At 41.9% G+C, this 144179-nt stretch overlaps 12 protein-coding genes across 20 annotated transcripts; 5 read left to right on the forward strand and 7 right to left on the reverse strand.

The window, feature by feature from the left end:
- Nucleotides 1–662: 662 nt before the first annotated feature.
- On the forward strand, nt 663–1689 carry LOC308082166 (putative cytosolic iron-sulfur protein assembly protein ciao1-A; the record flags this gene model as incomplete). Its single annotated transcript, XM_080423830.1, has 1 exon — nt 663–1689. The coding sequence occupies one exon, from the start codon at nt 663–665 to the stop codon at nt 1656–1658; it is 996 nt and encodes a 331-aa protein (XP_080279956.1). The 3' UTR covers nt 1659–1689.
- A 938-nt stretch (nt 1690–2627) lies between these two features.
- LOC308081904 (protein NDRG3-like) lies at nt 2628–3698 on the forward strand (the record flags this gene model as incomplete). Its single annotated transcript, XM_080423520.1, has 1 exon — nt 2628–3698. The coding sequence occupies one exon, from the start codon at nt 2628–2630 to the stop codon at nt 3696–3698; it is 1071 nt and encodes a 356-aa protein (XP_080279646.1).
- Nucleotides 3699–22975: 19277 nt separating this feature from the next.
- On the forward strand, nt 22976–42951 carry LOC308082190 (mitogen-activated protein kinase kinase kinase 12-like; the record flags this gene model as incomplete). Its single annotated transcript, XM_080423861.1, has 13 exons — nt 22976–23486; nt 28023–28206; nt 29328–29519; nt 30024–30182; nt 33641–33799; nt 34169–34277; nt 36005–36114; nt 36689–36805; nt 38831–38971; nt 40061–40778; nt 41409–41476; nt 42247–42550; nt 42816–42951. The coding sequence occupies 13 exons, from the start codon at nt 22976–22978 to the stop codon at nt 42900–42902; spliced, it is 2859 nt and encodes a 952-aa protein (XP_080279987.1). The 3' UTR covers nt 42903–42951.
- A 2694-nt stretch (nt 42952–45645) lies between these two features.
- Nucleotides 45646–60636, reverse strand: LOC308081673 (poly(rC)-binding protein 2-like). 2 transcript variants are annotated; one of them, XM_080423262.1, is made up of 12 exons: nt 60504–60636; nt 59252–59275; nt 59117–59149; nt 58793–58909; nt 56186–56317; nt 55707–55835; nt 54942–55016; nt 54150–54191; nt 52364–52436; nt 51926–51978; nt 51377–51546; nt 45646–47305 (listed from the first exon to the last, which is right to left on the reverse strand). In XM_080423262.1, exons 1-12 carry the CDS (start codon nt 60579–60581, stop codon nt 47269–47271), a joined length of 963 nt encoding a protein of 320 aa, XP_080279388.1. In that variant the 5' UTR covers nt 60582–60636; the 3' UTR covers nt 45646–47268. The 2 variants fall into 2 exon arrangements, with proteins under 2 accessions (XP_080279388.1, XP_080279387.1); XM_080423261.1 differs by having other exon boundaries at nt 52364–52463.
- On the reverse strand, nt 47312–48924 carry LOC308082916 (uncharacterized protein; the record flags this gene model as incomplete). The annotated part of the gene is made up of 1 exon (XM_080424998.1): nt 47312–48924. A coding segment is annotated over one exon (483 nt), but the record flags the coding sequence as incomplete, so codon positions are not given.
- A 2663-nt stretch (nt 60637–63299) lies between the features above and the next one.
- prr13 (proline rich 13) lies at nt 63300–66089 on the reverse strand. The gene is made up of 4 exons (XM_080424250.1): nt 65993–66089; nt 65456–65511; nt 64456–64997; nt 63300–63767 (listed from the first exon to the last, which is right to left on the reverse strand). The coding sequence occupies exons 2-4, from the start codon at nt 65469–65471 to the stop codon at nt 63726–63728; spliced, it is 600 nt and encodes a 199-aa protein (XP_080280376.1). The 5' UTR covers nt 65472–65511; nt 65993–66089; the 3' UTR covers nt 63300–63725.
- A 1835-nt stretch (nt 66090–67924) lies between these two features.
- Nucleotides 67925–75170, reverse strand: LOC308081905 (bone morphogenetic protein receptor type-2-like; the record flags this gene model as incomplete). The annotated part of the gene is made up of 10 exons (XM_080423521.1): nt 67925–68026; nt 68217–68353; nt 68819–68984; nt 69376–69533; nt 70297–70411; nt 71006–71233; nt 71417–71487; nt 73894–73986; nt 74435–74599; nt 75050–75170. 10 exons carry the CDS (start codon nt 75168–75170, stop codon nt 67925–67927), a joined length of 1356 nt encoding a protein of 451 aa, XP_080279647.1.
- A 5270-nt stretch (nt 75171–80440) lies between these two features.
- Nucleotides 80441–87949, forward strand: LOC308081906 (cell division cycle-associated protein 7-like; the record flags this gene model as incomplete). Its single annotated transcript, XM_080423522.1, has 9 exons — nt 80441–80566; nt 81760–81893; nt 82655–83063; nt 83681–83773; nt 84294–84434; nt 85058–85201; nt 85840–85989; nt 87122–87258; nt 87904–87949. The coding sequence occupies 9 exons, from the start codon at nt 80441–80443 to the stop codon at nt 87947–87949; spliced, it is 1380 nt and encodes a 459-aa protein (XP_080279648.1).
- Nucleotides 87950–88099: 150 nt separating this feature from the next.
- Nucleotides 88100–99025, reverse strand: sp1 (sp1 transcription factor). 4 transcript variants are annotated; one of them, XM_080424122.1, is made up of 6 exons: nt 98920–99025; nt 98202–98287; nt 95537–96866; nt 93794–93935; nt 91705–91898; nt 88100–90264 (listed from the first exon to the last, which is right to left on the reverse strand). In XM_080424122.1, the coding sequence occupies exons 1-6, from the start codon at nt 98927–98929 to the stop codon at nt 89972–89974; spliced, it is 2055 nt and encodes a 684-aa protein (XP_080280248.1). In that variant the 5' UTR covers nt 98930–99025; the 3' UTR covers nt 88100–89971. The 4 variants fall into 4 exon arrangements, with proteins under 4 accessions (XP_080280248.1, XP_080280249.1, XP_080280250.1 ...); XM_080424123.1 differs by having other exon boundaries at nt 91705–91895; nt 98920–99024; XM_080424124.1 differs by having other exon boundaries at nt 98784–98921.
- A 4871-nt stretch (nt 99026–103896) lies between these two features.
- tespa1 (thymocyte expressed, positive selection associated 1) lies at nt 103897–119095 on the forward strand. 2 transcript variants are annotated; one of them, XM_080423765.1, is made up of 12 exons: nt 103897–104145; nt 106252–106414; nt 107398–107440; nt 108887–108927; nt 109757–109798; nt 111253–111292; nt 112498–112557; nt 113012–113107; nt 116140–116348; nt 116744–118008; nt 118392–118479; nt 118779–119095. In XM_080423765.1, the coding sequence occupies exons 2-12, from the start codon at nt 106279–106281 to the stop codon at nt 118868–118870; spliced, it is 2112 nt and encodes a 703-aa protein (XP_080279891.1). In that variant the 5' UTR covers nt 103897–104145; nt 106252–106278; the 3' UTR covers nt 118871–119095. The 2 variants fall into 2 exon arrangements, with proteins under 2 accessions (XP_080279891.1, XP_080279892.1); XM_080423766.1 differs by having other exon boundaries at nt 106255–106414.
- Nucleotides 119096–119143: 48 nt separating this feature from the next.
- On the reverse strand, nt 119144–127919 carry tarbp2 (TAR (HIV) RNA binding protein 2). Of its 3 annotated transcripts, none has more exons than XM_080423769.1 (7): nt 127824–127919; nt 125318–125632; nt 123906–123972; nt 123591–123708; nt 123307–123455; nt 121978–122152; nt 119144–121358 (listed from the first exon to the last, which is right to left on the reverse strand). In XM_080423769.1, exons 2-7 carry the CDS (start codon nt 125620–125622, stop codon nt 121201–121203), a joined length of 972 nt encoding a protein of 323 aa, XP_080279895.1. In that variant the 5' UTR covers nt 125623–125632; nt 127824–127919; the 3' UTR covers nt 119144–121200. The 3 variants fall into 3 exon arrangements, with proteins under 3 accessions (XP_080279895.1, XP_080279894.1, XP_080279893.1); XM_080423768.1 differs by lacking the exon at nt 127824–127919 and adding an exon at nt 127258–127417 and having other exon boundaries at nt 121978–122170; nt 123328–123455; XM_080423767.1 differs by lacking the exon at nt 127824–127919 and adding an exon at nt 127258–127417.
- A 1388-nt stretch (nt 127920–129307) lies between these two features.
- LOC308082369 (E3 ubiquitin-protein ligase TRIM7-like) lies at nt 129308–142448 on the reverse strand. 2 transcript variants are annotated; one of them, XM_080424096.1, is made up of 7 exons: nt 142150–142448; nt 141428–141610; nt 141187–141282; nt 140358–140591; nt 132832–132976; nt 130653–130730; nt 129308–130567 (listed from the first exon to the last, which is right to left on the reverse strand). In XM_080424096.1, the coding sequence occupies exons 1-7, from the start codon at nt 142444–142446 to the stop codon at nt 130059–130061; spliced, it is 1542 nt and encodes a 513-aa protein (XP_080280222.1). In that variant the 5' UTR covers nt 142447–142448; the 3' UTR covers nt 129308–130058. The 2 variants fall into 2 exon arrangements, with proteins under 2 accessions (XP_080280222.1, XP_080280223.1); XM_080424097.1 differs by having other exon boundaries at nt 130517–130567; nt 130653–130741.
- Nucleotides 142449–144179: the final 1731 nt, after the last annotated feature.

Genomic DNA, 144179 nt, shown 5'->3' on the forward strand with positions numbered 1-144179 from the left:
AGCATGAAGAGACGCATATGTGTATCCAAGTTTCATGGCTGTAGGTCAAACAGGGCATGAGTTGTACCTGTTCAAAGTTGGCATTTTGCTATAGCGCCACCCTTTTGACGAAAGATTGTGAGAATTATTTCTTGATAGTTTTTCATGACCATCTACCATATGGCCAAGTTTCGTAAAAAGCGACAGCACGGTTCAGCCAGAACTGCGAAAAGTGGCAGAAACAGAATACTGCCAATCTTAAAACAGGTCCAGAGCTGAGCTCTGGCCCCGTAATAATAATAATACATTTTATTTATAATGCACTTTACATTTTTGGAAATCACAAAGTGCTACAGGGTTAAATCAAAAGGCATAAAAATAACAAAATCAGGGCAAAAACAACAAGACCCTTTCTTGGGGGGAAACATCAATTAAAAACGAATTAAAAGATATACACTATATGCCCGTATATTATGGGCATTCCCCTTTTTGTGCCCATATATGGAGCTGACTGATTTGTTTGTGCCTGATGCCATGACGACACCTCAAGGTTAGACAACACGATTATTAGGCATTTCATAATTCCCCCCCGGAATTTTTGAAGATTAGTACCTTTACAAACAGACGTTTGTAAGGTTTTTGCAGGGCTAACTTGGTATCTACTGTAGCTGTCAGTGGTAGATATGAAGGACGCATTGGTGCTCGTTCAGAGGTTCACTGCACATCCAGACTATCGCTGCTGGTTCGTGGCGTGGAACCCCAGCGGGACACTGCTGGCTTCATGTGGAGGCGACAAGGCCGTCCGGATCTGGGGAAGAGAAGGTGATTCATGGGAATGCAAGACGGTCCTTCAGGATGGACACCAGCGCACTGTGAGGAAAGTGGCATGGTCCCCCTGTGGGACCTATCTAGCCTCTGCCAGCTTCGATGCAACTACGTGTATCTGGAAAAAGAAACATAACGAGTTTGAGTGTTTGACTGTGCTGGAAGGACATGAAAACGAGGTCAAATGTGTGGCTTGGGCACCTTCAGGGAATCTGCTGGCCACATGTAGCCGAGACAAGAGCGTCTGGGTTTGGGAAGTGGATGAGGAGGATGAGTACGAGTGTGTTACTGTTGTGAACTCCCACACACAGGATGTCAAGCATGTTGAATGGCACCCTACTCAGGAGCTCCTGGCTTCAGCCAGCTACGACAACAACATTTGCATTTATAAGGAAGAGGATGATGACTGGGAGTGCAGAGCCACCTTGGAAGGACACACATCCACTGTATGGAGTTTGTCCTTTGAGCAAGGTGGAAAGAGATTGGCCTCCTGTAGTGATGACCGCACGGTGAAGATCTGGAAGGAGTGTCAGTCGGAGGATGGCAACACAGACAAGCCTTGGAAGTGTGTTTGTACTCTGTCTGGGTTCCATGCACGGGCAGTGTATGACATCTCTTGGTGTCAGCTGACTGGTGCCTTGGCAACTGCCTGTGGAGATGATGCAGTGCGTGTGTTTCAGGAAGACGAGCCTACTGATCCAGACCGGCCAGTGTTTTCCCTGGCTGCCTGTGCAGCCAAGGCCCATAACCAAGATGTCAACTGTGTTAACTGGCACCCAAAGGAGGCAGGGATCCTGGCCTCCTGCAGTGACTATGGAGATATCGCAATCTGGAGATACCAAACTGAGGGCTAAACACTGAATCTGGTCTCTCATGACAAACTATTCGTCATGCTGGTGAGTAAGGCTGCACAAGCTTGTTTTTAGTCCTGTAAAACCTGCCAACCAAACTTTTGCCTCAACCTCAGTTTTAAGACTTTTAGTTTACGTAATCTTCCGGTGATGTGGATATTCTGTGATTCCATGCTGTAGTTCATAGTTTCGGATGGGGTCTCGGTGGAGACATTAGGAGGGAAGGTGTCTCAGTGGAGACACTAGGAGAGAGGGTTTAGTGGGGACATACAGTAGGAGGAAAGAGTTGGAATTCAGCATGTTTTGGTTTTCTTTGGGTTCTGTGATATGTGAAATAAAAAATTCTTAAAAGAGAAATGTTTGATCTTAGGGGGGAGGTGTTATGACCCTAGATTTTCCTGTGTGTTGCCCTGTGTATGTCTTTTCCCCTCATTGAGTATGGGTGATTGAGTGGTGCTGATAAGTGATTGGCGACAAGTGAGCATCCAGTTTTGTTGATATCAAGTGTCTATGGTTGCAAAACAGAGTACATAGAGACCGGTCTGACATCATGGACCTCCATAATTGGACAAGACTGACCTGTAACTCAACAAGACCAGGAGACCTGGTTCTGCCAGACCCAGAATAAATTCCTAGTACTTTATAAGATCAGAGCACTACCGTCACGCCGGACTTCGCATGACGTGTCAGCCTGACACGTCATGCGAACCCTAACCCTCTTTTTTGCCCATGTATGGACAAAGCCTCATGTAGGCACGTCATGCGAACCCTAACCCTCTTTTTTGCCCATGTATGGACGAAAAGGGACAAAGCCTCATGTAGGCCGACCCCTTGGGTCTGGCAATAATTGGGCATGGCTGACATCATAGTGATATCATTGTAATGACATGAGTGCATTATATAAATGTCATCAATTTCAATTCATTTAATTTGAGGTTACATGTTCAAGGAAGTCTTAAGTCAACAGACAGGATGATGGAAGAGATGCAGGATATACAGCTAACTGAGATCAAGCCCCTGCTGAAAAGCAAGAATTCACTCAACTTCCAGGACGATGATCGCCAGCATGACATTGAGACGCCCCATGGGGTCCTGCATGTGACCATGAGGGGCGTGCCCAAGGGCAACCGACCTGTCATCCTCACATACCATGACATCGGCCTCAACCACAATTCGTGCTTCAGCACCTTGTTCAACTACAAGGACATGCAGGAGATCGCGCAGCACTTTGCTGTGGTCCATGTCGACGCACCTGGACAGCAGGAGGGCGCTCCACCCCTCGCCACTGGCTACCGTTATCCTACTATGGATGAGCTGGCAGAGACGCTGCCCTCCGTGTTGACTAAGCTCAAGGTGAAGAGTGTGATTGGCATCGGTGTCGGAGCAGGAGCTTATATCCTCACCCGGTTGGCGCTAAACCACCCCACCCTGGTGGAAGGCCTTGTCCTGATCAATGTTGACCCCTGTGCCGAGAGCTGGGTTAACTGGGCCGCTTCTAAGCTGTCAGCATGGACCAGTAGCCTGGTGGACATAGTGATGGCTCACCACTTCAGCACCGATGAGCTGACAGAAAACCGGGACCTCGCTCAGACCTACCGCCTGCACATTGCCCAGGACATCAATCAGGACAATCTGGCACTATTCTGCGTCTCCTACCAACACCGTCGGGATCTGGAGATCGAGCGTCCAACTGCAGGTCTGAATGCAGATAAAGTGAACACACTAACCTGCCCTACTCTGTTGGTGGTTGGAGACACATCACCTGCTGTGGAGGCTGTGGTGGAGTGCAATTCCAGGTTAGATCTGACCAAAACCAATTTGCTAAAGATGAGTGATTGTGGAGGCCTCCCGCAGGTTGTGCAGCCTGGCAAACTGACTGAGGCCTTCAAGTACTTTGTTCAGGGCATGGGATACATTCCGTCAGCAGGAATGACTCGTCTGGCTCGCCCATGTACCACTTCGTCCTACAGCACCACTTCCATGGACGTTGAGAAGCCCCATGGTGTCCGCCACTCACTATTTTCTTCCGTTGTTATTCGTTAATTCCTTTTACGGCATTGGCTCTGACAGAGGCTAGCCGTCTATGAGAGGGTCTGTGTGTGTGTCCGGAGTTAATCTCGCAAACTGCTACTGCAATGATCGGCGCCAAACTTTGTATGCCACACTGCCAGAAGACCATCAGGGTTAGTATAAAAAAATTGGAAAAAATACATTTTAGTTAAAGGACCACTTCACCCATTTTCAACCCATGCACCTTGATATAAAAATAAAAATGAGGCTTTACAAGAAAATATTTATAATAATAATAAAACATATTCATAATATTATTAACTAACTGAAACTAACTAAAATAACTAGTTAAAAAAAGAAAATGTCTTTTAGTCTTTGTCAATATTTCATACATAAGCCTAATATTTTGTCCGGTTTTGTACCAGTTTTAGTAAGCTCTGTCTTTTAAGAAATCTTCAAAAATAGTACAAAATACCATATTTAATAGAAAGGAAATCTCTGCTTGTTGAATACTTGACTTCTCTGTGACTTGGAATATGAAGTCTTTTTTTATTTCACTTTCACATCTCTGGGGTGGGGTGCCAATAGTTGAGTGGTTAGGGCATGTACCAGACCTTTGCTGCATGTCAAGTTGTATTTGGTTCAAATTGAACGTACAAATTTACTAAGATCCCCAGACCTCTCTCCCATTCTTGTGGTGTACTGTTGACCTGCTTTACTGTTTAATAGGCTATTTAATTAATTAATGCTTCTAAAAATATATATGTTGTGAATTTTTGTAATATAATTTGAAAAGTGAAATTTTTACATTGCGCATAAAGTGAAGTATTTCAAACCTTTTGTTTTAATCTTGATGATTATGGCGTAAGCCGATTATAGCTCATGGAAATAAAAAATCCATATCTCTAAATATTAGAATATTACACAAGACCACTCAAAACACATATTTATTTATAATACAGAAATGTCAACCATCTGAAAAGCATATTAATTTAAGCACTCAATACTTGGTATGGGCTACTTTTGAACAAATTGCTTCATCAATGGCAACCCTATCGCCAGAGGAAACGTCATTGAACGTTGAGGTGATCAGCCTGTGGCACTGTTGAGGTGTTATGGAAGCCCAGGTTTGCTTTGATAGCCTTAAGCTCATCTGTATAATTGAGTCTAGTGTCTCACATCTTCCTCTTGACAATCACAAAATAGATTCTCTATGGAGTTCAGGTCAGGCCAGTTAGCTGGTTAGTCAAGCACAGTAATACCATGGTCTACTACAGTGGTTCTCAACCTTTTCAGGCCGTGACCTAGGGGCTTTACCAGGCTAGCCGTGACCCCCCAACATTATCATATTTGAACTGGGGACCCCCCACCCTGATAAGCATTTGGAATGTAAGAGTTGAGTTATTCAATTTAGTTTGACTCGGTTCCACAGATACATATTGCTGAAATAGCAGAGCGTTGCAAGGCGCTGTGAGCTTGTAGATCGGCTATCTTATATTATTTAACAATTTGGCCAATGTTTTTACCAGGTTGCTTGCAGCCTGGTCTAGGAAGAGACTGATCAACTAGTAAACACGTTCTCAACACTTTTAGGCGACCTTTTCATATGGGATCATAGCCCAGAACAAAAAAAAGTGTGGTCGTCGCCACCAAACAAACTATAAAAAAAAAAAAGTGTGGTCGTCGCCACCAAACAAACTATTAAAAAACAAGGGAACCAGGAGACCTGGTACTGCCAGACCCCTAGTGGTTGAAAGATCAGAGCACTACGTCACGCTAAGCTTGGCCAATCAAAAAGAGGACAGAAGACAGACCTCTTTTATGCCCATGTATGGACGAAAACGTTTGGAGAGGGGGACCGACAAAGCCTCATGTAGGCCCGACCCCCTGGGTCTAGCAACAAAAACTGTGTGGTCGTCGTCGCCACCAAACAAACTATTGACTTGACTCCTCATACACACACACACACGCACACAGCGCCGCCTCCAACAGCGATTTGTTACTCCGCGAGCGAAAGGGTACAGGACTACGGGTCCATTTGGTTCCGTGCGGGGACGCTGGAGAGAGCAACCTGGTATTAATATGACTGCGTCATCATTTATTGTTATAGTATAGTTTGTTGATAACTTTTGATGCAGTAATGGTCTTTTTCTTTTCCTTTTTTTTTAGGTATTAAAATGTCTTAAAAGTGGGGACCCCCCAAAAATCATGTGGGGACCCTGGGGTCCCGACCCACAGGTTGAGAACCACTGGTCTACTATACTTTGGTGTTGCTGGCCGATAAGAACAGATCCAAAAACTAACTACAGCTTGTAGATCTGTTATTTTGGGCAAACAACACCTTCGTAGGCTACTACAGAGTATTTAAGCTTGAGTCAAGTAGCGGTTGCCTGGCAACTATGGAGGAGAGCTGCTATGGGATCGTCCCTTCCTGCTATGGGATCTAGACTCTATTCACTCTTTCAGCACCAGGAAAGAGGACAGCTCCCAACCAGTGTTGCCAGGTTTTGAGTGAGAAATAAGCAATCGGGTCAATGACAACAAGCCCAAAAGAAGCGACTACAGGCCACATGAGCACTTTAAACCCAGGTGCATTGGCCATACAAGCTCACAACGTTGTGAGCTTGAAGATCTGCTATTTTCTAAAGAATCTTGAAAAAAACATTTTAACAACAGGGGCAGGGGCCAGGGCACAACATATTTATAGATGGGGGGGGGGGGGGTCCGTGGACAAATACATATTAATTTGGAAGGACCTTCACATGAAAATATTTGAGAACCACTGGTTTAAACAACATTTAGAAAACAAGACCAAAAAAACGCAACAGATACCAATAATTTACGAGCAACATTACAGACAAACAAGCCCAACGTCACTTATAATAAGCAGACATGGCAACACTGTTCCCACCCCCTCCCGTACGACACGAGCTCTGGGGGTTGTTGATAAGAAGCTATAATAAGCCAGATGGGACCCATCATCACGCAAACAGGGTGAACCTTACAGAACTGCACCGAGTTGAAGAAAAGGTCTAATTCGTTATTTTTCACGAACCAAGACACCAGTGGAAATCCAGACATCCAACATTGAGCCTGCTGCAGACGGTAGGTTTTCACTCTGAAAGAGGACATCTGCAGATCCGGTGTCTATTCCGGATTTGATTAACGTGATATACAGCTAGATTAATTTCGGGTCGCTGTGTGATGTCCATAATAGTTCGAAACCCCTTTGAATTTAAGCTGGGAACTGCATGTCTCCTTCATACAACATTCATTGTGTGTAGCTTATTTAATAAGCCTTATTATACCCCTTCGTGTGTCGACCAGTCAATGTATGCAGTAATTCTTAAAATATGATTTATTGAATTATAGCCTAGGCTACTATATAGCTCTGCCATAGCGTTGGAAGGAGTTCTCCTTAACGCTATGTTACTTTCGATCCGTTAACCGCACAGGCTACGCAGCCTCTCGTCTGTAGTAAAAAATAAAAATACACTTTTTCTACTCACCAAAACAAAGACTGTTTTAAGAGGTTGAAAGTCTACTTACCTTAGTGGGAACACTTGGAGCCCCCCACCTCACGTCTAAAATACACTTTTTGACCAAAATGTAAAATAATCCACCGGATGGGGAAAATAAATTAGTTACTTCCCTGCGCCCTCTACAGATCTTGTTAATTAAAAAAATCCATTGATTGGATCTGTAGATGGCGCAGTGGAGTAACTAAAACATTTTTCCATCCAGTGGATTATTTTACATTTTGGTCAAAAAGTGTATTTTAGACATGAGGTGGGGGTCTCCGAGTGTTCCCACTGAGGAAAGTAGGCTTTCAACATTTTAAAACCGTCTTTGTTTTTGTGAGTAGCGAAAGTGTATTTTAAATTTTTACTAAAGACGAGAGGCTTTAGTAAAAGGCTGCGGCCCTGCGCTACCGGGGGTGTGCGGGCAACGGATCGAAAGTAACATAGCGTTAGGAGAACTCCTTCTAACGCTACTATGGACCAGAGCTAGCCTACACAGGGACATAGATGAAGGCTGTTCGTGTTTGTTGACCTTGTGCGGACTTAAATGTTGGCTGGATGTGATGGCATCAGAGGCCTCAGATTCATAATGTGTGCGTGCTTGTGGGATGCTAGAACAAAATTACATTTGCCTTAGTGTTATTAGATATGACCGTTAGTAAACGCTAATTATTTTTTCCTGCACAGCGGGTTTTCCACAGCCAGGTGGCGCTGTAGTATATATTTTTTCAGGTGCTTCGTGCTTGTCTGCTTGATATCGATTGCATCACCGCGTGTGCTGACAGGACCCTCTTTTAGTGTAATGAAATCGATAATTATTGATTGAGGGCTTCCATTTTCTTGAGTAGGCTAGATAGGCATAGGGTTGCTCTTGTCTTGAAAATCCTTAAGCTTCTTAAAAGGCACCGCTTACGGCCATTGCTGTTGTCCATAAGTCATTTGACACCTATAGCCTACACTTTCATCAACTTAGACTTTACATTAGGTTTGTTTTTTAAGTGAAGTTGGCGCAAAACGGTTATTGGTAATCATAACAGTGGCATTTTTAACTGGAAAATGTCCTTATTGGTATTGCTTGGGAAACCTGGCCAGTGACCACAATGTAAAGTCGGCCTAGAACAGTGGTTCTCAACCTTTAAGGCTGTGACCCACAAAAATAATCATATATGACCTGGGGACCCCCCACCCTGACAAGCACTTGGAATTGTAGGAGTTGAGGCATTTTGACTCATTCCACAGATATATATTGCGAAAATAGCAGATCTACAAACTCACAATGCCTCGCAACACGAGGCGTTGTGAGCTTGCAGATCGGCTAGTTTCACAATGTTTGCCTCTTTCTTATATTATTTGACAATTTTGCCAATGTTTGACCAGTTTTTATAGTAGGCTATAGTTTGTTGATTACTTTTGATGCAGTAATGGTCTTTTTCTTTTCTTTTTCTTTTTTTGAGGTATTAAAAAGGTCTTAAAAGTCCTTAAAGTGTCACTTCACTGTCATCTGGGGACCCCCCAAAATCCACCCACAGGTTGAGAACCACTGGCCTAGAAGTAACAACACCATTGTGTTCAGCACCATGGACAGCGAATACATTTTGCACAACAGAAACTGAAACTGTCTTGGTTCCATTTGTACACTTTCACAGTTACAAACCTGTAAGGGTCCATTTGGAACCCCCTCAACGAACCCTGAGGGTCCCTGGACCCCACTTTGAGAACCACTGTGCTAGCTAGATCATAGTGGTGTCCAGTGGACATTGTACAGTTTGGCGATTGGAATTGTTATTATCTACTTTATTTTCTAAAATCCTTTCCATATTTTGTTACCTCCTACCCTCACCGAAAACAGTTTTGTCACAAATAATAATTAGCCTCTTCAGCTGAATTAATGGCTCTTGACATCCTTAATATGTGAACCAATCAAGTAGGTAATTAGCATAACTGTATAATTGGTTGCTAACCTTCCAGAATTCGTGTGATGATCATGTCACCATCTGCCATGATGCTGAATATATTAGGAACATTAATGTTCATCACACCTCCGCATTAAGTTATCTATTGGAATAGGACAATCTGGACACAAATATAGACAGCAAAATCCTGTGTGTTTATGTAACTTTGAGAGTCAAATTACCTCTGGACTTTTATTGTGTGTAATGATAGACACAAAACGGATAGAGGTAAACAGAAGAACTACCGAGCAGGTCTTAAGGGAGGGTAGAGGGACAGATGGAGACAGAGAAAGAAACAGAGCTGAAAAAGAAAAATACTTAAACCCTAAATACTTCCTTGAACTGTGTCCCCAGGTGTCTATACTATACCTTTTTCCCTGTACACCAATCTCTTCGCCAATCTCAGATAGCAGATCTACAAGCTCACAACTCACCGCATTGCAGGATGATTTAAGCTTGTAGATCTGTTATTTTCAGCAAACGTTCACCTAGTTTTGCAGAATATTCACCTATTTAAGACATGCCGTTGGCCCGGAAAGGTTCATGTGGTTAAAAGTGCTGCCCGCATCTCTTGTACGTCATCTCTCAGTCAAGATTTTGACCTTTGATCTTTTTGGGGCTGCCAACTGATCCTTCCCACCAAGTGTCATGGAAATCCGTCCATCCATCCTTGACATTGTGACCTTGACCATTGACATGGTTGAGACAAAAGTTCTCTGTATGGGAGCCTACTGATCATACCCTCCAAGTTTCATGAAAATCTGCCCATCCGTTCTCAAGTTATCTTGCTAAACACACACACACACACACACACACACACACACACACACACACACACACACACACACACACACACACACACACACACACACACACACACACACACACACACACACACACACACACACACACACACAAACATGCAGGACCGATGACGATATCCTGTCACGCATTGCAGCGGGCAGTATTGCAAACAGTCAGGACTCCCAGGAGACACGCAGTAAAGGATTTGACTTTGGGGTGCCACAGGCTGCTTTTCCCCCAAAACGGAATGAGTCATAGTCACAACCAAGCTGGGGGAAAAAAATGAAAACAATTACAAAAACACCAAGGTTTAACCCCTTAAGTACTATTTTATAAACTATTTTTCACCTAACATGAATGTCCAAAATAGGGACACCAGGTTGAAAGTGGTTAAAAATCTGAAAACCTCATACCTCACTACAGTAGGGGGAGGAGACTGTAGAATTTGACAGTGCCTGTGCTGCTTCCAGCTTTACACACAGCAGTGATGGGAAGTCACCTGGCCTAGCTTGCCTTAAAAGGAAGAGGGGAGAAGCTTTCGATCACGAAGTCATTATTTGCTGTGGGGCAAGTGTACGTCACATGCTCTGGTGGTGTAATACTGCAGTGGCTACACTGATCAATAAGGAGAGTTTTTGTCATTGGATTTGATTTTCTAATAACTCACAACAGTAATTGCTAATCAAAACAACAAACGTATGCTCTTAAAGTATATGTTTAATTACAGAACACAAGGCACCAAGCACATCTTTATGAAAGCATGTGATTAAGATTTCTTGAGGAGTACATTAATTTCTCATTACCAGATGAAACTGATGATGATGTTGACGAACTGTCTTAATTACGGCGTGGCTCGGCAAGAGGCTATAGCCGTCTATGACAGGGTCTGTTTGTGTGTGTCTCTGTCTGTCCGGAGCTGACAACTTGCCCAGATTTCGAGTCATACGTCACAGATATGTCATAGACGATTGACGCACAGATCAGTGGCACTCAAAGTGGAGTCCGGGGAACCCCAGAGGTCCTTGAAGGGGTTCAAGGGCGTCACCAGCTAAATTTGTTAATATCGCATCAAAATCGCATCAAATCATTTGAAAATAGCCAATCTATAAGCTCACAGCACACAGTGATGCAACGCGTTGCGAGCTTGTAGATCTACAAACAAATCTTGGAATATTTTGAATATTGTTTTTAGATTTATTTATTGACAATGCACAATGTACATCATTATCACATCTCTCTCTTTTTTCTTTATTTTGTTAAACAAGACAAAGGAAAAAGACAAGATACACAGAAAACACCATAAAAAGAGAACAAAAAACCCAGAACAAATACAGTCCTCCCAAACCCGCCCCCCACCCCTTTCCCAGAATGGTACACTACTCAACTTTCAATACTCAATATCAGCACCTTTTGACAATATCAGATAAAACAGATGGTTTGAGAAGTTTGAGAAACACTGTCATGCATGAATGATTATCACAGACTGGCCACATGAAGTTCTAAGATCCACATTGGAGCCATGCCGTGTCTATGTGGGTCCCGATAATGTCCTAGTTTTCTAGGGCCTATATTATTACCTTGGAAAGTTACAGACAAGCCTCGCCCATAGTTAGAGAGGCAAGAAACATCTATGATGTCATACCAGTGTTTATAACTGGATGGCAAATGACTAAGTGGAACAAATGTTCCCTCTGAGTCTGAAATGTTACTTTTAAATTACATTACATTAAGATGAGCTCTCTAAATCACAAAGTATATATCTTTATTATGATAAAGTCGTGCTGGGCTTTGTCACAGTCCCATTTATTTTACAGTTGAACTAGATATAGTGATTGCAGTCCCACAGACTACAGTCCCAAGTAAAGTCTCCTCTTTTGTTTGAAGCTATTTCTATTACAACCTGGAATAGGACACAAAGTAACACTTGTCCACCCAAAATAACTGTAATAATGAAGAATAAAGTTGTATCCTCTCCTATATTAAAATTGCCATCTTCGACGTTAGGGTGACGGTGGACAGTGGACGTCACAAACGTAACATGCGCTGATGTAAGATAAAACAGACACTGTGTCCCTTTAATGCCCATATATGGAGTCCCGTGTTGACGCCATATTGATGACTTGGGACATCCATCTATGGGGATTTGCAGATCCATCGATATTTTGCCAATCCGACTGACTTCCCACCCTGCACATCACTCCGTTGGGTCCTCCGCAATACGCACGCCGTGTTTGAAGTCGATCGGTCTGATGGTCTCCTACGGTCGGATCAGCGGTTCTGGACGCGAACGGGTGCTTCCTCCCCGATCTCAGTAGTTCTTTCGCCTTACATTAGAAGAGTTGGGAACGGTGGGAGTTGTCAGATTCTAATACAGCCCGAATACCTAATTTCTACACACAGCTTCAGTGGCTTGCCTCGTTAAATACTAGACTTCCAATCCACCCCTCCGGGGTTTGACTCTCGCCTGAGACATCAACCACCGACTACTTCCTTTCGCCGATAAAGTATCGCTTTGGACCGCGACAGAGGGGCGCAGTCTCAAGCGAACTTGAGCCACGAGAGGCACCACCGAGCGCGCTAAAGCGCGTTGCCGTGCCGAATGTTGTGAAGTTCGCTTGAGCCTACTCAGCCCCGACCGAGTTATGTACCGATAGGCACAGAATCGTAAATTATCGCCCCCCCCCACCCCCAGGCAATGCCAGCGCCGAATATTATTTTCCACCACGGACTGCACGGAGTACTGCATGACTAGGGGCGAAGCAGGGGGCGTGTCTACTGAGATCGGGAAGGAAACACACGTTCGCGTTCTGGACCACCGGATCTCCATAAATGCCCATCTGTATATGCTTATATATGGGGATATGGGTCGGATCGGCAGTGTGAACTAGATGTGAGGACCGCGGTGCAGCCCGAACCTCTAGTACTTTACAATTATAACAAATTGCTTTTAACAAAAGCATTGTTTTATTCTATCACCTCTACATTAATTGTACTAGTTACTCCCCATGTTGTTCATTAAAAAAAGTTCAGTAGCCTATTTATTACATTTGTGGATGCTACAGTTTTGAGATTTGAGACAGTACAGTAACAGAGAATTTGCACTGTATACGTAGATTAAGGAGGCCTGAATTGTATTTCCTACTGACAAAACAGGGACCCCCAAAACAATAGCACTGAAGTCATTATCATAATCATTCACACTTACAGCCTAACAGCTGGTAGGCGGGTAAACTCAAGGGCATTTGGGAAGTGTACTTAATCCAATCATGATCTGGAGCACAGTTTACACATCTTATCTCTTTAATTGCGGTGCACTGTGTAGTTGTAATGTCGCCAATTACATGGCAATGGTTTACCAGTCTGTTTCAGCATTTTGTTTCCCCTCTAATGGATGCCCCCCTATCAATGTGTGCAAGTAAATCAGACATTGTATTTGATAATGGAGTCTCCTTTGACATAAGGAATTGATTATGTATTGTAGCAACATACAAGTGAACTACCAGAGCCAAAGTAGACTGATGGAATAGTGAAACAGCCAAGATATTGTGTGTGTGTGTGTGTGTGTGTGTGTGTGTGTGTGTGTGTGCGTGTGTGCGTGTGTGCGTGTGTGCGTGCGTGCGTGCGTGCGCGTTCATGTGAAGTCTGTCCTTCACTACTGTATTTCTCAAACATTTTTATGTCAAGTGCCAGGGACACCCATAAGAGATGATTTGTCAATATTTGTAGAAAATAGCTTAAAACTAAAATAGGACTTAGGTGTTTAAAATGTTCCTCATTTTGCTGGGGACCCCCTGGAGCCCCCTCAAAGGCCCCTGGGGGTCCCCGTACCCCTCTTTGAGAACCAGTGCCTTATTAGAATGCAGAGTATGTGCTCCGGTGTGACTCACATACCCCCCCACACAGCAGTAGCAGCATCTAGCTGCAGTCAGTGCCTAATATTGCGCCTCTGACTTCACACTGGCCAACTGAGGATTCTGTTTCTACGGCAACGTGCTTCAGGACCCACCCCCTCTCATTCCCCTCCATCCATCTCCCTCCTCCTTTCCCTCGCTCCCTCCCTCCATTCCTTCTCCCTCTTCCCGGCATGGACCACGTGACTTTCAGGAAGGCTTCTCCAACCTCCCTTTATTGTTGTTAACCCTTTATCTGCCAGGCTTTGTGCCAGAGGCTTCCTATAGGCTGCCAGGCTGTGTCTCCCACGGTTTCAAAGGGAACTCAGAGGCATCTAGCATTACTGAGTCTGTGAAACATCAAAGCATCGCTCCATCTAAATGATGGATTAGCATATTTTAAAAGATTCAGCAATGACTCACTCCAGTTCTCTAGTCGACAGATAGGGTACTTCTTGTTCTCAACAACAGACAATTATGTGTTACTAAATGACAAAATACTAGTTACTAGCTACTTTACAGCAAGATTTGGGCATTGAAAATATACACACACAAGTCAATAGAGTCCAACAATTTGCCATGCCATAATTTTTTAGGGTTAATGATCATTTCTCTACTCACCACTTGAACTAATGTTGTGGAGAACAGTGAATTGATGAGAGGATCCAAGCACTCAGTCTTATGGTTATGGGATGGAAGATGAACCTTCAGCCCAGTAGTGATGTCACCTGGACATTGCCTCATACACTAAACTGGTCTCTTCCTCCTCCCATGGGGAAACATTTTGGTAGTGTATGTACGTGTGTGTGTGTGTGTGTGTGTGTGTGTGTGTGTGTGTGTGTGTGTGTGTGTGTGTGTGTGTGTGTGTGTGTGTGTGTGTGTGTGTGTGTGTGTGTGTGCACGTGCGTGCGTGGCATGTGTGGCATGCGTGCGTGTGACACAGTCTGTTTAACTCTTCTCAATGCATGGGTCTATGCCTGTGTGTGAGATGTGTGCACGCTTATACTGTATGTACCATACGTGTGTTTGCACGCACACGGAATGCACGCGTGCTCGTTTGTGAATGAATGAACTTTGTGAATGGAGGCGGAGCCCCTCCTTACCTAGTAGTTGTAGACACGAGATGAGGTCATCCCCGTTGAAATGGAGAATCCCCCCTTCCTGGATGGCGCCATTCTTAATGACCTCCAAGGAGAGACAATATAGACACGATGAGGCGTAGTAGCAGGCTGATTGATGACGTTATATGCCATGTCAACTTCCTCTGGAAGCCAGAAAGAGATCACATCACACACACGCGCGCGCGCACCAACACACACAAACATGAGCGTACCCAACAACATACACAGTAAAGTATTTATGTGCGCATGGACACGTTGAACTGTTCCCTTTCAACCGCAAATAGCAAGGAATGCATTTGCTATTCCTCAGTTTAATTTACAGTATGATGTTGAATCTGAGTGCCACTTTGCGTCCATTGTTCTGTGTTCCATTTCCAAACACCGTTGAGTGGGCTTGTTAATTGCGTCCCATTACGTGGCACGTGAGTGGAAGTGAGAATGGGTGACATGAGGGGCTCTTGACAAGGGCCCATACTGTAAATAGGCTCTCTAGGGAGGCAGCTGGCTAGTGGAGGTGGGGGCTGGCCTGTCCGGACCCTTCACAGCATCCCCCACCCAGAGCTACCTCCACCCCACCCCTCCTTAACTGGAATGAGATGGACAATCTGTGACCGCTTGGCATGGGGCCTTACGCTATGCTATTATACATACGTCCAAACATGCATAAACATGCACACATGGCTCTCCTTTGGATGCCTCTGCCACTAACACTGGATTTACAATACAATCAAAAACACTTAAACAAATTCCCTCCAACAGATTATAAGGCATGTTGCCAAACAATGCAGCATTTTACAGCAGCCATTTGGATGGATATCCTGTGGTGTTGACTGTACAGTCATGCCTTTAGAAGCAGGCAGCTTCCCCATAGCTCCACTGGGTGCGATGGACGCCTGGTTGTAACTCTAATTTTAGTTTAATTTGTGTTATAAAATTGAAAACTGGAATGGTCCTTTGTGTTCCAACTTATGTCACCATGGGGTCTGAAAAGCCGATACAGAATCCACTATGCAGTAATCCTGAAAATAAGGCTTTGATTCAGAAAAGGCTGATACTTTGAAGATACCAGGCTTTTTATCTGAACACATGGATATCCTGCAGTGTTCATCTTATAAGCATCTTAACCCTAATTTATTCTCAATGTGCGCGTATAACTTATAACCTTAAGTGGTTATAAAGTAACAACTTAAGCCCTACATATATTTCGTCCCAACATGTCCCACTGTGACACGTTGGGAGCTTTTAGATCAGCTATTTTCGAAAAAGTTCTACACATTTACTTTTAAACTTTGGTACTACTTGATGTCAATGCTTTTGTAGTGTTTGAATGAATACAGGACTTTTACTTGTAACAGAGTATATTTGTATTGTGGTATCTACTTTTACTTAAGTAAAAAATATGAGTATACTTCTTCCACCACTGGTTTACACACACATTTGTACTCAAAGGACCACAATGGAAATAAGCTATCAAGCTTGGTTGTTTTTTATACTTTTGACAGATAGGTACAATATCATCATGCATTTTTGTCGATAAAAGTGTCCCCAATTCCCCATTAGGAGTGTCCACATTGATGGGCACCAGAGGCACTTCTGATGTGTGGATTCCACGTCCCTGGCGAGGAACTACCCTGTAACGAAGCAGCAATGAATAAGTAATAGAGAAAGTGCCCAGAGAAAGATGAAAATAGAACAAACAGTATAATGTACTGTGCTGTTCTATTCAGTCTGTACTACAGAGTAAGGAGCTCGGTTTCAGAGGTGAAAAGAAAATGGCCAAAATGGATAAAAACGTTCATTTTGGAACTGCTGCAGCCATTGCATTACAAGCTATGCACATAAACAATGTATTTCTTCATTTAGTTGAATATCTCTGTTTAAAAAATTATATATATATATGTTCCCTAGTATAGAGGGACAATGTTTTAAATTACTTTTTGGACGTAGGTCAAAAGATGCTAATGGGCATTTGATATTTAGAAATTCAACAACTATATTTTTGATCAAATCCTGTATTTCCCATACTCACGTAGTTTGTGCGTGTGTGATGGCCATGGAGGGAGGTTGCGCATTATACTGGGGGTTTCCCCTACTTGCCTGCGAGGATGATGTCATTGTCATGGTTTAAGCCCAACGTGGGTTTAATCTGGCAGATAAGGGCTGGATTTGGATTTACCACTAAATAAAGGTCACACACATACAGACAAGTACTAGAAAGCTCAGATGTGGGATCACCAAATGTTACATACTTGCATCTTATTCTTTCGTTCTACGTCAGCCACATAGTTCGACTGTTGGAACTTGGCAGATGCTGAACTGTTTACAGGGATTCCATGAATAGGGCTGTCACGAACATTACGATACATATTTATACAAATAATTGCGATTAACAGTTGAATTGTGTTTGTGGCACTGAACATTGGAACATATGAATACAAAAATAATTTCTGTTTGCACAGGGCATATAATGATATAGCAGAAATAGCCGATCTACAAGCTCACATCTTGTAGATCTGCAATTTCCGCTATTTGGGGAAAATGGAAAAGTGCATGACAACTTCTCAACATGGAAACGATTATGACAATTATGACGATTATGCAAAAGAATTGTGACTATCTGAAATAATTGCGATTATGTCATAATTGTGACAAACATATCCATGATGTTTGGTTATGCTAAACTTGACTTTAGCAATGGCAATGACATTATACTTACAGCTTACATTGTCTAATTAGTTTTGGAGTGGCAGACATACATGGCAAAATACATCTCCATACAATAGAAGTTTGCTTAAATTTACACTGGAATCTTCTTTTTCTCCTCCTTTTTTCCTCTCCATTTAATTGACAGGTTTATAATGAATCTCTCCAAGGGACACAACTATGCCGGAGGCGGGAAAAATAATATTTGGAATTAGGTCCTGTCCCCACTCTCCCTATCAGAGTGAAATGGGTCAGTTGAGATCTGAGTGAGGATGATAATAAACTAACTGCTGTTCTTTCTTCGTGTCCTGTGTGTGGCAGACGGGGCATCTCAGATTATGCACCAATTACAATCGCCCCAGAGTGTGTTAATAGGGTTTTGAAGGGATTTACTTCACTGTGTCCAGTCAAATGCCGCGTGCTTTGGAGATGACATCATGTTCAAAACAACACACACACACACACACACACACACACACACACACACACACACACACACACACACACACACACACACACACACACACACACACACACACACACACACACACACACACACACACACACTCACATGCGCAAACACACACACCACCTGATCCCTGCATACACCCATTACCTGCTGATAGTGGCGGTAAGTTACTCCTTTCTGATAGGCAGACATCACGAACACGCTCCCCCCATCTTCTAGGACAGAGTCCCATAGCCCAGGAGAGACTGTCGATGCTGTAATTCGCTGTGGTGGACAAGGTTAATACACAAAAGTACAAATTAAGTACACTTTCTTGTTAATATCAATGCATTGCTGTATTGAAATGTAGAACATTTCCTATTTTCATAGTGAAAATAGCAGACCTACAAGCCCACAACGCCTCACACTTCGATGCATTGTGAGATTGTAGATCTACAATTTTCACAATATTTGAAGCAGAGTTTAAGTGGTAAATATATTTTATATTGTTGTAAGTTTGGGTCCCAAGAGTCCCTTCCTAGAAATGTAGTGGAGCCAAAATGACAACATTTCTACTTGAAAAGTAGCACAATGAAGGTCATGATTTTGCAAAGAGAAAAAAAAGAAAGAAATAAGAAAAGAAAATAATATTAGAGCACTCAAGTAATAGGTTATACTGTCCACCACTGGTGATTAGCATTCATCAATTATTATAGGTTATATGTGTAAAAGTAGGCTAAATAATGTTTTGTTTTGTTTTATTTTATGTAATGCTGGGATATGAGCGGAGATAGTGGGGTTAATGGCTGCATTTTCATTGATCTCACAAAGGAAAGACCAATCTTGTCAACAAAACAGGCCCATTGAAATAAAGATGTTACCTGTCTGTGTCTCTGTCCACAACAACTTGGACAGCATCATCTCCGGTTGCTTGACAACCAACTAGCCAATCGCAGCGTGAAAGTCCCTTCAAGCTATGGGAAGTAGACTCTGCATCAGTGTTGCCAGGTTTTGTGAGAGAAATAAGCAACGAGGTCTAGGTAAACAAGCCCAAAAGAAGCAACTTAGGCCACATGAGCACTTTTAACCTATATGCATTTTCAAAAACTCTTGCTATAAAATGTGGAATATTAGAAATGTTTGAATCATTATAACAACACAAATGCTCCCCTGGGTGCCCAGGGGAGCATTTGTGTTGTTATAATGATTCAAAAATTTCTAATATCTCAAATATTTGAGAACCATTGGATTAAATAATACTTAGAAATGTTGGAAGTAAGCCTAAATAAGCAAATACACTTTAGAAACAAGCCCAACAAACCGCAACCCGCAACTACCAATTTTTACAAGCAACTTTACAGAAAAAGGAGCACAACGTCGCTTATAATAAGCACACATGGCAACGCTGCTCTGCATGATCGCTCCGTATCGCAGTAGATCTCCGTCACAGACAGCACCTCCTCCTCCTCCTCCTCCTCCTCCTCCTCCTCCTCTCCTCCTCATCAGCATAGGTGAGGTAGCCTCCTGCAGAGTATAAAACCAACAGACTGGAGAGATGGTTACTTTCACAGTAGAATGAGAAACCAAGTACCAACCGTAGCAGCAAGAAGACAGCAGAGCAGCATCATCACCGAATGAGAGGATGTCATTTTAAAACCCATCACTGGATGTGTTGCTGAACCAAGAAAAGCAGAATAATTACATTGCCGTATATCTGTTTGTACATTTTTAGAATAGATCTATAATTATAGATTACGTGCGTGGGAACTGTTGTGGAGTAAAGAATTAATACACGATCAGCACCAACGATGGATGTCAGCTTTCGTCGCTGTTAAAAAAAGGTAGGCAGGTTTTACATCGTTTCACTGACAAGCAGGTTGTTATGCTGCTGTCACAGCGAACAGAGGCGAACGACGATCAGTCGATCTGAGACCGATCTGATCATAACCTGATCATAACATGTTTCGCGTCTTATCCTAGAATATAACGTAACGAAACATTTGCGGTTGTACAAACTAATGTTGACGGCGAATAATGCACGCCATGGAGGTTCGATGAGAGGCAGCGTTAACGCACGATAAAGCCCCCCATCGGTAACAGGATAGGTGGGCACTACTAGGGACATCTGGGCACCTCGATGTAAAATTGGCTATTTTGTCCAAAATGTAAAAATATAGAATATTTGTAAAAATGGTCTTAAGTAAAGTTAAGTATACATGAGTAGAACATGCTTAAACATTCGACAATTAAGGTCTAATATTTCTACAGTTGCTACAAATTGCTACAAAACCTGTGTATCCAGTCATTTTGGGGCATAAACAAGACGTTGAACGATAAATTAAGTCTGGTAAGGATGTATCGTGCATGTTCACATCATGTATACTTTACATAACTTAGACCATGTTTAAAATATTTTATTTGTTTTACATTTTGGACAAAATAGCCAATTTTACATCGAGGTGCCCAGATGCCCCTATCCTGTATCCCCCCCCAGCCCCATCCATCCATCCATCCATCCACCCATCCGTCCATCCATCCGTCCATGGTACATTCACAATGCACTGGCCTGTGACGGACCACCGCAGCCTCCCTGCATCTCTGCAGCTGATGCCCCTTTTACTAAAGTGAGGGCTTGACAAGATTATTTAGGAGACAAAATCAGTCGCATGTGGATGATATATGCTTATTTATTCCTGGCTTCAGACAAACAGATGTGTCTCTCAGCTCAGCTGTGAAGATGTTTTTTTTTAATAATTAGGATCGTTCTTTCTTCCAGACATTAAGCTTCATGGATGTTTGTGAATGACCACAACATCCTTTGAAATTATGGCTATACAGGACAGGTATAGCCTACTGTAGCCTACATTGTATTTCTGCTTAGTCTGTAAAATGTCCACAATGGAGGCTATGCACTTTGCTATATACTAATAGTAGGTGGCTAAATAAATAAAAAGCTAAGTTAAATTAATACAGACTATTTTGCAGTGTAGCAGAAACAGGTACAGGTAGGTAGGTACAGAAAAACCTGACTTGTGACCGAGGCTACACTGTAGCCTCGGTCACAAGTCAGGTTTTTCTGTTGTTGTATATCCAGCACTATCTATATTGTAATACGTAGTGGATGCAATATACAGTGCTCAGGACCTATTCGTCTAAGTTGACATTCAGTACCGGATGATAAAATAAGATACAGTATAGTGTGTGTGTGTGTGTGTGTGTGTGTGTGTGTGTGTGTGTGTGTGTGTGTGTGTGTGTGTGTGTGTGTGTGTGTGTGTGTGTGTGTGTGTGTGTGTGTGTGTGTGTGTGTGTGTGAGATAACTGTGATTGGATATATGGATCAGTTTGAATCTACTTTGGAATTGTATACCATGATACTTTGAATGACATTCTACATATTAAGACAATACATTTGTTTTATTTTCATTCAAACCATACTGCTACTGGGATGGACTACGATGATGTTGTTTAAGCAGGTAAACACCTCACCCTGCCTTGTAGGTTGTCAGTATCATAGTGGGGGTGGAACATATCACATGGCGTCTACCAGGAGAGATACATGAATATTATTTTTCTGCTGAATGGGAGGAGGATACTGCTGCCATCCTTGGAGAAATGTCAAGCTTTGAAGAGGCTTTGCAGCACTCCCTCATTATTTTAACACCAAGTCTTGATCTCATCCCCATTAACATAGCAGCGGTCTCTCATAGATGTTGGATAAAAGATAAAGGAATGTGACATCATTTGTGCCAAGTGAATGTCCTACTGGTTTTGTGATGTTCTACAGTATGTCTGGAATGTTCTGCAAAGCAGAATATTTTGAAGGATAATTTGATTCATTCACTGTGATTTTGTGCTGCCCAATGCCCATGGAGACAGTTGAGTTGATTTGATGGAATGAATATGTAAACTGAGGTCTTCTCATATTTGTAATCACAAGGCAGTTTGTGCAAATCATTCTATACACTCTGGGCAGTAGTTTTGGTTTGATATCTCTAGCCCCACATAAAGATGTATTACCTTATCTCCAAAACCCAGTTGCAGAGTAGAGACAGTACATACAGTATGTAGAATGCCATCTACTCTTATTATCACTTCAGAATTCTGTAAACATGGCTTAATTTGTGAACTGACCACACAGAGATAACATTAATAAACACTTATGCTCATACATGATGATGCCAAATAAGAATTACCTACCTTTTATTAAACTATATGACATGTGTCTTAAAAAATGGAACACTGCTTTGCCTTGACAGAATTTTCAAAATATATAGCTGGGTGAGACACAAAATCTAATTATAAATGTCTCTTAGGAGTGTAAAAAACAGACTGAATGTGCAACTTGTAATGAACTAGGTTTTGTTTTGATACTTCTATTAAATCCATAGGTGTAAATCAGTGCCCCTCTCCACAAAGGCCAGAAGATAAAACCTTGGACACTTAAGTTTACTGTTTATTGTTTAGTACGGATCCCCATTAGTCCTCACCACAGTGAAGACTACTCTTCCTGGGTTACCAGCCACCTAATCTCTCAAGACAGATTCAAAGCTCCGCAAATTCAAAGGGGGAAAAAAAAAACCTTTTTTGCCGATCGGTTCCCAGATTGCCAACCACCAAACCACCCTGACAGCTGATTAGCAGGAAAATAATATGTAGCTGACAACATTTCCAGATGCATGTCCAGAAAATGTATGGCGGCGCACTCCTGTCAAGTGTATCAACTGTATACTTACCATGTAAAAGCTCACTAAGATTGTCGTTTTTTATGTGGCTCTCATAACAATATCCATTCTCCCTCTCTCTCTCTCTCTCTCTCTCTCTTGTCAAGGCTCTTAGTTTCTGGCTTGTTCCAATGACTGCAGACCCCCATCATGGCACTGATCCTCCACGAAAGCCGTGCCCCCTCTCCCTCCCTCTCCGGCTTCAACTCGCCAATGTCCGAGCCGCCCGCCTTTAGACGGGCCGAAACGCCCTGCACCCCGGAAATGGACCTGACCCCCACCCAGTGTGTCATACGCAATGTCCTCTCTATAGTGGGTGGTGCGGTGGAACCGGAGGGTGGAGGTGGTGGCGGAGGAGGAGGTGGAGGAGGAGGAGGGCACACCTGTGGACACAGCCCCACGCCAAGCGAGGAGCAGCAAGAGCAGTTTAACAACACCGTGCTGAAGCTCCACGAGAACGACGGCAGCTCAGGGAGGACGGAGGGCGAGGGGAACGGCGGGGAGTGCAGCGCGGTCAGGAGCCAGGCGGGCGATGCCCGGTTACAGTGCCAGTCCAGCGGAGGGGGAGGAGGCTTCCTGGAGGGACTGTTTGGGTGTCTGAGGCCTGTCTGGACAATGATTGGCAAAGCCTACTCCACAGAGCACAAACACAACCTGGAGGGTAAGACCCACCGCCGAACCCCCACAGACAGGCACAGCTTCCACCATTAAATGCACACAAACACACGCACATGCACATGCACACGCACACGCACACGCACAATCACACACACAGTGGAACTAATGATTGCTTTTACTTTATATTAGCACCCCAAGAAAAGCAACCACTAGCTTGCCTTTAATTCCAGGCTGAAGCTTTGATATGGTAATTATGTGATTCTATCCTCCAATTTAATTACATTAACCAGTCGGTAGTGAAATGACTCCCACAAAAGCCATGTTGTAAACAAGCACTCTCTCTGACAGGAGAGAGACACGCACACGCACACGCACACGCACACACACGCACGCACACACACACACACACACACACACACACACACACACACACACACACAGAGAGAGAACACCTACTATTATTTTGCTCCCATCCTCTTCCCTGCCCCCACACTCTCCCTAGTGAAACCAGCTTGCCCGTGACGCTGTGTTGTTTATGTCTGCAGTCACTACAATGGCGCAGAGCTCCCCTGGGACCCCTCTGCCAAATCTGCTTCATGCATAATGTATGGCCACGCGCTGACCTGCGCACCTCTCATCTCTATTAACACAAACCTGGCACATGCGTGCGTGTGCGCGCACGCACGCGCACACACACACACACACACACACACACACACACACACACGCACACACACACACAGAGCACTGAGGGTTTCAGTACTGGTAGGTAGGCACGCACACATGCGACCGTGGCGCTAACGAGTATTGTACGCAATCACATAGATGTGCACTATCACTCGCAGGCCATGCATACACTTTGGAGTGTGTGCACACACACACACGCGCACACACACACACGCGCACACACACACACACACACACACACACACACACACACACACACACACACACACACACACATGTCGAGGATGGGGGTGGCTGTTTCATACCTCTCTCTCTCTCTCTCTCGGCTGCTATTCCTCTGACGTTTTATCACCCAATTGACTCCAGCAACCCCCCCCCTCCTCCCCTCCCCTCCCCCGCTCCATCTATATCTCCTTGTCGCCTTTCCCCTGCCTTTCATCCCTTCCTATTATCGCTCCAAGCCCATCTGCACCCGTGCTGTCTCTCAGACAGTCCGACTATTAGCTGGCATGGCATTATAGAAGGAGAGTAAATAAATAAGGGGCTTTAATGGAACACTGTCACAGTATACACAGTAAAAATCCTCCTCCCATGTTACAGTCATTTATCCATTTGTAACTCAGAGACGGTAACCTAATCCATTTGGTTACAGTAGTACAGTTTCTGAGTTAAGGTAACACTGAGGAGAGGTTTTTTTTTTGTCACACGGGAGAAATTCAGCTGTCATCATGACAGGGTCACAGTTGAAATACAGGACAGATACAAAATAATAATAATGATAATAGTAAGAGTAAACAGGTAGTAACGCACAGGGGTTAGGAATAAACAAAACAAAAGGAGATTTAGGGTCTTGCTTGGCCCTCTGCACTTGGACTGCCTGGGATTTGACATGTTCATGCTGTATGCGGTAAAACAGTCAAGAGTAGTTAAACAGTATATCAACAGTATTAACAGTAGCATTCAGAGGTGTAAATACTGTAAATACAGTCATAGTGTACATAAACAATCTATCTCCAGTGTGGGTAAATATGAACAGTCATTCCACAGTGGATAATGAAATATACAACAGGATTTTACTTTGTTTTGAGCAGGATTCAGCTGTTCTAAAAAAAGAAAATGCAGGGGCTCTGTTAAATGTCTTAAAATGATTCCCGTTTATCGGATCAAAGGAGACAGACGTGGGGAGGATGCTAGGGGTTTACATATCTGATGTATCTGATATAGCTTGATAGAACGTTTTATGGGCTCATTAGAGGCAGAAAACCCAATCAATCGCCCAGAGATCATTAATCATTCATATCGCCCTGATTAATATGATGGATGCATTTCTATCTCCTCTCCCGCGGTGCAGAACAGCAGTGGTGCGTCTGCCCTGGACTGTGCATCCTCTCTATTAAGCTGTCTGTCTGTCTGTCTGTCTGTCTGTCTGTCTGTCTGTCTGTCTGTCTGTCTGTCTGTCTGTCTGTCTGCCCCCCAGCCTCACAGACCCCTGGTTGATCTGTGGGGAATCTCCCTCTTGCCCCCTTCCCTTAACCTCTTTAACCCTGGCGTCATTATTGTGTTTTTCTTCTCCAAACATATCAAATATTGCAGATTTACAGTACAAGCTCACAACGCATGGCAGAGCATATTTATTTGAATGATCGATCAAATCGATTGTGCTCCACCTTGGATCAATGGAACTAGCGTAGTATACTTTTAAGTTCTTATTTATTGGTGTCACTTTTTTAATATTCTAATGTTATATCATAATTAAAATCCTAGTGTTTTGCCAAATATTTGGGGGCCCACGTGCAATACCCTCACGGCCCACCAGTGGGCCCCGGGCCACAGGTTGAGAACCACTGCTCTACACAGTACCATTACTTCCTCCACCATACACCATAACGTTGGGCTCTCAAATCCCTTCTCCCCCCTCCGCCCCCCTGCTGAGTGTTGGAATCATGTTTTGTGGCAGCCCCACAATGGTGCTAAGCAGGATTTAGGGGACTGAGCGAGTATTATCCACTGCAGATTAGAGCTCCCTGTCTGTCTGCACGCACGCATACCCCAACGTCTCAGGTTGAGGTACAGCGAGGGTTCAAGTACAGAACAGGGGGTCACACATGCGGTGTGTGTGTGTGTGTGTGTGTGTGTGTGTGTGTGTGTGTGTGTGTGTGTGTGTGTGTGTGTGTGTGTGTGTGTGTGTGTGTGTGTGTGTGTGTGTGTGTGTGTGTGTGTGTGTGTGTGTGTGTGTGTGTGTGCGTGCGTGCGTGCGTGCGTGCGTGCGTGTGTGTGTGACTCTTAGTTCATCCCGTAATTGCTTTACTGTACCTCACTGTTTTTAGCTGTGACCACACACACAACTAAGCTAAACTAAATCCTATATTCTTCGGTGACCGGGGCGCCTCAGGGGTGTGTACTTGGTTGGCCCCATCCTTTTTTCCATCTCCACCAAATCTCTAAAAGTCTATAAGCTAAGGTTCGTGTGTTAACCAATGGTAGAGTAATGTACTGTATGTTAATACAGTATAACTACTGCATCTTCAGTGGTTGGAGGTGGTCTCCCTATACTCTTCCATTGAGAAATGTGACAATTTAATGACTTTTAAGACCTTTTTAATACCTAAATAAAAAAAAATGAAAAAAGAACGTTACTGCACCAAAAGTAATTAACAAACTAAAATTGTAAAATTATAAAAATTGGTCAAACATTGGCCAAATTGTCAAATAAGAAAGAAAGAGGCATTGTGAGCTTGTAGATCTGCTATGTATCTGTGGGAAGTCAAACTAAATGTAATGCCTCAACTCCTACAATTACAGGGTGGGGAGTTCACATATGATTATTTTGGGGGTCCCCAGTTCAAATATGATTATTTTGGGGGGTCCCCAGTTCAAATATGATTATTTTGGGGGGTCCCCAGTTCAAATATGATTATTTTGGGCGATCCCCAGTTCACATATGATTATTTTGGGGGTACCCAGTTCAAATATGATTATTTTGGGCGGTCCCCAGTTCAAATATGATTATTTTGGGGGGTACCCAGTTCAAATATGATTATCTTGGGGGGTCACGGCCTGAAAAGGTTGAGAACCACTGGGCTAGGACACCGGCTACTTGGCAGTGATAATAAAGTTATTTTAAGCAGACAGCATGGATTGGACACTAGATGCGCCGCCATCTTTATTGTAGGTCTGACATCGTTGCAATTAGCTCTCTCCGTCGGGAGAGACATAAAACCTACGGATTGTAACTCTAATGTATTTTTACAGCATCGTGCCGAAGGGACCTAGCTGTCGAGAACAGGCTTTGTCTCTATGCTTACCGGTATGTCCACTGTTGCCAGATTATGTGAGAGAAACAAGCGGACAGGTCTACGAAAACAAGCCCAGACTGCTTGGTCACACACACAGGGGGTCCCCTGCAAAATGACTTAATATAGCATCAAAATCAGCCACTCTAACCCTATATACATCGGCTATTTGAAAATAGACGATCTACAAGCTCAATGCGACTGCTATTTTCAAAAGAAATGTGGAATATTTTTTTTACATTTCAACAACACAAATCATATATAGGATTTATATATGATTACGAATGTTAGCTTATTATGACATGCGCAGAATAGGGATGCTATAGGGTTCAAGTGGTTAAGATGTAGGCTAATATATGTAAAGGGATTCAAGTCAGTAAGCCAGATAACTGCTAATTAATTTAGCTACAGTAACTGTCTGAAAGCCTTATCAGTTGTACAGGGAATCCACACCATTTTAGGATGATTCATTCAGATCCTCAAAAATCTGTCTTTGCCAGCTGTTTATCCATATCTCTATTGTAGCTCTCTCTCCTCTCTATATGCTGTACACACACACACACTAACCTCTCCACCCCTGTCTTCTCTCCGTGTCTCAGAGCTGTGGGAGGTTCCGTTTGAGGAGATCTCAGACCTGCAGTGGGTCGGCAGCGGGGCCCAGGGGGCCGTCTTCCTGGGTAAACTGCACGGCAAGGAGGTGGCTGTGAAGAAAGTCAGAGACGTCAAAGAGACAGACATCAAGCACTTACGCAAGCTCAAACACCCCAACATCATCACGTTCAAGTGAGTGCAGGATAGTCAGAGATCGATGCTAACGTTTTTTCATATGTCCCCCGTCCGCCTATAGGTTGTTACAGTATGTCACATGAGTGCTACAGTGGGGTCTTGCCGACACAATTGATGAAACCATTTTGTAATTAAAGCTTCTGCACTTTATTGACTAGACATGTACGTGAACAACTCAGGATTATTGGTGTGCCAAGTCTATATAGCCCTGCGTTGCTAGGTCTGCTGCTTGCTATGCATTTAAATCAAAGTAATGTATAACTTTGTACCATTGAGCCAGCTCTCTCTCTCTCTGCTGGCGTTCTTTCAGGTGTTGTGTGTGTGTGTGTAGCCCTGAGGACAGGGTCCAACTATGCTACCATAAAGAGGAGCGCACAATTACAAAATTGGAATCACTTGCCAATCAATTAACTCTGGCACTGCTCCCGTGAATCACTCCCCCCCATCTCCACTCACAGCAGAGGCCAATTTCACAAACCCCTACCACAGTCACCCTGACAACCAACCAACAACCAATAAAACCACAACGTGGCCATCCGTCTGGGTTATGGGACCACGACTACGGATCCCATAGCCTGGGGCAAAATGCTAATAAACCTCCTTTAATTTGTGAAGTTAAAAAATCAGCTTCGTCATTCAATGCCTGTGTGCAATTTCACACACTGTTTATTATTTGTTCATTTTGCACATATCTATTTTTAGGTGCAAAAGCAAGTGAAATATTCCCACTGTAGAGCCCTGACGGTATTTACTGAAGCGTAAGAGTCTACCAATGAAACTGTATATCTCTGTATGCACTAGTGATTGAATGATTGAATTATTTCTTCGAGAGAAAATAGAAAACATTTGGCATGATCATTGTACAATTTTATTATGATATCAGTGTAACTTGGTTTTTGGTATGTTTTGGCTGTGTTTTCACGGACCATGAAAAATACAGATACTTATTTTATATCTATCCTACTACACAGAAAAACATCCAACGTGTTTAATTAACACTGTTGGCTGTATTCTGTAGCTCTGTTGTACTTTATTCCGTTCCACTCTTATCCCTGTACTAAGCATTGTAGCATGCCAACTTCTGTACTAACATCCACTGTAATTCTCTGCTGTTTCAGGGGTATCTGTACCCTGCCTCCTTGTTACTGCATCATCATGGAATACTGTGCCCAGGGCCAACTGTACGAGGTGCTGAGGGCAGGCAGAAAGATCACCCCTTCCCTCTTGATGGAGTGGGCCATGGGTATCGCAGGAGGAATGAACTACCTGCATCTTCACAAGATTATCCACCGAGACCTCAAGTCACCCAAGTGAGTCACTCAGTGGACCTGCATTGATTGAACCTGATGTAACTCCCACTGATACAACAAACAGCAAATGTTACATGAGTGGTAGCTAGACGATAAGCCTTATCTATCAACCCAATCGCCAGAGAAGAAACGTTGCATTATCACAACGAGTTGCAACTGCTCATTTCTGCAAAATATTGCCTATTTTCATTTAATGTTCACCTATAATGACATGCCCAGAATAGGGACACGAGGGTCAATCCCACTACTGCAGAGCGTGGTTTGCGTTGCAGACTGACTCATTTTCTTGGTTAATTTCTGAAGAGCTGTCTTCTTCTGTGTGTAAGAATTGTATCAAGTAGCAGCATTATTGTATATTGTAAAGATAAGTCAAAATGTATACATTCAACAATTCGATGTTTTAATATAGCCGTCCTTTACATTTGTCCATAGGTTGTTCTTTTGATCATACATGAGACATAAACTTCAGGCATGTTTCTTTTTCTTCGGATTCTTTGTTTACAGCATGCTGATCACCTACGATGACGCAGTGAAGATCTCTGATTTCGGTACATCCAAGGAGCTAAGTGACAAGAGCACCAAGATGTCCTTTGCTGGTACGGTGGCTTGGATGGCTCCTGAAGTCATTCGCAATGAGCCTGTCTCAGAGAAGGTTGATATTTGGTAAGTGTCAGCCCCCCCTCTTTAATTACTTTCAACCTGCTGTCCCTATTTTGGGCACATCATAATAGGTGAAACATGTATGATGTGACACGTTGTGAGCTTGTAGATCTGCTATTTTTGCTGTTGTCGCTATTTTCGCAAACTATTCATTTGCTATTTTATATCACAAAGTATAAATGTCGAAGTATAAATGGCGGTTTACGTGGTAAAACTGCTTTTTTCCCCCCCAAATTTTCTCCTCACGATTAGTGTAATCTCTCGTTAAATCAACATAGGATCCCATTAGTTATACTTTACTATACAGTTTGCTATCCTATTACCAGAAAAATCTATGTGGTATTATGTACAATATCTCATTACATGAAATCGTATAGGCCCACTACCATATCAGATGGGTTGCCCTGAGTTTAGCACTAATCTCCACTCCTACATTCTCTCTCTCTCTCTCTCTCTCTCTCTCTCTCTCTCTCTCTCTCTCTCTCTCTCTCTCTCTCTCTCTCTCTCTCTCTCCCCCTCTCCGTCCTGAAAGGAACGCTGGCTAATTTAATAATTGATTCACCAGATGCTGCAGTGCTCAGGAGAGGCTGGAGTAACCTTCCAAGCCTGCAGTGGGTTTGGCCACGGGCCAGCAGTGCATTAGCAGAGATGTGAAAATAGGATTAAAAAGCTTTTGATGTAGGAAAAGAAAATAAGAGGGCATGGGTGTATAGAATTTAGTTTAAATGTATGTAAATGACTGTACACACACGGAGTGTCAGAGAGAGGGAGAAAGGTTGTGGTTGGGTCTTTTGTTGTACTGTATGTTGTTCATTTTATTTTGTACTAACATTCTGTGACAGCTCTACCAGGGTTCTGGATAATCCTGGAAAATGATTTATATAAATACACAATAAAGAATTTTAGGAAATCATTGTAACTGCATACAATGTAACTTATCATTCAATATGACATAACATAATGATTTAAATGCAGTACAACATCCTGTAAGTTGACTTAGCTCAGTCGCACCCTCGTAAACTGAAACCTACTTCCTTCTAATCTGTTTTCTGTTCTGGTGGCAGAATTGGCGAACTGGAAGTTATCATTCGTTCTTAAATCAATTCAATGTTACGTTTCAATATGAACGCGTTTATCTTCCCAAATAAGAACTAACAAATAACTATTTTCGGCGACACAATCATATGACACATTAGTCAGTCTGTCAATCAGTCAGTACATCAGTTAGGACATTGACTATTCTAGTTGACCCCAGGGTCTGGAAACAAGAACTGTTTCTAAAGCCCTTACACCAGTGGTTCTCAAAGTGGGGTCTGGGGACCCCCAGGGGGCCTTGTGGGGTTCCAGGAGGTAACCAGCAAAATATGTTAATATAGCATCACAAAAAAGAAAAGACAATTGTGGAATTGGGAAAAACACAAATTTTCTCTTCTGTGCGTCCCTGGCACAAAATCCTTTCAAATGGGTGTCAGCGGCCTAATACATAATCAGTTTGGGGGTCCTTGACATGAAAACGTTTGAGAACCATTGCAATACACAACAGTAAGATATACAACTAGCTAGTAGTGCCCACTTTATAGTATTTCCCAGCTCAGCACCAATAACTCAACTCTCCTGATTAAAAATTGAAGGACAAAATGAGCTGAGCCAGCAGAATGAGATCAGTGCACCAATGAACATTCTCTCACTCAATCTGTAAGCCACATCCACTCTATTTCTCTCACATTATACCAGTGGTTCTCAAAGTGTGGTCTGGGGACCCCCAGGGGTCCTTGAAGGGGTTCCAGGGGGTCCCCAGCAAAACTGTGTTAATATAGCTTCACAATCAGTTTAACCACTTTAAACCTATTTTATACTGCAGTTCAAAAATTGCCGATCTACAAGCTCTATCTCAGGCTATTTTTGAGTATTATTTTTTTATGTGAAACATTTGGAATAACGTAGACATTTATAACACAAATGTTCTCTTCCGGGGTTCCCTTGCACAAAATCCTTTCAGATGGGGGTCCGTGGCCAAATACATATCAATTTGGGGGTCCTTGACATGAAAATGTTTGAGAACCACTGCATTATGCATTTGAAATCGTATATATTTCATATGCAACCAACATCAAGCCGATGCGAAATTAAATTACATGTATCGCTCTCTATGCTGTTATAAAAGACCAAATCAATCGGAATGAGTCACCAGTTAAATTATTGATGGATGCTTTACTGTACGGTGGTGCTACATAATACCCATTAACAACCATCCATCATCTTTCTGACATCCATTAGGTAGTCTGCATACAGTAATAGATGTGGTACTGTACCACATAACCCCATGAAAACACAGGTGAAAGTTATGCTCCTCTATGAATGCTAAGCAAGGAGATGAAGAAACTCTAAACATACATGCTAACACACACACACACACACACACACACACACACGCACACGCACACGCACACGCACACGCACACGCACACACACACATCCTCAATGCCGTGCAATGCTGTTGGCACCTACGTGGGTGGGTCACCATGGCGATTCAAGGCTCCATCATCAACAAACCTTCCATAGTTACCGTCCCATGGGCCTGCATCACAGGTCCCCATGCAGACCAACAGTGGTAGAGCTGTGGAACAGTGGCCATTTCAGGACATCTTCAGCCACCTTTGTCAGACCTACTGATGGAGTTGTGTTAGAATTACTGCCCGTTTAGTGTAAGACGTGGAAGGGGGAATCACCTTTGAGTGAACGTTTTAGATAGATACTATCTATTCTATCGGGTAGATAGTTCAGGTGACTATGAATTATGCATTATATCACGCTTGTTATCGCAATACCTGCCTATATCCTTGGCACCAATCAGATCAAGAATGGATCCACCAGGGAAAGATAAAGAAAACCACTACATGGCCTTTTTACAGCTCACACGCGCTCGCACGCACGCACACACGCACGCACGCACGCACGCACTCACACACACACACACACACACACACACACACACACACACACACACACACACACACACACACACACACACACACACACACACACACACACACACACACACACACACACACACACACACACACACACACACACACACACACAAAATCAAGTACCAGATATACACTCCGTAGTATGATGGTGTCGCACTCACTTGCCGACAATGCGTTGCATCACGATAGAATACCCGCTCCCCAAAAATGAGTTTTATATGGAAAATAGATAAGAAGTCATTATGTTAGCTTAACACGGTATGCATATGTTTGAAAAACAGCAACTGTCACGTGAACGATTCCTCCTATGTCCAGGCCGAAACTCTCCGCATTAAAAACAGGATATTCTTTTTTTTTTATAGTAAAGTTGAAAGGCTGCGTTCCAGTTCCAGTCTAGACCTTCATCAGGTCATTTCACGTCTGGCCGATTTGTTGTAAACGGCTAACGGTCCCTGGAACATCTCTGTGCAGGTCATTTGGGGTGGTGCTGTGGGAGATGTTGACAGGAGAGGTGCCCTACAAAGACGTGGACTCATCGGCCATCATCTGGGGAGTGGGCAACAACAGCCTGTCCCTGCCTATCCCCGATAGCTGTCCAGATGGCTTCAAGATCCTGCTACGACAATGCTGGTGAGTGGGAGGAGACAGAAGAAGAGTGACTTAGAGGGAGAAAATGGAAGGGAGTGAAATTGTCAGATCGGTGGCATAAAATAACAGGATCAATACAGAGAGACGAGAATGTCTTATACAGTATACGGTACATATTGTTTTGTGTATTACATACAGTTTTGAACAGTTTTTTGGTATATTACGTTTTGTATTAATTATTTGTCTTTGGTTAGTATTTTTTTTTCTTCTTGTTATGTGAATTATAAACAGAGTTTGACTTGACTTGATTTGGAGAGAAAAAAAGGTTTTACTTTGGAGTTTGGGGTAGAGAGCAGTGAAATACAAACATCTTTTACTGACAAAGAAAACACTGAATTTTTCTGCCGACAGGAGCAGCAAACCCAGAAACAGACCCTCATTCCGACAGATTCTCTTACATTTGGACATTGCTGCTGCAGACATTCTGTCCACGCCGCAAGAGACTTACTTCCATGCCCAGGTTGGTGACTCTCTTTTCTGTCCCTGATGCCACACATCATAATATGCCCATATTATGATATGGGCATATCATAATAGAAAATAGGTGAACATTCCCAAAAATAACCACGGTCAACAAAGTATGTAGGGTTTAAGGGGGTTAAGCAACATCTCTCGACAGGGAGTGCTGTTACGGGTACATTTGGTTCCATTTGCACACTCTCAGAGTTAAATGAAGACTGAGGACTTTACAGTGTAGGTTGAGATTTAAGAAATCCTATCAAATGGGGGTCCGTGGCCTAATGCATATCAAACTGGGGGTCCTTCAAATGAAAGAGAATCACTACTCTAACACACCCGTTGTGGCGTATATATCCTCCCCTCTCCTCCAATCAGCCTGCTGTCTGCTGCTGCAAGATTTATCAGGCTAATAAAAGACACGCCGCTGAAGGACGAGGCCCTTGGAAATGTACATGTACATGTGGAGGACACGCATGTCATTACTCAGGCATCCATGTAGAACCACACACCCCTTTTACGACGCAGGGGCGACACATGCGCATGCTCACGCGTACACATAATCAAGCTTGCAGACAGACCATGCGCAAACATGAGCACGCGCTCACAATGTACTGTAGACACCCGTGTGTACTGTACTGTATACGCATGTACTACAAACTATCAGTGCGTCGTGCATTTCCTCTGCTTGCAGCAAAACCACTGCCCCTTCACTTGATTATAGCTAATGACGCAAAACACAAATCATCCCTCGTCCCTCCCCTGTCTGCCGCTCGATCCTTCTACCCCATCCAATCCCCGTTGTCCTTGTGTAACCGACCCCCCCCCCCCCCCCCCCCGCCTCCACCACACCACTTTTATTCCCTTCTCCCCCTATAATGGATTTTTCTTGTGACGTTAGTGAGAAGTATTTTCTGGGGGGAGTATATTGATTGTTTTAATGGTGGAGCGCAGAGGAACGAGAGACAGAAAGAGAAAGAGTGAGAGGAGGGGGTAGTGGAAGAGAGAGAGAGGGGGGGATAGGAGAGTGCTCACAAAGTCCATTAGCTTGATAAGAAGAGCAGAACACACACACACACACACACGCACGCACACGCACACACACACACACACACACACACACACACACACACACACACACACACACACACACACACACACACACACACACATATCTAAACCCCTTTATCCTTTGATTTGACAGCTAACAGCTAACGGCTGTCACGCTCCACTGTGTTCCAGAAAATGCCCACACTGCACTTTTTGGTGTTGGTGTTGTGTCAGTTCATCCAGTATCTCGGGTTGTCTTCCCAAAGCTATGATGGCTTTGGTTTGACACACGCAGGCCTCATTTGCATAGCAAACGCTTTTACCCAGGCGATTCTAAGGTGCATAGTAGCATTTACACTTCTGTCATCTGTCCTTTCTGAAGTGGAACAGCTATAAGGAGAATAAAAACCATCGGACGACGGTGTCCCATGCCAAAAAATAGCCTATCTAGACACTCACAGCGCTTGTAAGCTTGTAGATCAGCTATTTTCAGTTTGGGACACAATCATACAACAAGTACAAATCAGGCTTTATACCGTAATCATTAACAACATGCAGAACAAATAATGTTATCGCTTGTATTTTTTAAATAACTTCCCCCTCTAACCCCGAAACCTTTGCAAATTATGTGCTGTTGGATTACTGGCTTTGATGGTTGCTATATATGCTGTGATGGAGCAGGCGGAGTGGAGAGAAGAGGTGAGGAGCCATTTTGAGAAGATTAAATCTGAGGGGACGTGCCTCCACAGGCTGGATGAGGAACTGATCATACGACGCAGAGAAGAACTCAGGTCAGGAACACAACTATCCAACCCGGGGCCCATAAAGGGGACACATAAAACATGAAGGAGGAGGATATATAGTCAAATCTGTGTTAAGTTAAATGGACCCATAAGGTTAAATATTGTTACAATTTCGGAGCCACTAAGTGTCTACATGGCGAGACACTAGGTTTTCTGTCTATTTCTTAATATTGAGATTATGTTTCTATAACATGTCTTCTTTGACACTGATATCATAAAAACACCCTAACTATATAAAATGTTTATTCTACTGTTTTGTCTACTAATTCATCACAACTTCAAACAAACTGTTTGAATCAAACAATAGTGTTCTTGACCAAAGTGTTGCTCCGTGGTCCTTGGAACCAACATTCCCTGACATTTGTACACTGTCAGGGGTTTAATTAACAGGGAGGATTTTACAGTGTTGATTGGGGTCCCAAAGATAACAAATTGTCCTTGAAAAAAGGTTGAGAATCACCGACATAAAGCATGAAAAAGCACAACTCGTGCAAAAATGCATGTACTGACAGTACTGTACATATATGGGTGTGTGTTGACTGTACATGCCCTGTACACGCAGACATGCGCTGGACATCCGGGAGCACTATGAGAGGAAGCTGGAGAGAGCCAACAACCTCTACATGGAACTGAATGCTGTCATGCTCCAACTGGAACTCAAAGAGAAAGAACTGTTCAAGTATGGATGCTTCAACTTAAAGCCTAAAGCCTGATTTAGACTTATTTTCGGCACACAATGAGGTTGTGTGCCAAAAATGACGCCTTGGGAGCTTGTAGATCTGCCATTTTCAGCGTGCTAGACTGCCGTACGACTAAGCTTAAAGGTAGGGTAAGTGATATTTTTTGGTTAAAACAAAAAGTATTTCGTTAAAAGGTTAAAATACTATATTCTGATAGTAATCATTGCTATAGAGTGTTTTTTCAGTAACAGATGTCTCCCTGAGTCTCCAGCTCTTTAATAAACAGAAAATACATTTTTCGGTAGGTGTCAAAATCTCAGCCAATCAGGAGAAAGTACCCATTTTTAAGCTTAATTTGTATAGTGTTCCAGTTCCAATTTTGTCTGCTCATTTCTTAGTGTCATCACTTCCAATTTCACTTGTTTAATCTGTATCCTGATTGAGTTCTCTGTCCTGGTTGGATAAAATTGGAAATGAAACTGAAACTGAAACGAAAATGCATTTTCTGTTTAATAAAGAGGTGGAGAGACAAGGAGACTCCTAATACTGAACAAACACTCTATAGCAATGAGTACTATCAGAATATAGAGCTATTTAACAATTATTTTAACCAACGCAAATCACTTACCCTACCTTTAATGTATACTCCGTAGTATGACGAAGAGAACAGATTTTCAAGCCACTGTAACGATGCATTGCATCACTTGAAACACATTATTCTTTTTCGACAAGCGAGACCTCCGTGACGCTTTAACGTGTCAGTCACTCCAGACTGAAAGTCAGGTTAAACACCAGCTCTCTAACATGTGGATAGAAGTCAGTAGAAATATGTGGACATGGCAGCCAAATTATCTCACCAAACTCCTTTTCAAACTGCTTAGTTCTGTCCTTAAATACAATAATGAGGTAATGCAGTGGCGGCGCCAGTGGATTTTTATTGGGTGTGCTGAGGGGGAGCTTGAGTATTAATTGGGGGTGCTACTGAACTGTACAGTATATGGCCTACCAATATACACATTACACACAGACGACCAAACGCAATTCTGTGTGACACCAGAAGTGTGTGTACGTGTGCAAACCCTGTGACGAAATTCTGTGTGACACCAAAGTGCGTATACGTGTGTGTGCACACCCCGTGAAAATATTCTTGTGTGTAAATTCTATCTGTTACACCAGGAATGACTATTGAGCATACGTAGTATGCTCAATCTGCTGTAGGGCTGCCACGTTTTCCCCAAGAATAAAGTTTGAATGAATCCAAAGTTAAAGAGAAGTTGTTTGAAGTAAATCAATATTGTGTAATCATAATCTATTATTATAAACAGGCAATTGTATTTGTATAGCCAAAAACAAGGCAATTCAAAGTGCTTTACACAAAACATCAAGCAAAGGAAACACAATTATAAAATCACATTAAGATCCATAAAGCAAAAGAAGTAAAAAAAACAAAATACAATTACAAAGCAGAAGAGAACAAACAAGAAAACAACTCAATCAAAGGCAGCGGCAAACAGAAAGGTCTTCAGTTGAGATTTAAAAGAAATAAGAGTGGCAGAAGACTGGGAGTTTGTTCCAGATATGTAGTGCATACAAAACAAATGCTGCTTCCCCACGTTTCTTTTGTTGTATTTTGGGGGCAAGCAATCCCAAAACAATTATTGTCATCGGGTTGGATAATTAGGTACTGTATGGCCTCTGCAGCACCTAGTACTTTTTCACCGTCAAGTGATGCTTCATATGAGAAAAATCACATTTGTCTATTTTTGGAACACAGTTCGTATATGCCACGATGCTATTGAGACCTATGGTATTTTCGATGGAACTCCGTGACCGAGGGGAATAGCAGCCTCTAGCGGCAGTGATGTCAGAATTCGGTTCTCTTGTGACGCGTTGTGAGCTCGTAGATCGGCTATTTTTGGCAAAGAGATTCGTTGTAGAAGCGCTCCAAGCACAGTTACTTACAGTTACTAATAGAGGGTTAGAGTGGTTAAGTAAGTGTTGTGTTGGTGTGCTGTGTGTCACAGGAGGGAGCAGTCTCTGGACAAGAAGATACCCGGCTGCTTCAATAAGCACCACAGCTCCAGACAGGGAGCCTCATCCAACTCCATGGAGAAACTCATGAAGAAACGCAATGTACCTCAGAAACTGCCATCACACAGTAAGAGGTGAGATGACAAGGAGTTCAAGATTAAAGACGCAAGATTCTACTTTTTTGTCACATCACAGGTTTACAAAAAAGTGGGTGAAATTCTACTTCTCTGTTGTACAAGCTCCGCTCATTATTTGCAGTGTCAAAGAAGAAAGAAAGGGGTAAACAAGGAAAACAGGTCAAATCCTAATATAATACGAGCGATTTCAGTATAAGGTGCATGGTTAAAAATACAAAACAGAACAAAAAGCAAATATAGAAACAGTCCCTTGTGCGTATAGTCTCTTGTGCAGGTGAGACACTTAGCAGTCAGATATCAAACATGTCAGTGTCAAGGGACAGAGGGACAGAGGGACAGAGGATGGGTGTACTGTATACAGTACATAAGTGACAGTACACAAACATATACATCTACAGTATATACACAAATAATGTAATCCTGTGTGGCAGGCAGCCTGTGTCGACAGGGAAGCCTGGCATGAACAGACGGGGCTCAGTGCTTGTTCAGCAATCTGATGGTTGCCAGGTTGAAACTGTTCAACAGTCTGGTGGAATGGATTTTGATACGTATACTGTAGGTATCGCTTGCCTGACCATGGCTGCAGCAGAAGCATTAAAATGATTTTATCACAGGGGTTTTATGTCTCTATATACATTGCAGCGTCGCTGTTTGTAGGTTATGGTCTTAGTCAAACTTTGATTGAAGTTCACTTCACTGGAGGATTGCAATATAAACTACAAAAAAACGAAGTATTAAAGACATTTCACCATTTTTTTACCTAAATCCCATTGTTCTGATATGAGATCATATGTATAGTGTGGGGAAAATACTTCTGTGTATTTCTACACAAAATGTGGAAGTATACGACTGTACTCCCAATGACTCAAAACAAGAAATTCACAGAAGATACAGAATATTTACCCACACTATATCGTATATATATATATAAGATCTCCTCACATCAGAACAAAAGGATTTAGGTAAAAAATCTGCAAAATATCCCTTTAATGGCTAAACCAATTGGTGTGCATCTCATATGTATCCAGCCTTCTTGCATCACTATCCACTGTTTTGATCGGTTTATCCAATCTCTTCTCATTCCAGGCCAGACTTACTGAAGTCAGAGGTCATCCTTCCCAAGCTGGACTCTTCCATGACCCAGGTCACCATCCCCACTAAGGGCTCCACGTCCCCCGGACGCTCACGGAGGGGGAAGCCACGCTACCGCAAGGCCGGCAAAGGCAGCAGCGGGGACTTGGCTCAACTGAAAGCCACCCTCTCGAATTCCTTAGCTCTGGTGAACACTACCTCCTCTGTCCCCAGCAACAAGCAGCACCTGGACCCCAGCGCGGCCCTCAGGGGCTTGCAGCACGACCTCCTGCTCAAGAAGATGTCCTCGTCCAGCCCCGACCTCATCTCCACCACCTTGGAGGCAGAGGGCCGCAGGAAGGGACAGTCGAGGCCAGGGCTGGAGAGGGGAGGCAGCCAGAGCGCGTCAGCGGGACTCGGGGCCTCCGGCGATGGAGGGCAAGGGACAGAGGACGGGCCAGACGTGGGTGTCGGGTGTACCGACGATCTCACAGAGACTCCTCCGCGCAGTGACACGCCCAGCGAAGACGCAGCGTCTATTCCGTTCTCCAGCAGCCCCGATTCGCCGTGCGGGAGGGGGGCCGCCGCGGGGAGAGGGTCCGTGCTCGGAACCCCCCGCGTGCCCCAGGATGGCGAGGAGAAGGAGGAAGCGACTGGGATCATGCGCTCGCCTAGAAGTCAACGCCTCACGCCCGCAGCGCTGCTCTACAGGGCCGCTGTCACACGCAGTCAGGTGACATTTCAGTTACATCTGCTTTTAAGCCTGGTTCCCCAAAAGCAACTCTGTTCTTGGTTTTATACAAGGGAGCAAACGATTATCTTCAAATTGAGATGTTGTTTGGATAAGAGTGTCTGCCAAATGCCTATATTGTTCAAATTGTATTGGTGTTTTTGGAAATCCCAAACCTTCTTACTTAATTTTTTGCCTGCATTGACTTTTCCCTTGTTGTACTCAAATATGCCAAGTGCTGACATTTAGTTGTCAGTACCAGTTGTTTTGCTGGCAGAGTCCTGTCTTTATGCTAAGTGTTGCGGATGAAACAGTGATGGTTCAGAGAGCCTTAAGCTAGCCCTTCTCCAAAACATCAGAATTATTATTATTATTATTATTATTATTATTATTATTATTATTATTATTATTATCATTATCATCATCATTTAATGGAAATGATGAACGATTACTGCTTTCAGAGGGCGTAATCACAGACTCTATATAGCATTCTAAGATTGTGGAATAGTTGGAGAGGCTACACAGTGGGTAACGGGTTGCATGTTGAAACTGATTGGTTGCTTTTCTGTGCAAGTTGAAATTGATTGGCTGGTTCTCTGTGCAAGTTGAAACTGATTGGTTGGTTCTCTGCAGAGACGCGGAATATCGTCAGAGGAGGAAGAAGGGGAAGTGGACAGCGAAGTGGAGTTGCCAAGGAGACGGTGAGGCCTGTTAAAACACATCACTTCTATGACCACTATTTATATCTACCTGTTAACAGTGCTGAGCTATTCAATAAAAACACAGCATGTTTACGTCTCCTTCTTACCCACCCCAGGGCTTGTTAGCATTCTAATAGTCACACAAGTAGTGCTTATTCTACAGTTCTGTTAATGCCAATTCTTAATGCTTTGCTGAAACTTTACGATCTACAAGCTCACAACGCGTCGTGTCGCGAAGAGTTGTGAGCTTGTACATCGCCTATTCTCGGTGTCATCAAAGGTGGTGTAAGTGATATTTATGGTTAAAGCAAGTGTTAAATAGCTCTACATTCTGATAGTTATCATTGTTACAGGGTGTTTTTTCAGTAACAGGCCTCTCCCCATCTCTCTAGCTCTTTATTAAACAGAAAATACCTTTTCAGGATGGGATACCAATTCATCCCATCAGGAGAGAGAACTCTTCAATAAACAAGTGAAATTCGAAGTGATGGGAAGAAAAAAAAATGAACAGACCAAATTGGAACTGGAACAATATGAAATTGAAACTGATAAAAGGGTCCTCTCTGCTGACTGGATGAAATTGGTGTCCCACCTGAAAATGTGTTTTCTGTTTACTAAAGAGCTAGTTATTGAACAAATACTCTGTCTACTCTACAGCAATGACTACTATATCAGAATATAGAGCTTTAACTTTTTAACATAAATAATACCACAGCACCTTTGACTGTTTTGTATTAACTCACTCTTCTATGGTCCTCCTCGTCCACCAGGCGTCCCGTGAGCATGACAAAGTGCCAGTCCCTGTCCACCTTCAGCTCAGAGAACCTGTCCGTCTCAGACGGCGAGGAGGGCAACACAACGGACCACTCCCACAGCGGCACACCCGACGTGGTCAGCACCAACACGGACGAACGTCTGGACGACAAGAGCGACGACCTGCTCTCCCAGGGCTCCGAGATCCCAGCCGACCCTGCAGAAACGGCGCGACTGGCCTCCGACGGGCTCTCTGAGAAGGAGGCTGCCGTGCAACAGGTCAAGACCCAGCTCAACACCACGGACCACAACAACTATGAGGTAGGGGTGGGCAATGAAACCGACATTTAGAACCAGTAACCGCTACTTAATCTTGCTCATGTAGGTTAAGCAAAATTAATCGAGAAGCAGGTTGTTATTGATCTTTTATCAACAAATAGACGCAAAAAATGATAATAGATTTTTTTATAATCAACTAAATCGAGTTCCATTTGTGCACTCTCAGAGTTATGGGGGTCTTTGAAATTAAGAAGTTTGAGAGCCACTGCTCCAAGTCAAACAAACCATGCTCTTTTCTCTAAAACAGGGCCTGTATGATGATTCTGACTGCGACAGTGCTGAGCTGGATCACTCAGGCAGCGTAGAGGCCAGCCGTCTACCCAACAACTGGTGAAAACTCAGCCAGACCTACAGACCTCCAGTCTCCGACCATGGAATGGACCTCTCTCTTTCACAGACATTGAAGAGCCCTTTACCGTGACGTGAAACGGAGGCACAAAATGAAGATCAACAGGAAAGAAAACCGGATTCTTTTGATTCGAAGTGAGAGAGGGAGTGTTAAGGCCAAAAGCTTGAATCCCTGAGAAAATTAGACAGGGAAATCCCTTTCCTGGATAGGAATGGGTTAAGGGGATGTACAACTGAACCCCCTTTAGTAGCCAGAGGGGCCAAGATCAACCCCCTTTATTCTCTGCCCCACTTCGCTAAACCCAGCTTTGCAAAAACGCATCACCCCAGCACACCTCACTGACAGGAAGCCTCCGTTGAATCAGAACTCACCGTACCTTTTACCATTGCCACCGTTCCTTCATTCATGTCACTTGTTTAACACAACTTTATAATTTCCTCGTTTCCCACGTGAAGAACGCATGTCGCGTTATTACACATCACGTCATATTTGCGTAAAGATGTCTCCCTCAGTAGAGTGTTATGAAATCTTGTCAGCATTTCTGGGATGGCTCCTGATGTTGCTGCTTGCACTTAGTGATTATTGTGTCATAGAGCATTTCCTACCAAAACGTTATGCACTGGCTCTTATTTATCATTAATTTATGAAGTCATGTTATAGTATTAGAGACAGGCAGACACACACACACACACACACACACCCCCACACACACAATCACACACATACAATGTTTACATTTTTCTTTTGGTTTTAAAGTTTACATTTATTTTTATTTATGTTTGCATCAGGGATTATGTTGTCATTTTCTATAACCTGCGTTTTATTATCTGTGTAAATACCTGACATTGTAAAAGGATCAATTTTTTTAAAATGTGAGACTGTATAATTTTATGGTGCTGATGTTTTCGACTAGATGGCGCTACTGTATTTGACCACAACAAGCTTATGGTACTAGAACTTAGCAGCTGTTCATGTTTTGGCAAAAAAAATATAGAGGGGATGAGGAACAAATGTGAGCAATGAAAAAGCAATATGTCCGCTCTGAAATGGTTTTCTCATCATGGATGCTCCGTCTTACAAACGGTGGTGTATAATTCGGGCTTAACACAGCGGTCTGGTTTAGTTCAGGGCAGACTTGCTTTTGCTGGGTTTGCAGTGTTAACTGTATCAAAACGCAACACCAGTTTGTTGACCTCACTGTGTACATCTGGGGGTGTACATAGAATCACACAAAAAAAGCATGCCTGTAATTAAGATGTATGAGTAGTCTGTTGCGTACTTAATGACTCAAGTCCGTGTCACGGTTTGTGACTCAGATCAAAGATAAATATTAGCGCCATTCCAAGAGAACAAATACAGATCAAAACGAGCAGATGGCTTAATTTATAGTCGGTTACACGATGGAGTATAACTTGGGCAGATCTCTGTCAGCTGTTTAGCTCCTTCTGCAAACTTGAAGGCACATGGATGACAGGGACTGAAAACACAGGAAGATCAAAACAACTTTGGTTTCCCAAAGTAACACCTTATAAGTGTAAGCACAAAATGTTTAGAACCAACCTCATACCTAGTGAAGGTACAACTGCATATTGTTGCTGTCGGTTGGAAACCTCATATCCAAAACTGTTGCTTTTCAAAATTCTAATGCATTTTGAGCTTGTAGATCTGTCAAATTAGGGCATTAATTTAAGGCAAAAAATATGGAAATAAGAGTTGCCTGACAGCAACGATATAGAGGGTTCAATTTATTGAAAATAAAATCTTAGAACAGCAAAGCAGAGAAAATAGCTGATTTACGAGCTCGCAAGACATGAGCGTGAGCTTGTAGATCTGCTATTTTTGCTATTGAATTAAATAAAATGTTACAAATCTTGAAAATGCACCCAATATAGATGTTAGAGTTACCGTCCTTGAATAATTGAATGAATTTAATTGATTACATTATATTAACAAACATAAACATATCAGTCTACATTTCCCAAGAAAATGCATGTATTTAATTCAGTCTGACCAGAAGCAGGGATAAGACATAACCCTGGCGGAGATAAATCATGCACAGAGGGGGGATATCAAAAGCAGAGGCATGGTTTTTACCTCCCCATCCCCCCTAGCAAATCGAACCCTTAGAACACATTATACATTCAATTATCCAATGGGAAAGCATTGGAAGAACACTTACAATAAAATGTGATAGAAAGGTTTTGGTATTATTGAACAATGTCTTTTTACCATATTACAAGTGAATTTTGAATCGATTCTGAAGAGCTTATACTGCATTGTGTCCATGTCCCTTGACAGGTTTCCTTGTTGCAGAAGGCTCAGCTATTCTATAGAGAGAATTATTTCGAATGACTCAGCAGGTCAAACTCAATAAGCTAAAAATGGCAGCTTCTGTATTTTATAATGCTTTGGTGTTCATTTTCAGATGAGTCTTAATTTCAAACAGCATTCAAGTCTGCTGTCTGCATCTGTCACAGCCCCAATAGAAATCCTCCTGTATCAAGATTATGAAATGTTGCCAAAAAGCAAGACTACTGCCCTCTAGTGTCCAAACTGTGGAGGCACTTGTATGTTACCCATTAAGCAGATTTAAGACACCTCCTTTAAACTGAATTCTTTTTTTTATATATACAGTATATGGCATTATGTATTGTAACTGTGTACAATATATATATTTAAGAAAATTTAAAACAAAATGGAACAAATAAAATCTTTCAAAATCCAGAAATGTGCTTTTCAGTTTATTCTTTGGCAACTTAAAGAGAATTCTCAGGCGAATTGTAGTTTGAGTATTTCACATCTTTATTTCTGTATTTCTTTTTTTAAACAATGTTGTGGCACCCAGGTCTACAGTCTCAAAAACGTGCATTTTGTTTTCCTGCAAATAATACAAATAAAATCTTGACTAGAGCAAAGCAAAGAGCAGGAAACTAGTGTTTAAGTTATGACCCTCTTTGTCTAGTTTTCAGAGCTTAATAATTCAGTTCTCAGCATCAACACATTTATAGACAGACCAGTCGATGTTCAGGAGTTGTTCCCCTTTGGTAGTAAAAAAAAATATTTCCTCCATTTTAAACAATATTCCAACTTTATTTTTTTTAAGTAGTATATATATCAGTCTTTACAAAAAGGTGCGGAGAGTCCTCTCTGCTTTCTACCCCTAGAGCCAAACCCAACCCCAAAGTCCTCCCCTCCCTGGCAAAAGTCTCAACAAATGATCACGGGGCAAACGTAGATGGTGGAAAATAAGGAATGACAAAGTGATAGAAGGAAGGGGTGTTATACACAGTAAAACCCTGTTAACCACTTAAACCCCCTAGACCTGAGTTACACTATACTTGGTGCTCTTTTTTCGATCTACACCAAATCTTTTTGACAAAAATAGCCAATCTACAAGTTCAGTCGTTGTAGATGGGCTATTTTTTGCGACTGCTCCACCGGGAATATGGATGCTGGGGTTGAAGTGGTTCCATTTGTACACAAAAATCCATTTGGTTCCTAAGTATCAATCATTTAGCTAGTTACATTAACACTATGGATTTTTTTTTTACTGTGTATGACTCAATTTAAATCATTTAAAAAGGAATTCAAATATCTCAGAGTTGGATCCATTTCTCATCATACGTCAATATCAGTGACATACACCCCCACTCCCCACCAGTGACAAATGTGTTATATTATAAGGACTGAAATGAAGGGGTGATTGGAGAGGAGGGGTGTGTGAAACAAGGTGACTGTCGTCATTGAAGGGATAAATTAACCTGGGTGGGGGTGGGGTAGAGGAATAACAATAAAACAGTCACTCTATTCTTATTTTTGATACATTTTTAATTTTTCATTTTTTTGTCTTTTCCTTTTTAAAGAAAAAAAAAAAGCTGACTGTACAGAACTGAACCTATAATTTATGCCTATTCAAAGTTTTCCACCTCTACTCATCATGATGGCAACGAAAGAGAGAGAGTTCCATCCAACGACAAAAAAGAAAACAAATCATTAAAAACTTCCAACTGGACTCGAAGGGAATTAAAAACCAAATGGTTGTCTTCTTTCTTTTTTTTTAACTAAAAATAAAAAACCCAAAATAAAATAAATAAATGCAGCAGATCAAATCAATGGCAGTTGACATGGTTTCAACCGAGGAAGAGGCGTGTGTATATATATATATATACTTATATATAAACTTTTATGTTGGATAGTTGCATTGACTGTTTATGGGAGCCGATGGTATAAAAGTGAGCTAGTTTTTACTTTGTCGTAAGACAGTGTCTCCACGAAAATCTGTTATTTTCAGCACAGGACACTGTCGCACGACAAAGTATAAACTAGGCTTTAGTGCAGACGCAGTGTCATATCAGTTGGCCGTCAGTCCTGTAGCCTCAGAGGAAAGCCTGGAGAGAGAGACACATCGAGAAACCAGGGAAAGAATAAGCCATGCAATCAAGACAATATTATCCCTTTCTTTACATTAGAATTATTTCAGCATCAAATATTTAAACAATAAAATAATACATTACACAGATAAAGAGACAATTTAGATTAAATGACAGTACATCGAATGCTTCTATTTGAAAAGCTCCTGGGATGTTTCTCTGCTTTCAATTAGAACCTTTTAGTCAACTTAAAGAGTTGTGCAGCCCTCAAACTGATGTCTCAGGTTAGTGGGGGTTCAGGGGAACCGTGCAAGCTCAACTAAAAGAGTGCCTGGTGTAGACAAAGACAGGAGCAAATTTGTGAATGAGAAGATTAAAGCCTGAGTGAGCATGACATGTAGATCGGCTATTTTCGGTGCACGACACCGGTGTGCAAATAAGTATAAATCAGGCTAATACAAGAGGTCCCTTTTTGCTTTCTGATCTTTTATTATTATTATTATTATTTTTGCAGGTATATCATCTAAGGGTAATTTGGTATAATACCTGAGGGCAGAATACATAGATTTGTAGTTGCAGTCATCCTCGCTTGGGCAAAACTTGTGTATATACAGGTACGTGTGTGTGTGTGTGTGTGTGTGTGTGAGACTGTGTGCGTGTGTGTGTGACTGTGTGTGTGTCTGTATAAACAGACCGAAGGCTGACGATTTCATTTTAACAGCTGACAATATTCACTTGGAAATTGGTTATCGAAGTGTGTAAACCCAATTCCATAAACTGAATACAGCTTGACATCTTAAAGTGAGAGGCGCTACCTGAGCCGAACGTACACGAAGAGAAAGGGCTATAGCAATTACTAGTCAATTTAGTCAAATAAATTATACCTGTGTCCATGCTTATTGAAGTATTAGTAGTCCCTTAAAAACACAATGGACTCATAATGCAGTCCTTTAGGAAGAGACAGGACAAACCAAGCGACAGGTCATTTACCCTTAAATATGGCAGCAGCCATGTATCTCTGGCGATGCAACCGTGTGCGTGTACGCGCAATAAATGAAGCATGGCACAGCCAGATACAAAAGCAAGTGCAGGTACAAGACAACGAGGGGCCATTGTCAGTACTTTTTAGTAGACGACTTTACGTATTCCCACCACTAGTAAGGGGAGAGCCTTCGTCTTTTAGACTTGGACGTCAGCTCTGGGACTATTTTTGGCTCGGGGGCCAGGGAGTGGGCGGGGTTACTGGCCCCGGCGCTGACAACATGGAGGGCCAGGAGGGGGAGGGGCTTGAGACTGAGAAGACTGGAGACACAGGCGGGAGAGGAGCTGGGGAGCGGGGATTCAGTGGAGGAGGAGTTAGAGGAGGAGGAGGAGGGAGGAGGTGGAGGAGGCGGCCCTGGAGCCAACAAGGACAGAGGGATGGAGGCTGAGGGGGGCACCACACAGGAGGAGGAGGAAGAGGAGGAAGGTGTAGCAGCGGAGGAAGAGGAGGTGGTGCTAGTAGTAGTAGTAGTGGAGAGAGGGCACAGGCTGGTCTGTTCGGGGTTCAAGGAGGAGGAGGAGGGAGGAGGTTTAGAGGACTCTACACTGTAGAAAGAGAGAGAGACAAGGAGAGAGGGACACACAGTCGGGATGGGTTACAGGGTAGGTTGGTGAGTGGAGGGGTGGGGGGGTGGGTTTAGGGGGGGACAGGTTGAGGAGGAATACGCAACCACTCAGGGATGTGATTAGGACAACACAAAATAAAAAGGAGGATAATAGGAGTTAAGACTTGCAACTGGGAACAAAGGCAGTTAAAACGGACCCAAATAAACAAAAAGTACATTTGTAGCGATGGATCAGCGTGTGTGTGTGTGTGTGTGTGTGTGCGCGTGTGTGCATGTGTGTGTGTCAAGAGGCAACGTGTTCTCATCTCTATGCATCAAATTTTGCCACTTGCGATTGGGAAGGTATCTTTGGCGTTCACATGCTGACACGCAAGGCATCCTTTTGTGTATCATGTTGATGCCGAAGGAAGGCAAACCATTTGCAGATGGAAAGAGGACCATGTCAACTCAATATGCAGTTCTAGATTAAGGTTGGGCACAGTTCAAGGTTATGCTTAAGATTTGCTGTAAGGGTGGGATTAGGAGTTAGGATTGGTTACAGGATTTGGTTACAGGATTTGGGGTATGGTCACAGTCCCAACTAGGGATGGCCAACCGTTAACGGTTACCCGTTAAGAAATTGGCAACCGGTTAACACTAACGGCTAATGGCAAACAGTTATAAAAATAAATAAAATTAAATCATTTTATTTTGAAAGGGCCAAGTCTACACCAGCAACCACATGTGACTTCCACTACACTAACAATAGTAAACACAAAATGAAGAGGACGAGGAGTGGAACGTGACATCAGCCGTCTTATTGACACAGAGTATGCCCGACAGACACACAGCAGACAACCTGGCAGCTAAACTAAATGATGCGGTGGAGGCTTGGGGACTTACTGGGAAAGTGTCTGCATGTGTTCACGACAACGCAGCCACAACGTTGTGGCTGCTAATCGCCCCGAACGGGTGAACTGCGACTCAGTTCCGTGTTTTGCACATACACTGCAATTGACAATCAACGATGGATTTAGCCTGTTTTTGCATCGGGTTATAGCTGCAGAAGGTCGACTAGTCAGGCACTTTAACCACCCGTGCATGCAAGGTATATTATTTTTTGTGTAAATAGTGCATTATATTATGGGGGGAAAAACCTGTGTCTTTTTCTTTTTTTAATTGGTAAATATCGCTTTTTCTTAGCGGTTAATGCTTAACTCATTCACTGCCAGAACTTTTTAATTTTTGCGTTTGACAAACTGCCAGAGATTTTTCATAGAAAAAGAAAGTACTCAGGAGCCAAGATACAAAATGTTTAAGTTTTAAGTTAACAAGGAAGTGGATTGGAGTCTAGATCTTCAACAAATCATATCTCCTTGGTCTTTAGGTTAAAAATTAAATAAATAAATAAGAAGAAAAAAATTAAGTCGTTTTAGTCGTTCTTGGCAGTGGGGGCTTAAAGGACAAAAGTCGTTTTAGTCGTTCTAGGCAGGGAATGAGTTAATTTATCGGTAAGGCAACCGGTTAATAAAATGTCTCCATTTGGCCATCCCTAGTCCAAACGGACCATATTGAGACCTCATTGACAGGCGAATGGTCCACATTCTTCCAGTGTTTAACCAAATGAACCCTAGCGTCTGTCCCTATTCTCAGATTGTCTATTTTTGCGATTAGACGTAAAACTCAGTATATAGGGTTTAAGTGGTTAACACAGAATGCAAAAGGTTGCTGTCCGCAGCATGCGGCCACTGGGCAACAAAGGCACCTACCTAAACAATAAATATGATGAGTAAGGCATGCAAGGCAACAAGAAAGGCAATATGTCTGATAGACGCATAGCATTGAAAGGATAACTAAGCATAGTTGTATGAAGAGCAAAATGGCCGCTATAGTCAATTTGCAGGACCCTTTTCACAGCAGAGATTTTGATGGGTAAACATAGATTAATATAATTTATTGTGGGTGTGTTTCAGTTAGGTGTTTGTGTGTGCCAGAATGAAGTTAACTGTAGGTGAGCTGTTCATGGTGGCACCAGACACACTAATGAAGCACACTCAATTAATGTCATTACATTCAACGGTGTGTAACCGTCAAAATGTCTGATGTGGAAATGGTCCAAACTAGAAACTAAAGAAATGTCCTTCATAGAACTGGAAACCCAATAAACCAAGTTGGGGGTCTGCATACAAGTACATATTAATTTGGGGGTCCTTGACATGAAAATGTCAGAGAACCACTGAGTTAACCACTTAGGTAGCGGTTTTATTTAACTTCACTACAGAGTTCTACAGTCAGGAAGGCATGTCTGATGAGGTAGGGAGTCTGGGAGAGATGAGGGGGAAAGAGGGACAGCCAAGCAGAACACCACGTGGCCCAGGACAGCAAGATGAAAATGTCAAAATTTGGGGAATAAATAAATACCAAACAATTGTGGTTTAGGGCTAGTGAAGTCTGTAAATGAATAAAGCACCTTGTGTAAGACAATACTCTCCCAACATCTCACCTGGCATTGATGAGGTACTCGGCCAGGCTGATGCTGGCAGGGGAGCCGGTGATGGTGACCTGGCGATCTGAAGATCCGTCCACCGGATTGGCGATCTTGATCTGGGCGCCGGACATCTGCCTTATCTCATTGATCTTGGCCCCCTGACGGCCGATGATGCAGCCAATCAACTAGAGCGGAGAGATGAGCATGGTTAAGCACTGAGGTGCATAATGGGCATGTTAATAATGCATAACGAATCAACCTGATGAATATATCTGCCAACTTCAAATTTTGCTGTAGAAATACACCCAAGACATTAGGATCACCACATCAGAATGGGATTTACGTTAAAGTTTGTTTTCCCTTTAATCAGTATTTTTGCCACGTTCAACGTGACCATCGATATAGACATATTGCCATTAATCTTCCCGCTACCTAAGAAAACATGTTCGATGCCAACAACTGGAAATCAAGTGCGCCAACATTGTGATTTAGGTGAGTGAGCCCGAGTTAATCTGTAAGGTAAACTGACCAGTCCTAAAATGGTGTACACTTTGAAATACTTACATCATTTGGAATGGTCATCTCATGGGAACTGGTTTGGGCAGAGGCGTCCATTCCTGATAGAGATGTAGACAAATGTAAAAAAGCAAGCCAGACCCACCAAAGACATCTCATCTGTGATTCAGGCTATGACTTATGCATCACTTAATTCTGTAGAATCTATAAATAGGGGTGGCAAGGAGAGGTCTAAAATGACAAAATATGTAATCTGTCTCCAAGGATGAGACTTATTTGAAAAGTACCCTATTCATTGACAAAATGTCACAATAATGCAAAATGTATGCTCTGTCTTACTATGGTGTCAGCGTGCTGAAAATAGCTGATCTACAAGCTTGCGTTGCAATCAAGATGTGATGCGGTGTGAGCTTGTAGATTGGCTATTTTCGGCGTACGACAAAAGTATCAATTGGGCTTAACAAGCCCACCCACTCTGGTGCGTACCAGTGAATCCCTGGTTACTGGCTGCAATGGGGAAGGGGCTCTGCTGCATAGCCAGCTGGTGAAGCTTGGTAAGCTGTGGAGAGATAGCAGCAGAGGAAGACTGTGAGAGCGAGAGAGGGGGTGGGGCGGGGAGGAGGAGAAATGGAGGAAAAAACAAAGGAAGAGGAAAGACGGGAACAAGAACTGCAGTGAGTACAGATCAGTGTGTAATAAACACAGCCTTTCAAACAAATCACACAATGATTTGAAGTTCTGTACTCTCATCCTATCTGAAAGGTGCAACATTGCCGTGTTCTCCATGTTGGGTACCAGAGAGGTATTCGTCGAATGTGCAGGTTGCTTCCATTCGTTACGCTGTCTTGAAGTCTTCTGGCTCAGACCGGAGCCACATAGCACAAGGTAGGCTGGTATGCAGAAGACCTCCTACCCAACATTGATAGAAGGCCCACAACATAACTGAAATGGTCAGTCTCAACTTTAATCTTACCATCACTCTATTGCAGTCAACAAGCCATAGGCAGGGGGTGATTTGAGGAGGGGATTAGAGGGTATTTCATCAAAACAAAAAGAGAAAACACCATCCCCTAGATACAGTAACAAATCACACACTGCTTATGGGCCATAGATCAAATTTGCATAATATAAACCCTAATGGTATGGTTTACATTTTGGGTGGTAATAATACCTGATCCTGATGCTATCACACATAATGGTAGGTAGTGCTAAAACCTATCACTTCCAATGCTGATGGAGGAAAGTCTACTGCTCGTTTAAAAAAAAGAGAAAAAGATTATGTGAAAACATGGGGAAAGAACAGGAAACATCATAACACTGAAGCGTTAACAGAATGCTGTGTTCATCTAGGATGTACTACTGAATGTCACACTAACAGAACCCCCAAAAAAGGAGAGAAAGGGTAACGACGGAAGCGACAGAAACAGATTGTTATGTGGCAGGGTGGAGAGTCTGGACAATCAAATATCAGTGCTTTCTCCAACTGTCTAACAAGCAAGGAACTAACAAAATTGTTTTGAGACATTACATTGTTGGCCAGAACGTAGGAAATATAAAACAAGATAAATAAGTACCACTATAGCTGCTAAAGGGTTCAAATATTTACAGTGGATACATCAAGTCTTCAGACCTTTTCAGGTTTTCCACATTGTATGTTTCAGACTCATCTTAAAATTAGTTGCTTTTTTCCCCCTCAAGCTACACACATTACTCCATAATGACAAAACAAAAACAGTTTTTGGCATTTTGTTAATTTGCTAAAAAATAAAATATTCCATTTACAGAAGTATTCAAACCCTTTGTCACGACACTACATTCTGTAGGTTGATGGTGTATGTCAAGAGTGAAAACCAAGCCTTGAGGTCGAGATAATTAGTCATAGACCTAGTCATAGACCATAGAGACAGGCACAGATCTGAGGAAATATAGCAAAACGATTCTGCAGCAATGCCCAAGAGCACCTTTACTCAAATAAATTGTGGCATTTGCTACTTTTAATTAAGTAAAACATTTGAGTACTTTTTCTACCCACCATCTCAGCCAATGAGAAGCAATATCCTCTGGTCTGTCTGATAAAACGAAGATTTAACTATTTGACCACAATAACCAATCGTGTGTATGGATGAAAACATCACTTAGGTGGCTCAGTATTTAGAGTTGAAACATAACATGTGGAAAACATGAAAGAGCCTGAAACCCTTTGTGAGTACTGTCTGAAAATGGAAGACTGGTGATTCAGGAAGGCCCATGTAGAGATGTCTACCACACTTACATCTGGCTGTGGAATCGCATGCTGTCCTTGTACGGCATACGCCTGAAACAAATGGAAACAAAAACTTTCATGGGCCTCATGTCTGACTTTACTGTTAATCCAGTTTTTACTGGGAAACGTTCTAATTTACATCTCTTGATCAACACATCCAAACTTGTGAGAGAATGCAGAACAACACCCATTGAATAATAGGGTTTTGTCCAAAGTCTCCACATTATCAGAAGAGAGAAGTCAAACTAAGGAAGACCAGTAGAAAGGACCCCCCCCCCCAAAGAATAAAAGGAAGATAACAGAGTTGTGTTATCCTCAACAGTACTAGAAAACATCTCTTCTCTTTAGAATGTCAATTTGGGGGAATAATGGAGGGTGGGAAGTCAGTCGCCTAGATTCTGACTTGAAACAAAAAAACAAAATCTGGAGATTCACACAAAGAAAAAAAATAGGGTTACGCTGAACAGAGCCATCATAGCTATTGTTGTTCATTTTTTTAAAAGTTTTTCACAAGTTGCACTGGGAGCATCTAAAATTAATACTAGCCAACATCTGACAGTTAGGGTCTTGTGCAGTCAAATCCAAGGACAATATATATCAGACATTTTTCTTATCCAACTCTTTCACTCAAAGTGTTCAGTTCATGCTGAAACATCTTAAGGCCTCATAAATTATTTTCATGTTGATGATGGAAACAAATGGACCCATAAGGGTCCATTTATTGTCATTTGTACACTCAAGAGATAAATCAACACTGAGGATTTTACTGTGCAGAGCATCAGTATTCTCTAAGGTCTGTACCTGTCCGCCTGCGAAGATGACGGGAGATCCTGAAGGTTTGGGTCGGTAGGGGATGGTGACGCCCTTAGGGGGAGACTGTACAACATAGGAGAACAGATGGGCACATGGTCACATTACAAGGAACAGATGTCACTCTCCACTAAGTACTGCAATAGTAAGGTCCTACCTTTTAGGCATCAAATAACATTCACAAATTCACAAATGATACTTAGAAGCAATGTATTTAACATGGCATATATTTAACTAAAACAATGCCATGCTTGAAGCTCAGTGGCAATAACTTGATAGTAAGTAGGATATAGTAACATTGTTTCCCCTTTGTTGTCCCCAATTTAGTTGTTATGTTAATTCCCAATATCCCCAGAAACTTTAATAGTCTTATCGCTGACTCCTTATCGCTTGGTCCCAGTGATGGACGGTATTGTAACCACGTGCCTCTTCCCATTCACATGGAATCACCTGCCATTTCTTTTTACCTGCCAGTGAGGAGCCTCACCAGGAGGACGTAGTGCATGTGGAGGAACATCCTATCCCAGCTCAATATCCTAACGCCCTTGACCAACCTGTTGGGAGTCGCTGATGCAGCGACAAAGAACACCCTTCCCGCCCAGCTTCCCTGTGGCCAATTGTGTTCGTATGGATGCCCGGCCAAGCCTGAGGCACTGCAAAGGATTCAAATCCCTAGTCTTCATGGTGGAGGACAGGAAATGTACCCCTGCACCACCTGAACACCCCAGTCCATTGAAATTATTGTAGTCCACGTACCTCAAGCATGACCACACAGATCTGCTTCACGCACTCTATGATGGACTGAGGAGTCCCGGCAATGGTGATGGCACGCTCCGTGGAATTAGGAAGCATGTCACCTGCTACTTGTACCTGAGCACCTGTTGACTTTAGCACACAAAAAGAGACGAGTGAGGTTACTACAAGGCCCTAATTATGCGCCCCAATTCCATAGGCAGCAAGTCAAGAGGAAACACTGATGATGATTCAAAATTAGGACAACTACGTAGATCGTCCTTTTAACTACCTTCAACCAGGCATCCCTATTTTGCTCATGTAATTATAGGCTAAATCTTTTACAATAGCTGATCAACAAGCTCATAGCATGTCGCATTTGTGAGCTTGTAGATCGGATATTTTCGGCACCACCATATGATGAAGTATAAAATAGGGCTTACATGGTAAATATTGTAAGGTTAAGTGCATCATCCTAAATAAATTAAAGACATTTAGTATACCTCTCGAATTTCCTTGATTTTGCAGCCACCTTTCCCGATTAGGGACCCACACTGACTTGCAGGAACCACAATGCGCAGCGTCACTGGTGGCTTACTGGTAGCTGTGCTGTTTGTCATTGAGCTGCTAATATCCTGGGGGAAAAGATGGTGACAGAGATAAGTACATACTTTTACAGTGTTCTCGCTTGGCTGGATTGTGCAATATCTCATCCCTTTTCTAATTATTTTACAATACTATCTGACCAACAAAAAAAAACTTTAGGGTAATAAAGTTTAGGACAAAAAAATTATAAAGTTAATGCCAACATGGGATGGCCAAAAGAAAGAACCACCACAAGAACACTGGCTCTTATTGCATTTTATATTAACATTTTATTTTCAGTTTCGCGCTAGTCTATGTGATCTCCAAATCAAGGGGAAGAGGAACTTATCCCGTTTTGGGCGGGAACCCCTATTTGTAACTATACCTTTCAGGACGGGAACCCCTTTTGGGGTTCTTGTTGCTATGTACAGTATATAGCAACATACATTTTGTTGTAATTTTTGAATAAATATTTGAAGTTTTTCAGAAAACTTAAATCAGGATTTAGAAGGTGTTTTTAGAATCGGCCTCAGGTCTAAATGGGTTATAGTATTAGCAATGAAAGTTATACTTTGCCTTATACGCAGCCTTCATTTGCGCTGGGTGAGGGGATGATGAAAGGATTAAGAGGGTGAAGCTTGCACTGATTGGCTCTGGGGGAACAGATCTACAACCTCTTCTATTTTTGGAATAGGGCTTAAGCGTTAAAATAAAATAAATTGTAGTTGAATGTTGTCAAATGGAAGCTAATCAAAAGCTTTTCAAATTACATTTTTTTTGCACTTTTTGACTATCAGTCAATATTGGTAATCGGTGGTCTAGGGCTCTCCAGAATCGGGAGCAGCATAGGACTCAAAAATGTTGGCATCCGTCGGCTCTAGGAAATAAGTCAGCAGACCAATCAGTGCAAGCTTATAAGTGAAAGTGCCACTGCGTACTGAACGGTTACTGCAAGCAACCTCGCTGCTGAAGGACAAACGTGGACACTAAATAATGTCGCTAGGGATGGTTTTGTTCAAATTCACAGCTGAGGAGACACTGCGGTCTATCCAGGTGCAAAGGAACCAAAACACAGTGCGGACAACAGCAACCTTCAATGGCTTTTCAACAACAACTCCCTCTCCAAACTTTTGGGAATCCTAGCAAGACTACCTTTTTGCTCGCTGGGGCAGTAGCTTATTGACAGCCACGTTAGTATATTTATTCAATTGATATTTTCCATGTCTGGATGAATAAGGTAGGGCTTTCACAACTAGAGATTTTTACTGGTCGACTACCGGTAATTTGACCCAGTGGTAGTCGACATTTACCCATTAAAAAAATGATATAAATTTCACACACACACACACACACGCATAAAGGCAGTAGGATAATAATAACACAGGCCCTAGGTTGGGTAACCTCAGGTACCAATGAATGAATACCCAGTGAATGATCATCTGCTGGTCATATATGGCCGTCATTAGTCAAACTTGCTCACTGTCAGTGGAATATTGCTGACACTCGCACATGACGAACATCACACCCATGGCTCACAGTACTGAGGAATCTCAGCACTGACTGAAGATTTTGTTAGTGCCTGCAAGGAACTGTGAGGAAACAGTGCACCGAGTAATTGTCGGCCCAAGTGCACCTGTTCACCATCCTCAAACAAATAGACCTTTAATATTTAATATTGGGCCCGATTCACTAAGCTGGTCGTAAATACTGCCTAAATATAGTGACTAAAAGGGTGCATATTTTTGATAAGCACAATCTAACTGCCTTCATCTGTGTGTACCGCGGCTGTAGCTCATTTTAGCCCGACAGTTACGAGCGCGCTCCCGTGTAGATCATCCACACCCCATTTAACACCATAAAAGGCAACCGAAATGGACAGATCTACAAGCCAACGCGTCGGTACGCACCGCCTTGACAACTTGTAGATCAGCTTATTTTGGCAAGCGAGTCCCTCACGCGATGGATCCACTGCATGTTATAAGTAATAGCGTGAAATGAGAATAAGAAGTACATTTATAAAGTTCAACCTCGCGACCAATGGCTAATAAAACCTTGCAAGGATATTATACAAGTCCTTTCTACTGAACAATTGCTCCCTCACCTTTGCCGAGGTAAAAAGATGATGCATTGCAGATATCTGATATTTTTTTATCAGAGCTTTAATTTATTGATTACTGAGGGGATTCTGTCCTTTGGATGAACATATCCTCCACTGTCCTACATCTTGGCTCTATTTTAATTGATTTTGCATGAAGAATAAAGCATTCTAAAGACATACGCAAGCTTCGGTTCCATGTAAGTCTGTCTCGGAGCGGACTTGAGATTAATGAATCAGACTCGTTACATGGGAAGTTACGTAAATTCCTTTACGTTCAAAAAATGGGCATAAACAGCTTAGTGAATCGGGCCCATTTCCTTTGTCGTCTGGTTCAAAGCAACCATGAAGAGAATTCTACCATTTTGTTTTCTTCAGACATGAGCCATGGTTTATTTATCTATAATGGGGTGAAGTAAGTAGTCCCTACCTCTTCCAGCTTTTCAATGATCATGGAGAATGCTTTGAAGATGGCGGTGGTTGGTCCTGCCAGGGTAATGATCCTCTCAGGACAGTTACCCTCAGAGATGTTGATACGAGCCCCACTCTAAAACCAGAAACATCATCATTATGGACCAATTTCCTTGATTTTCCCTTCATTTACACATGACAAATGCATACCTCATGTGTGTCTTCGGGAGGATGCAAAAGGACTATAAGCAGTGGAGTTCTGTTATTCAAGACAAATTTATCCTAACATCCCATTAATTACAATTTAACCACTTGGAATATTACTAGTGTAACAAAGTCTCACCTCTTCTCTCATCTTCTTCACAGATTCTCCTTTCTATAAGCAGAGTATGAAGTCAGTTTCAGCTTTATTTACAGTAAATATAATTGTAGATATACATTTCATGTTTTTTTTTTGTTTTTTTTTGGAAGAACCCACCTTGCCGATAATGCTTCCAACTTCCTGAAATAAAGTAATGGAAAAGTGTGAATGTTGAAAACAGTCTTTAGGTCATTTTATGTTCAAAACCTCCCCAAATCTAAGAAGCGATTCAAGAATTCATCTGCATTTCAAAATGACAACTAACAGACTTAAATCTCCCCATTGTTCATTAAGAGCAGATGCCCTTTCTGTTATCAGTCTTCTTAAGGTTTTTAGGCTTTCAGCACAAAAACTGTATGAAAATCCCATAATCAATGTTTATTGTGTTAATATATGCAGCTGCTTTACGATCTTGGACAACCAGTGGTTTTTGTATGTGACCCAATACGATTATTGTGACTAATGTAAATTACAGCCATATATTAGGCTGAAGCCTAATATATGCTCTTTCGTACAACGGCGTCACAGACCAAAAATAGCCGATCAATAAGCTCACAACGCTGCGCGGATGCGATGCATAAATCGTCTATTTTTGGTCCACGACAGTATAAGTATAAAGTATAAATCGGGCTTATGGAAGTGGGCACATCTGAGGCCTGTAAAATAGTATTAATACACACCACTGTATATCTAGGGTGCGTTCGGAAATGGGCAACGGGAGCGCACTAGTTGGCCAGTGTGCTCAGTGCTATATATCCGAAGACACCCTATATCAACCCAGCCACATGCAAAGATATCATTCATCTTTGAATCTAATCGTTATTATCGTGATAAATAAACCACTCACAATAATCGTATCGCAGAGATTATAATTTATTGTGAAATCGTCATCCGTCATACACTAGGATAAATTAGCTTTCGTTGGGCTGCAAATTCAGTACCACTTAAACTCTCTATACTTGATAAAACTGACCTGTGAAGAGAGCATTTGGTAAGCTCTTACTTTATTCTACACAAATCAATTATAACAGATAACCAAAAATAGCAGATCTACAAGCTCGGACCGCGTTGTGAGCTTGTAGATCTGCTATTTTTGGTAAACGTTCCCCCCAGAATAGGGATGCTGGGGATTCCAGTGGTTAACAAAAGTGGCATTTTAAGTTTAAAGCATATTTTGATTATCGCGATATTATTGTTAGTCGCAATTATTTTTGCCAAAGTAATCGCGTATCGACATGTAATTTTCATATCGTCCAATCCCTACTCAAGATTCTCATTCATCATATTAAAAATCTACCCATGACAAGTCGCTCTCAGTGATTCCATTTCCATAACTATGAAGTTATAGATCATTTATGGGCAACCTCACCTTGCCATGCATGAGCAGCCTGATGGTAAGAGTGACATTGAGTCCTCCTTCAATCACACCGGAGTCCATTTCCGTCATAGAATGGCAGTGTAGATGTCCAAACAGAGCTGAAGTCTTTGGTCACGAGATGGATCTATGGAGGGAGGTTGATGAGCGAATATAAAAAAGGAAGAAGGTATGACAAAATCAAAAGGTGACTTGAGAGTAAGACACAATGGGACAGAGTAGACACAGGATGCCTGCTGATTTTAAACAATAAATATGGCCATATGTTGTTCAAACCACTTTAAGTACTCAACGAACTACATGAACGTGCGTGACATAGTTATTACATGAAGCAATTCATGATCAATTGAAATGGGGATTTATTGTACCACAAACAATGAATTAGTAATCCCCCCCTAAAATGAAAATCAAGTTAATATTATGGTTAGATAATTAAGTAGTAGTTTACCCCCCAAAAATACTTAGTTTCTATCAATTACAGTTTTAGGTTTAGACGCATTCCTGAGCCAATCATTTGACTCAGTCTCCTACTGAGTCTCCTATTGACCGATGACACGATCACCAAATTATTGGCTTAGGAATGCGACAAAAACAAAAAAATCTCCATGAATTCAAGTATTTTTTTAAGGTGAACTACTCCTTTAACAGGAGCTAGTTGCTGCAAAATAAAGTCAGCATAACATACTAAGGAAGTTCCATGAGGGGTTAGAGGCATTTTGAGATGTGAGGACTTCTGACGTTTGTTACAAGTGCTACTGTGCTAGTGCTAGCCGGTTAGCATGTGGCTTGTGTTGGCTGGGAAAAATGAATGGGGCGAGCATGCGAGTTGCTAGTTAGTTAGCAACCTAGCCTAACTATGAATGACTAGCCAGTACAAACAATCCCATGTCTGGGACAAGTCTCTGTTTTGGCACGGGCCTTACTTCCAGCACATGTTTGTATCAACATGGTGGTCGGGGAAAACTCCGGTAAAGTCACAATAAAGTGAACAATAAAGCAAAACATTGTGTCGCACGCCTGCTGCTGCATGCTGGTCGTGATGAAGGCCTAGCGGAGGAGCTCACATGAAGCCTGTTAGCTACGGTAGCTACTAGCCAGTGTTGCCATGTTTGTCCGCTTACTATAAGTGACTTTGGCCTTGTTTTTCTGTAAAGTTGTATGTAAATATTGGTAGTTGCGGGTTTTTTGGTCTCGTTTCCTAATGTTGTTAAACCAGTGGTTCTTAAACATTTTCATGGCAAGGACGCCCAGATTAATATGTATTTGTCCACAGACCCCCCCCCACAGACCCCCCCCCCCCCCCATCTGAAAATATTTTGAGCCAGGGACACCTTACAAGATTTGTGTTGTTAAAATGTCTCAATGTCTATTCCAAAATTACATTTTTTTTTAGCTTTTGAAAATAGCAGATCTACAAGCTTTAGCGACGCATTGTAAGCTTGTAGATCGGCTATTTTCAAATAGCCGTTGCCAGAGCCATAGGCCGTAGCTTCTTTTGGGCTCGTGTTCATAGGCCTGGTTGCTTATTTCTCTCGCAAAATCTGGCAACAATGCTACAAGCTAGCCAGTTAGCTGCTGCGCGCGATTTCTTCGGCTTACTTTCTGATCGGTCAAGATCAGCGACAAAAAGACGCATGGATCTTACCTGATTTGCGCGTGGAGATGTGTCCGGGGGGAGGGTGGGGTTGTGAGGGTAGAGAGGGGAGAGGTTCGGGAGGGTAGAGACCCAGGGGGAGAGTTTAGAAAGGACTCGGGGGAGGAAGAGGGAAAGAGTGATGATGTGAGATCAGCTCCACTCCTTTTACACAAAGACAACAACATCAGAACCCCTGAACTTTCCCCTTTCACCCATCAGCGTCATCATCATCCCTCCCCCCCGTGTGCTCCTGTTCAGTTGCTTATCCAGTGCAATATTATAGCCCATTTAAACAAAAACTAACGAAATAACAAATATTTGGAAAAAAGAGAGAAAAAAACATTTTAATTGACTGAAATAATAATAAAAACGAGGCTTTACAAAAACAATATAAGGGCACCGTCGCTTAATTTCTGCAAAACAAACTCTGTTCTGTTGAAAATCATTGGCAGAATCCACCCTCATAGGTAGAATTAAAGGTATTAGGTAGGTATGATCGTGCCCTAACCCCTAACTATCTGAAACGTTAGTGTTTACAAAACTTACTAAAACTAATACAAATCATAGAAAATGATAGTTTCAATCTTTGTCAAAAAATCTTCAAAACTAGCAAGATCTACAAAAATAGCAGATCTACAAGGCTATTTGAAAATTTAAAAAATGAAATTAAAAACAGTCATAACGAAATAAAAATGAAAACCAATGAAAATTTTAAAACTAATATAATAACCTTGCTCGAGTTGCTGTTTGATCACTGAAACACATCTAAAGTTCCCATTTGATCTGTTGATACTGATGAATTATGACTGTAGTGCTGCACACAATAACGCTGTTCAAACAATATAGTTACTTTGTTTCAGATGCAAAAAGTTTTGTCAAGTAAATTATATTAATAGGTTTACTGAAGTGGGAACTGTCCATTTCATTTTGGAGCTATAGTGACATGTCTTTGCACAGAAATGTGCACACATTCTAGCTTTAATTCAGGTTTATTATACAGGCTTAATCAACTTAAGCAACAACTAATGTGGATAAAAAGCATAACACATTTCTATCGATGATATAACAAAGAAAACGTTTACATTTAACATCTTATTGTCCTATCTAATCCCCAAATGAATTACCCATTAAGAAAATACATAGGATAGCTCTCAAAATATTGAAATAGTTTATTTTAATAACAAGATATTTTACCCACATTCAAACTTTGACTTGGATTTGGTCAAAAATTCAAAGTGCAAAGTGGGCAGGTAAAGATACATTGTTGCATAGTGCTTTGTGCATTATTATCATGTACAGTAGTAGGACATACATTTTTACTATTGCAAATAGTATCAAATAAAGTTTTTATATAAACAGGAAACAATCAAAAGGAAAACACACTGGAATGGCAATAATGAACCTTAAGGCATGGACATGTTCACTTGCACAGATAGGCTACTTATAGTGTTATTATGCAATACTGTATTGTCATTGACATCTTGTTAGGAGGTTATTATCAGTTACTGTCTGTTCAATGTTAATAGTGGTAGCTCATTCAGCAGTTCTCATTCCTTGGGATATTGGACCGACCAGCAGCCTCAGTCACTGCTACTGCTACTGCTGCTGCTACTTGAGGACGACTATGGAGAGAGTGTGTGTGAGAGAGAGAGAGAGAGAGAGAGGATGGTTATCTTAAAACGTGTCATTTCAATACAAACAACACAGGCTCTAATAACGGCATGGCTCCCCCTAAATACAGGGGGGTAAAATGTGTGGATGTACGTCCTTGAAATTTGGCACTGTTCGGTCCAGCAGTTTGCAAGATTAGCCCTGGACAGACAAAAACAAACAGACACACACAGACCCTCACAGACCCTCTTCTAGACAGCTCTGCCTCCTACAGAGCCACGCAGTAATAAAAACATAAACATAAACAAACACTCTGTAATCGAAAATGATAATATCAGATATGGGTGAAAGGCTGGGAGTTCCCTTCAATTAGAACAAGCAGAATGAGTCATGAAACTTTACTGCTTTCAAAGTCCACCTGCCCAGAGCCTCACCCCTCGCTTAAGTAGGGGAGCAAAAGTTAAGTTATTTAAGCGATTATAAAAATAATCGATAATCGATAATTTAATAAAATAATCGATTAATAACCTATTTCTTATAGATCGGCTATTTTCACTATATTTGCGACAAACTGTAAACTGACTTAAGTGGTTAATCAACACGCTTCTTGATTATTCGATTAATCTCAAAAGTAACCAATAGAATAATCGCTAAGAAAATAATCAATAGTTGCAGCAGTAGTCTTTAGTTCCAACTCACCTTGCCATGTTTATCGTGTCCACTCTTGTGCCCCTTCTTCTTCATCTTCTTCTTCTTCATCTTTTTGTTGGCCTTATGTCCAACCACGCCCATCCCCATCCCTGCCATTCCCCCTGCCATCGCCCCCGGCATCATACCTGGATGATGTTTATGGTGACCTCCTTTTGGAGAGTGGGGGTATGGGCCAGGGTACGGGCCAGGGTAAACGCCTGGTGGTGGGACCCCAGGTAAACCGCCTGGAGGTGCATAGGGCATGTTCCCCCCCGGGGGCATGGTCGGAGGCATTGCCGGGTTCATCCCACCGGGATATGGATACTGGCCTGCTGGGTATGCTGGGTTTGGAGGCTGGGGGAAAGGTCCTGGAGGGGGTGCACCGGGGTATGCTGGGTTTGGGGGCTGGGGGAATGGTCCTGAAGGGGGTGCACCGGGGTATGCTGGGTTTGGGGGCTGGGGGAATGGTCCTGAAGGGGGTGCACCGGGGTATGCAGGGTTGTAGCCGGGAGGGTAGGCAGGGTTCGGTGGGCCACCCGGAGGAGGCGGACCTGTGGGGAAAAAAACACACATGTAGACATGTGGAACCTTTTTTGACAGATTTGACAGCTAACCACTTAATTAACCACTTAATTCCTGTAGAATCAAAATAAACGTTATTGTCACATCACATTACAGGTGTAAAAGAATGGGTGACCTCTCAACATTTGCAGTTACGGGAAGACTTAGAAAAGAGAAAGAGAGAAGAAAGGAACACAGAACAAGTCGAGTAACAAGAAGGCACAGTCAAATCAAACATACAAAGTCCAATGTGCACACCTATACATACCTTAAGGTGCATAATGTATACTGCATACTTTGTCATATAATGAATAGTGAAAATAGCCTATTTATTTAGAAGCTTTTGAACTTTTTGGCAGCATTTTTTGACATTATCGCCTCTAATCACATGCCCAAAGGGATGCCAGGTTGAAGGTGGATAATTACACACCTGTTACGGTTTTCTTACCTTGGTTAGGCCACATGATAATGTGTGTTCTGTGACAGGTGGCCTCAGATGAAGTCCTGGAAAAAAGTGAAGTATAAGCACATTCCCAGCAACAAGGGAGACAGTGATTTGCACATTTGATTTGTCATTGAACCTTGACATACGGTAATGAACCCAGCCTTTCAAATGACAGGCTTTCATCTTTGTGCACCTGGTAGGTGCCATGAATGAGCTGATAATATTTTAGCAGGCATTTATTGTGAGTATTTATTTTGTATTTAAAATATATCTTTTAAGCGTATTTATCAATATCAATTCATGATCCATTGACACAATGTCATCATTACATAAACTATGGCGTAGCAGCCAAGGAGCCAACTCCCATAACAGACAGATAGCCCACAGCACATCCCACTACTTTCTCAATACTAGTTCTCTTCTGCACGTTTATGGCTATATTATCATTTTAGAAAGTCTTTATTTCGATGGATAAATTCTAGGCTACGTATTCCATTATGGCGATCTCATTTGAAGAATCGTCCAAATCCATAAGCTTACCTTTGAGACCTCTGGATTGTTGTCAAGTTTGTCAGGAATGTGGGTGGTGTGGTGCTGCTCAGAGTTACTGCGTTTGTCTTCCGGCTTTGGACTGGGGTTCGATATTCTTCGCCGTACGATGGTGTCGCGCGGCACTGGATATAGTCGATCTACAAGCTCACAACGCGTAGCGATGCGACGCGTTGTGAGCTTGTAGATCGGCTATATTCAGTGCCGCGCGATACCCTCGTACGACAGGAGTATATGACTGTCTAGTAACCGGAAGACTTGCCCCAAAACACGCTCGCCCCCATTTTCTTGGCGGACCAGCGGGTTCTTGTATTCGTTTTACTGAGGATAAGGTTAGAATTAGAAATAAGTTTAGGGTTAGGCATAGTTTCACTTAACGTTTAGGAATAAGGTTAGGTTTTGGCACCGTTTTACAGAGGTTATGTTTAGGAATAAGGTTAGGTTTAGTTTGTTTAGGCATAGTTTACTGAGGTTACGTTTAGGATAATAACAGGTGAATACCGCCGGATTTGCCCCGGGGCGACTGTGTTTTGGGGCGAGCGTTTTGGTATTCGACTGGCTGAGTAGGAAGCAGGTTATGGAAATGATCCACGACGAAGCCCCGCCCGTCATTACATTCATTTCTTTGCTTTGACCACGCGAAGAATAGACTCATACACACGATGACGCGACTGGAAAGACACGTTTATTAATCATTCATGATGTTTTCTTTACTTTAGGCTGTTTGCTGATCCATGAACTGTATGTGACACAGTTCATGCATCAGTAAATACCTCAGAGTATAAGTCATAGAGTTAAGTATAAGTACATAAAACAATACAACCTGAATGCGTTTTGATTGATTGATTGATTGACTGCTTGATTGATTGAAATATTTATTGGACCTACAATGGGGGGGGGGGAGGCAGGGGGGGGGGGCATTCGTACAATAGAAACAAAGGCAAACAATGAAAACACATTGAAATAAAATCCAATACAGGTATAAGAAGCAAACGTATACGAGGTCCTCAGAAAATACGGTGCCACAACAATATAATTATAATTTAAAACTAAGATATATTATTATTAAACAATATATTATAATTTATACATTTTAATAGATACATTTATGTCGTAAAACCAAAAAGTAACTCACAATAGAAACCATAATTACAAATTGGGAACCTGCTGCAACTTGACTGAGTTCAAGTTTACCTGAAAAGTGTTAACCTGAAATGTAGATTTAACAAAGTGTAATGATCCAAGTTATCTCAAGTATACCAAAGTAACACAACTAGTCGGCTACACGATTGTGAACTCTTTCAATGATCAATATTTCAAATGTTAAACATTTGAAACCAATACTTCAGTGAACTACTACTGAATAGCATATAACTATGCAATAATTTGTAAGTGCGAAAGCTTAAAGGCAAGCTCTTATACAGAACTTATTTGAATGAATAACTCAACTTTGTTGAGACTAAAATGTTACAATAGAGTGTATGCCTAGATTACAAAGAGGCTATTTGAAAGAAGTAGCCTAAAAGACACAAAAATCATACATAGATAGAAATAGTAACTATAGTTGAAGGGGGGCAGCCATAGCCTCCTAGTGGGTAGGCCTGGGTCTGGTAATCAGAAAGTCACAGGCCTGTACCCCAGTTCGCCCATCCGAAGTGTCCCTGAGCAAGGCACTTAACCCCTAACTGCTGGTTGGGTGCCTTATTAATGGCAGCCACTGCTCCTAATAGTTAGGATGGGTAAATGAAGGGGGCACATTCTAACATACTATAGGAAATACCCCAACAACTAAAGGGGACACAATTACGTGTTATCATTTATTACAGATTACTCTCGTAGTAATCTGTGGCATCTGGCATTTTGTTTTAAAATAAAATATGACCATCCGTTTTCTTCAGGACAGACATCTCCGACTCCAGAGGATTAACTAAGAGAGAGTAATCTGTCCACCACGCATGCAGCATGCAGCCTGGCTTGTGGTTCGTGATCCCAACAGTCTGTCATTATTTCCTGCAGTGCAATTCCCTGAAAACAACATTCAGTTGGACATTAGTTATAGTTAACACATATACATTGTTTTATTTATTCAATATCCACTACATTTACACATCGGCTATAGGCTATACTTTTTATGTTATCAAGGTTCTGTTAATCAAGGTTCTGTTAATTTAACTCTGAGAGTGTTTGGTCCACTTTTACACTCTCTGAACTATACCTGGGCACTCTCTTCCCAGTGTGGGGGTATGGAGGGCCTATTTCCCATCTGAGACACATACTGGACGAGCTGGTTTAGCGTTACACTGGCTCCAAGCTCAGCTTCATAAGGTATGTAATGCTGTGGCACCAGGCTACCTGCAGATGGAGACATTTCATCAGAAAGGAATGGGCAGTTGACCGCAGATTAAACTTGATACCCACATTCCCTACCACACACAAAAAAAACATATAAATAAAAGTAATACAGTTGTTGATTGTATCAAAGTCAGAATACTCTTATTTCAATCAGTATATGCTATGAGTCAAAACTCTTCCCAAGTACTTCTCCATCACTGGAGAGGGTGGTTATGTCTAGGCAAGGGCCAGGCCACTATCTGAGTTACACAAGCAAGATCAGGGGTAGATACGGTACGTATAACTGCACCTATAGTGACATCTTTTTGTATAGACCAGTGGTTCTCAAAGTGGGGCCACAAATGGTGTTCACAAAACTAGTGAAAATAGCAGACCTCTCACAATATTCATTTGGGGGTCCTTGACATGAAAAAGTTTGAGAACCACTGCTATAGACCACAGAGTTTACGCGGCCAAAATTTTTACCCTCAAACAGATCCGAGCAGCGCATCCAGATCTCCCAGAGCAGCAGACCCAGAGCATACATATCCGCCTGCAGGAAACAGCAGCTCTGTGTACATCCATGGCCCAGGAGCACAGAGCCCTCCAGGATCTCCGGAGGCATGTAGCGCAATGTACCCTCTCGATGAAGCTGGAGATCGATAGAGAATTGACAGAAGTAGCTCATTTACATTGCACTAGATGCAATGTACGATAAATTTGAATTGTTATTATAAAATAAGACATGTCCATGGTTGGAGCAACAGTCTGTACAAGCTATATATGAATACTAATATGCTATATATGAAACTACAAATTCCAACTGTTGTGATTTTGGTATGATGAACTAGATTTGAACAGAACAGAACAGAACAGAACAGAACAGAACAGAACAGAATAGAATAGAATATAGAATGGAATAACATTTATTTCCCCTGTGTAAACCCCACACTCTTCTTTTATCATTCTATGATGTACTGTTGCCTCATACCATCAGTAGTACATCAAAAAGAACATAACGATGGCTGCATGCAGGAGCTTACCGCTGTGGTGTCTAAATGGCACTGCCCGCTGTGATGCCCGGTCCATGGGCCCATGACGGTGGAAAAGCCAAAGTCAGCCAGGGCACAGGAGCCATCTGCTTTCACAAGAACATTGGCACTGCTGAGGTCTCTGTGGGCCACCGCAGGTTTGTGCACACCTGCAGAGTATGGATTGTGACTTGTGAGTACAACAATAAAAAATAAAAAATACACACAGACACACAAAAACACATTTATAATGGTGATATGTTTTGCATCGGCTGATGATCTGGATTTCTTAAACATTATTGGCACAAATCTTCACACATTCTCATTTATTTTTGGTGAGAATAGCATATCTACAAGCGAACAAAGTGTCTTCCTGCAACCCAATGTGAGCTTGTAGATCTGCTATTGTGTCTTCCTGCAACCCAATGTGAGCTTGTATTTCTGCTATTTTTGCAATCCACTGTACAACCAAGTATATAAGGCCTATATACTTTGTTGTACAGCGGATTTAGGGCATAAGTGGACAATGAAATATACAATGGGTCATTATAATAAGAGTTTTTACTACCGCACACACACACACACACACACACACACTATTTATTTATGTCCACATAAACACTTACAAGATGTACAAAGGACATAAACACTGCCAGTGCAGTCAGATAAAGGGAAAACAGCCAGTTACAAAGTGCATGTAAAGCAGAGCATTGTTACATACAGTACAAAACAAAAGATGGCATACTTGTTGCGCGCGCGCACGCACACACACACACACACACACACACACACACACACACACACACACACACACACACACACACACACACACACACACACACACACACACACACACACACACACACACACACACACACACACACACACACACACACACACACACACACACACACACAAAATCTGGTCTATTACCCTGTCTGAGAAGGTCAGAGTGAAGGTATGCCAGTCCCTGTAACAGAGACTGGGACAACTTCAGTGATGACACCCAGTCACTTGTCGTCTTAGAAAGGAAGGAATGGAGAGAACCCTATGATCAACAAGACACCAAAGATCATTATTCAGGTACAAGGTAAAAATTAACATCAGTTTGCTCTCGTAGACAGCATGGCTCACACAGCAAGGAGTTACAGGAAAGATGAACAGATAATGTGAACGCTCACCACACATGCAGCCAGCAGGATTATTACAGTATAGTTACAGTAAGTAAAACTAATGAAGTAAATAAAGCTGGAATTGTAAACCGAAATAAAAAATCTATAATTAACTGAAACTGTATTGTGTGTTTACAAAACAAACTAAAACTCAAATGATAGATGGTTTTAGTCTTTGTCAGTATCCAATATTCTTCATAATATATAGTGAAAATAGCCAATATACAAGTTCACAACACAAAGTTCAAAGTTCAATGTGTTGTGAGCTTGTAGATCGGCTATTTTCACTATTTTTCGGAGCCCCGGATTGCCCCATATTTCAATAAAAACTTAACCAAAACTGAGCATCTTAAAAAAAACTAAACTAAACAGGCAAACCCACTTTAAAAATGAACCAACACAAAACTAAAAAGTCAAAACTAAATATAAATACAAACAAATGAATAAACGCAAAACTAATTTATAATAACCTTGGCAGCCAGTTCCAGAACAATCATCCACTGTGACTCTCCACCCTCCAGCTTTCTCCCAGCACCCAGGAAGTGGACAATCCCAGCGTGATTCAGCAGTGGCAGTTCATAAACCTCCTTCTCCGAGATGAACTCCCGCTTTCTGTCTGCAGGGAACACCTTCACTGCCACCAAAGATCCCTGATACTTACCCTGCCATACTGTTGCAAAACAGCCATAACCCACAATCTAAAAAGGATATGAACATAACAGAACAGGTTTATAGATGACACATGAGATACCTGATTCTTCAGAGCACAAGTTCAATCTAAAGCACTAAATGTCTTACTGTAAAAGATGGAATCATCAAAATCTTGCTATACCATTATACTTCAAGACTATTGAACATAGAATTAACAGTCCTTCTCCTACCTGTTGTAGCTCTATGTCAGCACAGTCAATCTTAGACGATTCCAGTGATACAATAGGATCATCGTGGAGATCTGAGATCATAATAGTGATTGTGAGCAAATTCATTGCTAGAAATATAACTATGGATGATGCAGTCATTAATTTTAAGCCAATCCTGGTTGAAAACTAGAAATGTGCTAGAGTGATACTTCAAAGTAACAAAGAAAGGGAGTACAGTTGTGCAGCAAGGTCAGCTCACAGAAACGAGTGAAGCAATGCCAAGGTTAAAGATGGGAAAAATGGAGATATGTTTAAAAGGTTTTTGATATAACAAACATCCCTTTCCTCATTAATTGCTTGTATACAGCCCTTCTGATAAGAACACATGTCCAAGTCATTCAGTGTTGAGATAGCCATTCAGCGTTGCTTTGTTCCTGTGAAGCCTTTTTTCCCAAGATGATTGAGAAAAGTACGGGGGTGGCAGTAGTGGGTTGTTATCAAAATCTGATAGTCAAGACAACAGACTCTTCTGTGTGTGTCCAACCCACACATAAACATCAGCTGCACTCTCACACTGGTAGCCTTGGACAGTACTATAGGACACTGGTTCTCAACATGGGGTCCGGGGACCCCCAGCGGTCCTTGAGGAGTGCCAGGGGGTCTCCATGCAGCTAAATGATTGATAGTTAGGAACCAAATAGACACTTATGGGTCTATAGGTCAGAGAGTGTACATTCAGTGTTGTACACTGTGTTGTACACAGTGTTGTACCATTATGTTTTATTTGATCAATAGATATCGACCAATCAATTGTACGCTTTTCTTTTGGTTAACATATGTGTTAAATAGTTCAATATTCTGATAGTACTCATTGCTACAAAGTGTTTGCACCGTAACAGAGGTCACCCTGTCTCTCCAGCTCTCTATTAGACAGAAAATGCTTTTTCAGGCCGGGATACCAATTTCATCCTATCAGGAGAGAGAATTCATACAGGCTACAGGATAATGACATGCGGGGGCGAGAGTGTCTACTGGAAGTGCCTCCCAAGAATGTCCCATTACCATTATTAATTGTTAAATAATTGAATAAATCTGTAATAAATAAGTCTGATTATTAACCATTTAACAGTATCTGTATTATACTTTGATGTACAACGGTGGCGTGCAAAAATAGTGAAAATAGCAGATCTACAAGCTCATAATCTCACATAAATTGTGAGCTTGTAGATCCGCTAATTTCAACAAAGAAATTAAAATAATCGTTCATTAATCGTACGAGGCAAAAGTTTGAAATAATCGTGAAATTGATTTGAACGTCATTATCACCAAGCCCTACTATATACAAGAGAACTCCCACCCTACAGACAGTGTTGCCAGATATTGCGAGAGAAATAAGCAACCAGGTCTATGAAAACGAGCCCAAAAGAAGTGACTAGGCTACATGAGCACTTTAAACCTATATACATGGGCTATTTGAAAATAGCCAATCTACGAGCTCACAACTTGTAGATCTGCGAACGTTTTTTTTAAAAAAGTTAAATATTTGGAATATTTTTGAAACATTTTAACTACATAAATCTTGTATAGGGGTCCCTGGCACAAAAACAATTCAGATGGGGGTCCGTGTACAAATACATATTTATTTGGAGGTCCTTGACATGAAGATGTCTGAGAACCACTGCTTTAAACAATAACATAATTTTTTGAAGCAAGTCCAAATAAGGAACTACACTTTAAAAACAAGCCCCACCAAAAACCACAACCCGCAAGCCGTTTGTATTGGTATTTACAAGCGACTTTACAGAAAACAAGCCCAAAGTCACTCATAATAGGCAGGTATGATAACACTGCCTACAGATATCTGCCTTGACGTCATTGGACTCGTTGCCAAGGCTTTTCTCCTCATGAGATGAGAAAAGCCTGGGAACGAGTGAAAGTGGAAATGATGAAACAAAATCAAAAAAGAAGAAGCAGATAAAATTGGAGAACTGTAACACTATACAATTTAAACTTAATACTGTAAATGGGTTGTCTCTCCTGATTGGATGACATTTGCCACCCTCCTGAAAATCTATTTTCTCTTTGTTAAACAAACATCCTAATCACTATCAGAATATAGAGTTTTAACATTTTAACAAAAGACGTTTTGTTTAAACCAAAATATATCACTTAATTACAGCATCTTTAACACTGAGAAATTTACAGTGTAGAAAATCTGGGGTCTGTGGCCTAATGCATGTCAAACTGGGGGGTCCAGCAATTGAAAAAGGTTGACAATCACTGCTATAGGATAACTGCAGTGACATGTAGTATGCACTCTGTGGCCAACAGTAGCAATATTGGTGCAAGGCATGAAGAATTACAGTGTGACTAAGATGAAAAGATGAAATGGTGTACTGCTTAAGAAGACCATACACACTTCTCTGGATAGAAAACATTTTTAAATACTGCAAAGATGGGAATAATACAAGATTGTTTTTAAACATAATGGATCTTACCTTTACCCTTAAAAGGGTGTCTCCTGCACTTGACAGCCACGATGCACAGGACAAGAAGAATTCCAATGGGAATTACAATGAGACTGAGAGCAACTGTCAAAAGAAAGAGAAGGGGAAAAAAAGAGCCAGACAACAGTAAACAGGCTGTCCCCAACAAATAAAGCCTGATCACACTGAGCTTGTAGATCTGCAATTTTCAGTGTGCAACACAGTATGACGATGGTATAAATCTTACTGGGAACTGCTGTTTCAAGAGTGTGTGGGCTCTCTCATGATGAATTACACACAGGTACAGGACATTTTTGTGTGTTTGTTTATTCAAACAAGGCAGGACATACGCGACATTTGTTTTGAAACAATAAAATACTTTGTTGTGATGTAAAGCTAAAAGAACCACGAAGAAAAAAACAATGTATGTGGCCCACATTCAAATAAAACATTTGACATAATGATAACTCACGATCACAATGATCTATCTATCTATGCATTATGTGTATTTGAAAGTAAAAAATTGAAAAGACCAATTGGATAATTTTAATACCTTCAGAATAAGAGTCAGACTGTTTGTCAGGCTGTTTGTCCTCTGGGCTCCATGTCAGCTGTGTATTACAGAGGTCTGCATTGCACGTACACTTGATCATTACACCACGGTGTATGGAGCCCTGGCAGATTGCATTTGGACAAGACTTCTGAACCATAGAACAAGCTGCAACAGACAAATGGAGGACCTTATAACTGATCACACATAAAAGCTGCTCTAAAGGGATAGTTCACCCCCAAAATGACGATTAGTCACCCAGTGGAGACTTGAACGCATGGATATTTTTTTGTTTTTGTCGCATTTCTAAGCAAATAGTTTGATGACCGGCAGAACCGCTACCGGTTTGTGTCTCCGAGTCCTACAACAGGGAACCGCTGCCTACCGGTTAAATATCACAGTTATGTTCTTGTCCTTCATGCACTGTGAAAATCAGGTGCATTTGAATTCTTAATTATTTTTAAAAGCAACTACTCCAGTACTTTAACTCAAGTACAACATTTGACTGAGCTACTTTCGCTGTTTGTCGAGTAATATTCAACCAGGAGGAGTATCTATACTTTGACTCCAAGACAAAGTGCCAGGGTTGAGTAGATTGTCCACCACTACAGTACTTACTCATCAGATCGAGCACAGGCGTGCCATTGATCAGACGGTAGAAGGCCGCACAGCAGTTTGTGTGTGTGCAGATCTGTTCTGAGCCGCTCACATTGCCGGCCTGGATGTGTGTCATGTGCATCTTCGGCCTGGCGCTCTTAAATGCACAGCGTCTCCCCTGAGCAGCGCACGGCTCTGCCATACACCAAAAGATGCAGCCTGCATAGTCAAATTACTCAGTGTTAATTTAACTCTGAGAGTGTACATTTGGTCCATCAAGAGACTACGGGCGCGTTCGAAAATTACGCACCGGAGCACACTCGCCTATTAGTTTGTATTGGCCAGTGCGCTCAGTGCTGTATTTTCGAACGCACCCATATATTACTATAATATTTAAATCAACCATACACCAAAGAATGCATCCTGTAAAGTTAATTTTGTTTAACTCTGCAACCAAACATTGTGGGCACTAGCCTGGAAACCAGACGGAACTGCCAGAGCTAAAATATATAATTTATATACGTATATTATACGTATAGTCTGGCCATGTCAGGCTATGTGGGCACCTCAATGTTAAATTGGCAATTTCTTTCCAAAAATTAATATATATTTATAAAGAATTTGGAAAATGGTCTTGACATTCAAGGCCTAATATTTTCTACAATTACAAATTGCTACAAAATCTGTGGTTAGCCAGTCATTAGTGGCATAAACAAGAAGTTGAAGGGTAAATGTCTGATAATGTACTGTGCATCTACAAATCATGTATTCTTCACATTTCTTCAGACCATTTTCGAAATTATTTATTTTACATTTTGGAAACAATAGCCAATTTAATACTGAGGTGCCCATAGTGTTTAGGTGCCCACTCTTCCTGTACATCCATTTAACTCTGAGAGTGTACATTTAGTTATGGGTCCATTTGGTTCCAATTGTACACTGTCGGGGTTACACATGGGTTAGGGTTCAATTGGTTCCATCATAAGACATCAACAAAATATTTAACTGAGAGTGTAAATGTTGAACAGAAAAGAGGAAAAATACAGACAGACGAAAACAAAATATATGAAGTTATCAAAGCAAGCAACGTTTCCTATTCTGAATCATTGTTGCTTTGTTCTTTGTTGGCAGAGAAAGAAAATGTCCCTCTTAAGAGAAATGGTGTGTTCAATGAAATAAAATAATTTCACATATCAGTAATTTAAGGTTGTTAATTGGGAAGAGTCTTTCCTTCCCTGACCTTTTTTTGTTGCTGTAAAATATGCAAAAATATGTGCAGTAATAAAAAATCTACATGCCCAATATATAATATATTGTATATTGACAATACATGTCCAGTTAAGGGTACTTAAGGGTATATGTGCAAATATATGTATTATGTAGTATATCTAGAAATATATAGAAATGTATTACCTCCATAATTCAACTTTGTATTAATTTATGCCCTACTTTGTCGTGTCATGCAAAAGTAGAGAAAATAGCTGATCTACAAGGTCATATTGTGAGTTTGTAGATGTGCTATTTTCATTTGTGTGTGTGTGTGTGTGTGTGTGTGTGTGTGTGTGTGTGTGTGTGTGTGTGTGTGTGTGTGTGTGTGTGTGTGTGTGTGTGTGTGTGTGTGTGTGTGTGTGTGTGTGTTTTACAAATATTGAACCAATGAAAAGTATAAGAGCTTGTGACATAATGAAATAATAACTACAATGGATCCATTGAAACACAGGTTCTTTTTTTCCATTTCCTGAACAGTAACAGTTTTGGACATACAAGGTGTTCACCCGACAGCAGTGATCTGTATGTGTAATGCAGTATAGCAGTACACACATCTACCACTACAGTAGCAGCATAGTCTTATAAAACAGTGGTTCTAAAAGTAGGGTCCGGGGACACCCAAGAGTCCTTGAGGGGATACCAGGGGAGCAAAAATGATTGATAATTTCACTGCTAAATTATAATCAACTCTGTCCATTGTTATCTCTCCACCTACATACTTCTGTACTAAATGTAATTTAGAATCTTCTCTCATGGGGGTCCCTGGCACAAAATATTTTCAAATGGAATTCCACGGCCAAAAACACATCAATTTGGGGGTCCTTGACATGACAACGTTAAAAAACACACAAAAAAGTATTAATTCTAACCTTGCTTCCATTTTAATAGCATGTGCTTCCAGTCATATATACAGTACTCTATGTGAACCTGACAATGCGTTGATACACTTTTGCACCTTATGTCTAACCTCATGTAAATACTGTACCTAATGGTAGATATTAGACTTTTGCCCCTTCTTTGCAGTTAGATTTTTCTTCCTTGCTCTCCCTGACCCATATTTCCCTGACCCATCTTCTTTTCTCTTTCTAAAAACCACAAAAACGATGGAGCTTGCACAAATACCTATTTCACCCACTTCTTTACACCAGGAAACCTGTGATGCGGCAATAAAGTTGATTCTAATTCGAAGTACCTGCAAAAACTAGTAAGACCACAGCATGTAATTTTAAATTATGGTTATGTTCAACGGCACAGAGAAAAGCGTAGTCTACTTACCGACGGCTACGAACAGCTGCCATGGATGCAGGTTCATGGTCAATCTGAACGTACACTGGCCAGGGAGTGTCCATTTATCAGCCATGGGAAAGAGGGGAGTCAAACTATTCTCACGTCACTCCCACTATGACACACTTGCGCGCACTCGCAAGCACACACACACACACACACACATACACACACACACACACACACACACACACACACACACACACACACACACACACACACACACACACACACACGTGTCTGTGTACTTGGGATCTGTCTCAGTCTCGAATCTGCTCTCAAGACCAGGTCCGGGGACCCCCAGGGGTCCTTGAAGGGATTCCAGTGGGTCCCCAGCTAAATTATTAAACAAAATGTGTAATTTGTAATGGTCCCTTGTAGGTCTTCAACTCTGAGAGTGTACAAATGAAACCATTTGTACACTCTCTAAGTTATGGGGGGGTCTGTTGCCTATAATGTACCAAACTGGGTGTCCTTGAAATAACACATGTTTTGGAACCACTGCTCAAGACCACATTTTGATGGCCTCAGTCAAGTGTGGGTCTCTCATCTGACGGGACCTGGTCTAGAATGATTGACTCCTTTCACTGCTGGAGGCCACATACTATGCCCTTGGGCATACTGGTTGGATTGGCGATTCTGGACAACTCGATATCCGCAGTTTGAAGTCGGTTAGTCACATATATGCACATGACTGTCACCATATATGGGCATAGTAGGGCATTCACAACTAGGCCTACTGAAAACCAATTAAGACCTGCAGCCGATTCTACAAATGTCAACAGTATTCTGAAAAACGTATGTTTCTATATCAGTGGTGCTCAAAGTTTTTCATGTCAAGGACCCCCAATATGATATGTATTTGGCTGCCGACCCCCATATCAAGATATTTTGTTCCAGGGACCCCCAGAAGCGAAGATTTTAGTAAAAACTGTTCGGTCTAAAAGAATATATACATATTCACAGATTTACACCAATTTTCACAATTTAAAAAAAAATGCGGGGATCTACAAGCTCGTAGCACGGCACTCTTTGCCATGCCAGCACCCACTCCTGCTTCCAGTTCAAGGATGCCACCAGCCATGTGTTTGTAGAGGGTGCATCCACACATGTACGTCAAGTTGACGCTAGGGTTGCAAGCCGTGTTCCGGTTCCGGCCATTTTTGTCCATTACTCAATGAAAACCGGAACCCGGATATGCTTTTCAGACGGACGTCGGGACTTCCGGTTTTTAACTTAACATGGGAGTGGATGGGACTTGAGACTTCCGTGCGACAACTTGACGTACATGAAGTGAGACACTTGGTGACACTTTGGCCTTCATTTCCTCTAGATGTTGACACACACACACACACACACACACACACACACACACACACACACACACACACACACACACACACACACACACACACACACACACACACACACACACACACACACACACAGAGCTTGGTGCCCACATATCCTGTTCTATCCCATTCTAACCGGAAATACCGCTTTACACATTGTTTACAAACATTCTGGTAATGGCAACAGTTCCATATGACTCCACTAGGGGTGCAGTTCAGCACTTTAGTGTGCATTAGCAGCAGTGGTGTAAAGTAACACTACTTACAATTTTGAGATATTTTTTACTTTACTGGAGTATTTCCAATTTTCAATACTTTTACTTTACTTTTCAATACTTTTACTTACTTTTAGGAAATGTTGTACTTTTACTCCACTACTATTGGAATACTTTAGTTACTAATTACTTTTCAGATTTAGATTTTTATTTGTAAACATACATTAACCACATAAACTCCATATATATTTCAGCTATTTGAAAATACCCAATCTACAAGCTCAAAGCGCATATCGCATCGTGACGTGAGCTGCTATTTTCTAAATATTTGTTATACATTTTGAAAACTTGAAATTTGCATAATGAGTACTTTCACTTTTGGTACTTTTGATGTACTTTTGATTACTTTTGTACCTTTACTAAAGTAAATTCTGAATACCAGACTTTTACTTGTAACGGAGTATTTCTATATTGTGGTATTGATACATTTACCCAAGTAACTAATGTGAGTACTTAAGTCTGGTGACGCGAGGTTAACCACTGATTAGTAGTTTTCAATTAGGCCTAGATTAGTATTGGATAGGGAGAAGGCGGGTCTTAATGCATGACATCGATCAGTTCAACTTCAAGTCTTGCAGCAGTTTGGGTGAGAGTGTCGTGTAGCTACGAACATCAGTTATTATGGTAATGTAACGTGTCCTACTTTTCCTAGACTATAAAATGAATTCAAATGCATGTTGCATTTTGTAATTAACGTTTGAGTGGAATATCTTGGATTGATTTAGCCATGGATCACACGACGCTCGTCCGTCATGGCTGAACTTCAACCTGGGTTTTGCACTTTCTCCATTACAACCCGTACATCTACATAAACGTTCAGATTTCAAATATAAAGTGCTTACCCCATGGCCACGGATGTTAAAAGTATACTCGGGCCCGCATAAGCACCCGTATGTTCCGTATTGTTCAATAAAAAGCATTTTAATCCGATCTGTGGCCATTTTCTCCGAATTTTCTCCACATGCTTTCAACTACGCGACCCTATTGGTTGGGAGGTGTACTGCACTCTGATACATTATAACTATGAGAAAATAGCCACCGATTGGATTAAAATGCTTTTTATTGAACAATACGGAAGATACGTGTACTTATACCCACCCGCAGTGAATTTTAACATTAGTAGTCATGGGTTAAGCACTTTATATTTGAAATTTGAACGTTTTTGTAGATGTACTGGCCGTAAATAGAGACAGTGCAAAAACCAGGTTGAAGTTTCGGGGCTAATTCAAATGATGTCCCTTCAGGAGAGTGTTTTAGGAATCACCAAAGAGCTGGCTGATGTCTTTGCAGAGGAGTCTGAACACGATGGAACATTTTATGGGTTTTCTGACCATGAAAAAGGAGACTTGAACGATCAGGTGCGTTTGCTGTTTGTTTGTCTTCTGTCTTGACTCGAGCTTATAGGTTCGACTGAAATTATAGCAGTCTTTATGCTAACATGTGCCAGACAGTGGTGTAAAGTAACTTAAGTAGGCTACTGGACTTAAAGTACTATTTTTACTTTACAGCAGTGTTTCCAATTTTCAGTACTTCTACTCCACTACATCTCAGAGGCAAATATTGTACTTTTACTCCACTACAATTATATGAAAACTTTAGTTACTAGTTACTTTGTAGATTTTGATTATTATCACAATACAGTAACCACTTCAGCCCTATATACATTTCAGCCATTGTCTATGAAAAAGATCTACTAGCTCACAATGCATAGCAATGTGATGCTTTGTGAGCTTGTAGATCTGCTATTTTCTAAAGACTTTTATACAAACTTGTGAAATGGGACATTCTGCATAATGAGTTGGCTACTTTCTACTTTTGGTACTTTAAGTACATTTTGATGCCAATACTTTTGGACTTTTACTTGTAACCGAGTATTTCTAGATTGTGCTTTTGATACTTTTACTTGACAGAAAAATGACAGTACTTTTTCCACCACTGCTTGAATTCTAATTCAACTGTTGCAGGCTGTTCGCCGCTGTCATTCACTCACTCTCAACAGTGTGTGGCAAAATCAAGTCACACCAGAAAAACATATTTTTCGAATCTCTGACTCAATATCAGACATAATTGCAAATTGGGTCAAATGTCAAGGAAGGCCAGGACACTGAGGTCACCTGGTGGCTGGTGATGATGAGCCACTGACTCCTCAAGTTGTAGTTTATTTGTTAGGCCAGTGGTTCTCAAACTTTTTCATTTCAAGGACCCCCAAAACTCTTGAGAGTGTATATGCTGTGGAACCAAATGGTCCCTCACGGGTCCATTTGGAACCCCCTCAAGGAACCCTGAGAGTCTCTGGACCCCACTTTGAGAACCACTGTGGTAAACTGTCAGTGCCAAGTACATTTAACAATTCTATTGTGATGTTTTTTCTTTTTTTAATTAACTACTTAAATCCTATATTGTCTATACTTGGTCTGTTCCTTTATTCCCTGTACACCAACTCCCCTAAAATAGCCGATCTACAAGCTCTCTTGTTGTGGAGCTTGTAGATCGGCTATTTTACCCAAATGTTCACCACAGAACGGGTGTGTTTGCTGTGTTTGTCTTGCAGATTACAGATTCTGAAAATGGATTTGAAACCAAGTCAGAGCCCAACCTTCAGAAGAAAAGGGCTTCATCTAAACGACAAGCTACTCAAATGTTCAAGCTGAGGATCGTACTTCGCTCACGAACTTCTCCTGAAGAGTATGCCTGCCACACATATTACATATTCGCCATATCGCTTCCATTTTCCAAAATGGTACTATACCTAATTACTATATTTAAGTGGGGGGCACGGTGGAGCAGTCGATAGCGCTGTCGCCTCACAGTTCGAAGGTCCTGGGTTAAATTCCCACCGGGGACGCTGTGGGCGTGTCCTCTCCTCCGTGTCATCAGTGCCCATACCCTAGGTGGGGTTGGCAAAAGGGCCTTTCTGTGTGGAGTTTGCATGTTCTCCCCGTGTCCCCTAGGGTAGGTACCCTCACAAAAAAACATGCAGTAATCCTGGTCTATATACTACCTCCCCCTGGTCAGCCAGGGCGCCTGATGGAGGGGAAAGGAACTGGTTGGAATAACTTCCTTCCACGCACTACGTCCAACCGGAGAAACTCCCCCCTGTGATAAGAAGCGGCTTGCTAGCTCCTCATGCATTGAAGGAGGCATGAGCTCAGTTCTGGGCTCTCCCTAGGCTGGCAGAGGGATAGTAGTGCCCAGGATTACATAGACAATTGGCACTGGGTGAAAAAATGGGTTACAAAATCATGGGATAAAAATGTATACAAAACATTTATAAAATACTATATTTAAGTTATTTGTCATATCTGCCCTGTGTTTACCAAGCCTAAAAGGCAAACAGAAATGTAATGTGTTCAATGAAAACATTTTCAATGACAAACACAATTAAATAATTAATCCCAATTATTTGTATGACAATTAATCGTCAACTAAAATTTTCATGATTACAGCCCTACTGAAGAGGACAGTGGTGAAGAGAGGGAAGTGGAGGATGAGAGAAAGTCAAAGAACGCAAAGAAGAGGAAGCTTGTCAGATTTGAAGAGGAGGAGAGTGCAGTGGCCCAACCATCTCCATTCGAAGACTCCAAATTTAATCTACAAGATGAATCAAGAAAGTCAAAGAAGCCAAAAAAGGAAAAACCTTTTAAATTTGAAGAGGAGGAGACGGCAGTGTCCCAACCATCTCCATTCAAAGACTCTGAATCTAATCTACAAGATGAATCAAGAAAGTCAAAGAAGGCAAAAAAGGGAAAGCATGTTAAAATTGAAGAGGATCCATCCAAAGATTCTGACTCTAACCCAGAAGATGAATCCTTTCTTGCCAAGAGGGCTCAGAACATCAAGTCAAATAAAGCAATGGTAAGCCTGGAAATACAAACTACATATTATTTAACTCATTGAGTGCCCGAATGATTTTTGGTTATTTCTGGTCAGTGCGTTTTTTTTCATTTTATTTTTTTATTAAAGTTAAAAAAAAGTGCTTAGGAAGCGAGATACAGCCTTTTTCAGTTATAAGTTAAACAAGGAGTGGATGGAGCTGCAAATCTTCAGACAATGATATCTTGGGTTCTGAAGAATAAAAAAAAAAGAATAAAAAAACATGTGATTGGCACGTTGCACCATAGTGGTAAAACACGTGAAACATGTGAATGGCACTCAATGAGTTATGAGCTTTTTGAGAAAGAATCATTCATCAAGTATTTGCTCATTATGTTTTCGGGCTATGACATTAAGGTAATATCATTTACATCTTGTAATATTGCCTTCAGAAAGGATGGAGTTTGGAAAATTGGTTTTGTAAACTATGTGGTATGAGAAATTGCATTGCAGAAATACCGTACTGTTACCCATCTACACTGCCTCAAACGTATTACCATGGCACACTTATGCCTGATTTATACTTAGTTGTGCACGGGTGTCACGCGAGTACAAATCAAGCCTGAGATTCTTTGACAATTTTGAATCCTCTCCAACAGTTGGCTCAGCTGATGGCAGACCTGCAGAAGATGCCAGGGGGCGCAGGGTTACTGAAGAAACAGGCAGCCAAACAGCCAAAACAGAAAAGCTCGGTGAGTTTTTTGTGCACTGCAACAGACAGAATCTAAAATCTGTACATAAGCACTTGAACCCTTTATACTTTGTTGACCGTGTTCCCACAGGGCTCTAGCGTTGGCCAACTCCTTTTTCCCTCTACACCAAATCTCTTGGTCGAAAAAAGCCAATATACACGCTTTGTTTTTAAATATATTTTTGGGGGATTTTTCTGCCGTTATTCGATAGAACAGTGTAGAGATACAGGATGCGGGGAGGATTCGGGAGTGACATGCAGCAAATTTGCCACTGAGCCTGGGAATCAAACCCGGGACTCGCTGTCAGGCATCAAAGCCTATGTATTACGCACCTTAACCACTTGGCTACCGGTACCCCCAGATCTATAGCTATTTTTGCCAAATGTAGGGAAGCTAGGGTTCAATAAGGTATACAGTCAAATCACCCACAGTGTGTCTGAATAAATGAAAGAAAAGAAAACATGACGTTTGCTGTTCAGCTGATGACGTCGGATGGATTTGTGGTTTCTCTTGCTTGCAGCGTCCTCCGCGCTCTGCAGAAGAGTCCAGGAGGAACCCTGAGCGTGCAACTCGGCGACAGACACGCTCCATGGGGGCGTGTGACTCCCCCGCTCCCCAGGAGACAGAGCTGGAGCTCAGCTTGGAGGATGAGCTCTGTGAGGTTAGCCGTTTTCTATTGATTTATCATTAGCTGCTTGGCCACAGCTGGCCGACAGCTAGCCCATGTGGGAGTATTTCCAGTAAGAGTCAAATCAGCGTTAAATCATAGGCTTGAGAGCACTGTTGTTTTGATGTACAGTATGAATGATGATGCAGTCTACTTTCCTCACTCATTCAATTACACTGAGTGGTTAATAGTCACAAAATAATGTTTTCTGCTGTTAATATTATGTGGACGCTTCTAGGGCTGCAACTATCAATTATTTTCTGATTATTCTATCGGTTACTATGATTACTCTAGCGATTGAAGCAAGTTAAGTTCTTTTTATTTGATAAATCTAGTAGATTTATTTTTTATAATAATTAACCACCATTTTGTATACCTCATTTTGTATACCTCACCATAAAATAGATCTATGAGCTCTGAGCTGGTAGGTCTGCTATTTCCACTCTTTTTGAAAATATTATATAATATAATTGTATAAATAATATTAACCAAAAAAAGCAAAACAATTCAAATCCCCCCAAAGGAAATGATGTTATTTTAAAAACATATAAATGGAATAATTCGATTAATATTACATGGAATCTTCAGTCCAGAGTTGCCATGTTCTTGTGTTTCAGGTACGACGTGCCCCACAGCGTCGTGGCGCTCCGCGGCCCAATCAGAGCAAACCTCACATCATCCGTCCAGTGAGCGATATAACAGAGGATGAGCTGCAGCAGGTGGCAGACATGAGCACTGTGAAGGTCTACAGCAGTGCCACGGTTGGTTCCTCGCTCCAATTTGGTTCACCGCCAATTCATTGGACCAGTAGTTCTCAAAGTGGGGCACTTGAGGGGGTCCACTTAAACCCTATTTAAAGTTTGGATATTTGAAAATAGCCGATCGACTATTTTCAAAACATTTAGAAATTTTAATGTAGAAATTATAAAAGTTTGTAGGGTGGCTATTTTTTGGGGGGGAAGAAATCTTGAAAAATGTAAAATATCTTGGAGCTAGACAAGAACATACAGTAGGTGTAGGACAGGACACCCTATGGACAACAAATCATTTTATGAGCTGAATCCCTGTTAGCTGTAGATTTTAGGCTAAAGGTTGGAGAAAAACATGCCCAATTAGAATGAAACGAGTCAACCCCACACTTGGGCTCGGCAGTATATTGATATTATATCGATATTGTGATATGAAACTAGATATCTGGGATTTTGGATATCGTAATGTCATGACATGGCATAAGTGTTGTCTTTACCTAATTTTAAACATTTAATACTTATTTTATACATTCTAACATTTTCCAACAATATTCAAAAATAGTGAATGTTTATTTTTGACATTTTTTGTAAAATTGAAAAGAAGTCCTACTACCCCCCTCAGTGTGTTTGTGTGTGCTGTCTATTTTCAGGGCTCTACTTGCCACCAGTGCAGACAGAAGACCATTGACACAAAGACGTGCTGCCGCAGTGAGGACTGTCGCGGGGTTCAAGGCCAGTTCTGTGGACCGTGCCTGAGGAACAGATATGGAGAGGATGTCAAGACCGCACTTCTTGATCCGGTTGGTTAGCTTCTGTGGTGGACAGTAACAAAGTACATTTACTTAAGTACTGTACTTATGCACATTCAGTACATTCTTTTGAGTATCTGTACTTTACTTGAGTATTTGTATTTTTGGATACTGACTGGTGGAGTGAATGACTTTCACTCCACAACATTTCAAAGACAAATATTGTAAAAGTAAAAAGAAAAGTACGTTATGAATTAACATAAGCCCCATTTCAAATATAGTGAAATTAGTCGATCTACCAGCTCACCGCGACGGGTTGTGAGCTTGTAGATCTAAACTAAAACTTAGCCGTAAAACTAAACCAGCCAACCCACATTAAAAACTAATTAAAACGAAAATGAAAACATGTCAAAATAAAATAAAAACAAATACAAAATTCTAAACTCTAACCTTGTACTGTGTTCATGGTCACTGCAGCTGTGCATTCTCTGTGTAGAGGATGCCAAGACTGCATTTCTTCTTGATAAGGTCGCTTATCTTTGTCTCAACCATCTCATTCTGCACCATTATAGCGTCCTTATCAGTCTGTACACTCAGAGGTACTATACACCACTGTTTCTCAAACATTGGGACCCACTTTTATGGGTCATCATGACTAAATATCCTTTTTTGTAACGTTTCCTACAATTTAACTCAGTTTTTCAAAACAATCTAAATTCAAACTTCTTCTGAAAGAATAACAAACATTTTATCTATCAAAATAAAATAAAAACCCATAAATAAATCAGCTATTTTCACTATTAAATAGAGCTTCAGTAGTTAATTAATGATGTATTTTTGGGGGTCCATAGGAAACACCAAATGTATCTTTTGGGTCTTGAGCTGAAAGAGTTTGGGAAATGCTGCTATACGACACTGCCTTCATGGTCACTGCAGTTGTACATTCTGTGATAAGAATGAAAGATGTAAATCGTAACTCCAGTGTTCTGTTCAGAAGAACCTGACCTCTGTCTCAATATGAAGCAAATCCCCTGTAAAAGAAAACAGGGGTACCCAAACCTGTCTATGTCAAGCACCCCCAAATAGCCATATCTTCTAGCTGCGCCCCCTCCCTATTGTGAAATAGATTCAAGTGTAAAAACAAAAGTTTATTGTCTTTTTGATCATTTATTTTCTCTTTCAGGAGTGGCAGTGCCCTCCTTGTCGTGGTATTTGCAACTGCAGTTTCTGCCGGGCACGCGAGGGGCGCTGTCCCACTGGCATTCTGTTACCTCTGGCACAGTACCACGGTTTTTCTGATGTCCACTCCTACCTCACCAGGTGAGTTAACACTGGTCCACATTTTTTCATGTTATGTCATATACATTAAGTCCTATACATTTCTGTCATTAAATCTTTCTGAATCATTTACATGCAGGTTGGGATGGAGTAGATACATTTTAGGGGCTGTTTAGGAGTAGTTCACCCAAAAAAGACTTATTTTCTATCAATTATACACCCCATGAAGCCTACAATTCATGGAGATTCTTTTGTTTTTATCGCATTCCTAAGCCAATAATTGGACTGGTGACTCAAGTCTCCTACCGACCGATAAACAACAAATAATTGGCTCAGGATGCGACAAAAACAAATCTCATTGGCTTCATGTGTGTGTAAGTAATTTTGTAGGTGAACTACTCCTTTAAGCTATGACACAGGCGTGCTTAATTTTAATAGTATAGATGAACTTATGTTGGTTCTTTATTTCAACAAGGGCCTATGGATGTTCTTGCTGGTTTACATCACACATGTCACCTGTTCCAATGGAACAGATAGGGGGTTAAGTCAAGGGGCACTTGGGGTTTAGTGTCATGTTCATTTCACTTAAATATCTCAGATGTCGGGTTAGTGATAAATATGCAACAAATTTTATTTTCTGAAAATTAGCAGCTCATTTATTCAACTGTTTTCTTTTTCCTTGTCTAGCCTCCGCAACAAACTAAAGAGTGGAGAGGAAGCTGAGGATTCGTGAATGCAAGACACTAGATGGCGCAATTGTTCAAATTGCTTGGTGCACTTTAAGTTCTTTTTTTTCAATCACAGCACAACCCGTTTTAATTTCTGAATAAAATACCATTTTAGTCAAATTGTTTTTCTAAGAATGAAATGTACAGTTTGAACATGAGATGAGACCATGTCATTGTATAACTTTAATCCAGCGGTTGGCATTTGTGGTTGTATACATAATATAAAAACAAACTCCCTTATTTAAAATAAAAACCCCACAATGCTTAAGGGCACTTGTAGTAATGAACTAAAGATAACGGGTTGAAAGATAGATACATTTATAAACAATGCAAGTGATATGATACAATAGACTTGTCCCTTCCCCAAATAAAATTAATTACGAACTTAAAGAAGAGTTATATTAAATTCATAACTAGCCAGAAGTATAAATGGTATGTATTAAAAATACATTTCAGAAAACCCCTGAATGTTGCAAAAAATGTGCAACTTACATTTGGACATCTGAGCTTTTCAATTTGCTTTCCAGTTAGTACACATGCCAGCATTACAAAAGCCAACACTGTTAGTTTACGAAAAGAAAAAACTTTAAATGGAATTTGAACCTTTGGTTTGCGCTTACATATTTTTGCTGTCTGGACGTAAGGACTAAGTTTTCACTTTGACCGAACTAAGTGACCGAACTAAAAATGTAAAGTAACCAGGAGGAAGAAAATTTAACTCAAAGACCGCTAGACAAAAAGTATTGATCAGTATTCCACAGGGGGAACAAGAGTACTTGGAAGAACTTGACTGTATAGAATATAACAGAAGACTCAGTTTACAAACATTCTACATTTATATCAGCGATAACAATAGTTTTAAGATTGATTGTATGTGAGGCTCACACAACTGAAAGGCAATCTCTTGACACCATGTAAGTTGCTCCTTCCTATATAGTTCTTTAAGATCTTTTTTTTAGCCTTTACACATTAGAAAATATATACATATATAAAAGAAAAAGCAATCAAAATGTTTTACTATGATACTTATCACAGCATGATGGCTTGAATGTATGTACCTATGATGAAAACGGTATTCGCATTTCCGTGTCCCTATATAATTTACATCCCCAGAAGAGTCACTGGTTATGACCTAATATAATTCAGCCCTCTTCCTTTCCAACCTGGCCTTTTATAAAGTGAAAACTCACCCTGGAATTCACTTTCATTACTCTTCCATCCTGGGACAGTTCATCTACCGAACAGGGTGGGGGAGACGAAATTCTGACTGAGCTGCCCGAGATCAAGGGTATTTGGGGTGGAATTTGGCGTTTAACCACTTATACCCTCTACACTTCGTTGACCAGGAGTCTATACTTGGCCCCCTCCTTTTTTCCCTCATCACCAAATCTCTTAGATTAAAACTCTGGATCTTCAATCTCGCCAAATTTTGCCTATTAGGACATGTCCAGAATAGGGACGCTAGGGTTCATTTGGTTAAGAGCCAATGTAGACTGATTGAGCTGTGGGGGTAAATAAGCCCATCTGATATAGCGTCAGACCAGTCTTAAGAGGGTAGAAAACACCTGAGATGTAGGGCAAACAGAAGGGAAGCTCACAACCTCAAACTCAAGGATGCTCAAGAGGAGCCAAGGTAGGGGTTGGTTTGTGTGCGAGTAGTGTCAGGTCTTTACCGTCTGTTTTACTGCAGTCCCCATTAATGAGATGGTTATTGTATCGTTATCAATGTAGTGCCATTTCCCTTGATGATAGCCATGCTTTAATTGATATTTTAAGTTTGATTTGAATGTTTGATTCCATTGATCAGTGATCCATAAATGCCACAGTTGGCAAAAATACAGGACAGATCTCTGTCTCCCTGCCTCAGCTCTTGAAAGTAATTAAACCTATTCTGTTGCCATTCGTCTACACATCCCCACGTCTGTAGCCCTTTGGGGTTGCGAGTCTGAAGTCAGACGTGCCCTTCTTAAACCCTTAAATGTTCATATGCAGTGTCTGCCAACGTCCCTCCTCTTCCTCCGCAACTCTCAGTAGCTGCTGCCGTTCATTTGGTGAAGGTCCACCTGCATCACGTTGATGCCGCTGCTAGCTAACCGCGCTATGCTGTCTGCGGTCAGGGTTTCCATGGTGACGAGGGTGGGCTGCTCGCTGTTCACCCCGGCTCCGGTTCCAGCCTCTGTTAGAGGAGGGGACATAGCACCGCCTGGAACTGTGGCGCTGGCTGCTACCTTTTTGTTCACGTGGGTCTTGATGTGCTTGGACAGGTGGTCGCTGCGCATGAAACGCTTCGGACACTCCGGACAAACAAACTTCTTCTCACCTGCACATACATTTGTTTAAAGAAAACCAATATTAGAATGGTGTGGCAAGTAGTAACATAGTTTAAGACAATCATGTTTTATACCCGTTTTATAGTCGGTTGTGTGCCGTGTCGCACACCAAAAATATTGTAATAGCAGATACAATTATCTGCTATTTTCAGTGCAACCAAGTATAATACAGGCTTTACTAGACCATAACACACGTGCTTGGCTAAAACATGCTGCTGAGTCGGACCCATGTCCATGCATATGAGGAACTATGTCAAACTACAATGTCGCTGTTGTGTGTACAGAGTACACAACAGCCATACCAGTTAGCAGTAAAGCTTGAAAAGAGGCAACACCAATATGGGTCAGTGAGATGAAGACTGCAGACAAAAAAGGTTCTAACAAGGTAAGGTTCAAAACTGCTTTGAAAATAATTGATTCTATTATGCATGCACACTTCTCCAGGAAGTCAGAGTATGTGCAAGTATCAGCAGACCTCCTTAATATCGCTGTGGAAATGTAAGACCAATTTGACATCAAACGAGTCGTTAAATGTAATCGACAATCCCTAGGAGTCATTTGTTGAACAGGTCATACATTTTGATACATAGCAAGTCCACAGGGCTTATCATCATTTAACTGGATATTACTTGTATGCGTGTCACATTATGTGTGCCAACTTATGTCTATCTTGGTGTGATCCAAATGGAGGGCTGTTATGTACCTGTTCCTTTCTTTGTCTCTCTGCATTCTCACCATTTTTTTCAGTATTTTACTTGGCTGTCTTCTCACAATCTCCATCACTTGACTCCTATTCTGCTTCTGAAGCCATTAATCCTCATTTCTGTAGATCTTGAATAAGCTGCCCTTCGTGTACCTTCTCCATCAGTCTCTTCCATGTCTCTACTCATCTCTTCCTCCACTGTCTAGAACTTTAATATCAACCATACTCTTACTTATTTGTACTAGCTTAAAGTTAATTTTAACAGGATTAACAATGATCTTGTTTTCCCTTGATATATTAAAATAAGCAAAAAATGTCAACAAGCTGGTTCTAACTGCTGTTCTTCTGATGACTTTAACAGGTAAAATGGATCAAGATTGCTACAACAGTAGTATCACATTTTGGCTGATAGACACTTATTGTTCAAAATAAGTGAAGATATTGCTGAGTGCAGACAGTGAATCTTTTCTACACTATCCTTGTTCCACCTGACCGCCAGAGTGTCAGGGCTTGTGAAGGCAGCAACACAGGAGGGAACCCTTGTTTTTCTTCATGGCTATCACAAGTGGGTGGTGGGTTGCAGGCTATTCACAATGCAGTCCATAATATACACAATCCTGTCCTTAGCTAAGACGACTAAAACGAACACGTTCATCCACTATGCAAAATTGATTAATTCGTATTAAATACTTTTATAACCCTCATAAAACCCTGCCAGGAACATCACCTGTGTGTGTCCTCTTGTGACGCTGCAGTTCATCTGAGCGAGTGAAGCGTTTTCCACAGAATGACCAACCGCAGACGAAGGGTCTCTCTCCTGTGTGCCAGCGGAGGTGGGCCCTCAGGTGGGACGTCTTGCCGTAGATCTTCCCACAGCCAGGGATGTGACAAATGTGCTGCTTCTTCTTACTTGGATCACTGCTAGAGAGAAGTTTGTGAGCATAGAGTTTTAAGTCTTAAAGGGTGACTTTAACTAAATCCTATGTTCTGTGTGAAAATATGACCAAGCACGCATCACAATGCATTCTGGGTCTCAAGAGCTTGCTCTCTGCGCCGTAGGCTGGCAAAGATTTTCCAGCATGATCTCAAGACAGAGCTCCTTTTGAAAGTATTATTCACAGTTTTCATATCCTCTCCACAATAGAATGCTAGAACAATAAGGACATAGGTTAAAAATAAAACAAAGCTGCCCTTCAAGCATCATGCTCAGGAGGTAGAGTGGCTGCTTTGGGATCCGAAGATGCCCCTAGGCTAGTGTCGAAGTGTCCTTGAGCAAGATACTGAACCCTTAACACAACGGGTGCCAGCGTTTTATTAAAACAGATTACTTTGAGTGCCAGAGATCTCACCGTTTGTAACGCTGTGCTGTTTATAACTGTGGACTCCACGGCGAGCACCCACACGCAAACAATGGATGTGTGCACGACGATCGATGGTCCTGGCTAACGCCTGGAACCATAACATCTCTCACACGAGTCGCCATTACGGAGAAATCGCCCATCGAAAATGACTCGTTTTCCCCAATGTTAAAGGTTTCGGAGCTGCAGAGGTTTTCATCAAGGAGATAGAACGGGAGCGGACGGGGAGCCATGTTTTTTGGCACGGTGATCCACCCGTCCCTTCCTTCTCAGAGTCACCGTGGGTGATTCCAGAGCTGCGCTAACCCCCCACTTGTGGAAAAAAACAAAAAGACTGATAACACGTTTTTTACCGTGTTCGGCACCTATGCGCTACTCTCTGAAAACACGTTTTTTTACCGTGTTTGGCACCCCGATGTGTTAACTGCCCCCAATGAGCAGATTGGTGCCTAGCATGGTTTCCTTTGCTGTCGGTGTGTGAAAGGGTGAATGTAATGCACATTGCTTTGGATAAAGTCGCAATATAACTGCCCCATTTATCCTTTCTTTCCTATTGGTTTGACGCCCAGTCAAAGTTCACCAATGTTGAACCATGCTTCAGAAGTGTTGAAAATGCTCCACCCCCTTGACCCCGTAGAATGGAAGTGAACAGGGATAGTCCATGAGCCAGACAAGATTTCATTATCGAAAGAGTGGGCAAAACCAAACCTATATTAAATTGTTCATAGGGTCAATACGAGTAAATAAATATATGATAACCATGAAGGTTATCACACATTTTGTTATTTTCCCCATACGTACATGACAGGTGAAAAAATTACACCTGTCGACTCTGGCTTTGTCCAATGTTCCAATGTTGATTCTGGAAAGTTATGCAAATGTGGGCATATTTTCCCAATGCCTAATTTGCATATTTAAATATACAATTTCAGAAAACTTGTAATACGATAAATCATTGTCTTCATGTAAGTAATCAACTCAGGAAGTTTCATTATGATAACTCTTTTTTAAATTTTGTCACCTGTCATGTACGTATGGGGAAAATAACAAAATGTGTGATAACCATGAAAAAGCTACTCCTGTGGAGAGGTTATCATATATTTATTTACTCGTATTGACCCTATGAACAATTTAATATAGGTTTGGTTTTGCCCATTCTTTCGATAATCATTGCTCAATTTTGGGGCTCTGGCTCATGGACTAGGAGGCTGATGCTTCTGAAGCTTATGTGTGACCCTGCCCTAAATGTCAGTAAAATCAGTCCTCGCTGTTCATCGTCTTGCACTAGACTGGGGCCAGGCAATACAGACTGCCCTTGCCTGAGTGTCAGGGGGTTCCTGAAGACTGACTTGAACAGGGTCATATTCATAGTATTAGGCCGGGTCACTCTGTTCGAGTCAGCCAAAACAATTATACCTTACAAAAATTGCCACTACTGTAGTCATTCAAATAACGTACCGTGCTTCTCCATCCTTGCAGAATGGACACGTACAGGCTTCCCTCCGGTTGCGTCGTCCTTGAGGCTGTGGGCTGACGTTCTCGTCATCAATGGCCGTGCTGTCGTCCAAACTTTCTCCAGCTGTATGCAACCCCTGATCACCTACAGTGATGGAGTGAGTGAAAATCAAATGGAGTTGCAGGAAGGAAAAAGATTCATATGAATAATTGATTCACAAATAGTAATATACGATAATACCGATTAATCTATGCTCATTGTTTGGTTTTATTGGGTTAAAGTGCATATAAACAGCACTGCAGAGTATAGACTATGAATTTGCCTGAAAGTGGTGCTGGGAGCTTGAACAGTTGAGGAATTGTGGTGTTCAAATTCAAAGAATGCTGGATGGACAATCATGTCCAGCACATGATTTGTAACGAGCATAATTTTGCAAATTAGAAGTGGATCTGAAGAGAAGACTTGTGTGTCTGTCAAGCATTACAGTAATGGAAAGAAAGCAGCACTAATGTAAAACTAGATATAAACAATGTGAGTCAATGCAAATATATAAGTATTTGCCACAAATAGGGGTTCAGATCAGGCAGGTACACACAGGCAGGAACCATGCCAGTGATTGCACCGGGGAAGGCTTCAGGCTTGATAAAGGCAAACGATGGGCGGGGTCAAGTTACACCCCTTAAGACAGGAATACTGTAGCCAACTCCCGAAAATGAAAATCAATAGGAATACATTTTATGTCTCACACACACACACACACGACTCTACTTCAACAACACTACTTGACAGAAGGATTTTTGTATAACCGACACTATTGTAATGGCGTAACTGGTTAAACCAGTATAGTGTAGCTGAGAGACACTAAGTGGATCAGAGATCAGTTGCATAGATAAGTGCTTTGCATTTAACAGCAAATAATGGAGGCAGAATGTCAATTGTACACACCTTGCAAGCAGAATATGACCCATGCCACATAGTTCCTCGATACAAATGCAATACAATATGGATATTGTATTCAATAAGTACATTTCTAGTAGAAGCCTACTAAATGGTAAATCTGACCTGACAATTATTACAATTCTTTGGTAAATTATTTAATACATTATGAAAAATGTGTTACACTGCAATTTGATTCAATTAGGTTGTTTATTTTAATACAATTATGGCATTCCGTTTCAATGCATAATCAGCTTTTAATATCCATGAGAATTCAATTTGACAGAGGGACAAATTGACTATAGAAAACAGTCATTACATTTTATACAGCCAAAATACAATTACTGTAATCGATTTATGCATTTTACACCTCTTATAATAGTGTATAATATAGCACAATTTTTGTCTACTTGGTCTGTGTCTCATAGGAAGGTTGTGGACAATTCGGAAACTCGCCTACCAGTTACATCATCGATGGGTAATCCAAGCCAATACAAACTGCAGGCTTTCTATTCCTGGAAAGTTAGCATGCTATAGTGGCAGGCAATGTTCTCAAATTCATAAAAAATTAAATGTGAAATCTTGTTTGGAAAAAAAAAACCTGCCTAATGATGTCACTGGTAGGCATGTCCACAGTCCTCCTCTGCGACACAACATTGTTTTTTACTATTTTATAATGAGCATTAGTGAGGACCAATTAAAGATAGGTTGAAAATGGTTGAAAATGGTTGACATCGTCCTTTTAACAATAAGCCAAAACGTTGCATACAATACAATATTGTGTGAACAACACAGAGATACTGACTGACCTGTGGCGATGGTGATGGGGACCCCTTGCAGCTGGTGCATCTGCAGTCCTGAGTTGGCAAGTGTGTTGATGTTGATGGTCTGCAGGCCTGGAATCTGCATTGTCCCCTGGCCCTGGCCCAGCTGGGGTAGAGACTGCAAGGTGATCTGAGCTCCAGCCGGGCTCTGAAGCTGGATGGTCTGCCAGCTCACCTGGCCGTTGGGGCCCACTGTGCGGAGGAGGATGGGCCCTGTGTTTGGCATGATCTGGAGGTTTTGGAGCCCTTCCTGGGTGAGCGTCGGTGTGGCAAATACCTGACCTCCAGCTGCTGTGGCCTGGATCGTTTGCAGGTGTGTCCCGCCTTGGATTAACTGCTGGGGCTGGATGAGGATCTGCTGTGGCTGTTGCTGACCATCTCTGTTGTCTGGCTGTATGGGAACACCCACATTAGATGCTGTGTTCTGCTGGAATGCTGCCATGATTCCATTGCTGTTCTGTGTCTGGCTCATTCCATAAGAAGTGGGGGTCTGAGTGGTGATTGTCGTCGCACCACTGAGGTAACAGGTCCCGCTGGAAGACACTGGCTGATGTTGTATAAGCTGGCCAACCCCTGCATCCCCTCCATCTACCCCTGCAGCGCTCACTGGTAACAAAGTGATATTACCGTTCAAGGACAAGGGCATGTTAGCCAGAAACTGGTGCTGGTTTTGCAACACACCGTTACCTAAGCCTAGATTCTGTATGGGGATGGCTCCCTGGAGTCCCTGTATGAGACTGGGCATAGTTATGATGTTTCCCGTGCTGCCTGCTCTGTTAGCGGTGGTTATGATCTGCTGGCCATTGGGAGAGGACACAATCTGAAATTGCTGCCCTGCACCGGCAGAGGGGTCCTGTTGAGCCTGGGTGAACTGCAGCTGCTGTCCATCCACTGTCTGGAACTGGGGAATCACCTGATACTGAATGTTGGGCATCATGCCTGATAAGATGGTTTGAACCTGCTGCCCTTGCAGGGTTGGAGCTTGGGTCACTACAAACTGCTGCTGCTGTCCCTGAGCAGCAATACATGTTGTTGGTGACAGCACCAGTCTGTTCTTGCCTGAGTCGCCTCCCGCCATCACTGCTGAGGAGTCAGTAGTGATTGTGCTGGTGGTGCCTGAGGAAGCCTGGATGCCGACGGGGATGACTTGCCAGCCGTTGGCCGTGGAAGTCAAAACGCCTTGGGTCAGGTCCAACTGTTGCTGCTGGTTTGGTTGCTGGTGGTGGTTGTTGTTAGGTGAGTCGCTCTCTCCCGGGGTGTCGATCCGACTACAGGTGGCCGCCAACAAAGCAAGTGGAGATGGTTGTTGGGAGTCCTGGGGAAGTTAAGGGCGAAACAAATAAACACAAACACATTTTAAAAAAGGGGAAGGAAATTGAGAAATTAGAAAATACAGAAGGGGGTTTCATCTCAAAGAAAGGATGTTGCCATTTTGAAAAAGCCTTGAACAGTTGTAAATTACCAACATTTAGGCCTACCACTTATACTTTGTGGTACGACGAATCATTAAAATACCAAATCTACATTTATTATTATTTTGGACAATAAAATGTCATGATCAAAATAGGGAAGCCAGGTTTGGGTCATTCTGTGGTTTTACATAGACCATAATAGACCAAAAGTAATCTCTGTAGAAGTTTATGGTTTAGCATTATATTAAGAATGCATTGCAGATGTGGCAATAACTGAATAATAATGTAAACACACATCCATCTTATTCTGTACCATCCTTTGAACATGCACATGTATAAAATATAGGAGAATTATCTTTGTCTTGAGTAATTCACTTTACTGAGAAATGGATTGTGGTCAACCGGATCTTGCTACAGACACTATTTGTGGCTGCAAGTTTTATGGAGAGCTGATAGGCATTACTGGCTATGTAATTATAATAATATTTTTTTATTTATTTATATATGTGTGTGTATGTATATATATATATATATATATATATATATATATATATATACACACACACACATACACACACACAACACAACATGCATACTTATATGCCAGAAGTTGTATAATAAACAAAATGCATTCCCACATAAATTCTCTTTTAAAATTGCCCCAAACTACTGCACCTTCTTGACTTTGGATCACTGCACTGACAGTTCTGGGGGTGACAGAGGAACATAGTGGGAGAAGAATGGGTGGGACCACATTTTTTCGAGAGCAAGCGGCGGGCTCGGCTTCCCCTCCCCCAACCCACCCATCTTCCCTCCCACACTTTTATTTTGCCCTATAAACTGACTCAGTGTGTGGAAGCCACCCCCTCCCAGGGCAGCCAAATGGGCTGAGCGAGATGAGATGCACATGAAGTGCGGGGCTTGGATGGGAACACCCCATGTGGGCTGAATGTTACCTGCCCATTCCCCCACCCCGCCCGCTGCCGGTATGACATGTGCTCCTGACAAAAATACAACAACATACATCCATCCATCCATTCACAAGACTAAACGCCTTTCTTTACAAAGTCACGGATTATCATCATTGATCATCACACAGACCCTGCGATTCCACGAACACGTGATTATAATGCATTAAATGGATCGTCAGTCAGTGATGCGATCCCCCACTCCCGATCGCATCACTGACTTGACGGTCCATTATTATCCAACGCGAATCGATCACGTATCAAACATACTTGCTGTGAGTTTGTTGTGTTTCGCTTTTGGTTGTTGTAGTCTCCGTCGCTCTCCAAAGCGGCCATTTCATCTTGCTGCTGCTGGTCTGCAGGAAGGAAGGAAGGGGACTTTATTCACACCAGCTGATCTCAACGCTAATGCAAAAGGATCGTTCCATTAAAACGGAATAAATAAGAAACACACAGCTGACACACTAGCTGGGACAGTTCTGATCAGCGTGTGAGCACAGTAGGCTTCAGGAATCAAGCCGCAACTCTTCCTCTGCGGGCCAGCTAGCCGTTTGGCTAAGCTAACGTTAACGTCAAAGTGCAACAAGTAAACATAAATCATGTTGTTAACGTTAAAACTTACTCAAAACATGAACCGCGAACTGCAGGTGACTGTCTAAAACATCACAGCTCACTCAGATTAAAATTATGAGCAAATGCCAATTAATAAAAACCTAATAAACACCAGCTAGCAAAGAAAAAAAGTTTACGTTCCAGTTAGCTTAGTTGGCTAACGATACGTTAGCTTACCAAGAAGAAGTGGGGTTAGTTTTAAACATGGATGGGGAAAAAAGCTGTGCGTTAAAAACTTACAACCTCATATTCAACACATCCTATGAGATCCCCAACACGTCGTTATGCTTCATATTCTAGCTTAACAATGTTTTCGAACGTGTTTATCTTCGCTCAGTGCGACGACAGAACTACAAGTTGTAAAAAGTTGACTTACTGCTCATCATTTCAAGACGGGAGGAGTTTCTCTCACAGGAGCCTTTTTCTGCTTGACAACTTTTTCCACCGAACGCGTCACACAAACTTGCTAATGAAGGAGGACTAAAACCGGGTGCGCTCGTTTTGTACTCCTCTGTGGCACGGCGGCCGTGTTGATCAATGCTGCTCATAGCCAGTGGTGGGTGTAAAGTAACTAAGTACATGTACTACTCAATTAATGTATAATATTGTACTTCTTACTCCACTACAATTATTTGAAAACTTTAGTTCCTAGTTAGTTTGTAGTTTTTTATTACTATTACAAAACATGCATTAACAGCTTTATCCCTTAGGCTATTTGAAATGAGCAGATCTACAAGGCTCACAACGCGTCAGATCGGCTATGTACAAAAGATTTGTATACATTTTGAAGACTTGTGAAATGGAACATTTTGCATACTGAGTACTTTTACTTTTGGTACTTTAAGAACATTTTGATGCCAATACTGTTGTACTTTTACTCTCAAGTAGGCCTAGGCTACATTTTGAATACGGACTTTTACTTGTATCATATTTCTGCATTACAGTATTGATACTTTTACTGAAGTAAAACATTTGAGTACTTTTTCCACCACTCCTCATAGCAACGAGGAAAGTGTTGAGTAGAGCTTTGTACTTCGTTGCGCACCTGCAGCCTCGAAAATAATCGAGGCCCTGAAAATAGCCGATCTACAAGCTCATTTAGATTGGCTATTTTCTATTTTTTTTAATTATTTTTTTATTAAGCAGAACAGTGTCAGCAAATATCCGATAAGGCTGTGGCAGCTATACTGATAAATGCGAATGGTATGGACGCTGATGATCTTTTTTTTAATACAACCTTGAACTTGAACCCCGCCATGATCAAAGTGATACAATAATAACTAACGTTAATGTAGTTTAATTACATTTATAGTATTAAAATTAAAAGAACAATCACGCTATTGCAGTTATTCCCCCAATACATACATGTTCAAAACATGCTCATACTATTCTCAAAATGAGATGCAAAGTAAGTCCCAGTGTCCCACATCAAAAACATTCCAATCCAGTCACAAAACGAGCCCACCCCAGGCTCAAACATGTCGAAACTCATGAGTTTCGAGTTGCGTTTGAATAGAGCAGTGGTTGTGGTTCTAAACCTTTTCAGGCCGCGACCCCACACAATAATCATACTGCGACTCCCCACCCTGATTCCACAGATAAATATTGTGAAAATAGACGATCTTGTGAGCTTGTAGATTGGACATTTTAACACATTTTGCCTCTTTCTTATATTATTTGACAATTTGGCCAATGTTTGACTAGTTTTTATAGTATAGTTTAGTTTGTTGATTACATTTGATGTAGTCATTTATTTTTCCCCCTTATGTATTAAAAAGGTCTTAAAAGTCCTTACATTGTCTATTTAATGTCATCTGGGGACCCCCCAAAATCATGTGGGGATCCCAACCCACAGGTGGAGAACCACAAACTTGCGCTGCCAGGATGTGGCATTAATTTGAGCGTCTTTATCTGTGGCGAGTTCCGTGTGACATAACTGCGGAGTTCAAAACGCGCGCACCCTTTGACACGCTATCAATAAACGAACGTTACTTTGGTCCAATGGGAATTGTTATTGTTGTCAAAGCACACGGGTCAACCAATGGCGCTTGAGCGTGGGCGGGTCATTGGTTTGAGCCCAAGTAAAGCTAGGTTGTCCTCCCTCTTTAACCTGATTGACATGACGTTGACAAGATGTACTTTTTCACCCGAAAAGGCGCCTTGTAAGAGTGTATAAATGAACTTGTTGTAATAAAGTCGATTGTTCCCACTCACGTGTGTCATAATAATCATTAACAGGCCATTGTGCCATAATAACGTATATTTAAATCTCGTATATTGTGGGGGAAAAGTCTGGGGATTTACTAGCCCTGAAACATGACTGTCATACCATGACAGTCACGAAACTTCAACCAGATGTTTGCACTTTTTCCATTTACAGCCCGTATATCTACATAAACGTTCATATTTCAAATATAAAGTGCTTACCCCATGGCCACGGATGTTACAATTCACTTTGGGTGGGTATAAGTTGCTGTATCTTCCGTATTGATCAATAAAAAACATTTAATCCGATCGGCGGCCATTTCCTCATAGAGTTATAATGTATCAGAGTGCAATACACTTCCCAACCGATAGGGTCTCGTAGTTGAAAGCATGTGGAGAAATTCGTAGAAAATGAGCACCGATCGGATTAAAATGCTTTTTAATGGAACAATACGGAAGATATGGGTATTTATGAGGGGCCGTACATAATTGTAACATCCGTGGCCATGGAGTAAGCACTTTATATTTGAAATCCGAACGTTTATGTAGATGTACAGGTTGTCAATGGAGAAAGTGCAAAAAAATGGTTGAAGTTCAGCCATTACACTCGTGACGGGCGAGCGTCGTCCATCGTGTGATCCACCATGGCTAGGGATTTACACTCCGTAGTACGACGGTATCGCTTGCCAAAAAACAAGAGCTGATCTACAAGCTAACAACGTGTCGCTACGCGACGCGCTATTAGCATGTAGATCTGCTCTCTTTTTTTTTTTGGCAAGCCGCATTCATTCTCAAAAGTTGCGGTGGCTCCGTGGCCACTCCCTTGGTGGCATTTTGTGGGCTGGGGGAAGTGGGGAACGCCCTGGGGGGAGGAATGAGGGTGGAGATGAGAGTCGGATGGAAATACCACGTATCTCCAAAACTGTCACTTTTCAGCAAATGTAATAGAAAATGAAATAAAAGGTTGGTCACAACTCATTGGTTCAACATGTATAAATACACAGGCTTATTCCACTTCACTTTCACTTATGTATTTATTTAGGCCTATTTATTTATTTAGGCTATTTACTTAAAAAAAAAAAAAAGATAGCAGATATATAAGCTACTTGTAGCCTACGACGAAGTTAATAGGGCATTCATTTACGAAAAAACGTAAAAGTTGAATTATGGAGATACGGGGTTTCTGCCCGACAGCAACGAGATGATTGTTTGTGGGTGGGAGTTTTTTTTTTATCATGGAGATGTGGAAGGGGGTGTCAATGGAGCGCACATGTGTCATGTAAACAATGACAGGACAGGGTGGAGGCTGGAGACAGTCACCCTCCTGACGGGACGTGTGGGACGGGGACACACATGCGGCCCACATGAGCTGAGATTCAGTTCGAAGTTAGCATGAAGTTAAGTTGAGCAAAGGTTTACAACTTTCTACCCATTAGCTGCTTTAGCCATGGATCACACGACGCTCGTCCGTCACGAGCGTCATGGATGAACTTCAACCTCGCTTTTGCACTTTCTCCATTTACAACCCTCACATCTACATAAACGTCCAGATTTCAAATATAAAGTTACCCCATGGCCACGGATGTTACAATTCTACTCGGGCCCGCATAAGTAGTTCCGTTCCGTATTGTTCAATAAAGAGCATTTTAATCCGATCGGTGGCCATTTTCTCGGAATGTTCTCCATACTTTCAACTACGTGACCCTATCGGTTGGGAGGTGTATTACACTCTGATACATTATAACTCTATGAGAAAATGGCCGCCGATCAGATTAAAATGCTCTTTATTGAACAATACGGAAGATACGGGTACTTATACCCACCCGAATTGAATTTTAACATTTATGGCCATGGGGTAAGCACTTTATATTTGAAATCTGAACGTGTAAGTAGATGTCCGGGAGATGGAGAAGTTGCAAAAAAACAGGTTGAAGTTTCGTCATGACAGTCATGTTTCAGGGCTTGCTTTGCTCTCTCTCTCTCTCTCTCTCTCTCTCTCTCTCTCTCTCTCTCTCTCTCTCTCTCTCTCTCTCTCTCTCTCACTCTGTCTCTCTCACCTAGAATAAAATGTGTAAAACAGACTAGGTGTGTTCGGCTCAACTAGTAGAAATAACAAGACTTTAAAAAAGTCTAACTTTAAATTATCATACATCAACATGGTATTAAGTAGCCTACAGTAAATGACTAGTAAATGTAGCGTATTTAGTTACTTTTCACCACTGGTCGTGATGGTGACAGAAGAATGCCCAGAAATATTTTCGGTAACGACCTCATCATACCATAACGCAAAGTTATGAAATGCAAATGTTATGAAATACTGTGGCCAACTGTGTTATGCCCCCCCACCCATAAATGTTGTATTGGGGAGTTTAATCAAGGGGCCCGCCTGTAGAGACCATAGAGTTAAAAAAATAAGGTAGACAGAGATAAAACATTTTAAAGGGGAACATTTAAAATATGCATATAGGGGTGGTCACACGCACAGGGTGTGTGTGTGCGCGCGCGTGTGTGTGTGTGTGTGTGTGTGTGTGTGTGTGTGTGTGTGTGTGTGTGTGTGTGTGTGTGTGTGTGTGCGTGCGCGTGTGCTTGCCTGCGTGCGTGCGTGCGTGTTTGTGTGTAAAGTAACGAAGTACATTTACTCAGTCAAGTATACTTTACTGGAGTATTTCCAATTTTCAATACTTTTTTCTTCTACTCCAGCTGCATCTCAGAGGCAAGTGTTGTAATTTTACTCCACTACAATTTTTTGAAAACTTTATTACTAGTTACTTGTAGATTTTGATTATTATTACAAAACATACAAATCACTTCAGCTCACAATGATTTTTATACATTTGAAAACTTGTGAAATGGGACACTCTGCATAATGAGTACTTTCTACTTTTGGTACTTAAATACATTTTGATACCAATACTTTTGTACTTTTGCTCAAGTACATTTTTAATTTCGGGGTGTGTGACACACACACACACACACACACACACACACACACACACACACACACACACACACACACACACACACACACACACACACACACACACACACACTGACACACACACCCTGTGCCGGAATATGAACAGGTGGGAGGTGGTTCGTCGAGCCTGTCAGCTTCTGTTATCTCAGGATGTGTCGCAACTAAACGGTTTCCTATACGCTGTTTTAATCCGAGGCTTTACCCAGTTCTACCCACGCAGCATCACCCATCGTCCCAGACGCCAAACAGACTGCGGTGGGACGTGGATGGATGGATCATGGATGGATGGGTGTTTTTTTATTTGTATTAATTCATCAGTGAACACAACAATTTTCGGGAGAAAACATGAGTTGCGTTAGATAACTGAGCACAATCTGAGAACAGGAAACGACAAGAACACCACAGATCGAAACCTGAGAGGTATGTATGTTAAGGGTATGCATTTCTCTCTACTGTTTAGTTCTTTCACTCAATAAAAAGTACTCAAATGTTTTACTTAAGTAAAAGTATCAATACAACATTGCCAAAATACTCTGTTACAAGTAAAAGTCTGTTATTTAAAATTCAATTGAGTAAAAGTACAAACGTTTTGGCATCAAAATATACTAAAGTACCAAAAGTAAAAAGTATTCATTATGTGTAGAATGTCCCATTTTCACATGTTTTAAAAATTCATAGAAAAATAGCGTGTGTGAGCTTGTAGATCGGATATTTTCAAATAGCCAAAGTGTATTTAGGGATGAAGTGGTTAATCTATGTTCTGTAATAATAAACAAAATCTATAAGTAACTAGTAACTAAAAATGTTCACATAATTATATTGGACAATATGTGCCTCTAAGATGTAGTGGAGTAGAATTAAAAGTATAGAAAATTGAAAATACTCCAGTAAAATACCTCAAAATTGTGCTTTAGTTTACACCACTGGCAGTGGCAAATAAATGATGTGTAATTCACACGTGCAAAGATTTTCAGAGACTTTGGGACTCTTTGAACTTTTTCAATATTTGTTTTTTCCCGCCTATATCTGCTATTTGCTTTTTTATTAGCTATTTGACTTCCATTACATTCTCAAAAGATGGTGCATGTGATGAAATTCATGTGTTTTTTTATGCGTACGGTGTGCGTTGACCACTACTGGTTGACAAGTGGTACTGCCTGAAGGTCAAAATAAAATATCCCCTGAGCAAGCAGGTGGGCTCTAGTAGCTCAGTGGTAAAATGCCAGCACTTTCACTGGGGACCTGGGTTCAAATCCCACGCAGGACAGGAAAGTTACAGAGGGTGCGCTCAGAAATGTGCACCGGGAGCACACTGACTCACGTATTAGTTTGTATTGGCCAGTGCGCTCAGTGCTATATATATATATCAACATGGGGTGTGGCCCCAGTTCTAGGGGCTCCCCAGAAAAATTATCAAAATGATTGGTACATATATTGTAGCTCATCATCCTCACCATAGTAAATACAACTAGAAAACGTGCAATAATGGCCATTTTTATCAAAGTTTCACTGTTATCTCTATACCTACAGTACAGCACATACATGTAACTTCACAAAGTTGAAATTAAAGTTGAATTTGCTAGACAGTAAAGGAATTATAGTCTCGCGTAGTCATGGCTACGTGAGACTAAAAGGAATTCAGGACTAAAATGTTCTTGTTCCATTGGGGTCCCTGAGATACACATCTCATCAAATGGGGGACCATGGGCCTAAAATGCATGTCAAACTGGAGGTTATTGTATTCTGTGCGCATGTAGACTTTAACAATGTATGTTTGTGGTTACTGGGTAGATATTATACATTCAGTTCTAGACATGCTGATTTCCCAGGTTTTATCAGTCTATCTCTATAGTATACAGTATATGCTATATGTGTAATCAAGGTTTACATTTAGTTGAAGGGATAGTAAGGATGGCAACAAGCTCAGCGGCCTTGTTGTTAGAGTGTCTGCCCTGAGATCGGGAGGTCGGGGTTCATGCAGTCCCCGGTTGAGTTATACCAACAACAACTATAACAATGATACTCAATGCCTCCCTGCTTGGAACTCAGCATCAAGGTTTGGATTGGGTCATGTCGAGGGGGTGTACTTGTATATCAACAACCTACGTCACGCTAAGGGAACAGAAGATCGTCTAGGGCTGGCCAATATAGACAAAATCAAATATCACAATATTTTAAACCAAATGTCTTGTATTGATATTACGATAGTATTGTAGTATTGTGACAATAATATCAATTTACTTTTTTAAACATATTTTTTATTGCAAAAACAGTTGATCTACAAGCTCACAATGCGTCGCGATACGACGTATTGTGAGCGTGGACATTTTTGAAAGTGTAAAATAAGTCTTAAGTGATTAAAACCAGGAAAAGACAACACTCTTGCCATATTATGATATTACGATATGCAAAAATCCCAAATGGTATCTAGTCTCATATCACAATTTCGATATAATATTATCGATACATTGCCCAGCCCTAAGGTATAGACTATGTTCCACTAAACGATTCTCTTTGGATTGTCAGCAGGCAAACAATCTGTGAGGCAAGCAGATGGAGAGCCCCTCTTCCACAGTGAGGCGTACAGCCTGGATACAGAGCAGCAGACAATGGCTTACCCTGGAGGACCCATCTGACCTCCCTTCTACCTCCCAGGCCTTCATTGCTGACGATGATGTTTTTGCAGATGGTCAGTTCAAACAAAGGAGTTTGTAGAGAACTTGGATCAGTAACTGTCTAACGCCTGGTACTCTATGTGCAGGGAGTTGTTTATTTAAGGTCCTTTTGGTGTGTCCCCCATCAGCTGTGAATTTGTAAAGGAATAGGGAAGGCAAATAATGTGTTGCCTTCCCATTCTTATTTCCTAAGTCCTTAAACCCTATATACTTTGTCATATGACGTACTGTATAGCAAAAGTAGCTAATGTACAAGCTCATTGTAAGTTTGCAGATCGGCTATTTTCGCAGACAAAATTGTCACATATTTTCAGAACAAGTACGCCTATTTTTGCAGAATCTTCGCCTGTTATAACAATAGGGACGCTAGGGTTCATGGTTCATAGTTAAATTGGAAGAAAATGTTCTCTTGGTGTAGGAATACTATCCTCAGTATCATCCTTCCTGACATACACTGTACATTAGGCTTGCAGTATTTCGTTTTTCATTTCAACATTTCACCGGGGTATACGATATACAATATAATATATTTATATATTTGTGTAAAAAACAACAACCAAAAAACGTAAACACCTAGGCTACTGTTGATGGAAGTCATTGTAGCATTGTGCTATATGTCTGAAATTGTCTAGCCTACAATGCTGTGTGTCTAATAAGCAATTATCCTCCTTTGAAAAGTCTTGCAGGGTTTCAATACTTTTGGCCCATAGAATAATGAATAGATAAGATACGTTGCTGATGGACCCGATCACACTTGTTTCCGTGGCAGATACATACACATCAGTAGACTGAACGGAGATGATGCACTGCAAAATTTAATTTTGCAGTGCAATTTAACTCTGAGAGTGTTAAACAAAAAATGGATCAGTAAAGGTCCATTTTGATATACTGTATACTGTATATACTACAGTATATATACTTTATATTCTATAAATATCGTGTGGGTGTGCTTATTTTCTGCATGTTTCTCACTGTCTATTTTATATGGTTTCCACAGGATGCTGCACAGGAAAGATTGAGAACTGGCTCTTACACTGTGGGTGAGTCTGCACTCTGTACAGTTTTGGTTTATCAAGATGACGATTTTCGAGAAATGACTCTGTGACATTCTTACACAGGGTTAAGGTCAGTGTCAGTGGGTGGAATGTGGCCTGACAAACAGCTGCTCCGAGAGAACGGAAACTCTGATGTCAGGTGTACTCCAGGAAGGAAAAACAAACAAGTTTAGGCATTTTACTGGCAACAAATTTGTGTTGTGTCTTAAGACAGACAAATTTAGACAGCTTAAAGGAATATTTCACTTTCAAAAAAACTTTTGGTCATTTTATAGTCTACTCAGGCTTTTGTGAACCCCCCAGACAGTTTTTAAGTTGCTCGATTCAGTATTTAGATATTTGATATTAATTTTATCAAACACGCCCCCTTCCTATACAAACCCATTGTAACTTCAAACTCCATTTTAACCATGTTAGTTTCATCAAAAACACCCGTCCTTGGTTCTGGTGACTCATACCGCCCCCTAATACGTGAGGGGGCCGTGTTTTTTCAATTACTTTTTTCATTTCATTTCATTACATTTTCATTTAAAAAAAAAATTTGGGGAAAAAAAAAAAAAAAATACAATAAAAAATACAATAAAAAAGACGATAAAATAACCAAAAGTTTTTTTGAAAGTGAAATATCCCTTTAACCACTTTAACGCCATATACTTAGTTGACGGGGTCCCTCAGGGCTCTATATTAAGCCCACTAATTTTATCCCTCTGAGTCTAGACCAAACTGTTTGCCTCAGAATAGGGAGGCAAGAGTTCAACTGGTTAAGTTAAAGGATGCCACAGAAGTTTTTTCACATTTGATTCCATCGTATCACTGTCAAAACGTGGACAAGAAAAACAATTATGAAACAATACTATTCCGTGTATTCAGTAGTGTGAAACTTGCTATAGCATGTAGCTATAGCATTGTCTCTAATTTTCGCTTTTGAACAATAATGGTTTAATGCTGATGACGGAGCCAAATGTGAAGAAAATAACTACTTTCTGGAACACTGCCAAGGTTATGTTGGCTGTCTAGATGGTACTCAAGCCATTTTCTTAAGCAACATCAATGTTTTTCTTCTGCCACTGTACAGGCTAACAAATGTACAAGAGATATAATAACTTAATAACTATTTATAAATCTACTTTTTACAGCCTCCTCTCTGTTTTGTAGTACAAGCATTGTTCTCCAGAATAGATAGACATAGATATCATATGTCATTTTTTGTGTCAAAGCTGACATTCATGTTGCTCTCACTACATGCCCAAGACCATTTCCACAAGAGGAAGTTCACAGGCCTCAAGTGCTGATTAGGAAATAGATCATAGAGTGAGATTGTCACAAACATTACTGTTTAATCGCACTGTTTTGTTGTTTTGAATAACTGTGTGAATAGCCTACTATATACTACATACAGTAGCTTATTTTTGTTTTACATATCTCTCATAGGTTGGAGGCATGCTCAGAGAACTATAGTCACCTGACTGCTGGTAAGCCTGAACTAAAAAATAGCAGCAACTTATTTAACACACCATCCCAGGATCATAACATTTCTACAACTCAGAAAAATTAAGAATGGGAAAGGAAGTGAACCTTTTAATATGGAACAACTTTTCATTTGGAAGTGAAAAAAGTCGAAGAAAGGAATAATTTCAAAATTCTAGAGAGAGTTACAACAAGGCAAGCAATTTCTGAAAATGAATGGGATGAAACGTGCTTGCCTGGTCATAAACTCCTAAATTGGATAGAGTTTGACTGGAAGGTCATTTCAGCACTCCAGTCAATACTTCAGGATTATGTTGAAGAGGTTGTGGCCACCAAGGAGATATCATCCAAATCTGCTGGGTACTGGGAGGATGTCAAAAAGGAAATATAACATAACTCTGGGATACAGATTTTTACTTTGACCCAAAGTTAGTAATCTTAGGCATCCTTTAGGAAATCAAATGGGGAAGAAGAATATGTAATTATTAAGAACCCTACTTTATTAGCCAAAAAACGATTACAACCCTATGTTTTTTATGATTACAACCCTACCCTCCAAACATAATTTATTTTTGGCTCTGCGCATAACAGTAGTCCGCTAACCCGCTTCCGTTACCGGTTCAGTTTCCCATAGCTTCACTTGATAAGCGGGGCTTATTTTAAACCAGCAGAAACACATAATGAAGGTGTCATAATGTGTTTCTGGGTCTGAACTGAGAGCCTATAGGCTGACAACAAGCCTTGTACTGAATCACCATGTACTAAATAAAACACAGTGGTACCATATCCAGAGTATTTTGAGTTTGAATATGATGTTTTCTTCTATGCTGACAGCCAACAACAGCTTTGAAGATGACCTGAGTCTTGGTGCTGATGGTGAGTAGGACACCTTGCAACACACAGGTTTTATAAGTGGGGTCCACCATGGGGGTCAACTGGAAAGGAGGCGAAAAAGGAAAAAGAAAATCAATATATTAAAACATTTTTAATTATTGTGCCAGTTTAAACACTTTCAACATGGAGAATTTTGGGCATGTGAAATATTTGTGAAAATAGCAGCTGTACAAGTTCACGAGTCACATCACAACACATCGTGAGCTTGTAGATCTGATATTTTTGGTAAAAATAAATAAATAAATAAAAAAAGCCATTTTGCATCAGGTAGTGCCCAGTCAGATGGGTAGTTGGGGTCCTTGGCATGGACACGTTTGGGAATCCCTGCTCTACGTACGACCAGTGCATGCACACACACACACACACACACACACACACACACACACACACACACACACACACAGGAAACTATATCAAAGCAGGAAACGATCTTGTAGGAAAATGAGGTGTGCATCATAGATGTTTTGGGTATGTTTCTCTCTCCTAGATATGAATGTTTTTGTTGTTCTTATGCTTTGATCTTGCTGTGTGTGTGTGTGTGTGTGTGTGTGTGTGTGTGTGTGTGTGTGTGTGTGTGTGTGTGTGTGTGTGTGTGTGTGTGTGTGTGTGTGTGTGTGTGTGTGTGTGTGTGTGTGTGTGTGTGTGTGTGTGTGTGTGTACAATATGTGAGAGAAAGACAGGCTACATGCATGTTCAAAGTACTTTCTCATCACATTTACCACTTTCTGTGCAAATGTGTTGCTGGACACATTTGTTGATACAGTATTCATTTATGCATACAGTATGCATAAGCATGCTCCTAACAGGAAGATGCATACGCATATAGAAACTTTGATGTGCATATGAAATGTAATTATACCTATACACCCTTATACCATACACATTTATAGAGAACAATACACCCTTTGTACTTTCAGTGGACCAATGGTAAACTTCCTGATCCAATCACTCATTCTCTCTATCATCATACAGTTGCTCTCTCACAGACTATACAGGCGATACAAAGCAAAGCTGAGTGTCTGACTGAATGTTCAGATGAACGTTTTTCATAAATGTGCGCCAATTTCTTTAAATGATTATTTTTTTAATCCTTGTCCATCCCCTTTGTGAGCTTGTAGATCGACTATTAGCGAAGAATTAATGAAACATTTTCAAACATCAATACTTACAATACCAAAGTAGGGAAATCAAGGTTAAAGTTGTTAATAGGGCAATTCTAGCCCAAAATAGCAGATCGGCTATTCTCAGTGCGCAATCTGCAAAATAAAACATGCACAGCCATGCAAAACACCCACAAACCTGCAGCTTACAGATTCATGAACTGCACACACACATGTGCATATACCCATGTGTGCATGCGCACACATAGCACGTAATATGAAAGGGGGAAAAAACAGATTAATAAAACTAATAAAACTCTGATTTATGTTTTACAGCTTCTGTACTCAATGTGGGAGAGTTTATGCCAGAGGAGAGGTGAGTTGTGATCATTTTTGCTACACGTCATCAATAATAAAAATTGAATAAAATATTTATTATGTTAATATAGGTGTTAAATAGATCTAAATTGTGATAGTAATCATAGCTAGAATGTTGTTCAATATTCAGGGGTCTCCAATCAGGAGAGAGAACTCATACAGGATACAGAATAAAAAAGTGAAATCGGAAGTAATGAAAACAAGAAAAAGAAAAAAAAGAGCAGACAAAATTGGAACTGGAACACTATTACATTTAAATGTATAAATGGATGCAATAGAGTTCTCTGTTTTAATTGGATAAAATGTGTGTCCTGACCTGAACATGTATTTCCTATTTACTAAACAACTGGAGAGTCGGGGAGACCCCTGTTTCTAAACAAACACTCTGTAATCATGATTACTATCACCCGAAAAAGAACCTCATCTCACATTCAGTGATGTTAAAACTCATTCACTGGCAAACAAAAAAAAGCCCAAAAAGCCCAGACTGCCAGGATTTTGCAATTTTCTTACCTTTTCAAGTAGTCACAGAATATTTGACCAGTATGATCGATCCCCTGATGGTTGCTAATCACGGAGGGTTTCACTATGCTTCTGTGAAAAAATGTCATCGTGATTCCCGTTCGCTTGTTATACCCAGTTGAAAATAGCACGTTTCACTCAAAAATACATAGTAAAACACAGGAGCAGAGATTCAGAATATTTCCCTAATATTTTAACCAGGAAGTGAATGGAGCAGTAAATCTTTGGATCGCGTTATCTCCTGGTTCTGTGTGAAAAACGGGGGAAAAAAATAAATATATGTATTATTATTATTTCTTTTTTTAATGAAAGAGCATCCTTGATCATAATGACATGTTTCTAGCTCTAGACTTTGAAGAAACCTGACTTCCTGAATTGATTGTGTAAATACTGCTAACAAGGCTCTATATGAATCTACATCACAGGAGTTCCCAAACCTTTTAGCTCAAGACCCAAAAGAGCAATTGTATGTCTCTTGTATGTATGACCCAAAAATTGTTGACCTTTTTTATTTCAAAGAAATTGTGATTGCTTAAAAAACTAAAACAAAAAAGGAAACAGGGAAAAAAGGATACTATTTACTTGTGACCCATCAAAATGTTTGGGAACCACTGGTCATGCATTGTTGAGATCACTGTGTTTTTGTTTCCTCCCTCTTCCTATGCCGTTTTGACCATGAAGCCTTCCACTGCTGCTGCCTCCTCCGGCCAAGTCACGAAACAGTAGCGGGGTCCAGACCAGGTCAGTGAAACTATCAATTCTGATTTATACTTCGTCGCAAGGTTATAATAGGTTATTAAAACTAATGAAATAACTCAAACTGGAATTAAAATGTAAAACAAAAATAATTTTAGGTAACTGAAATAGAAATAAAGACAAGGATTTACACAAAATAACTGTAACTCACTGAAACTGTATTGTGTTTACAAAACTAAACTAAACTAAAATCATAGAGAAATTTTCCTTAGTTCTAGTTTTTGTCAATATTTCATACATGAGCCTATTGTGTTTTGGGTGGATATGAAATCTTCCAATATCTTTCTGCAAAAATAGACAATCTACAAGCTAACTGAAACTCACTGTATTGTGGGTTTACAAAACTAACTAAAATCATAGAGAGAATAGAACATACAAACTTTTTGAATAACGCAGTGTTATAGAATTAATGGACCCCCACGTGATGTGTCTTTTGCAGTACCCCTCACCAGAAACTCAGCCTGCCGTCATTGAACCTGGGCCACAGCATGGCTTCCAGTTTCCTCTCTTCATCCACCAGTAAAACTACCTCAAGGTAAAGCCTCAACATAAGAGAGTGTAGCATAGTGTTTCTGTTGTTGCTATTATAAAGCAGTGATTCCCATTTGGGTCCCGGGAGACTCCAAATGTATCTTTTGGGTTTCGACCTGGAAAGTTTCGGAACCCCTGTTATAAAGTAAACCATTTTAGGATCTGCATACTGCTATACTGCTCCCAAAGATGTTAATTATTAACAAAATATGTTTTTTCCATGGATTCCTTGCGTTTTTTCCATGGATTACTTTGATTATTACATAGACTACATTTTCAGCAATTTCACGTTTTCTTCAAAATACACTTTTGGCTACTACTCCTACAAATTCCGTCCAAAACTCACACAAATAGGTACATATTATCTGTAGCCTACCCATTATCATGTGATCAAGATGTATGGGTCAGATTTTACAGGTTCCATTCCAATTGTCAATGACTGCCTTCCAAACGTTGTGGACCCTGGGTAGGGACCTGGTCTGGATCTGTGCTCAGAGGAGGGCACTTTTTCTAGTCTTTCATCTGTTTTGCACCTGCTGCTGTGTATGGATGTGGACCTTCTACTTTTTCATGCCATTAATAAGTAACCCAGACAGTAATGGCTGGGCAATATATTGATATTATATCAATATTGTGATATCAGACTAGATATAATCTGGGATTTGGGATATCAATATTGTGATAAGTGTTGTCTTTTCTTGAGATTCCACCATTTCTGTCTACTCACTATGTGTCTCAGAGGACAGGAGGGCTTTGAGCAGTTTAGAAACCTGCCTACCTGCCTATCAATGGTTTGGAAATGTCAACTTTTTTTTTTTACATTTTGTAATACAGTTAGGGAAAGTTAGCCAAATGTTTGACCTATCTGCAAAAGAAATGCTTACCAATAGCTTTCATCACAAATGTGTTCATAAAGGTGTCTACTTAGCCTGGTAAACCCTCCCTCCGGAAATCTCATTTCCATTTGATTTCACTCCTGAAATCAAATGGAAATGAGATTTCCGGAGGGAGGGTTTACCAGGCTAGTGTCTACTAACACCGCTCAATTTGTTCCAACCCAACTCCCATGGGAAACTTCGCGGGAGCCAATCAAACTTTGGGTATCCGTAGGTTAAGTTTTTTTTTAAATTGGCCAATATGAACTGGTGGAATGTCTAATTATGGGTTTTTGGGGGTCCTGAATCCATTCCAACCATTAGTTTTTAGTAAAAAAATTACTCCTGGCCATAAAATCGGCCACACCTACTTTTCAGGGGGCCTATCCATCAAATTGTGATGGCCGTAATTGTCACTTATTTATCTTTGTTGAGTGATATATTTTGAGTCTTGGGGTTCTTAGAAAGTCAAGTTAGTTTGCGTAATTTGCATAATTAGCTAATTATTGGCCCCAAACTGGAAATCGCTAATTTTGCTTCTAATTAATTTAGAAAGGCAATTCAAGAGTCTAAGACCATGTTTGCGATGTCCAGAAATTAATCTATTACCATGGTGCATTCGTGCAACCTCTCCTCATTAGCATAATTTGCATAAACAATGAAAAGATACGAAAAAAATCACTCAGACTCGCATAGATTCTAATTCTATGTTTACATGTCCAAACATTATAACCTTGCCATAACTAAAACATGCAACCCTTTGTCATTAGCATAATTGGCATTAGTAATGATAAATTAGCTGAAACTGGCTGACCAGGTGTGAATTGAAGGATGGTCAGAGATCAATCTGAAAGAAGCTATTGGCCAGCACAAGTTCACCGCCCATGTACGTGCCCTCTTCACAGTGAGTGACTGTGCTATGCACAGACAAGATCAGCTCTTCAATCTCCCATCTCTACTGTAGGAGGCCACACGGAAGAGATTCCAGTGTGGCAAGCCTCCAATTACTTACCTGTGGAAGACGACACATCATTGGGGAAGGTATCAGCAAAACAGTTCCTGTCAAACAGGATCAAAGATGAGCTAAATGTCTATCTTGCCAGGAGGCCACAGGATTACAGGGTGGCAAGCCTCCAACAACTTGCCATTTGAAAGACGACTCACCATTAGCGGAAAGTTTCAGCAAAACAGTTTCTGTCAAACAGGATAAAAAATGAGCTGACTGTCTATCTCGCCAAGGAGGCCACACGGAAGAGATTCCAGAGTGGCAAGCATCTAACTACTTACCATGTTGAAGACGACACACTATTCGGGAAAGTATTAGCAAAACAGTTCCTGTCAAACAGCATCAAAGATGTCTATCTCGCCAAGAAAGCCCTCCTACTCTTTCAAGGGAAAGTTTTCATAGTCACTTCAAGGCAGGATAATTATGAAAATTATGCAAACTAAACACAACGGTAGAACATTTTTATATATTTATTTGACTTTCTAAGAACATTTCAAAATATACCACTCAACAAAGATAAATTAGTGACAATTAGGGCCACCACAATTTGATAGATAGGCCCCCTTGAAAAGTAGGCGTGGCCGATTTTATGACCAGGAGTCATTTTTCACTAAAAACTAATGGTTGGAATGGATTCAGGACCCCTAAAAACCCATAAGTAGACATCCCACCAGTTCATATTGGCCAATTGTAAATTCTTCCGGGTACCCCAACTTTGATTGGCTCCCATGAAGTTTCCCATGGGAGTTGGGTTGGAACAAAATGAGAGGCGTTAGTAGACAGCTTTATGAACACATTTGTGAAGAAAGCTATTGGTAAGCATTTATTTTGCAGATTGGTCAAAAATGTGGCTAACTTTCCCTACCTAATAATGCCAGAACAATGGCTTCTATTTCAGCGCGCTAACTTTCCAGGAAGGGAAAGGCTGTAGTTTATACAAGCTTGGAATCTCCATTGATGATGTGTGTTGAGGGGGATCCTTTGGCTGGTACGCCTTCTCTATGTGTGACGAGTTCCTAATAAAAGACGCAGATTAATCCATGACATGCGGTGGTTCTTCCTCTGTCTATGAACACTTCTTGGTACGGCTAAGAATTCCCATCACACTCCTCTCGAATGCTTTCAACTGAACAGTCTCCCTTTGTCCCACGTCAGTGTGTCAGAGGTCCTGCAGATGTGTGCGGAGGATCCTGAGGAGACACTGTACCAGCTGGGTTTCGGCTGCGATGAGCCGCGGGTCACCGCTCGTATCCCCACCCGCTTCTTTACCTTCAACTCCCAGCTACGGGGCATCAACTTCCGCCTCTTCCTGCAGTCCCAGCTACAGCGCATACGGGACGAGGACCCGAGCCTCTCTCTTGCCAGTAAGAAAGTGATTCTCAAACATTTTAATGTCCAGAACCCCCAAATTGATACATACTGTATTACACCAAGGACCCCTATTTGAAACGATTTTGTGCCAGGGACCCCCATAAGGGAATATTTTTCAAAATCTTTCAAAAATAGCAGATTTACAAGCTCACAACATTGTTGAGCTTGTAGATCAGTTATTTTTGAATAGCTGAAGTAGGGCTTAAGGTTTTAAACTCTTCCCCTCTGTGCGCTTATCTGAGCCACCTGAGTAGCCACCTGCTGGGCAAATACAGAAAAGTAATTACCCCTTCCCCCGGGGACAAGTAAATACTCCCTCTCCCTCCTTTTCCATGCCAACTGAACCTTTTCAGCTGTACTACTTCTTGATCTTTTTGGTCCTTCACAGGTCGTTTCAGACAGGTGGAAGTGCTGACTGCCATGGCCAATGCATTCTACTCCCTCTACTCGCACGTGTCCAGGACCCCTCTTCAGAAACTGGCCCCGCCAGAGTTCACCTTCTCTCCCACTGAGAAGATTGGACGCTTCAGGAGCAGCGTTCGCAGTGATCCACGTTCTCCCGTGGAGAGGCTGAAGGACACAGTCTCCAAGATGTGCCTCTACACAGGCTCTCCTCGTGGATCAGATTCAACCTCTCCACAGCCCTCACCCAGAAAGAGGTCAAGCCTCCCAGATGTTGTGGGGATAGTTCTGGAAACTGCCAAGACAACAGGCCAAGGGGCCGCCAAGAAACTGGATTTGGGAGAAAGTAATGGGATTAACACAACTGTGGATATTGGTCAAGTGGTGGACAGTGACAAAACCTGCAGCAGAGCACAGGAGATGCAAAGGCAGCTGCCTGAAGCGAACATAAGCACATTCCAGCATAGCGATGCAGTGTGTCACACGGAGACAGCGTTTCGAAAACAACCAGATATCAGCGAGGCTGATGAGAACGGAGTTGAACCAACAGGCCTTGAAAGTGGCAGGAGTGCCAGCTTAAAGACATCTCAATCATCATCTTTATCAGGGCAAACAGTGACAAGAACAGATCAGTGGTGTGTTTTGAGTCAGAGTCAGACAGAGCTGGATCTCGGCCTGATGTCGACATTGGTTTGTGATGAAAGCCCAAGGCCAGCTGACTCTGACCCTGTCACCAAGGTTGCCTATGATGTAATAAGCCCACGGATTGTCGAGAGTGTACAACAGACAGCCTATTCCTGTCAAGAGAAGATGGACAGTGCTGAGCCTCCTATCTCCTCCCAAATAGACATTAGCGTTGATGCAACATGTTCTGGGGGTCAGTTAGGGAGCGAAACTCCTGAAGTCTTAACTAGCACATCTAAAGCTGAAGAGGACTGCTGCTCAAGTTTACCAAGGCAAGCAGGACATTTGGACTCCGCCACATCACTTCCTCACCTGGACCCTAAAAGCAGACAATGCCTGTGTCACATCACAGTGACTGGCTGGGAGAGTGATAATGTCACTTCCTGTTCCTCAAACACACTCCATTCCATTCACAGTTGCTCCACCCCTGGAGCTAATCCACCTGTGCAGATCAGTGAGCAGTCACCTGCCCATGGGAAAAGACAGTACCTCAGTCCACTTAAACATCAAACCCTGGAACATATTTCCAGCAACCTCAGACAAGCAAATTCCTTTGAGCTGGAAGAGGTAAGGAAGAACCACATGAATCCTAGTGTCCCTATTCTGCACATGTCATAATAAGCGAACATTATGCAAAAATAGGCGAATGTACAGTGTGTCAAAAATAGCAGATCTGCAAGTTCACAACACGTCATTGTGAGCTTGTAAACTGGCTATTTTCGGTATTTGACATGATACAAGGAAGTATAGGATTTCGGTGGACTGGCTATTTTCATTATTTCACATACAAGGAGGTAGGGTTTCAGTGCTTAACAAGAGTATTTTTCCTGCATATATATTTTTTTCCTTCCTCTATAATATCCCCAATTCGTAATTAACCCCTCCCATGTTCCCCTAATTTACTGCATGGAATGAGTGCTCTAATGATCTAAATCCACGTTTCTCAATAGGTGTACAGTGCAGGAGAAGACGACATAGGACAATCAGAGATGACAAGAGCAACAACCTTACTGTTGGCCACGAGACGAGAATGCAAAGGTGAAGAGTGTTGATTATGAGAATGTGTTCCCATCGCCTTTGCGTGTACAATAGCAGCTCAGAAGCAATCGCTTGAATTGTGCATTCAGGTCAGCCTGCAGGTGTATTAGCTTTTATCTATACTTCTTTTCCATGTAGGTGTCCTACACCGAAAATGGCAGATGTACAAGCTCACAGAGATTGTTTATCGTCTATTTTCGATGTGCAGCATCTGCAAGCAACTACCTAGAAATCAGGCTTTACACTGGGTATCATTGTAGGCTGGTGCTGACTGAATGTGTATTTGTCTCCATGTGTAGGTTTGGTGGTACGGGGCGACAGTGTGCAGTCAGACAGCAGTGGCTATGCAGACGAAGACATCAGTCCTCCCTCAGACAGTCTTGGCAGTTGACAGAAAATAGTTCAAGGGATTGGAGATCCGACATACTGAAAGGTTAAGGTGTGGATAAGGATCCAAGAAAATAAGTCAATTTTCACCTGTTGCATTGTGCAATTAAATTGAACTTGATGCTTTGATATTGTACATTGGACATATTGTTAAGCTGTTTAAAGGCTGTGCCTTGATGACAATTATTGTGGTTCAAAAACCTATTTATTTTAATAAATTGTAAATCAAAAGGGAGGAATTGTTGCAATGTCAATTCAATTACACAGTAGTTTCCACTGAAATGTCAAAAACAAAAATACTTTTATTGGAAAAGTCAACATTAAATTTTACATTGGAGGTAGAGTAGTCCATATTTCAGTTTTTCCTTTTTAAAATATTAGGTGACATTTTCACATGAACAAGACCAACTCAGTTCTTCGTTATCTGAGCTTCTGACTCCACTGCTGCCAGGCAGTAGAGCCACATTAGGGCCCTAAACACAATGGACAGCATCAACATACCAGTCATTATTATTTCCATATCATCAGATTTAAAATAACCTAAAAACAGCATGCTTAACGTTTAATCTCATATGGGGATGATCACATCGAAAATACAGGTCATGGTTACACAAAACATGTATACCAGTAGAGGTAGATCTAAAGAAACTTGGTCAGCCAGCACTGTGTAAAAGGTAGTCAACATCTTTCACGATTCAATTCACTTCGATTTTGATTTGACTACCAAGTGCAATAGCGTACATCGACAGAGGTGTTGTTAATACCCACATTGGTTCTAACAAAACCTCTAACTTGGGACTTGCAAATGAAAATGTTTCAAAATCAATCACCTCATTGAAAATGTTGCAACATTTAGCCAAACATGACAACAGCAAATCAAACCGATTATGAAGATGAAACTTGGGCTATGATTAATATTGATTTGATATCAAGCACTGATCAAAAACAAAAGTGCATTACAACTCAGATTTCTTTCTAACCCATTAAAGATGACACAAATATCCTCCTTGTGGTTCTATTCAAATACTACAGTACTTATTGACAATATTGTATTGGTCGGCTCTTCAAACAAAGACAGGTGAAATGAAGGTGAATGAATCAAGGATGGTTCCATGATGGGTCCTTGTATTGCTGATAAATACTGTAAAATGTATCTACATTTTGAGCTCTTGGATGGAATCTGAAGTTTGCGATGGTGTTTTTGTCCATCAGTTAACTCAACCTTAGTATGCTCAAAATGGGTCTTGGATTTTTGAAAATACAGTTTATTCTTTGGTGTTTTAAGCTTATTCATTGCCGATTTATATAATCAGCTATATGCCTGAAGTATTTTCAAACCAGTCTGCATGATCTAGTTCTTTCCTTCCATTCCTGGAATTCTAAAGTGTCAACTTTAGTCACTGTTCTTCTTGCCAAAGTGTCAAAAGCACCTTGGTCTGAGGAAGAACATTTATGGGCCATTACAAGGGACAAAGTCAATCACTGGGAACGTGAAATCTACTAAACAAGGGAACAGTGATAGAAGAGGTTAATTTCATTTAATAAGGGAAACCTAATGTAAGGCGCTCAGCTCCTAAAGAGACAACACATTTAAGAAGCCAAAGAGAGTCAGAAATCCAACCTTTTGGGGCCAACGTCAGGAAAAGGACAATAAGGAATATGGGCCGTTTTTTGGGTTGACAACCATTAGAGCCGCAATCGAGGTCGTCCTCTTTAGACCAACACATTCAGGGTCAACTATAAAAGGGGCAGTCTTTCAAATTTGTCTTCTGCAGAGTCTTTTGTCTCTCCACACATTTTGGGTAGCATGGCACATGCTGATCTCTTTGTTGACGTCCAAGTGAACGAAGCTCGGGGAAGAATCCAGGGTCATGGATACGACAGTCACTCAATAAAGTATCACCCTGCTACATCTTCTGCCTTTTCTGTTATGCTACTAAATTAGTTCACAATGCTTTTTATTTGGGAACTCAATGCAACTCAGTGAACCTTTACCAAAAAAAGGGGGGCAGGGTCGTATTTGAGCACCTACAACTTTGTCGGCAACAATAAAAAGAATCAGTGGGAGCTACTTAAAAAAGGGACCCTTGGGCTAGGGTCTTTTGTGATACAAAGAAGTCTTAACATCCCCAGCTGGGATGATTCAGGGCAATTCCAAATGTAAAAAAAAAGGAGAAAAATCACAAGTGGAAGAAGAGTCATATCCGTGATGACCATATGAAGTGCTTCCATCCTCTTGGAAGTGGAATTTATCTGTAAATTTGTCTGTCGTGGCGTGGTGGTGGCAGTGGGTTTCTGCCTGGCAGAGTGACGACAAGGGGGGGGGGGTGCAGATCACTTCCCTCCAGCCATGATTTTGAGGTACTGCAGTGCATTGTGGGCCGCGTTGGCACGGGCAGCATCTGTGCTTGAGGCAAAGCCATGGCACACGGTGATTGGCTGTGTGGACAGCTCCACTAGACACTGGCACAGACCACTCAGGCTCCGCTCCTCTGGAATGGAAACAGAGCAACCACATTCAAATTGAACATCATCATCATGTTGTCACAGTGCTTTACATTACTTTGTTTAACATTGTATGAACAAAGAAAACAAGGCATGACCAAAAATCTTAAGAACTTACAATGACTTGCAACTCTTTGTAGCCGGATTGCAGAAGCAGAATTGCATTTAAAGTGATGTTGAACTTTGGTATAACCTGGTTGTACAGTATATATAGCTACCATGAGAAAAGTCAAAATACTGTCTATCATTTTGTTTCTCAATTACTTTTTTTCCTCTCCCCATTCACTTTCATTGTCTAACAATTATATGCTGTTGCATAGATTAGAGAAAGTGAAAAGGCTATAATAACCACAAACCCAATTTTATACTTCGTGCTATAAGTGTCTCATGCGGCAAAAATAGCCCATCTACAAGCTAACAACGCATTGCATGGTGACACGTTGTGAGCTTGTAGATCGGCTATTCTCACCATTACTGTGGTTTAAGTGGTTAACCATAGATACACACACACACACACACACACACACGGTGTGTCATTCACTTCACCTCCAGCAGTAAATGGAGGCGGACTACATTCCATTTCTGTGACACTGTGCATGAACCCACCTAGATCCAGGTAGCTGACGTCAAAGCGCTGCTCCTCAGACAGGTCGGTGAGCAGGGAGCAGAAGTTGGAGTCGGAAGGCATGCCCAGAGGGTGGCTGCGGAGCTGTAAGATCTTCTCCCCTGCAGAGTTACGCAAAGAGTCCCATGTGCAGCCGAAGCCTTTACACTTGCCTGTCTCAGCTTTTCCCATATGCTGCGTGACAAAGAGAGGAGGTTCATGACAAGACTTACAACGGCAACATTTTTTTTTTTTTACACCGAGGCCGTCTATAGGTCTGTCTATGTGTCCATTACGCAATGTTCCACATAATTGTAGGAGATACACGACAAGGATTCATGTTTTAAGATTATTTGGTGGAATTAGGAATACAGTGGAAAGAGACAGGAAACATAATTTGGTACAAACCGAGGACGCGTCATTTCATCATCTGGATTCAAAAACCAAGATGGCACCACTCTACATTTATCAGAAGTGATTTTCCATCGTCCATAGCTCTCAGACAGGCAGAATGACAAGCTGGCCACGTCCACCCTGCTTGACTTTGTTTTCACAGCCGGAACGATCAGTATCAGGACCAATTAGCGTTGCGGATGTGACATGTTGTAAGCTTGTAGATCGGCTATTTTCGTTGAGCAACCGACAGAGCATAAATTAGGAATGAGGTCTCAAAAGCACAGCCGGTACAGGTCATGTTCTTCTTGCCCAATATTGGGAAAAACGAAATGCATTATGCCTACCTTTCATTTTTACATTTAATGCATAGGCACACTTATTATATTTTAACAGTTTTTTGTTACCTTTTTAAATTACACGCACGCTGAGGGAGTTTCCTTACTCAGCCACTTTCAGTTGAGAAAGATAGTGCGGAAAATAAGTATTTTCAAATATTGAAATATTCAGAACGAATATGTATTGAAAAACATTCGTGACAACGGAATTTTGTTGCTGTGCGCACTAGAAATATAAGCAATGTCCACTGAAAAAGAAAGGAAAGGGAGACTTTCTCTGGGGACCCCCATGAGTTCTTGAGAGGGTTCCAGGGGGTCCCCAACTAAAATTGATAGTCAAGAACCAAATGGACCCTTACAGGTCTTTAACTCCGAGAGTATACAAATGAAACCAAATGGACCCTTACGAGGCCATGTGGACATACTCAGTTATGGGGGTCGGGGTCCATGAAATTAAAACGTGTGAGAACTACTCCTTTAAGGTTATGAATACTTGAGATGAGTTTGAATGTGTGTGGAGTTGTGCATTCTCTCCTCTACTGAGAAATGATGCTATCAAATCTCCATTGACCGTGTACTTATTACAACCAGTAGAAGAACTTTCTCATGTTGTGTTCTCACCATGTTGAAGGTATCGTCTTCCACCTCTACTTCGTTGGTGCTCCTCAGGTCTACCGGGACATCATGGATGCGGGATAACATCTTAGCTGCTGCGTTCCTCTTGGCAAGCTTCTTGGACGTACCACTTCCTGGAGCGATAGCAGAGGACAATATATAAGATTAATATAAATGTACATAATATTCAAGACCTCAACATAAAGGAGAACTCAGTTTGTTCAATGTTGGAAGAAAAAGTTCCATAAATAGAAGAGTATGCTCTTTACCAATTTCCACAAATCTCTCCACTCTGCACGTCATGGTGAACTCTTTGCGGTGTGCCGGTCCAGACTCCTGGGTGACAGTGTATTCTGGCAAACGCCAGCCTTTTTGCACCACCAGCTCCTGGTTTAAGGAATACACAGGCACACACATTCATTGACGCAAGTGCCCACACAAATGCCAGCGCCCGTGTACACACAAATAAACAAACGAGCAAATATGCAAAAACACACAATTACATCAAGGGAATGGTTTTCATAACAACATTATAGACAGAATAAAATCCTTAAATAGATATGGTCAATCTTTTACACTCCCACCTGCAATGCTCCCACAGGGTTACATTCGGACTGCTGAGAGGTGGTGGACTTCATCTCTGGTTGGGGGCTGTATAATCAAATAATACATCAAAGTCAACTGATCAGTATAGACAGAGACATATGTAACTACAACTAGTCAGCTGTAAAATATAAAGTTACATGTAGAGATGGGTACAATTCTGAAACATCCTAGAATGCAATTCAAGAATGATAGAATTAGTGCATTTTGCAATGTCTATTCCTACTACTATCATGCAACTCAGTTGGTTGCATTCTTGTATAAGCAGCAGTGTGATGACTTTGGGTACAAACATGTATTTGTCTGCTTTGACATCATTGCTCTAGTCTCGACCACACAATGTGTTTAAAATGTGCGAGGATGTCTTGTACGTGTATTTTCGGTTTCTTTTTGCGAACTGCAAGCTTCTCTGGCAAACGGGCAAATATAGACTGCATCAAGACCATGCTCCTCTTAATCATCATATTAATATTAGTATCGAATGTCTTCACTCAAAATAATATATGTGCCGATGTGAATGCACCTCAACATCCAGGAAATGTATTGTGAAGAGAATGTGGAACTTCTTCATAATCAAAGTAATCTATGCATGTAAAAGGCCCTTTTTTGTGTCTTCACACCAGCATTGTTGTTGTGAAGCAGTTTCTGGTAATAGGAGAAGTGTTTAAAGATTGCTATTATAGGGCCCACGCTGGAATTATTAATAGAGTTAGTATATCAGACTCAGTTTTTGGAAGGAAACATCAATGCTGCCTGTGCTCATTATCCTGTCGACAGTGATGTGTGTGGCAGAATATTGTAATCACTCTTGTCTACGTGTGTGTTTGCGACTGTCTGTGTACAAAGTAGCTCAAGTCCAGACAGTCTTATGAAACTCGGTTGGAATGACGCTGCCCCAAACCTTTGGGTGAAAACTATCATGGTAAAATCATTGGTCAATCAACCAAGGTGTTGCATCACAAGAGACACTGGTGAGGGCAGGTTTTGCACCCCAGGTGTGTTTCATGTGGTTAACTGTAAGAGTTGAAAAATGTATTCTGTGAAAGACATTAAAAAACTAATTTTGGGGGCCATTCGTTATTAATGAAATCTACAATATACCAATTATAAAAAGTTTATAACAATGTATGCCAGTGCTCCATAGTCACACAATATTCCGCAACATGTGTGACAATTGGTTTGGAATCCAACTGATTTGCTAAATAGGGATGGAACCTTACAGTTCAAACCATATACACAGACGTTAAAATTTAAGTGTAGTCACTGTATACAACCAAGCATAGTGGCCTGTGTCAAAAGGAAATGTGTTCCTGTCATTTTGTGCAGCTGAAAAGAGATGCTGGGAAAAGGAGAAAAACGGTCTACAACGAATAACATGAATCATTCTACTGACCTGTCTCCATCAACAGGCACGTCAGCGGCAATGAAACCCTCTACTCCGATGCAAACTCCAACAGGACCAGCAAGGCTTGTCTTGAGCATCTTAAGAGCAGCCTCTGCTGCTTTGTGCTTGGCGGCCTTCTTGCTGGGCCCTTGACCGGTGCAGCTGATCTCTCCGACGGAGACACGGAACGTGAAGTTGGGCTGGTGGGCCTGTCCCTCGGCCTTCAGCAGGTCGTACACTGGGGTTTTGCCTATCCGCGTTCCATACTCCTGCAACAGACTGATGGGCGTCTTGCCGGGATTCACAGCCAGCATTTGCTCAATACTAGACGAAGAGACAAGAAAACATCAGTTGCTGGAAGGCACTTAAACCACTTAAGTTCTATTTCAAACATAGCATATACAGGAATAAAGCATGACATGCTCAAAATAGCAGGTTGAAAGGGGCCACGCTTTGCATGACTGACACAGTTGGCTCCCCACAGGACAGGGCAACCCATAGCTTATTAACTAACTAAACTCACAAAAAGTTCAGAAACGTAACTTCGGTTGATTATTTCTCCACTTCAATAATACCAATCGGTATTTTATTTTACATCATTTTTATCGTTGATTAGTCACCTTTACAACAAGTATAACTTGGAAGGATTGTGCAATCGTGGAATGAGCAACACAGCTAAACCTGTGGGTAGCGCCCCCCAAACATGTGCCAAAATCCCCCAATATGCTTCTGTTCGTAATCGCTCTCGTTTTGAGCGACCAGGTGTGTGACTGGCACCTGAACATGGGTCCTGCAACTTTGACATCCGTCTATGGTACCGTTGTGCAAATCTTGCCTGTAAATCTGTGGAAGAAAGCCTATGGTTCTTCAGTGAAGCCAGGGTGAGGACCTGGTCTTCTTATTGTCTTGTCTCCCTGGGACGGCCACTTCGTGGTCTGTCTTTGACTTCACCAGTCTCACAGAACTTGGTCCTAAGTTTGGAAAACTGACACCAAATAATGATGCCACTCAGACGGAACTTGGCCTACTGCACAGGCCTTATCCTGAAGGGACAAACATGGCATCTTTCCATGGGGGCAGTGTTGCTGCTGCTTGGAGCATACACAAACTCAACAAAGTTGCAGGAGCCATGTTCGAGGTCACAGGTGCCAGTCAGACTGGCACGTCTGCCTGCAGGTGTGTGTTGGCAGGTCGCTCAAAACAAGAGCGATTATCAACAGAAGGATATGGGGTATGTTGGGCACTTCCCACAAGTTTAGCTGTGTTGCTCTTATACCTTGTTGTAAAGGTGACTAGTATCAACGATACAAAAAAATATATAAAATAGAATAACAATTAGTATTATTGAAAGGGAGAAAATAATTGACCGAAGTTAAGTTTCCTAACTTTTTGTGAGGAGTTTATGTATAGGGTCCATCTCATGTGGTCCATTTCAGGTTTTGGGTAGCACTAGAGGCAGTGTGAATCTAAATGTAGTTAAGTGGTTCTCATCTCAGCAGTAAAGCCAGTGGATTTGCAGCCGCCTTGATCACAAAAGTCAACGTATGCAAACCAGCCTAGTGATGATCCAAACAATCACAGATCAATAGATGTAATCACATGTATTGATGAACGATTTGCCTGAAATGTTAGCTAGCAGCACAGTGGTTCTCATCTCAAAGTGGGTCCATGCAGGGACCCTCTGGATTCCTTGAGGGTGTTCCAACTTCCAAGTGCGACCCTTACTCTCAAGTTATGGGGGGATCCTTGAAATGGACCCTTACAGGTCTGCAACTATGAGTGTTCAAATGGAACCAAATGGACCCTTATGGGTCCACTCCATTTGGTTCCATTGTGTACTCTCAAGAGTTATGGGGGGATCCTTAAGGTTAGATAGATCCACTACTGAGTTAGCAAATATGCTAACTAATGCTAGCAGTGTGTGGTGTGCAGCTTCCCAGCAGCTGTACCTGGAGCACCCAGAGTTTGTGTTGCAGCTGTCCGGTGTTGTCTCGTCGTTCATTCCCTATTTCACACAGAGATAGATAGAGCCAGTCTGTTTCGGAGGACGAATCCCCCCAACCAAAAAAGAAAGAGCAGTCACTTGTATTCATTAGATTTGTTTTCAGAACACGGATGATGATGATGATGGCGAGCACTACTTGCCAGGTTTCGCGAGAGAAACCAGCAGCATGGTCTATGAAAACAAGCCCAAAGGAAGCGAGCCCTTCGGCCTTTAAACATAGAACTACATTGGCTATTTGAAAATAGGCCATCTGCAAGCTCGTTGTGAGCTTGTAGATCTGCCATTTTCAACAAACGTGTTTAGAAATGTGGAATATTTTGTAAACATTTTAACAACACAAATCTTGCATATAGGGGTCCCTGGCATAAAATATTTTCAGATGGGGGTCCGCAGACAAATACACCCTTCCTTGACTTGAAAATGTTTGAGAAACATTGGTATAAACAACATTAGAAACAAGCCCAAAAAAACGCAACCCGCAACTAGCAACATTTACAAACAACAACTTACCAGATAAACAAGCACAAAGTCGCTTATAATAAGCGGACATGGCAACACTGATGGCGACTCAGCGACATGTGAGAAGTTGACTCTCTTCTCTCGCCGTCCGTCTCCACCGGAGAAATGTGTGAAGAAAGCGGAAGCTTTATCAACTCGGCCGCTCATTGGTCTTTGGGATTATCTCGTTTTGTAGCACGGGGAGTCCCGTGTGTGTGTGTGTGTGTGTGTGTGTGTGTGTGTGTGTGTGTGTGTGTGTGTGTGTGTGTGTGTGTGTGTGTGTGCGCGCGCGCGCGCGTGCATGCGTGTCTATGAAAGAAAGATTTTGTGGGCCATTGAAGTTGGACATTATAGAATCTATGTTTTTAACATACACATATCACTACAGTCTATCTATCAACACACACTTTTAGTCAGGGGATATTTAAAAAATCTTGGAATAAATTCCTTACCAAAAAAAATCTTCACCAATGTGTTTGTAAAGGTGTCTCTAGTAACACATCTCACAAAGACTGAAATTCAGTTTCCCTAGGAGAATTTGTGACAGTTCCTGAAAGTTGGCGTACCCACCATAACCTTATGCGGGGGAAGTAGCATGTGAGGGGTCAAACTAGGGTGTTTTTATTATTCTGAATCCATTGCAAGCATTTGTTTTGCACCAAAACCACTCCTTGGGCCAAAAACGGCCATAGCCATCCTTTTCCGGGTATACTTTTTTACAGCACTGATAGAGAGAGAGAGAGAGGAGTAGCCTACATCATGTAATTTGAATTGTGGATGCATTGGGTGGGGTTCATAAACTATTTTGTATTGAGTTATGACACCTCACAAAAATACATAACTACTCAACACAAGCTGTAACTGCTCTGCTAGTATGACAAAACCAAATTTCCTCATAAAGTCATAAATTCTATTAGTGAAATCTAATAAGTAGGCTAATTTACTGGTGCAGTATGTGATTCTTGATACGAAATATAACTGGTCCTAAAAGCAGTAAAATAATTATTTTGGTAATATTGATTCAATTTACATCAAAATGCATCTGGGTGACCATCCCCTAAAAAGGCCCTGAGTTTAATAAAACTGTGCACCTCTTCTACTTAAAGGAGTGTGTCCAGACCTATGCTTAAAGAGACATTCCTAGACAACTTTCTATCACTAGGTGGACAGTATTTTCTCACTTACTTATTAACATATTTGTGATTATAATTTAAATATTCAGCCATAAAACACATCACAGGTAGATGATGTACATGGTTGGTAAAATGTGACTGGTTTTACAATTGAATAAATGTTTGTTGTTAATGTATGACTGTCCTGTTACAGGATGTGTAAATGCTTTAAAATAAACCTCTTTGTTACACCACCTAAAAGTGCCAGGCTACGTTTTAGGTCATCTCTGAAAAATGGGTTCCCAGATTGCGTTTTAGGTAGCCAAGTGCTTTGGTCAATTTATAGGACAAAATAACATAAGCACCCAAACAAGTTTATTGACATCAATTTCATTTTATAACGTTCTTGCAACATACTTGTAGTTTGGAAAATCTACAACTGGACTGAATCTGAGAGAACTTTGCATAACACAATGAATGACGATAACAGTGACTATTTGGATTGCATATAAGCCAGAAATTAAACACTAATCAAACAAATGTGTTGGTTAATAACAATCAAGGCTAGAATAACACAGTCCAGGACTTATTTCACTTGCCTACTGTACTGTGGCAATCTTGCATCACAATCTTGCACAGCATGCATTATGTGTTATGTCAGATTTTCACATGTCCTCCTCACAATAGAATGATGGCATTCACTTTAATTTAAAATGTTTCATTTTAAATTCCACTTTAAAATGTTTCCAAAATGATATCAGAGTTCAATAAACTGTGGAGAGAAAAAACTATACTCACAATCAACACAGTCTCTGTTGTGTGTAAAAGAAAAATGTTTACAAAATAATGTGAGAATATTCCATGGCAAACAAAATGTGACTTGAAAAATATTTATGAAATCTCTGAAAGCTTCAGTTAGGCTAGATAGCTGGCCATTTACAAAGGAGACAGTGCACCCTAGTGGTGAGAAAGAAGAGCGACTGCAAAATTGTGATCCAGGTGGAGACAAGTGCCTGATTTAAGTTAGGGAAAATAAAATCCCCTCCTCCTTGGAAATAACTTGTACTGGACTGAGGCAATGTCAGTCTTCAGTTTGATATCAGGCTACTAAATGGCAGCTGCGGTTGAAAGACCTCTAAGACAATTTGACATGTGTGTTTTCAGCCACTTTAAACACTGGGAACAGAACCTGTTTACTGAAACTGGTGGTGAATGAGTACAGGAGATCTGCATAAGCACCTGAAACAACCATGAAAGTACGGTCTAAACCAAACAGACACAAGATTCCAGAGTCATAGTCTAGATATACTCCAAAAGAGGTATAGCTTGAATTTTGAGGGTATTTTGTTTCAGATTTCTTTCCTTCAGAGCATACTTTTATTTTTTTTTCATCTATCTCAACACACCAACTTATGCTGTCACTTTTTATCCCAAAATAAGCCGGGTGCATGGGAAAACTCATTCTCCAGAAATGCCTTCCTCCTGTGAAGGATTGTGAGGCCCTCACATGATAACTACTTAACCTTTCTGGGTGTGGTTCGCATGGCTGGGGTATGGGGTTTGAATTCCTGGCAATGGTCTTATCAGGAGACACCCAGATGAATCTGCCGGCAGTCGTCATATCAAAGGTGAGAGACTCTTCAACTGTGGAATAACATTTAGAAAATGTGTAATTTGTCCTACATAATTGTTTTATTTCTAGAAAGTTCATTATCAGAGGTTTACTTACATCTCTCCAGCTTAGACATTTGAACAGAACTGGATGTAAAATCAATGTCCAGGGCTTTTGCAACGACAGGGCCTTGGTCTAGGAACAGACAAAATGGAAGTCAGAGGAATATAGCGCATGTCGTCATGCTTAGGGTATCTGACTGTGATCAACAGAAGTGTGACCTGGTTGTTAGACTGTTCTCAGCTTTAACCACTTAAAGGTAGGGTAAGTGATATTTTTGGGTTATTACAAAAAGTATTTTGTTAAAAGGTTAAAGCACTATATTCTGGTAGTAATCATTGCTATAGAGTGTTTGTTCAGTAACAGGAGTCTCCCCGTCTCTCCAGCTCTTTAATAAACAGAAAATACATTTTCCGGTAGGTGTCAAAATCTCAGCCAATCAGGAGAAAGTACCCATTTTTAAGCTTATTTTTTATAGTGTTCCAGTTCCAATTTTGCCTGCTCATTTCTTAGTGTCATCACTTCCAATTTCACTTGTTTAATCTATATCCTGATTGAGTTCTCTATCCTGATTAGATAAAATTGGAAATGAAACTGAAACTGAAACGAAAATGCATTTTCTGTTTTATAAAGAGCTGGAGAGACAAGGAGACTCCTTTTACTGAACAAACACTCAGCAATGAGTACTATCAGAATATAGAGCTATTTAACACTTATTTTAACCAAAGAAAATCACTTACCCTACCTTTAAACCCTCTATTCTTAGTGAAACGAAATTGAGTTGCAACTGTACCAGGTCTGCTCTTTTTCCTTCTAAACCGAATCTCTTCACCATAAATAGCAGATCTACAAGCTCACAACACGCAACACATTGTGAGCTTGTAGATAGCTATTTCTGGCAGTAAATCCCTTTATTATTACACGGCCTGGTTGATTCTGATTGCTCTATCACTGAATTCAGCAGTTCTTTTTCAATAATGACCGCTGCAATCAATAACAGAACGATGGAGACAACGCAGCAATCTGCAGTGCTTGGTTTTTACCGTATTCAACAAGGCAGCCATGTAAACAAACACACAATGTCATTTTACAGTTAAACGGTACACTAGAATATTTTTGAAAACATTTGAGGTGAGAAATAGGCATGCAGTAACATAATATTGATTCATATTTAATCAACACTCCCTACCAGAGTTTTGCAAGCAACCTGTTGGGCTGGACGCACCTGGAATAATCTTTCTTTACCGTAAGCAATTAAATCGTTCTATTACAGTTTGTGTCACTTTATTAATTTCTTTATTAAAGGGATATTTCACTTTCAAAAAAACGTTTGGTCATTTTATCGTCAGGCCTTTGTGAACCCCCCAGACAGTTTTTAAGTTGCTCGATTCAGTATTCAGATATTTGATATTCATTTTATCAGACACGCCCCCTTCCTATACAAACCCATTGTAACTTCAAACTCCATTTTAACCATGTTAAATTCATCGAAAACACCCGTCCTTGATTCTGGTGACTCACCCTGCCCTCCTAATGCGTGAGGGGGCCGTGTTTTTCCGATTATTTATTTTATTTAATTATTTATATTTATTTATTGTATTTTTTCTTTTTCATTATCCAAAAAAATTATTAAAAATAAATGAAAAAAGTAATTGAAAAAACACGGCCCCCTCACGTATTAGGGGGGCGGTATGAGTCACCAGAACCAAGGACGGGTGTTTTTGATGAATCTAACATGGTTAAAATGGAGTTTGAAGTTACAATGGGTTTGTATAGGAAGGGGGCGTGTCTGATAAAATGAATATCAAATATCTAAATACTGAATCGAGCAACTTAAAAACTGTCGGGGGGGTTCACAAAAGCCTGAGTAGACGATAAAATTACCAAACGTTTTTTTGAAAGTGAAATATCTCTTTAAGTAGCCGTGTAATAAGTGAGATAATGAATGGTGAGCAGGTCATTTTTAAGATATAAAGCTCTTCAGGTTGATAAAGCTCTTATCTTTAGGTCAGGGTGTATTTCTCAACAATGACCTGCTCACTGTTCGGTATCCCTTGCTCATAAGAGCTACATCAGATACAGATACAATTAACAATACATGTGTTTGTCAAAGCTCTCAATGAACCTGAGGATACCGGTGTAAGTCTTGACAGTTTATTCCAAAAGGGAAGAAAATAATTTCAGCATGTTTGGTGAGATTTCTGGTGGTGGTGATGATGATGATGATGCTTCTTACCCTTCCATATGGCTGTGACAGCAGTCATTAGCTGTTCTCTGATGTCTCTGGATTCTGTTAGTTTCTCCTCAGGGTCCAAGGCTGCATCATCAGCGGGCTGGATTTTTGATGCATGGCTTAAGCTGCTTTGCAGTGAAGAATACACCTGAAATATCAATAAACACTGAGGGTCAATAACAGGTTTGAAGAACTATTTGGTTCACCTCTTTCTATTAAACGGTGACAAAAGGTGTCTAACGTGTATACGTGAACTGAAGTCATGGGGTTAAGTCTATGTGCTAAGATTTGCCACCTATCTAGACTGGCTCTACAGTAGAATAGTACTGTATACAAATGTTTTTCCTCTGAAAGATGGACATCAGCTGTGTTTTCACTACAGTGCCAGTATTTTACCTGCAAAAAACTTTGCAGAACTTGCCGAAATGGCAATGGGTCAATATTATTATTATTATTGCTGGTGAAATTGGCTTGGAAATCCTTTCTATTTTTATACTGTGATTTGTGGCTACAAAAGATCTGATTGCCAGCCAGGCAATCAGCTGGTATCTGTACTGAGTAGACCTCTAGACCTACTGCACATATAAAACAGAGCTGCTACCTTTAAACGCATTTTAAATCTGAGGCTTTTTTATATATTATTTTATTTAAACAGTTTTTAGAAAAAATACTGCTAATTGTCCAAAAGTGACTGCAAAGGATTGCTGCTACAGTATTTCTTTCAAAAAGCTTTATAGCCTGTATATATAACATGTATATAACGACGCAATGTGACATAGCTCTGTTTAACACAACGCTGTACCCCCTCCAACTGTATATACTTTACCCATTTTCTTAAAATGTTTTTATTATATTTTGACACTTGCTTTGGCAATGTAAACGTTGTAAATGTTTTCTCATGCCAATAAAGCTTCTTTGAATTGAATTGAATTGTGTGGGTGTCATATACGGTAAAGAACCATGCACGAGTGCTGGAGGAATTACGGTAAAACGTAAAAACATGATTTGTGTCGCGCAGTGAACTTAGCTGATCTACAAGCCTACAGCGCGTCACATCCTCAGGACCTTGAGGGCTTTTAAATCGGCTAAACTCACCACACAACACCGTCGTACCCACAAAGTATAACCGCCCTTATTCGAACGGTCTTTGCAGGGTGCTCCGCCAGCCACTAGGGGGCTCCATTACATTGGGTTGACTGTTTGGCTGAGTTAGTAGGCAGCCATTATTGTTTATGTTAGCGTCATGAAAAGACAGACATGTCATGTTATTGTGCTTGGAAGCTGTTCACTTTATTATTGTAAGTTTGCCTTCTTTATACTTACATATGAGGCTGTACACTGTATTATTGCAAGTTTGTCTTCTTTAGCTACATATGAAACTATGTCGTTTTTGTTACTTTATTTAGTTTGCCTTTTCTTTAAGAATAGCCTACTTACTTTTGCATTTGGTAATTAGCCTATGTCTTTATCTGCTTGTTTGTTACTGCAGGGCTTCTTCATCTCTGTCATTAAAAACTGATTATTGACATTGAGGAGTGTATTTCTTCATGAAGAAGCCATGGTCATTGTTGAATGCTCCGCCCCTGGCTGCCCTTTCAAGACGGACGACGTGTCAGAAGCTCTGGCCATTGCTCTGTTGACAAATCATGGACTTGCCCATCCGAGTGCTCCCCCTGTCATGGCCGCTCCACCCCAGGCCCCGGCCCCTCAGGGCCCGAAACTGGACCGGCCGAGGGTCAACGTGGGTGTGTCCATTGAGGAATGGAACGTGTTCATCCGTCGTTGGGACGTCTTCCGCATCGGCTCGGGCATAAGAGATGCCCAGGCCCCTTTCCAGCTCTTCCAGTGCGCTGGGACCGAACTCGGTGACAGCCTGCTCAAAGCTGATCCCACCGTCGCTTCAGGGACTTTGCCGAATCTCATCGCCGCCATGCACTCTCTAGCAGTCATTCCAGTCGCCACATGTGTACTGCGCACCGAACTGCTTCAGTTACGCCAGGAACGCGACGAGACCTTCCGCGCCTTCACTGCTAGGGTGCGGGGGAAAGCAGAGACATGTGCCTACGTTGCGGCGTGTGGATGTGGCGAGGCAGTGGACTATACTGACCATATTATCCGCGATGTTCTCATTAATGGGATATATGACTCTGACATACGCCGCGAGGCGCTGGGGACACCTGACATCCTACAGATGCCAGTTAACGACGTGGTTGCACTTGTCGAGAACAAGGAGATGGCCCGTAATGCTCTCCCATCCTCTACCCTGTCAGCCGTCTCGTCATTCCAGCGCTTGAAGAGGAGCCCACAGGTGAGCCCCACCCCGACCCCAGGCCCGGCGGACAGGGCGAGGGTAGCCTCATGCCAGGAGTGCAAGGGCACCTTTAATGTCTTCACAGAGGGGCCTCGCGGATGGAACACCAAGCCTCACCAGCTTTGCATTGACTGTTTTAGGGCCCGCCGACGCAGGAGGCGACCACAGGCTTCCGCCGGCAGTCAACAGGCCGCATTGGAGTTGGAGCCGATCTCCCAGAATGCATCTCTTCAGTCTAGTGCCCGCCCTGGCCAGCGGCGCGGGGGCCATGCCAACACACCTGTCATTCTCGAGCATCACATCTTCTCAAAGGGCGAATGGAGGCGAGCGAGGACAAGGGACCACCCTCGAGCTCCGATCACTATTTCTATTGACAGGCCAGTCGGACTGAGTGGTCAGGGCTCGGCCGGCGTGGCGAGGATATCTGCCATTGCGGACACTGGTGCTCAGTCAGACCTCTGGTCTCTTGCAGAGTTCCTCGCCTGTGGTTTTTCGCGTGACGACCTGCGTCCCGTCCGCCTCAACATGTCGGCCGCCAACCACTCCCCTATAGCTGTTGAGGGTGCTTTTTTCGCTAGGCTCTCTACTACATCCGGCAGCGGTGAAGTCACGTCCTGCCGTTCCATGGTGTATGTGAGCAGCTCGGTCCAGGCCATGTACCTCTCCTACGATTCGTTGCTCAACCTCGGCCTCTTACCTCAGAGCTTCCCATCAGGAGACATCGGCAGGGGACCCGAAGATGAGTATGGGCCCGACATTCCGCACACGCCAAACCATCTTCTGTCCATCTCTGCTGTGAGGTCCACCAGCGGCGGCTGCACTGACCAGAGTGACCCTCATGGTTCCCAGTGTTCATGTCCCCAGCGTACGGTCCCTCCATCACGTCCTGCGGCCCTACCATTCTCTTGCACACCGGAGAACAACAGCCAGATGAAGGATTGGCTACTCCAGAGATACGCCTCGTCCACCTTCAACACTTGCCCACATCGGGCATTGCCGTGCATGGAAGGGCCACCCATCGAAATACACATGGACCCTGCAGCCACACCTAAGGCATGCCACACCGCAGCCGTGGTACCTCTACACTGGCAGCAGAGAGTCCATGATGACCTTCTCCGTGATGAGGCCCTTGGTGTCATTGAACGTGTGCCATATGGTGAACCGGTGTCGTGGTGCCATCGCATGGTGGTCACTCGGAAGCATGACGGCTCCCCCCGCAGGACTGTGGATATCTCACCTCTCAACAAGTTCTGCAGGCGTGAGACTTTCGCCACTGAATCTCCATTCCACCTCGCGCGTCGTATCCCGAAGGGCACCTGGAAGACTGTCACGGACGCCTGGAATGGCTACCACAGTGTGCCCCTGCGTGAGTCGGATCGTCATCTGACCACCTTTATCACACCCTTTGGCCGCTGGCGCTACACAAGGGCGCCACAGGGTTTCCTGTCGTCGGGGGATGGCTACAACCGCCGTTTTGATGCTGTCATCTCAGACTTTGAGCGCAAGGAACGCTGTGTGGACGATACTATCCACTACGACACCGAACTGGAGCAGCACTGGTGGAGGACGATTGACTTTTTGACACGTGTCGGCCGCTCAGGCATCGTGTTGAACCCGGATAAGTTCCAGTTCGCGAAGAAAGAGGTTGATTTTGCTGGCTTCAGGGTGTCGGACGCTACTATCGAACCACTCCCTAAGTACTTGGATGCTATCCGGGACTTCCCTGCTCCGGAATCTACAACGGATATCAGGAGCTGGTTCGGCCTTGTCAACCAGGTGGCCAACTATGCCCAGTTGCGCGACACAATGGCCCCGTTCAAGCCGTTTCTCAGCCCACGCTGTAAATTCTCGTGGTCGCCCGAATTGGAGGAAGCCTTCCAATTATCCAAATGTGCCATCATTGAGGCCATCCGTGAGGGCGTGGAGATCTACGACATGCGGAGGCGTACCTGCCTCCGTCCCGACTGGTCCAGGCGTGGTGTCGGTTACTTTCTGCTCCAACAGCATTGCAGCTGCACCTCGGGCGTGCCGGACTGTTGCCCGGGAGGATGGAGGATCACCCTCGCCGGTTCACGCTTCCTGTCCCCTGCGGAGCAGCGTTATGCGGCCGTTGAAGGAGAGGCGCTGGCCGTGGCCTGGGGTCTGGAGCAAACACGATACTTCACGCAGGGATGTGACAACCTTGTTGTGGTTACCGACCATAAACCTTTGGTGAAGATTTTCGGCGATCGCACGCTGGATGAGATTACGAACTCACGTCTGTTTAGACTCAAGCAGCGCTCCCTCCCATGGCGCTTCGACATTATGCACCTGCCGGGCAAGAGCAACTGTGCTGCTGATGCGACCTCCAGACATCCCTCTCCCTCCGGCTCGGCGGATGGCCTCTCGCTGGGGTCACCGGGCATGCCTGACGACGTGGAGTCCGCGCATATGGCTTCTATACGCAACGATGCATGTGAGCTCGGTGCCATCTCCTGGTCCCTCCTTGCACGGGAGACTGCAGCCGACGCGTGCTTCAGCCGCCTTCTGTACTTGATTGAGCACGAGGATAAGATCGACGCGAACGACCCCGCCCTGACCGATCTGTCGCCAGTCTGTGGCTCCATCTACGCACAGGATGGCGTCCTACTGTATTGTGACCGCGTCGTTGTCCCTCCATCCCTTCGTGACAGAGTCCTTCGCAACCTCCACGCAGCCCACCAGGGGATTTCGGCGATGGAGCAGTGCGCCCGTGCCATCGTATACTGGCCTGGGATGTCAGAGGCCATCCGGGCCACTAGGTACGGGTGTGCGGACTGTAACCGCAATGCACCATCACAGGCTGCCACGCCCCCTTTGCCGTCCTCGCCACCGTCCACCCCGTTTGAGGCTGTGTTTGCTGACTTCTTTGACTACGGGGGCCGCCATTATCTGGTTGCCGGGGATCGTCTTTCGGGCTGGGTGGAGGTCCTGTGCTCCACAGCGGGCAGTGATATGGGAGGCTCAGCTGGCCTGGTTCGCCACCTCCGTTCGTTCTTCGGCTCCTTTGGTGTACCGGAAGAGCTTTCTAGCGATGGTGGCCCGGAGTTCATGGCAGGCCAGACACAAGACTTCCTCCGCTTGTGGGACGTCAGGCATCGTGTGTCCTCTGTCGCTTTCCCGCAGTCAAACGGGAGAGCGGAGGTCGCCGTGAAGACTGCGAAGCGTCTCCTGATGTCCAACACTGGCCCGACTGGCAGTCTCGATCATGATCGCTTTCTGCGTGCAATGCTACAGTTGCGCAACACACCTGACCCTGACTGCAACCTCTCGCCAGCACAGATCATCTATGGTCGCCCGCTTCGAGGTTCGCTTTCCTTCGTCAACAAGCTTGAGAAGTTCTCGGACTCTCGTGTCCGTCCACTCTGGCGTCAGGCGTGGGCGGCGAAGGAGGATGCCCTCCGGACTCGGATGTCCCGTACCACCGACTCGCTGAGGACTCACTCGAGGCCACTCCGCCCGTTGGCGCCTGGTGCGAGGGTGTTTCTCCAGAATCAACAGGGCCCCAGCCCTACCAAGTGGGACAGGTCAGGAGTGGTTGTGGAGTCGCTTGGTCATGACCAGTATCGGGTTAAGGTGGATGGCTCAGGCCGCCTGACTCTGCGCAACCGGCGATTCCTCCGTGGCTACACGCCGGCCACACCCTATGCCCCGCAGCAACCTGTGGCGCCGTTGCCTCCGCCCCCTGTCTGCCTGCCTCTGCCTGTCCGCCCGGACCCGATGGTGCCCCGTGGGCTCCTTCTGCAGTCAGGGGATAGGCCTGATGATGCAGGTTTGGGCTCCTCCCCTCCGCTGCTGTCTGATGAGCCGGCCTCCGACCTCGAGTCCCGGGGCGACCCCGTTCCCTCCGGTGTCGTCCCGGCCGCATCTCCCCGGGTGGCACGTTCTCCGCCGTCTTCGCCCCCGTCTGCGCGGCCAGGCCGCATTAGGAGGCCGCCTAAGCATTACGAGCCTGAGACTGGCTGCTGGACACTGGACTGAGTCCTTTATTCTATTATGTTTATAGCTTTACGGACTGGGGGGGATGCAGGGTGCTCCGCCAGCCACTAGGGGGCTCCATTACATTGGGTTGACTGTTTGGCTGAGTTAGTAGGCAGCCATTATTGTTTATGTTAGCGTCATGAAAAGACAGACATGTCATGTTATTGTGCTTGGAAGCTGTTCACTTTATTATTGTAAGTTTGCCTTCTTTATACTTACATATGAGGCTGTACACTGTATTATTGCAAGTTTGTCTTCTTTAGCTACATATGAAACTATGTCGTTTTTGTTACTTTATTTAGTTTGCCTTTTCTTTAAGAATAGCCTACTTACTTTTGCATTTGGTAATTAGCCTATGTCTTTATCTGCTTGTTTGTTACTGCAGGGCTTCTTCATCTCTGTCATTAAAAACTGATTATTGACATTGAGGAGTGTATTTCTTCAGTCTTTACATGCCGTTGTTTTAGTTCAGATGGAACTGTAGCCGAGATGGAGTTATTTATTTGAGATGAGCTGACCTGTTGTTATTGAGAGTTAAATAAAAGACCATTATTGGTGTAAATAAGCCAAATCACAGCACAGAACTCTGTGAATTGAATGCCAGCATGGACGAATGGCTGTGTCTTATATTTGGGAATATAGAGGTTGCCAAAGGTTAAACAAACGATCAATTTAATAACAATGTGCCCTCTATTCAAACAACCAAGCACATGACTGTGCTTGGTGAGATGACATTGCGTTCCGTTTAACATTTTATCTTTAATATCACATCCATAACGTACTCTTTATGTATCGCAGCGATATTTTCCATGGAATGGAGACGGGACGGTAAGATTTATCTCTCAGCCACAGCTTTTTTCGACTAGTTGTTGGATAGTTCCCAGATTGACAGTGTCTCTTTCTGCTGCCTTAACCTCTTCAAATAGCACAGCATTTTGCATAGGTCTGTCTGTCTGTATCTGTCATGTGCACCATGACCATTTCCTCATTTTAAATGTTTGTTTTGTTGAAAATTGCATGCGTGGGAAGACATGGTGCCACAGTACGCACCCAGTCAACGCAGACCACTGTTTTGAAGTGGACCTGACGTGACCTGATGGAAACAGCTTTCACACTTGACCAAAGTACTGAACTCTAAGGGCAAACGGTCTCGGGTCCAATATAAAACTACCAAACACACCACCAAGTACGAAAACATCCCGGTGTTGTAAAATCCCACCTGGAGCACTGTGCAGGGATCAGTGCTTTTCAGGCCGGCATCAATGTTGGACACCTTATCCTCAAGACTTTTGCAGGTGGCTTCCATCTTTGCAACCTTGCTCTCAGTTTTCTGCAGCAGCTTTTTCTCCTTTTCATCCATGGAAGCCATCAGTCGTCCCTTCACATCATTGATGGTGGCTATCAGTCTGGAGAAATCCACCTCCAGCTCCTCTTTCTGAAACTTAGAAGATTCCTAACAGAGCAAGAGATGGGAGTCCACAAATTATTCATTTGTATAATACGATTCTACTGACTTACTGACTTTTGACTCCTGAATTGACTCTGCACTTGCACTACTAGGAAGTTGAACTTTGACAGACTGTACTTAAATTCATTTGTATTCATTGTTATTATTCAAATATTTTTATTGCATTTTTCCAAAAGGTTATACACACATACAAACACATAACAAACAACTACAAAACACCACAGACACTAGTACTCAATACAAGATACAATACAATTACTGATTGACCAAAAATTCAAGGAGATTTTAGTACAATACATTGGCATAGAAAGCGGCATTAATATTCATTTGTATTCAATGTTGATAGGCTTTTGATACTGTACAAAATACTCATCCAGATACTGTTGGAAGTTCTGTTGATAGACCTACTTAATTTACTATAGCTGTATATTATAGACAATTTACATAATTATTGACTTGTTAATGAGTATTAATGAGACAATAGCCTCGTTTTTGTTTGTTAGTTTTGTATTGTTTGGTTTTGTTGTTCATTTCCCTTTTTCCACTATGAAAACTAACAGAGGAGATGGGAGGGGATTACCTTAAATGTCTCCATGTTCATCTGCGCTTTAAGGATTTCCATCTTTACGTTGTATGCACTGTTTGTTGTCGGGATCTTCTCATTTCGTAGCATTTTCTATTCAAGTACAAGTGACAACAGAACGAAACTCAACCATGAACTCAACAGAAACAACCTGTTTAAATTTTGAAGAAACAAAACAGCGTTTGCACGACCAGTCACAATAATTACTGTTTAAATATAATGTGCTTCCCTTTCTTACCTTTATTTGAGGGATCTGCTCAACTGCTGGCACAGTTTTATGTGTCTTATTATGGTGTGCAGCACATTTATCACACAAAAGCGTGTTATCTTGGAGACAAAAAAGACTCATCTCGTCTTCTTTATGTTGAGAACACATGACTTTCTTCTGTTTGGGGGTCTGGGTGACATCATCTCCATCAGGCTGCAGCAGACAGTGGTGTAAAGTAACTAAGTACATTTACTCAAGTACTGTACTTAAATACAATTTTGAGGCATTTTTACTTTACTTGAGTATTTAAACTTTTCAGTACTTTTACTTCTACTCCACTACATCTCAGAGGCAATATTGTACTTTTTACTCCAGTACAATTATTTTAAAACTTTAGTAACTAACTTATTTTAAAACTTTAGTAACTAGTTATTTTGTAGATTTTGATTATTATTACAAAACATAGATTAACCACTTCAGCCCTATACATTTCGGCCATTTGAAAATAGCCGATCTACATTGTGAGCTTGTAGATCTGCTATTTTCAAAATGTGTTTATACAATTTATACATTTGAAAACTTGTGAAATGGAACATTCTGCATAATGAGTACTTTTGTACTTTAAGTACATTTTGATACCAATTTTGAACTATAAAGTAACATTTGAATTGCTGACTTTTACTTGTAACACAGTATTTCTATTGCTTGCAGTAGTATTGATACTTTTACTTAAATAAAAAAAAATTGAGTACTTTTTCCACCACTGGCAGCAGAAGACCTTTCTGCGGATCATCATCTTGCTCGGCAGGTAGTTCGTCAGAGGAGCGCAGGTCACTGGCAAGCGACTCCATGACGAGGTTGACAGACAGAGCGGGTCTCTGCGGGAATCGTGTCACACAGAGAGGACAGCTGATGTCCCCTGTGTCCCAGTAGGTGTGTATGCAGCCCCGGCAGAAGTTGTGCGCGCAGGGCAGGGTGACCGGACTGCAGAACACCTCCAGACAGATGGAACAAGTTAGCTCCTCCACAGGAACACCGCCTGTCGCCATTCCTCTCTATTTTAATAGAGAAGTGGTGAAGAAGGAGGAAATCGAAACTTAGGAAGCAGGAAGGGGTGGGGCAATAAATATTGTATTAATTCGTGTTTATGTTATTCTTTGGGACGCGTCCATCCATGCGGGTATTTCGGGGCGTGGCCGAATACGCCAGTCCTTCACCGGGTAAAACAACACAGCTTTGAATTGTATATTGTTAGATTTGTTACATATTGTGGGTTTATTTCGTCATAGCGCAACAGGGTGATAGTGCAGGTCATTGCAACAACCACCAAATGAAAACGGGAACGCCAAATATTCTATTCTTTCCGCGATTCTGCCTATAATCATTCCTTCTTAGGCACACTTCCAAGTTTTTTCCGGTCAAACAAGGGGATCGCGTGATGTTGATCCTTCTCCTATTTAATTCGCTGAATCGCTCATACTACGACATGATGACGTATGCGTAGGCAGAAGAATAGTGTGGCAGTCGTGACAATTATTCAGGGGATGAATCAAGTGCTTTGTAAACAGTACTTTGAAATCAGTGGGGGACTCGGGTTGTTTGAGGGCAAATCACCAGCTACCTCTTTAAAAAAATGGTGCCCAGTTACTTCTCAGGCATCTAGACTGTAGGCTTGGCTACTTATCAGGTGCCCACTCTTCCTTTGTCCTGGTGAGGCGCCAGCACGCAGACAGCTGTGATGGTAAAAAAAAAAGGAACTCCAAATTAGTTTAGATTCAAACTGCTACACCTCTGTAATAGCCGTAGATTACGACTCTATGTCAGAATCGATAAAATACATACGAGAGTCGTATTACGTCTACCTCTGTAATTAAACACACAAGGAGGGAACTGTTGACTGTTTAACACTTTATTTCTCTCCCATTCACGCACGCATGAACACACACACGCACACACACACACACACACACACACACACACACACACACACACACACACACACACACACACACACACACACACACACACAATTCAATTCAATTCAAAGGGCTTTATTGGCATGAGAAAACATACGTTTACATTGCCAAAGCAGAAAGCATAATACAACAATACAGCAATACAATCAAAACAAAAAATATGTACATTTGAAAGTCAGAATCTTCAATAGATCAATTTCTATGTACCAAGATCACTGGGTGCAGGTATAGTGCCGGAATATACCCAATGATTAGTCTTTAGGGTGGTTGTGTTCCGTTTGATATCCTTTTCCTATCACAGCAACTCACGAATCTTGCTGCTGTGTTTGCACATTGTTGTACTTCGCCCAGCAGATATGGGAGTTTTTTGTCATTGGTCATGTTTTCAAAATCTCCGTGTGTGGTTGTAATCTGTGGGAAGTATGTGTCTCTGATGTCTTGGTACAATGGACAGACGGTTAGGAAGTGTAGCTCGGTTTCCACTTCATTTTGTGTGCAGTGGGTGCATAGTCTGTCTTCTCTCGGGATACAGGTCTGCCTGTGACGACCTTTCTCGATCGCAAGACTGTGCTCACTGAGTCTGTACCTAGTTAAGATTTTTCTTTGTTTTGGGTCAGTCACGGTGCTCAGGTATTCTGCCACTGCGTATTCTCTGTTTAGGGCCAGATAGCATTCTAGTTTACTCTGCTTTTGTGTTGCTTCTTTCCAGTGTGTCAGGTAGTTTTCCTTTTGCTGTTTTATAATTTGGTTTAGTCCAATGGGTTTTCTATCTCGTGGCTCTGTTTGTGTTTGTGCCCGGAGTTCCA

This window comes from Gymnoscopelus braueri, assembly GCF_963280865.1.
Source record: "Gymnoscopelus braueri genome assembly, chromosome: 3".
Classification (NCBI taxonomy): domain Eukaryota; kingdom Metazoa; phylum Chordata; class Actinopteri; order Myctophiformes; family Myctophidae; genus Gymnoscopelus; species Gymnoscopelus braueri.

Excerpts from the sequence above, each read along its gene's own strand:
- prr13 (XM_080424250.1), bottom strand. Across the intron at positions 63,768-64,455 it reads GACACGATAAACATGGCAAG|TCGTCCTCAAGTAGCAGCAG; the intron begins GTGAGTTGGAAC and ends CTCTCTCCATAG.
- LOC308081673 (XM_080423261.1), bottom strand. The coding sequence starts at position 60,581 with ATGACGGAAATGGACTCCGGTGTGATTGAAGGAGGACTCAATGTCACT. Across the intron at positions 55,017-55,706 it reads TCTGTGTGGTCATGCTTGAG|TCTCCCCCTAAGGGCGTCAC; the intron begins GTACGTGGACTA and ends TATGTTGTACAG. Across the intron at positions 51,547-51,925 it reads AGATGACCATTCCAAATGAT|TTGATTGGCTGCATCATCGG; the intron begins GTAAGTATTTCA and ends TCTCCGCTCTAG.
- tespa1 (XM_080423765.1), top strand. The coding sequence starts at position 106,279 with ATGGAGAGCCCCTCTTCCACAGTGAGGCGTACAGCCTGGATACAGAGC. Across the intron at positions 106,415-107,397 it reads CGATGATGTTTTTGCAGATG|GATGCTGCACAGGAAAGATT; the intron begins GTCAGTTCAAAC and ends TGGTTTCCACAG. Across the intron at positions 113,108-116,139 it reads ACCAGTAAAACTACCTCAAG|TGTGTCAGAGGTCCTGCAGA; the intron begins GTAAAGCCTCAA and ends GTCCCACGTCAG.
- LOC308082369 (XM_080424096.1), bottom strand. The coding sequence starts at position 142,446 with ATGGCGACAGGCGGTGTTCCTGTGGAGGAGCTAACTTGTTCCATCTGT. Across the intron at positions 132,977-140,357 it reads ATCCCTGCACAGTGCTCCAG|GTGTATTCTTCACTGCAAAG; the intron begins GTGGGATTTTAC and ends TTGATATTTCAG. Across the intron at positions 130,731-132,831 it reads TGTCACAGCCATATGGAAGG|ACCAAGGCCCTGTCGTTGCA; the intron begins GTAAGAAGCATC and ends GTCTGTTCCTAG.
- tarbp2 (XM_080423767.1), bottom strand. The coding sequence starts at position 127,310 with ATGAACGACGAGACAACACCGGACAGCTGCAACACAAACTCTGGGTGC. Across the intron at positions 123,709-123,905 it reads ACCCTGTGGGAGCATTGCAG|GAGCTGGTGGTGCAAAAAGG; the intron begins GTGGGAGTGTAA and ends TCCTTAAACCAG. Across the intron at positions 122,153-123,306 it reads TGAGAACACAACATGAGAAA|ACAGGCAAGTGTAAAGGCTT; the intron begins GTTCTTCTACTG and ends GGAAAAGCTGAG.
- sp1 (XM_080424122.1), bottom strand. Across the intron at positions 91,899-93,793 it reads TGCAAGGATGGAGAAGCACG|CAGTGATCCAAGTAAGAAGA; the intron begins GTACGTTATTTG and ends ACTTCTCTCTAG. Across the intron at positions 90,265-91,704 it reads TCACAAGAGGACACACACAG|GTGAGAAGAAGTTTGTTTGT; the intron begins GTGATGTTCCTG and ends ATGTATGTGCAG.